The following is a 144,179-nucleotide window of genomic DNA, read 5'->3' as shown; positions in this document are numbered from 1 at the left end:
GGGTTACCACAGGGCGACAATTTGAAAGGGGAGAGGCGCCGATGCTTCCCCTGATGAAAGGTGGTCTTCGCCTGCAAAAGGTGTTATCCATGATGCGCTAGGGGTTACACGATGACCCCCGTCCTGTCGCGCCACCATCTTGGTCTTCTATCACCAAAGGGGAAACCTTTGTGACTTGCTTTGGGGGCAGGTAGGCACAACTGCTCCCTTAGCACCGAAGGGGAAACTGTCCTGACCGTGCAGGCTGGCACCTGCCTGCACGACGTCACCCACGTGATGGGCGGCACCCGCCCCTCATGGCTCCTCGGTAGGCCTCGGGAGAGGGCGCCTCGTGAGGGAGGCCTCGAGAGACAGCTCGCCGTGATGGTAGTTTCGGTGAAGTCCTACGTAGAAGAGTGCCCCTCGCGGGGCAGGGCCCTCGCGAGGCTGCTGGCTCGTGGCGCCCGCTGGTGGGCTGCCTCATGAGTTGGGCCACGGGGCCCTTCCTGGGCCATAGGCAGGTGGCCCGTGGTATCTTGGTTTCCACTGGGCCGACAGTAGCCCTCGAGCCCACGACACGCACGCCCTGCCTGTTGGGGGGGGGATGAAATGACGTGAGGCCTGACTACTAGGCCCAGGTAGGGACGCATGTCAGCATGACAGGACGGGGACACCCCCACTCACCATGACGCCTCGGTAACCGTTGCCCTGGGCATAAAGCCTTCAATGAAACATGGTGTGTCATTTCTCGTGCAAAATGTGATCTGGCCACGTTGGCCCGAGGTGCCGCATTATTTCTTGACTTTATTTTTTAATGGCGTGCCATTCAATTTTGAAGCACAACTAAATGGTACTGTATGCAGAGAAAATATAAACTACTCTACCACTACTCCACCTCTAGTACTAGCATCAAAAAAGATATATAGGCTGGAGCTTCAGTGCTTGCTTGCTAAGGGCTGCCCACTTGCTTCTCACACTATCACCCTCTCTCTAGATCTAAAAAAGTCAGCGGTGGCTCCTCTCTCTCCCTCCTCAACGGTGGCCACAGATCCGCCAGGATCCCATCCGCCGAGGAAGAAAAGGACGTGCAGCGTTGATGCACTCGTCGTCGGCGAGCGAGGTCACACAATGACGACAAGGCCATCCTCTCAGGCCTAGCACCCGCGTGGGATGGCCTCCGTCCCCAAGCTCGTTGCCGTAGTGTGTGTGGAGGACGACGACCACGAGCGAAGCCACTTCCCGCGGACCCTCGGGTATGCTACCTCTTTTTGAACCATACCCTTATTCTATTGCCCCATCTGCCACGTCGCCGCATGTGGATCTTTTTCCACTCCACCATCTCCCCAGTTTGCTATCCACTACTCTGCTGGTCACGCAGACGAATTCATTAATTTGCACTATTAAAGGAAACCCTACTTCATGCAGACTAATCCATGTCTGGGTTGAATAAGGAAAGGAAGGGAGAAAGTACCGTCGAAGAGACTAGGTATCGAACCCGCATCTAGGTTGAAAAGGGGAAAATTAGTAGCTAAGGAACGAGTCTCGTGTCTTGATAACCCACAAGTATAGGGGATCGCAACAGTTTTCGAGGGTAGAGTATTCAACCCAAATTTATTGATTCGACACAAGGGGAGCCAAATAATATTCTCAAGTATTAGAAGTTGAGTTGTCAATTCAACCACACCTGGATAACTTAGTATTTGCAGAAAAGTATTTAGTAGCAAAGTAATATAGAAGTAACAGTAACGGTAGCAAAAGTAATATTTTTGGGTTTTGTAGTGATTGTAATAGTAGTAGCGGAAAAGTAAATAAGCGGAGAACAGTATGTGAAAAGCTCGTAGGCATTGGATCGGTGATGGAGAATTATGCCGGATGCGGTTCATCATGTAACAGTCATAACATAGGGTGACACAGAACTAGCTCCAATTCATCAATGTAATGTAGGCATGTATACCGAATATAGTCATACGTGCTTATGGAAAAGAACTTGCATGACATCTTTGAAGGAAATATGCCCTAGAGGCAATAATAAAGTTATTATTTATTTCCTTATATCATGATAAATGTTTATTATTCATGCTAGAATTGTATTAACCGGAAACATAATACTTGTGTGAATACATAGACAAACAGAGTGTCACTAGTATGCCTCTACTTGACTAGCTCGTTGATCAAAGATGGTTATGTTTCCTAGCCATAGACATGAGTTGTCATTTGATTAACGGGATCACATCATTAGGAGAATGATGTGATTGACTTGACCCATTCCGTTAGCTTAGCACTCGATCGTTTAGTATGTTGCTACTGCTTTCTTCATGACTTATACATGTTCCTATGACTATGAGATTATGCAACTCCCGTTTACCGGAGGAACACTTTGTGTGCTACCAAACATCACAACATAACTGGGTGATTATAAAGGTGCTCTACAGGTGTCTCCGAAGGTACTTGTTGGGTTGGCGTATTTCGAGATTAGGATTTGTCACTCCGATTATCGGAGAGGTATCTCTGGGCCCACTCGGTAATGCACATCACTTAAGCCTTGCAAGCATTGCAACTAATGAGTTAGTTGTGGGATGATGTATTACAGAACGAGTAAAGAGACTTGCCGGTAACGAGATTGAACTAGGTATTGAGATACCGACGATCAAATCTCGGGCAAGTAACATACCGATGACAAAGGGAACAACGTATGTTGTTATGCGGTCTGACCAATAAAGATCTTCGTAGAATATGTGGGAGCCAATATGAGCATCCAGGTTCCGCTATTGGTTATTGACCGGAGACGTGTCTCGGTCATGTCTACATAGTTCTCGAACCCGTAGGGTCCGCATGCTTAAAGTTCGATGACGGTTATATTATGAGTTTATGTGTTTTGATGTACCGAAGGTAGTTCGGAGTCCCGTATGAGATCGGGGACATGACGAGGAGTCTCGAAATGGCCGAGACATAAAGATCGATATATTGGACGACTATATTCGGACTTCGGAAAGGTTCCGAGTGATTCGGGTATTTATCGGAGTACCGGAGAGTTACGGAATTCGCCGGGGAGAAGTATTGGGCCTTATTGGGCCATATGGGAATAGAGGAGAGAGGCCAAAAGGAAGGAGGCGGGCACCCCCTCTCTGGTCCGAATTGGACAAGGGGTGCAGCCCCCTTTTCCTTCTCCCTCTCCCCCTCTTTCCTTCTCTCCTACTCCAACAAGGAAAGGAGGAGTCCTACTCCCGGTGGGAGTAGGACTCCCCCCTTGGCGCGCCCTCCTCCTTGGCCGGCCGCCTCCCCCTTGCTCCTTTATATACGGGGGCAGGGGGGCACCCTAGAGACACAATAATTGATCGTTTGATCTTTTAGCCGTGTGCGGTGCCCCCCTCCACCATAGTCCACCTCGATAATACTGTAGCGGTGCTTAGGCGAAGCCCTGCGTCGGTAGAACATCATCATCGTCACCACGCCGTCGTGCTGACGAAACTCTCCCTCAACACTCGGCTGGATCGGAGTTCGAGGGACGTCATCGGGCTGAACGTGTGCTGAACTCGGAGGTGCCGTGCGTTCGGTACTTGATCGGTCGGATCGTGAAGACGTACGACTACATCAACCGCGTTGTGCTAACGCTTCCGCTTTCGGTCTACGAGGGTACGTGGACAACATTCTCCCCTCTCGTTCCTATGCATCACCATTATCTTGCGTGCGCGTAGGAAATTTTTGAAATTACTACGTTCCCCAACAGTGGTATCAGAGCCAGGTTTTATGCGTAGATGTTATATGCACGAGTAGAACACAAGTGAGCTGTGGGCGATATAAGTCATACTGCTTACCAGCATGTCATACTTTGGTTCGGCGGTATTGTTGGATGAAGCGACCCGGACCGACATTACGCGTACGCTTACGCGAGACTGGTTCTACCGACGTGCTTTGCACATAGGTGGCTGGCGGGTGTCAGTTTCTCCAACTTTAGTCGAACCGAGTGTGGCTACGCCCGGTCCTTGCGAAGGTTAAAACAGCACCAACTTGACAAACTATCGTTGTGGTTTTGATGCGTAGGTAAGAACGGTTCTTGCTAAGCCCGTAGCAGCCACGTAAAACTTGCAACAACAAAGTAGAGGACGTCTAACTTGTTTTTGCAGGGCATGTTGTGATGTGATATGGTCAAGACATGATGCTAAATTTTATTGTATGAGATGATCATGTTTTGTAACCGAGTTATCGGCAACTAGCAGGAGCCATATGGTTGTCGCCTTATTGTATGCAATGCAATCGCCCTGTAAAGCTTTACTTTATCACTAAGCGGTAGCGATAGTCGTAGAAGCATAAGATTGGCGAGATGACAACGATGCTACGATGGAGATCAAGGTGTCGCGCCGGTGACGATGGTGATCATGACGGTGCTTCGGAGATGGAGATCACAAGCACAAGATGATGATGGCCATATCATATCACTTATATTGATTGCATGTGATGTTTATCTTTTATGCATCTTATTAAATTATAAGATGACCCCTCATTAAATTATCAAGGTATAAGTGTTCTCCCTAAGTATGCACCGTTGCGAAAGTTCTTCGTGCTGAGACACCACGTGATGATCAGGTGATAGGCTCTACGTTCAAATACAACGGGTGCAAAACAGTTGCACACGCGGAATACTCAGGTTAAACTTGACGAGCCTAGCATATAATAGATATGGCCTCGGAACACGGAGACCGAAAGGTCGAGCGTGAATCATATAGTAGATATGATCAACATAGTGATGTTCACCATTGAAACTACTCCATCTCACGTGATGATCGGACATGGTTTAGTTGATATGGATCACGTGATCACTTAGAGGATTAGAGGGATGTCTATCTAAGTGGGAGTTCTTAAGTAATATGATTAATTGAACTTTAATTTATCATGAACTTAGTCCTGATAGTATTAGCATATCTATGTTGTAGATCAATAGCTCGCGTTTAGCTCCCCTATTTTATTTTTGATATGTTCCTAGAGAAAACTAAGTTGAAAGATGTTAGTAGAAATGATGTGGATTGGATCCGTGATCTGAGGATTATCCTCATTGCTGCACAGAAGAATTATGTCCTTGATGCACCGCTAGGTGACAGACCTATTGCAGGAGCAAATGCAGACGTTATGAACGTTTGGCTAGCTCAATATGATGACTACTTGATAGTTTAGTGCACCATGCTTAAAGGCTTAGAATCGGGGCTTCAAAGACGTTTTGAACGTCATGGACCATATGAGATGTTCCAGGTGTTGAAGTTAATATTTGAAGCAAATACCCGAGTTGAGAGATATGAGGTCTCCAACAAGTTCTATAGCTAAAAGATGGAGGAGAATAGCTCAAGCAGTGAGCATGTGCTCAGATTGTCTGGGTACTACAATCGCTTGAATCATGGGAGTTAATCTTCGAGATAAAATAGTGATTGACAGAATTCTCTAGTCACCATCACCAAGTTAGTAGAACTTCATGATGAACTATAGTATGCAAGGGATGACGAAAACAATTCCCAAGCTCTTCGCAATGCTAAAATCGACGAAGGTAGAAATCAAGAAAAACATCAAGTGTTGATGGTTGACAAGACCACTAGTTTCAAGAAAAACGGCAAAGGGAAGAAGGGGAACTTCAAGAAGAACGGCAAGCAAGTTGCTGCTCAAGTGAAGAAGCCCAAGTCTGGTCCTAAGCCTGAGACTAAGTGCTTCTACTGCAAAGGGACTGGTCACTGGAAGCGGAACCGCCCCAAGTATTTGGCAGATAAGAAGGATGGCAAAGTGAACAAAGGTATATTTGATATACAGATTATTGATGTGTATTTTACTAGTGTTCGTAGCAACCCTTCGGTATTTGATACTGGTTCAGTTGCTAAGAGTAGTAACTCGAAACAGAAGTTGCGGAATGAACAGAGACTAGTTAAGGGTGAAGTGACGATGTGTGTTGGAAGTGGTTCCAAGATTGATATGATCATCATCGCACGCTCCCTACACTTTCGGGATTAGTGTTGAACCTAAATAAGTGTTATTTGGTGTTTGCGTTGAGCATGAATATGATTTGATCATGTTTATTGCAATACGGTTATTCATTTAAGTTAGAGAATAATTGTTGTTCTATTTACGTGAATAAAACCTTCTATGGTCATACACCCAATAAAAATGGTTTGTTGGATCTCGATCGTAAGTGATACACATATTCATAATATTGAAACCAAAAGATGCAAAGTTAATAATGATAGTGCAACTTATTTGTGGCACTGCCGTTTAGGTCATATTGGTGTAAAGCGTATGAAGAAACTCCATGCTGATGGGATTTTGGAATCACTTAATTATGAATCACTTGATGCTTGCGAACCATGCCTCTTGGGCAAGATGACTAAAACGCCGTTCTCTGGAACAATGGAGCAAGCAACAGATTTGTTGGAAATCATACATACTGATGTATGTGGTCCGATGAATATTGAGGCTCGTAGTGGGTATCATTATTTTCTGACCTTCACAGATGATTTGAGCAGATATGGGTATATCTACTTAATGAAATAGAAGTCTGAAACATTTGAAAAGTTCATATAATTTCAGAGTGAAGTGGAAAATCATCGTAACAAGAAAATAAAGTTTCTATGACCTGATCGCGGAGACAAATATTTGAGTTACGAGTTTGGTCTTCAATTAAAACAATGTGGAATAGTTTCACAAATTCGTGCCACCTGGAACACCACAGCATAATGGTGTGTCTGAACGTCATAACCGTACTTTATTGGATATAGTGCAATCTATGATGTTTCTTACCGATTTACCACTATAGTTTTGGGGTTATGCATTAGAGACAGCTGCATTCACGTAAAAAAGGGCACCATCTAAATCCGTTTGAGACGACACCGTATGAACTGTGGTTTGGCAAGAAACCAAAGTTGTCGTTTCTTAAAGTTTGGGGTTGCGATGCTTATAAGAAAAAGTTTCATCCTGATAAGCTCAAACCCAAATCGAAGAAATGTGTCTTCATAGGATACCCAAAGGAGACAATTGGGTACACCTTCTATCACAGATCCGAAGGCAAGATATTCGTTGCTAAGAATGGATCCTTTCTAGAGAAGGAGTTTCTCTCGAAAGAAGTGAGTGGGAGGAAAATAGAACTTGATGAGGTAACTGTACCTTCTCCCGAATTGGAAAGTAGTTCATCACTGAAATCAGTTCCAGTGATTCTTACACCAATTAGTGAGGAAGTTAATGATGATGATCATGAAGCTTCGGATCAAGTTACTACCGAACCTCGTAGGTCAACCAGAGTGAGATCCGCACCAGAGTGGTACGGTAATCCTGTTCTGGAGGTCATGTTACTTGACCATGATGAACCTACGAACTATGAGGAAGCGATGGTGAGCCCAGGTTCCGCAAAATGGCTTGAGGCCATGAAATCTGAGATGGGATCCATGTATGAGAACAAAGTGTGGACTTTGGTTGACTTGCCCGATGATCGGCAAGCCATAGAAAATAAATGGATCTTCAAGAGGAAGACGGACGCTGATAGTAGTGTTACTATCTACAAAGCTAGAATTGTCGCAAAAAGGTTTTCGACAAGTTCAAGGTGTTGACTACGATGAGAGTTTCTCACTCGTATCTATGCTTAAGTCTGTCCGAATCATGTTAGCAATTGCCGCATTTTATGAAATCTGGCAAATGGATAAACAAAACTGCATTTCTTAATGGATTTATTAAAGAAGAGTTGTATATGATGCAACCAGAAGGTTTTGTCAATCCTAAAGGTGCTAACAAAATATGCAAGCTCCAGCGATCCATCTATGGACTGGTGCAAGCATCTCGGAGTTGGAATATACGCTTTGATAAGTTGATCAAAGGATATAGTTTTATACAGACTTGCGATGAAGCCTGTATTTACAAGAAAGTGAGTGGGAGCACTACAGCATTTCTGATAAGTATATGTGAATGACATATTGTTGATTGGAAATAATGTAGAATTATTCTGCAAAGCATAAAGGAGTGTTTGAAAGGATTTTTTTAAAGAAAGACCCCGGTGAAGCTGCTTACATATTGAGCATCAAGATCTATAGAGATAGATCAAGACGCTTGATAAGTTTTTCAATGAGTACATACCTTGACAAGATTTTGAAGTAGTTCAAAATAGAACAGTCAAAGAAAGAGTTCTTGCCTGTGTTACAAGGTGTGAAATTGAGTAAGACTCAAAGCCCGACCACGGCAGAAGATAGAAAGAGAATGAAAGTCATTCCCTATGCCTTGGCCATAGGTTCTATAAAGTATGCCATGCTGTGTACCAGATCTATTGTATACCCTACACTGATTTTGGCAAGAGAGTACAATAGTAATCTAGGAGTAGATCACTGGACATCGGTCAAAATTATCCTTAGTGGAATAAGGATATGTTTCTCGATTATGGAGGTGACAAAAAGGGTTCGTCGTAAAGGGTTACGTCAATGCAAATTTTGACATTATCACTAGGTTCATGTTCATTACCAGATTGTGTTTCAGCATCAGAAATAGAAATATCATTGGGATTCTCAGTTGTGTCTACAATAGGTTCACTAGAAGCATGGAAGGTCCTATCATTTTTCTTTTTCTTCTTTTTAGAAGGACTAGGTGCATCAACATTATTTCTTTGAGAATCCTGCTCAATTCTCTTAGGGTGACCTTCAGGATACAAAGGTTCCTGAGTCACTTTACCTCCTCTAGTTGCAACTCTAACAGCAAAATCATTATTCTTACTATTCAATTCATTAAGCAAATCATTCTGAGCCTTAAGTACTTGTTCTACTTGAGTGGTAACCATAGAAACATGTTTACTAATGAGTTTAAGTTCACATTTAACTCTAGACATATAATCACTCAAGTGTTCAATCATATAAGCATTACGTTTTAATTCTCTACCAAAATAAGCATTGAAATCTTCTTGCTTAACCATAAAATTATCAAACTCATCTAGGCATTGGCTAGCAAACTTAGTAGGAGGGATTTCAGCTTTATCGTATCTGTAGAGAGAATTTACCTTTACTACCCGTGTCGGGTTATCAGGACAATGTATTTCTTCAATGGGTGATGTATTAAAATCATGTATTTCTTCAATAGGCGGTAAATTAAGACCATGTATTTCTTCAACAGGAGGTAAATTCTTAACATCTTCAGCTTTTATACCTTTTTCTTTCATGGATTTCTTTGCCTCTTGCATATCTTCAGGACTGAGAAATAGAACACCCCTTTTCTTCGGAGTTGGTTTAGGAGTTGGTTCAGGAAGTGTCCAATTATTTTCATTAGTCAACATATTATTCAATAGAATTTCAGCTTCATCTGGTGTTCTTTCCCTGAAAACAGAACCAACACAACTATCCAGGTGGTCTCTGGAAGCATCGGTTAGTCCATTGTAAAAGATATCAAGTATTTCGTTTTTCTTGAGAGGATGATCAGGCAAAGCATTAAGTAATTGGAGAAGCCTCCCCCAAGCTTGTGGGAGACTCTCTTCTTCAATTTGCACAAAATTATATATTTCCCTTAAAGCAGCTTGTTTCTTATGAGCAGGGAAATATTTAGCAGAGAAGTAATAAATCATATCCTCGGGACTACGCACACAACCAGGATCAAGAGAATTAAACCATATCTTAGCATCACCCTTTAATGAGAACGAAAATATTTGAAGGATATAGTAATAGCGGGTTTTCTCATCATTAGTGAACAGGGTGGCTATATCATTTAATTTAGTAAGATGTGCCACAACAGTTTCAGATTCATAGCCATAGAAGGGATCAGATTAAACCAAAGTAATTATATCAGGGTCAACAGAGAATTCATAATCCTTATCAGTAACAAAGATAGGTGAAGTAGCATAAGCAGGATCATATTTCATTCTAGCATTTAGAGTTTTTTGTTTCAGCTTAGCTAATAATTTCTTAAGATCACTTCTATCATTGCAAGCAAGAAAGTCTCTAGCAGTTTCTTCATCCATAACATAGCCCTTAGTCACAACAAGCAATTCATATTTAGGGGGAGAGTCTTCATCATCACTTTCATCAATATTATCAGTTTCAATAATTTCATTCTCTCTAGCCCTAGGAAGTTGTTCATCAAGAAATTCACCAAGTGGCACATTTGTATCAAGCATAGAAGTAGTTTCATCATAAGTATCATGCATAGCAGAAGTGGCATCATCAATAACATGTGACATATTAGAATTAATAGCAGAAGCAGGTTTAGGTGTCGCAAGCTTACTCAAAACAGAAGGTGAATCAAGTGCAGAGCTAGATGGCAGTTCCTTACCCCCCCTCGTAGTTGAGGGATAAATTTTGGTTTTCTCGTCTTTCAAGTTCTTCATAGTGACCAGCAGATATAAATCCCAAGTGACTCAAAGAATAGAGCTATGATCCCCGGCAACAGCGCCAGAAAATAGTCTTGATACCCCACAAGTATAGGGGATCGCAACAGTTTTCGAGGGTAGAGTATTCAACCCAAATTTATTGATTCGTCACAAGGGGGGCCAAAGAATATTCTCAAGTATTAGCAGTTGAGTTGTCAATACAACCACACCTGGATAACTTAGTATCTGCAACAAAGTATTTAGTAGCAAAGTAATATGGAAGTAACAGTAACGGTAGCAAAAGTAATATTTTTGGGTTTTGTAGTGATTGTAACAGTAGCAACAGAAAAGTAAATAAGCGGAGAACAGTATGTGAAAAGCTCGTAGGCATTGGATCGGTGATGGAGAATTATGCCGGATGCTGTTCATCATGTAATAGTCATAACATAGGGTGACACAGAACTAGCTCGAATTCATCAATGTAATGTAGGCATGTATTCCGAATATAGTCATACGTGCTTATGGAAAAGAACTTGCATGACATCTTTTGTCCTACCCTCCCGTGGCAGCGGGGTCCTAGCAGAAACTAAGGGATATTAAGGCCTCCTTTTAATAGAGTACCGGACCAAAGCATTAACACATAGTAAATACATGAACCCCTCAAACTATGGTCATCACTGGGAGTGGTCCCGATTATTGTCACTTCGGGGTTGCTGGATCATAACACATAGTAGGTGACTATAGACTTGCAAGATAGGATCAAGAACTCACATATATTCATGAAAACATAATAGGTTCAGATCTGAAATCATGGCACTCGGGACCTAGTGACAAGCATTAAGCATAGGAATGTCATAGCAACATCAATCTCAGAACATAGTGGATACTAGGGATCAAACCCTAACAAAACTAACTCGATTACATGATAAATCTCATCCAACCCATCACCGTCCAGCAAGCCTACGATGGAATTACTCACGCACGGCGGTGAGCATCATGAAATTGGTGATGGAGGATGGTTGATGATGACGATGGCGACAGATTCCCCTCTCCGGAGCCCCGAACGGACTCCAGATCAGCCCTCCCAAGAGAGTTTAGGGCTTGGCGGCGGCTTCGTATCGTAAAACGCGATGAATACTTCTCTCTGATTTTTTTCTCCCCGAACACTAATATATAGAGTTGGAGTTGAGGTCGGTGGAGCTCCAGGGGGCCCATGAGGCAGGGGACGCGCCCAGGGGGGCAGGCGCGCCCCCCACCATCATGGAAAGGGTGTGGGCCCCCTGGCCTTGATTCTTTTGCCAATATTTTTTATTATTTCCAAACATAATCTCCGTGAAGTTTCAGGTCATTCCGAGAACTTTTGTTTCTGCACATAAATAACACCAGGGCAATTCTGCTGAAAACAGCGTCAGTCCGGGTTAGTTCCATTCAAATCATGCAAGTTAGAGTCCAAAACAAGGGCAAAAGTGTTTGGAAAAGTAGATACGACGGAGACGTATCATGTCTCTTGGTTGAAAAAGGGTAGAAAGGCATGACAACGTAATAGAGAATGACCAGGTCGATCGGTTTGTTGTACTCACATAGGAAAAAGGTGGCTAAAGAGAAAAAAAGGGACGTAATCCACATATGCTGCCTAGATATTTGTTGCTCTGGGCAACCATCCCTCTCTCACCACTCTATGCGTCCGTGGAGGTACATTGTACTGGTGCGCCCACTGTCCGAGTGGGCCTCCCATGCTCTTATTGCCACTTTTTTGCTGTTAGTATAACGCCACCGGTAAAGTCAAGCAATGCTACTACTAAAGTGATGCCACATTTAACTAATGCCGCACTCAGTCTAATGCCACCAATAAATTTAAGCAATGCCATTTAATGTCACTAGATTATTTCAGGGTTAGCTGCTGATTGGGGATGTATTAAAGATTTTTCAGCTAAGGCATTCTAATGTTGCTGCACAGCCGGTATACCAACGATGAAACTTGTTACTACCTTCAGATTTTTGCACTGTTAATGCTTATAGATTACATACCTCACTTTCATGAGATAAGTCAATTTTTTTGTACAGTGTCATCAAAATGCCAAGGCACTGATGTCATTTTATTTTGGTTAAACTGCACAAAAGATTATGAAGAGAAGAGGAAAGGTCAAGAGTGGGCACCTCCTCCTCCGGCTGTTTTCTTGATTTGTTTGATCAATTATCAAGATTGATCGATTATCAAGATTGGGATAGCAATTTTTAGGTCCCCTCGAGTTCAAAATGATATTTAACTTGAAGGTACATGGTTTGCAAAAAAATTTATACTGTCATTAGTCAATAATGCTAGTTACCTTGACACTTTTGTATTTGGTTTAATGCTATTGCACAACTAGTATACCAATGCTGAAACTTGTTAACTTTACATTTTGTATAGTTAATGCTTATAGAAATCTTCCAGTGCTAGCTTATGGAAATCTGTCCAGTGATACCATTGTACTGTACTCCATAATAAAAAAAACTACTCTACTATTGCACTAGCCACTGGATTAGTGTATATTTGTACTATTCGAATGCTGTTGCTTTAGTGTATGGACATATATAAGGTGTGGCAAGCTTTACCAGATATGTGCTCAAGAAAACTACTACCTGTTTTTCTAAATACTAGACGTTTGGGTACTTTAAATCAAATTACAAAAACGTCTTATATTAAGGAACAGAGGGTGTAGAGTTCACTCAAATTATGCCGGTAAAGCTAGTCGCACATTTGTTAAAATTAATGTTCATTATGTTATCAGAGGAGGTCTGCATGTTTATCTCTAATGCCTGTCGATTGCATACCTGACATCATGATGTAATGGTAAGTCATTTCTTTTTGTACAGTGTCACTGAATTGTCAAGGCGGTGATGGCATTTTATTTTAGTTGAACTGCACAAAATATGCTTACAAGAAGATGAAAGGTCAGGAATGGTTCAATCTTTCAGAAAATACTATGTATGCCTTCCTGACATCAGCCGTTGTTGCTTTATTTATTCCTTCAAACAGGTGGTTAGAAATAGTCTTGCTACCTTTTCCCATTAAGAAATTGGAATGCCTATGTTTGTGAGTCTATGCTTTAACTAGTGACACTTTTATAGTAATCTCACTTTCAATATCTGTGCAAATAGGGATGCTTGATTTTAGTGGAACTGCACAAAAAGTCCAAATGGTTCAACATTATGAGCATGTTTTCTTCCAAACCTTTATATCCAATTGGTGGCACTATGAGCTGTTCATTACGAAGGTATATGGTTTGCTAGTATCTTGCTAATATTTTTGTAATGTCATTAGATAGTAATATTAGTGGTTTGCATGTGAATTTATTGGCAGGGTGGACCTACATTGGAGGTGCAGGACATGATTCAATGATTGGATGCTCAATTCGGTCATATCGATTTCACCTCTTCCATCACTGCGAGCATGGATATCCTTGGTCTGATGAAGAATAGGCGCTATATTTCTGCTCTCTACCAGCAAATCAATTCAGTACGAAACTGTCCAGGGCAAAACATGACAATATCAAATTGTCCAGTGCAAAACATGATAGATGCTAAGCGGAAACGACTAGCAGAGACGTGTTTAAACCGAAAATACAAGGTGGGGTTTATGTTTACTACCTGCTTGATATTTGTGCAAACAGATGTTTGCCCGTTGCTATTTGGCAAACAAACAAAGTGACCTCAATTTTGGTGGAACTGCATAAGAGAATAGTATAGTCACTGCATGCCGTGCCATTTGAAAATAGACATAGAAAGATTGGATAATCACTGGACTACACAAAGGTAGTACTGTACTATTTATTGGCTAACACTAGGTGCTTCATAGCTTTGGTCTAATTATACAATGGGCATCGTTTTGCCTAAGTTAAAGTTTGTATTCCAAAAATAGTCACGTCATGTGATTGAGAGAAGACCAATTCGTATTGCAGTGGATGTTCCTCCATCATGTGTGGTTCATTCTTATGGTTCCAGCTATTGGTGAAACCACTTCCGTTTGTAAGAGGAAATGTAGACTTCACAAACAAACTTGTCTTTAACTCTGCACTGAATGTTGGCCCAGAGAAGCATCCATGTTAGCAGCAAGAACAGATGTTTTTTTCTAGATCTTTGCTTTAGGAGCTACATATTTGTATATGATCTGTGAATCATTGAGATGCATTAACATGTTGATCTTATGTATGGAAATTATACTAGTTGGTTGTGAATTTGGGCTACTAATGTGAACATATTACAAGGCCAAGCCTATGAGTCTCGTGTGAACATTTCGAATGGATCGGCTCTTACTACTGTGCACAACATGATCCTTATTTTTGTGTGCTTAGTGTTTACAAGTTACTAGCAGTTCCTTATTTCAGTTTGCCCAATGTTTACAAGTTACTGATCAATCACTAGCTAGCCTACTAATACGCTCCTAGCAGTTTTAGTTGCGACGCAAGATCTGAAGGTGGCAGTTTTTTGAATAAAAACGCCTACCTCTGAAGAAACTGACATGTTGTTCTGAAGAAAATGCCATGCAAATCTGACGAAACTGCCAGCAAAAATGTTCGCAAATGCCTTATCTCCCAGCGAACGTTCATCGGCTATTGCGATCCTATACACCTACACTATGCGACCGATTCGATCCTACATGAAGAACCAACAGATCACACACGTACCTTATCTGGACGAATCGAGTGCACTTGTTTGACCGCATGCCGATGTGCGACCCAGCACGGACGAGACGCACCACTGAGGGGACGGGACAGGACGGGACGACACAGTCATAATTTCAGTTTTTCTAGTTTTCCACGGCAAGCTGGCGCGCTAAGCCATGCCTGCTTATGCATTGAATTCCGATTATCGCGAGGACCATCGCGTTTCCCGCGACATGCTGGTTCACCTACCTTCCACCTATAATTACTGATTCCCGGCATCCTCCGGTGGCACCATCACCCAACTCGCCCTATCCTCATAAGCCCCCATCGGCCCGACGTCGCTCGCCACTTACCCTCGCTCTCGCCACGTGCGTCATGCCCGTCCGCAATAGGCGACGACGCCGGAGGCGGTCACCGCCGAAACTAGTGTTCGGTTTTTCACCGGAAGGCAGACGGAGGGAGGAGGCATTCTATCGGTCTTTAGATGGCAATGCAGAGTATGAGGACTTGTTGGAGCGCGACCGCCTGGCGGAGGAGCAGCATATCACCGATTTGCACCGTCAGCGGGGCATGGAGCTGTAGCGCACCGACACTCTGAGTCGTGAGCAGAGTGCCCGCAACTGGGCCGCCTACGTGGAGGCCCGCGCCCGGCAAATAGCCCTGGAAGCTGTCGGGCACGCACGCGTTCACGACACCGAATTTTACTACCAGCTCGTCAAGTGGGTTTCCTGCTTAGAAGCCAAAGCTTCGGTGGACCATGCCGGCATGGAAAGGGTCAACGCGCGCGAGCAATGCGCCCTATCGCACCTCTAGCAAGTCCAAGGCGAGGAGGAGGACGTCGGTGCCGGTGTTTAGCGTGTACCACAGATGGCGGCCGGCAATGTCTAGCTAGCTAAGAGTAAGTTAGTACTTGTACACTAGAGTATTAGTGGGAGTACATAGTTAACTTGGCTATGATGGTTGTCAACGTGGAAGTTCAGTACTCTATATCTAGATCAGACCTGTTACTTTGCTCTGAATGTTGAATTGGTCCGTTTAAACATTTGGAATGGGCTGTTATTTTTTTAAATGGGTTGTATTTGTCCGCCATGGGTTTAGAGCACTACAAAAAAATACACTTTCATGATGATACGTGTTTGTCACAGTAGGTCACGTTTTCTGTCATGCATGTACATCCATGACGATTTTATGACAGAATCAAATAGTCATCCATGTGCTGTCGTAGAAGTGTCACAGGACATTACCAAAATTACCATCACGGAAGTGTCCACTTGCATGACGATAAATGGTGCGTCATGGAAGTGCTTTCGTCAAGGGTAACCGACACGTGGCATCCACCGTAACGGGTCGCCGTCAAGCTATCGGGTTCCGGTTTTGATCCGATAACCCGTTAACAGCCCGGACCAATGGGGATTTTCCATGTGTAAAATTCTCAATGGCCAAAGGAACCACGTGTTGGCTCAGCGTTGGGACAGGTGTCGTCCACTCATTAGACGTGAGGCACCTATGATACATCGACATGTGGCACGTCCCAACAGAGGCCCATTCAGGTGAAAAGGCCGGCCCATTTGAGTTGGTTAAAAGGTAGCGGCCGGCCCACGGAAAGGCTGTTAATGGCATGTTCGCATATAGCCCATTTACAGCCCGCTAACTCACGACCCATTATGGCCTATCCGAATTGGGCCCAGTAGCGTTATCTGGGCCGTCCAATATGATTCCAGCCCGTTGTAACTTCCGGCCCATGTATGGCCCATGACGTCTTTCGGCCCATATGAGGCCCTTTGTAACTCTTGGCCCTTTAAAGGCCCGTGGTGAAATTGGCCCATAATGAACAGTGTAACGCTTTACACCCATTAACGACCCATTATTCCGTTGGGCCGTTTCCAGCCCGTGTTAGCTTTTGGCCTTCTAAGGGCCCATTTATTCTTGGGCTCATTTCCAGCATTCGGTTACTTACGGCCCGTTACTGGCCTATTCTGCTTGTGGGCCAAATTCAGCCCGTGGTTAGAGTCGGCCTGCTTATGGCCCGTTAACTGATACGTCTCCAATTTATCTATAATTTTTGATTGTTCCATGCTATTATATTATCTGTTTTGGATGTTTTATATGCATTAATATGCTATTTTATATTATTTTTGGGACTAACCTATTAACCTAGAGCCCAGTGCCAGTTTCTGTTTTTTCCTTGTTTTTGAGTTTCGCAGAAAAGGAATACCAAATGGACTCCAAATGGAATAAAACTTTCGCGATGATTTTTCTTGGACCAGAAGACACCCTGGAGACTTGGAGTTCAAGTAAGAAGATCCACGAGGTGGCGACAAGGGGGGAGGGCGCGCCCCCTATCTTTTGGGCCCCTCGGTGACCCGCTGACCTAGCTCCGCCTCTTATATATTCACATATATTCCCAAACCAACAGAAGCATCCACGAAAACACTTTTCCACCACTGCAACCTTCTGTTCCTGTGAGATCCCATCTTGGGGCCTCCCGCCGGAGGTGGATTAGATCACGGAGGGCTTCTACATCAACTCTATTGCCCTTCCGATGAAGTGTGAGTAGTTTACCTCAGACCTACGGGTCCATAGCTAGTAGCTAGATGGCTTCTTCTCTCTCTTTGATTCTCAATACCATGTTCTCCTCGATGTTCTTGGAGATCTATCCGATGTAATCTTCTTTTGCGGTGTGTTTGTGGAGATCCGATGAATTGTGGATTTATGATCAGCTTATCTATGAATATTATTTGGATCTTCTCTGAATTCTTTTATGCATGATTTGATATCTTTGTAATTCTCTTCGAACTATCGGTTTGGTTTGGCCAACTAGATTGGTTTTTCTTGCAATGGGAGAAGTGCTTAGCTTTGGGTTCAATCTTGCGGTGTCCTTTCCCAGTGACAGTAGGGGCAACAAGGCATGTATTGTATTGTTGCCATCCAGGATAAAAAGATGGGGTTTACATCATATTGCTTGAGTTTATTCCTCTACATCATGTCATCTTACTTAATGCGTTACTCTCTTCTTCATGAACTTAATACTCTAGATGCAGGAAGGAGTCGGTCGATGTGTGGAGTAATAGTAGTAGATGCAGGCAGGAGTCGGTCTACTTGACACAGACGTGATGCCTATATTTCATAATCATTGCCTTAGATATCGTCATAACTTTGCGCTTTTCTATCAATTGCTCGACAGTAATTTGTTCACCCTCCGTATTATTTGCTATCTTGAGAGAAGCCTCTATTGAAACCTATGGCCCCCCGGGTCTATTTTCCATCATATAAGTTTCCGATCTATTATTTTGCAATCTTTTACTTTCCGATCTATAAAGCAAAAAACCCAAAAATATTTACTTTATCTTTTGTTTAGTTTTATCTATCTCTATCAGATCTCACTTTTGCAAGTGACCGTGAAGGGATTGACAACCCCTTTATCACGTTGGGTGCAAGTTGTTTGATTGTTTGTGCAGGTATTGGTGATTTGTGTGTTGTCTTCTACTGGATTGATACCTTGGTTCTCTGACTGAGGGAAATACTTATCTCTACTTTGCTGCATCACCCTTTCCTCTTCAAGGGAAAAACCAACGCATGCTCAAGATTTAGCATTAACCCAGTGGGCTGTTTTCATAGCGTCATCAAATACGACCCATTAACGACCAATGATGTGTGTTGATAGAATTAAGCCTGTTATACATTTCGGCCTATTAACGGCCCGTTATGGTCGGGCCATAAACACACGATTTCGACTCTAGCCCATTTATGGCCCATTTTGCAGACCGTTATTGGTCCACGAATAATACGGCCCGTATAAGGCCCATTGAATATACAACCCATCCAGGGCCAATGGATCCTACGGCCTGTAGGAGGCCCATGGTCACTACAACAGGTAGCAGGACCATGGTTACAACGGTCCATATGTTGCCCATGGTTACTGTGGTCTAGCTATAAAAATAGGTTATTGTGGCGACGAGAAAAACGCGGAAAAAGAACTGCAGTGACTACAAGCAAACAACTAAACAAGACAATAAGGAAATAAATAAGCAAGCAACTAACGCTAGGCTATTACGGCTATTACACATATTACATCCACTGGGCATCAAAGTTCACCACCAGTGCAAATATAGGGAACAAAGCAACATATCACATACACTGGTTGTCAAAGTTGGCGACCAGTGCAAATAAACACCGCAGCAAAACAAGTCCAAAACTGAAACCACTTCAGAAGAGCTTAAGAAACAATATCCTGGGTACCTAGCATGCTGGCAAGATGCTTAGCAAGCTTATTAACTTTCTCTTGTTTGGCGCTTAAGTCCTCCAGCGCTTGCTGTTGCACCAGAAAGTATGCATCTGAATTCTGCAGGGACTTCCTCAGTCCTTCTACTTCATGTCGCAGCACATCTGATCGATGTATTTTAACTCAAAGTTGAGACTCAAGTAGACGAACTGATTCAGGCAGTGAGTTCGAAGAGCTTGTGCCAGCAGTAGTGTCCAGTAACTTGAACACTACATCAAGACATGACTTTTGGGTTGTCTCATTGTCGTCGAGATAGTTTTTATCAGCTTTCTTGGAGACCAACAGGGATGTCTCACTATCTTGAACCTTTTCTACATTACTTCCTTTACCATTGCATAACGGGGTACTCTTCTCCAATATTTTGTCCGCATTCTAAAAGAGAAACAAGCAGACACATGACAGGTTTACCATGTTGTATATGAAACTCATTTTGGTAAATCAATTCAATAGTAAAGTGGACAGGATGACAGCATGAAACAACATATATCTATGTACCATGGTCACTGTATGGTCTATATCATTCCAGTTTTTGTTGCCAAATCAAGATAGAGACACAGTTCAAATAATATCTGTTTAAGACAAAGCAGCATAGACATAATATAAGTGTGGGAAACTACAGAGCAATAACAACACTTGTAACGTGCATGCCATGAGAACATAACAGTTGATTCGATTGAAACTGAAATCAACATAGAGCAAGTTACAACAGCAAACGAGTTAAAGAAACAGGTTTAAAACATACCTGTTGCACTATTGGAGTTTCAATTCCATCCTTCAAATTTTAAAATAGTTGGTATGAGTAAATATAGTGATGCAAGAGCAAAGGAGTATGAACCATAGCTACAGAACCTGACATGAGAACAATTCTTCTTCTGCTTTAAGCGTTGTGTTGGGTTGTGGCGTACCGCAAAACGGAGGAAACGGACTTGTGTTGGAGCGCTACGGGCAAAACATGGGTCTTGTTCATCGGGAGGGGTGTGGCGTACCGCAAAACAGGACTCCATGGGATATTGTTCATCCACCGTCGACTTCCTCCAGCCTCCACCTGCTACTGTTCATCCACCGTCGACTTCCTCCTGCCTCCACCAGCTACTGTTCATCGACAGGGTCCTGTTCATCCAGCCTCCACTGGCTACTGTTCAACCAGCCCTCCACGGGGTCCTGTTCAACCAGCCCTCCACGGGGTCCTGTTCAATCAGCCCTCCACGGGGTCCTGTTCAATCAGCCCTCCACGGGGTCCCTCCACCGGGTACTGTTCATCCATCCCCACCTCCTTGATCGGGGTCATGTTCATCCAGCGGCAACAACCTCTACTACAACGGGATCCTGTTCATCCAACCCCCATCGGGAACTGTTCATCCAACCCCCATCGGGGACTGTTCATCAAGAGGCAGCTTCGATCGGCTTCAGTTAGCAGAAGTAGCGAAGGAATCACTCGGGTTCAGTTAACAGCCAAGGGATCAATCGGGGTTTAGTAACGTAGCTAGTGCAATCGCTCGGGTTCAGTTAGAGCCAAACGCCTCGCTTGGGTTCAGGTAGAGCCCAATGCCTTGCACACACGCGCGTACGTGTACAAGAGAAAAGCGCAAACCTCCGTGCATCGCTCGGCCCCGACCACCCACCGTAACCGGGAACTCCCCGAAATTTTCCTCGCCCTCGCTTCTACCACGATTTTTTCCGTCATGGACAACCCAAAGAATGTCATGCAGGTGTGTCCCCGGCCCACCCAGGACGAAAAGCCCATTTTCTGTCATGATGTTTTGTCATAGAAGTAGGAGCCCACCACATCTATGATGATACCAGGTTTTGTCACAATTATTGTCATAGAAGTGTCATAAGCATGACAGAAAAAATTTCGTTCGACCCAAAATGTCACGGATGTGTCTTTTTTTTGTAGTTGAGGCTGACTTGCGAGCCTACTAGGTTGAGGCGTACACAATCAGGAGATGATTGTACGTGGAGAGGATGATAGCAGGGACCCACCAGGGTCATGGCGGTACGCAAGCAAGTGCCTCCTAATGGATTTCTGACATCTGGGTCCCATGCCATTGCCAACGTAGTCAATAAACAAGAGAATTGCACAATGAGCGGCTGACACCAGCGACCCAGCAGCTCGCCCTGTTCTTTTTGTTTTTGAGATGGAGCAGGGTGTCAACTGGGCTGTGCGGGGGCACTCTGGCCTGTCTAGCCAGGCTTTTATTTTAAGTTTACCACAAGACCAGCCCAGTAGTTTTTCTTTCTGAAAATGGCTAGCCCAGTTTTTTTGTTCTTCTACGGAATACTCAACCGAGGCCGACTTGCTTTTGTCAGCTCTACTGGGCTGCAAATCTTTCAAGACGAGGAGAGTTTCATTCGGCTTGCCCAGAAAATGGGTTGTACATTTTTAGAACACAACAAACCGGCAATTAGTTTCAAATTCCTTTTTTTGTGAGATTTTAAGTTCCATTGGTTTTTATGTGTGGACAATTATTTGGATTTTATATTGATATATGTTTATTTTTCAAATTACTTTGACTGTGACTCGAAATTTCGGGATTAAAAACAGTTCGGACCGCACGGAAGTATGCAAAATTTCGTAGATTATTAGAAAAAGAATATGGGCTAAAAAAATCCTTAAAAATTAGCAAATGGGTTGTAAATTATTAGAAATAATGGCAAATGGGTTGTATGTTGTTTTCCACAGATTTGAGGCTGACTTGTGCGCCTACTATAGGTTGACGCGTACGCTTTCCTAAAAAAAGGTTAACATGTACGCAAGGCTGTGCCAACTTAGTCAACACAAGAGAGCAATGGCGGTTGGATGTCCATCCAACGACCGTAGTGCTTCTTCAATCTCTGATCTTCCTGCTCCATCCACCCAGGCCAGCGCTGGCGGGACTGCCTCCTCCCTCCTCCCGTGGCCGGCTGTGCTGCCGCGCAGGCCTCACCGGCCGACCCTACTGCCACCGCAGGCCAGGCCATCCCTATACCCATCCGCACCTCCTGTTATTTTCCGGCGATGCCAGCCTCACCCCGCAGCCGAACCAATCACAGCCCTCGTACTCCCCTCAGTGTGGGCATCCACTACTATCGCTTCGCCGGCTCCGGGTCGTTCCCTTCCTGGGCCTCGCCGTCGTGCACCGCGTTGATGCTCTCGGCGCGGCGTGGTCAACGTGGTCAACAGACGACAACCATGGAAGAGGGATGTAAGTGGAGATCCTGACAGTAGGGACCCACATGGTCCATGGCCGCACGCAAGCAAGTGCCACCTTATTACGCGTAAAAATGAACCCCCCTGACAGCTGGGACCCACCAGCTATATGTTCGCACGCAAGGAAGTGCCTCCTTATTAAGCAAAAAATAACGAGTGCTCCCCTTGACAACTGGGGCCCATCATATTTGGAGGCTGACTTATGGCCCTACTCAGTTGACGCGTACGCAAGGTTGTTCAACTTAGTCAACAAACGGTTCTATCAGCAGTGATCGTTGGATGTTAATCCAAACATCCAACGGTTGTTCTGCTTCTTCAACGTCTGATTTTCTTGATGCAGCCACCCAAACCAGCGCCTGTGGGACCGTGTGCTCCTGCCTCCTATGGCCGGCTGTGCTGCCGCCCAGGCCTCACCGCCCCCTCCTACTCCAACCGCTGGCCAGGCCATCCCTCTACTCACCCACAACCACTGTTATTCTACGGTGAGGCTAGCCTCACATCGCCGAAGCAGTCAACCCTCATACTCCCTCCCCATGGACATCCACTGCCGCGTCTTCCCCAGCTCCGCGTCGTTCCCTTCCTAGGCCTCGCCGCCGTCCACTGCCTTGGTGCTCTCGACGCGGCATGGTCAACGTGGTCAACGAATAACAGCCATCAAAAGACGACTGTACGCGGTGACGCTGAGAGCTGGACCCACCAGCTACATCTTCGAACGCAAGGAAGTGCCTCCATATTACGTGCAAAAAAATGATTCCTCCCGCTGATAGCTGGGACCCACCAGCTATATCTTAGCACGCAAATAAGCGCCTCCTTATCCTCCCTAACAGCTGGGACCCACCCAGTCGAAGCATATGTAGTGTTGTTTGGCTGGTCGCCAACGTGTACATACATACTGGCCAATCGGTGTCTCTGCAACGATGACCCGTGGCCGAGCAAGGAGCGATACGTGTGGTAGTAGAGCCCTCGACGTAGCAGTTAAGGCAGTCCAGTCTAAACCGTGTACAAATACGTACAACCAGATGCCAAAAAATACGACCACGTACATACATACAGGCGGGGTCTCGAATGCCTACTCGCGCATACATACGGCCAGGGCTCGTGTACATGAGAGGCGACGGATGATAGCAATGGCGTCCTGTTCATCGGTAGCCAACTGGCCGGGTCGGAACGGAGAAACTGCGTCGTGTTCATCGGGAGGCAACGGAATGCGTCATGTTCATCGGGAGCCAACCGGCTTGGATGGAACAACCAAAACAAGGCCTGGCGTATCACAGAACAGAGGAAACAGACTTGTGTTCGAGCTCCTACGGTCGAAATAGGGTGTTGTTGATCGGGAGGGGCGTGGCGTACCACAAAATGGAGGAAATAGACTTGTGTTGGAGCGCCTACGGTCGAAACGGGGTCCTGTTCATCGGGAGGGGTGTGGCGTACTGCAAAACGGGACTCCACAGGATACTGTTCATCCACCGTCTACTGCCTCGCTCCAGCCTCCACGGGCTACTACTGTTCATCCACCGTCGACTTCCTCCAGCCTCCACTTGCTACTGTTCATCCACCGTGTCTTCCTCCTGCCTCCACCAGGTACTGTTCAACCAGCCCTCCATGGGGTCCTGTTCATCCACCCCAACCGGCTCGGGTGCGGTGGCCTCCTCAGGGTCCTGTTCATCCAGCGGCAATGGCCTACTACCACGGGGTCCTGTTCATCCAACCCCCACCGGGAACTGTTCATCCATAGCCAAACAAGCAGCTCGACTCACCACGTCTCGACTAGTCCTATGTACCGCGTGCACGGTAGCAATGATCACTATTCATCGAGAGGCAACCCAACACCGGCTGGCTACGCCTCGCACGGGGGCTTGATCGGCTTCAGTAAAGTAGTAGCAGTGATCGATCTCTCATGTTCAGTTAGCAGCAGCAGCGAAGGAATCGCTCGGGTTCAGTTAGCAGCGAATTAATTGCTCGGGTTCAGTTAACGGCCAAGAGGTCGATCGATCACTCGAGTTCAGTAACGTAGCTAGTGCAATCGCTCGGGTTCAATTAGAGTCCAATGCCTCACACACACACGCGTACGAGAGAGAAACATGCAAACCACAATGCATCACTCGGCCCCGACCACCCACCGTAACCGGGAACTCCCTAAATTTTTCCTCGCCGTCGCTTCGACCATGATTTTTTCCGTCATGGACGGCCCAAAGAATGTCATGCAGGTGCGTCCCGGCCCACCCAGGACAAAAAGCCCATTTTCTGTCATGATTTTTTGTCATAGAAATAGGATCCCACCACATCTAAGATGATACGTGGTTTTGTCACCATTATTGTCATAGAAATGTCATAACCATGACAGAAAAAGTTTTCGTTCAGGCCAAAATGTCACAGATGTGTCTTTTTTTTGTAGTGCCACCGAGTTGCAATAATTGCATGCAGTTTTGTATCTTGGCGCCACCGAACCATTCCATTCGGTGCCACCGACAGCACATGGGTATATATACTGCGGACCCGTATGGTTGAAAATTCCTTCAAACCCTTCGAGCCCACGCCCCATTGCTGTCGATCTCTTGGTCTCCGGATCATCGCCGTCTTCGCCTGTGCATCTCTGCTGCAGGCCTCCGTCGCCGTCAACGGGAGTCAACACCGCCGCGGCCGTAGAGGATCGTCACCAAACTAGGGTACGATTGGATCTCCTCGTGCTATCCACTTCCGATTCAATACACAAGGATAATGCCATGTATCTTGCCACGTTTAAAATCATTCTATCCACAGAAAAACTCCATTAGATTAGCTTCGAAGAAAAGTTTTAGGTTTAGGTTTCCGCCAAACTCACCTCGGACCGACCAAAATGAAACTTTCGGTCCCACCGATTGGCTCTGGCCATTCCACTAAGTACAACTCGGTGCCACCGAAATGTACTAATCGGTGAGACCGATAGCAAAATCTCAGTGAAACCATAGCATCTCGAAGCCACCGAATCACAACTCGGTCTGACCAGTTTTGTGTATTTTGGCTCTGTAAGTGCTTTGGTGTCACCGAGATGATCATATAGATAGCTCCAATATGCCTTCTCCAGAAAACTAAAACTAAAGTTTGGACTCAAATTTTTGCAAAACCAACTGCTTTTTGTGATGCTCATCTACTCTGCCCATACCTATCTATTCATAGGGTCTGCTTTGCAAGATGTCTGATGCAAGTGACAGCCAGAAAAGGTCAGAACATGATGTGAATCTGAGTGAGGGCACAAGCCCTAGTGGTTATGATGAGGGAAGCAGAAGCACACCAAGCAATCTGCCCAAAGCTGCCACAAGGACAAGGAAGAAGATACCCTCAGAGAGTGAGGATGAGGACTTTTTGGTCAATGAAAAAGTGACTTCAACAAAGAAAAAAGAGCTAAAGTAAGAATGTGGCACTACAGCTGCTACCAAGCCAGGTATCAAGAACAAAGCCCCTGCCAGGAGAGTTCCTATGTCTAAAGCCAGAAAATCTACTCAAGAAACAATAACATTCCCACTTGAACAGTCAGATGATGATGAGGCTGCTGTTGGGAAGAACAAGAAGAGAGCTAGGAAGACCACTGCCACAGTACTTGGCAAGCCTTCCATGAGGGAAGAAGAAGGACAGGAGGAAGAGGAACCACTTGCACCTCCTGCCAAGACTCAGAAATTGATGTCTGATACGTCTCCAACGTATCTATAATTTTTGATTGTTTCATGCTATTATATTATCTGTTTTGGATGTTTTATATGCATTAATATGCTATTTTATATCATTTTTGGGACTAACCTATTAACCTAGTGCCCAGTGCGAGTTGCTGTTTTTCCTTGTTTTTGTCTTTTACAGAAAATCAATACCAAACGGAATGAAACTTTTTGACAATTTTTCTTGGATAACAAGACACGTCCGAAGCTTCTGGAGGAGGCCACAAGCCCTAGGGGCACGTCCCTAGGCTTGTGGGCCCCCTCGTGAATCTTCTAACCCTAACTCCAGCACTATAAATTCCCAAATATTCCCCTTACGTCAGAGGGCACACCAAAATAATTTGCCGCCGCCGCAAGCTTCTGTTCTCGTGAGATCCCATCTAGGGGCCTTTTCTGACACTCCACCGGAGGGGGATTCGATCACGGAGGGCCTCTACACCAGCCTTGCTACCCTTCTTATGACGCGTGAGTAGTTTACCATGGACCTACGGGTCCATAGATAGTATCTAGATGGCTTCTTCTCTCTCTTTAATCTTCAATACAATGTTCACCTCGATGTTCTTGGAGATCTATTCGATGTAATCTTCTTTTGCGGTGCATTTGTTGAGAGCCGATGAATTGTGGATTTATGATGAGATTATCTATGAATATTATTTGAGTCTTCTCTGAACTCTTTTATGCATGATTAGGATAGATTTGTATTTCTGTTCGATCTATCGATTTGGTTTGGCCAACTAGAATGGTTTTTCTTGCAATGGGAGAGGTGCTTTGTGATGGTTTCAATCTTGCGGTGCTCAACCCTAGTGATAGAAAGGGACATGAAATGTATTGTATTGTTGCCATTAATAATAAAAAGATGGGGGGTTTATCATATTTATTGGATCTATCCCTCTACATCATGTCATCTTGCTTAAGGCATTACTCCATTCTTATGAAGTTAATACTCTAGATGCATGCTGCATAACGATCGATGTATGGAGTAATAGTAGTAGATGTAGGCAGGAGTCGGTCTACTTGTCACGGACGTGATGCCTATATTCATGATCATTGCCTTAGATATCGTCATAACTTTGCGCTTTTGTATCAATTGCTCAACAATAATTTGTTTACCCACCATATGCTTTTTTCAAGAGAGAATCCTCTAGTGAAACCTATGGCCCCCAAGTCTATTTTCCATCATATAATTTCAGATTATAAAACCAAAAACCCAAAAATACCTTGCTAAAATTTATTTATATTTACTTTATTTTACCTTTTAATTATCTTTTATCTCTCTCTATTAGATCCCACTCTTGCAAGTGACCGTGAAGGGATTGACAACCCCTTTCGCGTTGTTTGCAATTGTTTGTTAATTTGTGCAGGTGCGTCTATTGGGGACTTGCTTATGCCTCCTACTGGATTGATACCTTGGTTCTTAACTGAGGGAAATACTTATCTCTACTTTGCTGCATCACCCTTTCCTCTTCAAGGGAAAAATCAACGCAAGCTCAAGAAGTAGCAGGAAGAATTTCCGGCGCTGTTGTCGGGGAGGTTCTACATCAAGCCTACCAAGTACCTATCATAAACTCTCATCTCTTGCACTTACATTATTTGCCATTTGCCTCTTGTTTTCCTCTCCCCCAATTCTAAAATGTTTTCAGAAAAACACAAAAATATTTGCCTTCTTTCCATACGCCTTTTTGCTCGTTTGCTATCTTTGCTTGTGTTGCCATGTGCCTTCTATTTGGTTGCATCTTTGCTTGCTAAAAATCTATTGATATGGATCCACTTAAAATTTTCTACTTGGATCATCTTCGATCCATATGTGCTCGTGCTGAAACCCCAACTAGTTTTGTTGAGGGAAAATCATTGGATGAGCATGCTCATTTTGTGCGTCATCGTTTGTCTAAAAGAGGGGACTCTTATGGAATCTAATAAATTGTTTGCTATGCTATGCTTTCAATCTATGTGAAATTTATGTTTTTACTTGTTGCTCGGAGAACCCTACAAAACACCTTCCCTACCTATGTGAGTTTAATGATAATGAAATCCTATCTTCTTATGCCAAAGGTGTTTATAGTTACTATGATACTAAACAAATTGAAGAATTTGTTGCTTTTAAGGGTGCTTATGAAGTTGCTTCTTTTATTGAAAAGTATGATATTACTCTCTACAATCTGAAAATTTTGACATATTTAAATATTGCTATGAAAATTATGCTCATAATGCCTATGTTAAAGAATTTATTGAGAGAATGTTCGTTGGTTTGGAAGAAAATAATGATATACATGAATCTATAGATAATTATGATTTCATTGATTTGACTGAGATATCCTCCCTTGATGAACATGATGCTTGCTATTCTTATGGCCATGATGCCAATATTAGTTATGCTTATGGAGATGAACTTGCTATAGTTCCTTATGTTAAACATGAAATTATTGCTATTGCACCCACACTTGATAGCCCCTTGAAGAAAAAGCATGATTGCAATGATGTTACTATAAATTTTACTAATGTCAATTGTGCTAATAATATGCAAAAACCCAAGCTTGGGGATGCTAATTTTGCTTTGTCCACTACTTATTGCAATGATCATGATTGGGGTGATTCTTCTTATGATCTTGAAAATTTATTTAAGCATCATGATGAATATGTTTGTGATAATATCGAAAGTAGGTTTCGAAGAGTTTCAACTCTAGGTAATAATGATCCCACTACTTTGGAGAATGATCAATCTTATGAATTTTGTGATAAAAGTGGGCTTGGAGAGGTCATGACTTTAGTTGATGTTAATCCCACTATCTTGGAATATTATAAAACTTTTATGCATGTGGATCATGAAGAGAAAATGTTATGTGATAGCTATATTGTTGAATTTGAATATGATCCCACATGTAATTATTATGAGAGAGGAAAATATGGTTGTATAAATTTTCCTGTTACTAAATTACCTCTCGTTATGCTGAGATTGCTATTGTTTCTTTCTTCTTCCATGCATATGCTAGTTTTTGCTTGATAATTTGTTTCCTTATAAAATGCCAATGTATAGGAAGTATGTGAGACTTAAACTTGCTTTTCACATGCTACATGACTCTTCGTGTTTCAATTGCTATCTTTCATGACAGCATCATTAAAATTATCAACGCCTAGATAAAAGGCTATAAACAAAAGCGCTTGTTGGGAGACAACCCAATATTTTTATTTTCTGTTTTTATTAGAATACACAATATTACTTTTGTAGTAATTGTGTTTTAGTGTTTTAATTAGTGTTTGTGCCAAGTAAGACCTTTGGGATGGTCCATGGTGATAGTTGATTTGATCTTGCTGAAAAAACAGAAGCGCCCAGTAACAGAATTGATCTGATCTGCTGGAGTGACGAAAAATTGTAATTTTTTCCACTTTATTGATATATAAATTTCTTTGATTTTCCTTATTTTTCAGAATTTTTGGAGTTACAGAAGTATACAATATTTCCAGATTACTATAGACTGTTATGTTTTTAACAGATTCTGTTTTCATTCTGTTGTTTGCTTATTTTGATGAATCTATGGGTAGTATCAGGGGGGGGGGTATGAACCATGGAGAAGTTGGAATAGAGTAGATATAACACTAATATAAATTTAGAATGAGTTCACAACAGTACCTAAAGTGGTGATTTGCTTTATTATACTAACGGAGCTTATGAGTTTTCTGTTGAGTTTTGTGTTGTGAAGTTTTCAAGTTTTGGGTAAAGATTTGATGGACTACTGAATAAGGAGTGGCAAGAGCCTAAGCTTGGGGATGCCCAAGGCACCCCAAGGTAATATTCAATGACAACCAAGCATCTAAGCTTGGGGATGCCTCTGATGGCATCCCCTCTTTTGTCTTCAATCCATCGGTAAATTTACTTGCGGCTATATTTTTATTTATCACATGATATGTGTTTTGCTTGGAGCGTCTTGTATTATATTGTTGGGAAAACTTAGCATGCAATTTTGAAAAAATTCCTACGCTCACGCAAGATCTATCTAGGAGAAGCATAGCAACAAGAGAGGTAGGTATGTATACGTACCCTCGTAGACAAGCGGAAGCGTTTGACAACGCGGTTGATGTAGTCGAACTTCTTCTCGTTCCGACCGATCAAGTACCGAACGTACGGCACCTGCGAGTTCTGCACACGTTCAGCTCGATGACGTCCCTCGAACTCTTGATCTAGCAAAGTGTCGAGGAAGTAGATGAGTTCCGTCAGCACGACGGCGTGGTGACGGTGATGGTGAAGTGATCCGCACAGGGCTTCGCGTAAGCACCGCGAGAATATGACCGAGGGTGTAATCTGTGGAGGGGGGCGCCACACACGTCTAACATATGTTGTTATATGTTCTAGGCACCCCCTCCCCATGTATATATAGGTGGGAGAGGGATGGGAGCAGCAAGGGGGCGCCCCAAGTAGGAGGAATCCTACTTGGGCGCCTCCCCAATTCGGCCTCTCCCCTTCCATAATTTCCGGAGGGGGAAGGAAGGAGGAGGGAGGAGGGAAGTAAGGGGGAGGCCGAATCCCTCCCCTTCCTTCTCTCTTCCCCTCTTTCCTTCTCCTCTGGTTCGACCCATATGGGGGGCGCAGCAGCCCCTGCTGGCTGCCGCGTTTCCCCTCTTGGTCCATTAGGCCCATATCTTTTGCCGGGGGTGCCCGGAACCCCTTTCGGTGACCCGATACGTACCCGGTACCCTCCGGAACACTTCCGGTGTCCGAATACTATCGTCCTATATATCAATCTTTACCTCTCGACCACTTCGAGACTCCTCGTCATGTCCGTGATCTCATCCGGGACTCCAAACAACATTTGGTCACCAAATCACATAACTCATATAATACTAAATCGTCATCGAACGTTAAGTATGCGGACCCTACGGGTTCGAGAACTATGTAAACATGGCCGAGACACCTCTCCGGTCAATAACCACTTTGGAACCTGGATGCTCATATTGGCTCCTACATATTCGACGAAGATCTTTATCGGCCGAACCGTAATGACAACATATGTAATTCCTCTTTGTCAATCGGTATGTTACTTGCCCGAGATTCGATCGTTGGTATCTTCATACCTAGTTCAATCTCGTTACCGGCAAGTCTCTTTACTCGTTCCGTAATACATCATCCTACAACTATTTCATTAGTCACTTTGCTTGCAAGGCTTCTTATGATGTGTATTACCGAGAGGGCCCAGAGATACCTCTCCGATACTCGGAATGACAAATCCTAATCTTGATATATGCCAACCCAACAAACACCTTCGGAGATACTTGTAGAGCATCTTTATAATCACCCAGTTATGTTGTGATGTTTGATAGCACACAAGGTATTCCTTCAGTATTCGAGAGTTGCATGATCTCATAGTCAAAGGAATATGTATATGACATGAAGAAAGCTATAGCAATAAAACTGAATGATCAATATGCCATGCTAACGGATGGGTCTTGTCCATCACATCATTCTCGTAATGATGTGATCCCGTTCATCAAATGACAACACATGTCTATGGTTAGGAAACTTAACCATCTTTGATTAACGAGCTAGTCTAGTAGAGGCTTACTAGGGACACGGTGTTTTGTCTATGTATCCACACATGTATCAAGTTTCCGGTTAATACAATTCTAGCATGAATAATAAACATTTATCATGATATAAGGAAATATAAAATAAAAACTTTATTATTTCCTCTAGGGCATATTTCCTTCAGTCTCCCACTTGCACTAGAGTGAATAATCTAGTTCACATCGCCATGTGATTTAACACCAATAGTTCACATCTTTATGTGATTAACATCCATAGTTCACATCGCCATGTGGCCAACACCCAAAGGGTTTACTAGAGTCAATAATCTAGTTCACATCGCTATGTGATTAACACCCCAAGAGTACTAAGGTGTGATCATGTTTTGCTTGTGAGAGAAGTTTAGTCAACGGGCCTGTCACATTCAGATCCGTATGTATTTTGCAAATTCCTATGTCTACAATGCTTTACATGGAGCTATTCTAGCTAATTGCTCCCACGTTCAATACATATCTAGGTTGAGACTTAGAGTCATCTAGATCCGTGTCAAAGCTTGCATCGACATAACTCTTTACGACGAACTCTTTATCACCTCCATAACCGAGAAACATTTCCTTAGTCCTCTTTAAGGTAACTAAGGATAATTTTGACTGCTGTCCAGTGATCTATTCCTGGATCACTATTGTACCCCCTTGCCAAACTCATGGCAAGGTACACAACAGGTTTGGTACACAACAGGTTTGGTACACAACAGGTTTGGTACACAACATGGCATACTTTGTAGAACCTATGGCTAAGGCATAGGGAATGACTTTCATTCTCTCTTTATCTTCTGCCGTGGTTGGGTTTTGGTTCTTTACTCAACTTCACACCTTACAATACAGGCAATAACTCCTTCTTTGACTGATCCATTTTGAACTCATTCAAAATCTTGTCAAGGTATGTACTCATTGAAAGTCTTATCAAGCGTCTTGATCTATCTCTATAGATCTTGATGCCCAATATGTAAGCAGCTTCACCGAGGTCTTTCATTGAAAAGTTCTTATTCGAATATCCTTTTATGCTATCTAGAAATTCTACATCATTTCCAATCAATAATATGTCATCCACATATAACATCAGAAATGCTACATAGCTCCCACTCACTTTCTTGTAAATACAGGCTTCACCATAAGTCCTTATAAAACCATATGCTTTGATCACCTTATCAAAGCGTACATTCCAACTCTGAGATGCTCACCAGTCCATAGATGGATCGCTGGAGTTTGCACACTTTGTTAGCAATTTTAGGATCGGCAAAACCTTTTGGTTGCATCATATACGACTCTTCTTTAAGAAATCCAATAAGGAATGCAATTTTGACATCCATTTGCCAGATTTCATAAAATGTGGCAATTGCTAACATGATTCGGACAGACTTAAGCATCGCTACGAGTGAGAAATTCTCATCATAGTCAACACCTTGAACTTGTCGAAAACCTTTTGCAACAAGTCGAGCTTTGTAGATAGTAACACTACCATCAGCGTCCGTCTTCCTCTTGAAGATCGATTTATTCTCAATGGCTTGCCGATCATCGGGCAAGTCCACCAAAGTTCACACTTTGTTCTCATACATGGATCCTATCTCAGATTTCATGGCCCGAAGCCATCTGTCGGAATCTGGGCTCATCATAGCTTCTTCATAGTTCGTAGGTTCGCCATGGTCTAATAACATGACTTCCAGGACAGGATTACCGTACCACTCTGGTGCGGAACGTGCTCTGTTCGACCTGCGAGGTCCAGTAGTAACTTGATCTGAAGTTTCATGATCATCATCATTAGCTTCCTCTCTAGTTGGTGTAGGCATCACGGAAACGGATTTCACTGATGTGCTACTTTCCAATTCGAGAGAAGGTACAATTACCTCATCAAGTTCTACTTTCCTCCCACTCACTTCTTTCGAGATAAATACCTTCTCTAGAAAGGTTCCATTCTCGGCAACAAAGATCTTGCCTTCGGATCTGTGGTAGAAGGTGTACCCAATTGTTTCCTTAGGGTATCCTATGAAGATGCACTTCTCCGATTTGGGTTCGAGCTTATCAGGCTGAAGCCTTTTGACATAAGTGTCATAACCCCAAATTTAAGAAACGACAACCTAGGTTTCTTGCCAAACCACAGGTCATACGGTGTCATCTCAACGGATTTAGACGGTGCCCCATTTAACGTGAGTGCAGCTGTCTCTATTGCATAACCCCAAAATGATAGTGGTAAATCAGTAAGAGACATCATAGATCGCACCATATCTAATGAAGTACGGTTACGACGTTCAGACACACCATTACGCTGTGGTGTTCCAGGTGGCGTGAGTTATGAAACTATTCCACATTGCTTTAAATGAAGGCCAAACTCGTGACTCATATATTCGCCTCCGTGATCAGATCCTAAAAACTTTATTTTCTTGTTACGATGTGTCGGATTTCGGGTTCCGGCAAAACCCTTGAGGTGCGAACACTGGGGTGCGCACGAAGGTCTCCCCCTACCTAATCACGCCCGCAGCCTCGTCGCGATCTCAAAGCCTAGCTCGACGAACCCGCAATGCAAGAGACACAAGATTTATACTTGTTCGGGCCACCGTAGTGGTGTAATACCCTACTCCAGTGTGGTGTGGTGGATTGCCCCTTGGGCTGAGGATGAACAGTACAAGGGAAGAACAACCTCTTGAGGTGAGGTGTTCTTGTGCTTGGTGAACTTGTGTGGGTGAGGATGATCTGCATCCGTCTAGCTCAGTTCCTGCTGAGTTCTCAGTCCGTCGTCCCTCTCTCTGTGGTGGCTAGTCCTATTTATAGAGGCTTGGTCCTCTCCCCAAATATTGAGCGGGAAGGGAGCCAACAACGGCCAAATTCGAAGGGAGACAACTAGTATAAGCTATCCTGACTAAAGGTGGTCTTCGCCTGCGAAAGGCTCTGGTGGTGACGCCGTCTTGAGCTCCATGGTGACCTCCATCCTGCCGTCCTGCTGGTCTTGGTCTTGTAGCACCGATATGGAAACCTTTGCCCGATGCCTCGGTACTCCTCGCCTGCGCTTGCCTCCTTAGCACCAAAGAGGAAACGAGGACACTGTGCGCGCTGGCGCCCGCCTGGTCTCGGTCGTCATGGCTTACGTCATTGGAACCTCGCGAGGTGTCCCTTGCCTTGATCTCTCTGCCCCTCGCGAGCCAGCCTGATGAGGCCGCTACCTAGGAGGTCTTGTGTCGTCCGCCTCGCGAGGCTTGGCCCCTCGCGAGGGTCTTGAGTGTTTGTTGGTGAAGATGGGCCGTACGGGGCCGCTGGTAGAGCCACGCCGTGGGCCACAGGCAGGCAAGTCTGGGGACCCCCCAGGACGTCGACACGATGATTCTCCACTTCACTATGAAATTCTTTGAACTTTTCAAATTTTTCAGATTTGTGTTTCATTAAGTAGATATACCCATATCTGCTCAAATCATCTGTGAAGGTCAGAAAATAATGATACCCGCCGCGAGCCTCAACACTCATCTGTCCGCATACATCGGTATGTATTATTTCCAATAAGTCATTGGCTCACTCCATTGTTCCGGAGAATGGAGTTTTAGTCATCTTGCCCATGAGGCATGGTTCGCAAGTATCAAATGATTCATAATCAAGTGATTGCAAAAGCCCATCTGCATGGAGTTTCTTCGTGCGCTTTACACCAATATGACCTAAACGGCAGTGCCATAAATATGTTGCACTATCATTATGAAGTTTGCATCTTTTGGCATCAATATTATGAAGATGTGTATCACTACGATCATGATTCAATAAACCATTTACATTGGGTGTATGACCATAGAAGGTTTTATTCATGTAAACAGAATAACAATTATTCCTTGACTTAAATGAATAACCGTATCGCAATAAACATGATCCGATCATATTCATGCTCAAAGCAAACACCAAATAACATTTATTTAGGTCCAACACTAATCCCGAAGGTAGAGGGAGTGTGCGATGGTGATCTTATCAATCTTGGAATCACTTCCAACACACATCATCACCTCACCCTTAACTAGTGTCTGTTCATTTTGCAACTCCTGTTTCGAGTTACTAGTCTTAGCAACTGAACCGGTATCAAATACCCTGGGGTTACTATGAACACTAGTAAAGTACACATCAATAACATGTATATCAAATATACCTTTGTTCACTATGTCATCTGTTGACACCAGATTTTGGCATGGTCAAAAGCGTAATTAAGAAAACCTCAAATGGAAAAGTACTCAATGTAAGAAAGTTCCGTATCGTCAAAAGGAGAAACTTTGTTATTTGGGCCATAGCCATCCGGTCTCATCTCTAAGGCCGAAGTTATGTTTGAAGTTCTAAGATTTTGTATCCAGAACACTTTTCGGCTGATTACGCTCTTAGAACTTCCACGTATGGAAAAATGATCTACACGGGTTGTCTTCGTCTCGTCGAAAAGATTGATTTTTATATAAAAATCATTCCAATCCGAGTTCGTATGCAAAAGTTAGAGCCATCGGAATGCAGCTTTGTCAGGAGGCAGAAAATGGCGCGCCCCACAAGACACCCTGTCTGATGGGTAGCGAGAATAATAGCCTGTTTTGTGCGAGCGATTTGACCTTCAAGATGACATCTTATCAAAAAACGTTCAACATGAAAGTTGTTCATCTCGTCTAAACAGTCAAGATTGCTTTTGGACTCGTTTCCATCCAAAGTCTTTTACCACCACAAAGAAGACCCGCAAGGTGCAGCCAGTTTAAACCGAACAGTCTTGGAAAGTTCGGATAAAACCAATCCGAATTTGACTAGGGTTTTGGACGTGAATCCAAGCCTTTTCCTTGCACGGGAAGTCCAGCCGCCTCTTATATACCTAAGGGGCGACGGCCGATTGAACAACACACAATCGATCAATTCATCTACCACTTTTTATCTTTTATCTTTTCTCCTTAACCCTAGTTTTCTTCTTCCTCGTTCTTCGTTTGTTCTTCTTCATTGCAGGGCGGCGAACCTCGAGGCCCTAGGGGCGATCAGGTCGACCTAGGGCAGCCCATAGCCGCGCCGCGCCCTGACGGGGTCCCTCCCGAGCGTGTGGGGTTTCGGGTCTTCAAAAGTGCCCGCCGGATTACTTGCGTACCGCGCTTCCAGACGGGTCTCCTTCGACGTGAGCTGCGGTGCATCACCCTCGGCGTTGGAGGTACACGGTGACATGTTCGTGTGCGAACACACTTTTTGGCGACTCCGCTGGGGACTAAGCTTTGAACGGTCTCCAACCCGTTCTTGCTACAAAGAGATCGTCATCAAGTTGCTGCAATCTACAAAGGTAATATGAATACCCAATTCCCCTTTGTACATGCAAATAATCCATATGTTGTTGCTGGATCACCTAATGAGCATAATGTATCGGCTAGCCCTAGTTTTACCAATCATGCATCTAATTATGCGCAAGGGCCGATGCAAAACAATCTTCATGCATGCTTCAAACTCTTATGATTTTAGCAACGTACAACATATGTATCCAAACTCTCATGCATCGGCAACCCCTCAAATGCATATGCCGATGAACAACATGATGGGTTTGGTTAATACATTTGAAACACCTCATGTTAAAATTTCCAATAGCATACAAGAAAGTGTTTCACCTTTTTATTCGTCGGCAACTAATTTGCAATATGTGAATCCAACGTTGCCGATGGATGGGAGAATTGGCCATGCTACTACTAGCTATTCGGCCAGTTACTCTCAACCATCATATGCTCCACCTCATGTTAGTAATTTTTCAACACCGTATGCAACTGTAGATGTTCATAATTCGGGCCCACATCTTTGTGGTCATAGCTGAATAAGTGAAAATTTTACAGGAACACATGTGCCGTCATCAAATACTGTAGCATATAATGCACACTCTACGCAATTCAAGAATTTTGGCAACACTCACGAAACATTGCCGAAAGAATCTGAAAGTATTGCGGAGCAATCCCTTCCAGAAGCGGTTGTGGCTGCATTAAAAAAGAGGTTGGCACAAAACAATAGAATTAGTGCTCTTTGCCTTGAACAATATGAAAAGGGGTTGTTTCCTGATTATGCTGCAATAAAGGCTAGAGTTTTGCTGGAAGATGAAACTTCATCAATTGATAGTATTGGTGAGAGAGCATATGGTTATACAGTAGTGCATGCACCTCCACCTAGTACCACAGCATATTATACACCCCCTACACAATTGCAAAATTTCGGCAACACTAACACTTCATTGCCGAAAGATCCTAAAAGCATTGGGGGGCAAACTAATCTAGAGCGGGTTGAAATTGAGAGGGGAGTTAAAGCTTTGCGCGATAGGGTGCAAGTACTTCGCCAAGAAAGAATTGATAGGGAATTAGCTTAAAGAAAATAAGCCTTGCCAATTGATATAACCGGTGAAAAGAATGATGATTCAGAAACTAAAAGTGCTTTGGTTGAAAAAGCCGAATCAAGTAGTATATATTCCGAATCCATCAAATCCAAAGAGGCAAGCATTGTTGAGAAAGGGCATGGAAAGTATAGCAAGACAACCATACTTGATTTTTCTGAAGTTAATGGAACCTACTTCCTGCCCTATGAGTTTCGTGCCATAGAATTGACGAGCTTCAAGAACAACAACAAGTAGCCGAAGAAAGTTTAGTGGACATATATCTTCAAACTAATGATGCACGAAATCAAGAAAAAGATGATGACAAGGCGTTAGGGAGCTATCCGAAAGCGGAGCAAGATATTCTTCAAGTCACACCACCATCATGTTCTCCCAACATATTTGAAGAGGTATGTTTAGCAAGTAATTTACCTATTTTCAGATTTGGTCAAAACTTTATTGTTGATGCATCTATTAGAAAAATCCTCTTAAGTAATTTTGAAAGACCAATGAAGAAGGGCAATTTACTTGTTAGCAATAAAATCGTTATAGAATATATCGGTCACCCATTGCGCCATTTATAAAGACCAATAATGACTTATTGTTGCAGCCAAAGCTTTCCCCGTTGCTTTATTTAAAGTTCGTATCTACATGGTAGCTTTGCTTGTTTCATACTTGGCTTACTCTTGGTCTCAATTGAGGCATGCATGTTCTAGCTATTTTTGTTTCAGAAACTTAAAGCCAAGGTTAGATTCTTTTCAGAAAACCGATGCTAGTATAATATCTTATCCAATGACATCGGTAAGAGAATGCAAAATAAAATTCATAGCCGAATGGGGTGATACAAAATCTGAACCATTCGTTTGCTTAACTCAAAGCCGTTCTCACAGCAAGATCGGCTAGAAAATAAAAAGTTTACCTTCAATTCAAGCTTGTGTGATCAAATATTTGATTTGTTGCTGAAAAATAATTACATAAGAATTCTTGATCACCATGTCAAGCCATCAATTCAAGGACGAATGTATTGTAGGTTGCATCATTCGTTCAAACATAATTTTAAGGATTGCAACATGTTTCGTCAAATAGTTAAATTGGCCATTGGTAAAGGACGATTGAAATTTGTTAAGACACCAAGAGATGACCAGTCTATTCTGATTGGTCCCGATGGCAGAAAGTTTTTGCATCGGTTGCTTCAAGCCGATCCATTTAAAGAGAAGGTAAAAACTGCAGGTGATGGGATCAAGCTTTCATGTAAAGAAGTTGTTGAAGAGCATAATGAACATAATCTTGAGGGCGGACATTCCATTGAAGCTACAATGGAGACGCCAAGGACTGGGGGGCAGCAAGCAAATCCAATGATCGATGAAAGCAAACCAAAAGAAAACAAAGGCCGAAATAAGAGCAAGTGTAAGAGATCAAAAATCACCTTCGCTGAACTATTGGATAAATATCAAAAGAAGAGTGAAAAGAAGAATGCTTATCGGCCAAATCATGCAAAGAAACCAAGATCACCCCAAGGCGCAAATGTGAGGATCAGTATTGGCAAAGTGAGAATTATGATGCAACATATTCATATCGTTATTTTGGGCCGCCAATGCCGTGGATGCTTCCTTATGCTCATATAGATCCATATCCATCATGGGACAGGTATGATACAAGGGCACATTCTCTAACTTATTTTAGGCCATCTCATCAATATTATGCAGCTCCGAGACGATCAACATTTGAACAATCATAAGGAATCTTTCCAGAGCTCAAGGAAGAAGAAAGAGGCGGTCAAGCAAGTTTACCGTGTTAAAAGAGATGGTCGCAAGAGTGCAACTTCAGATTTGATCTCAAATGAAAAAGAGCCAATTAAAGTGTTGACATTGGCTACTAAAGGCAATGAGACGAAGCAACCAATTATTGAGAGTCAAAGTGCTAAATTTGAAGAAAAGAAATTGAGAGTGCACAAGGCCAAAAAGGAATTGCCATTGGTCAAAACAGAATCACAACCGAGATGCCCACTCGGTTTATCGTATTGGCAATAGAGGGAATTACAAAATCTTAGTGCACAAGAGCTGAGACAGAAGAACATGGCATGGGTTCCCAAGAGGATCAATCATAACAAAAAGGATGTGCATGCTTCTATTCTAGTAAGTACAATAAAAGTGAAGAAAGAGAAGAATGGAAGCAACAAACAATTAAGGCGAAGGTGTGCATCACAGCATCAAAATCTTCGGTTAGCACATCATCCATTTTCTTCAACAATGCCATTGATGACTTTGCCATGGAATTCATCCGTAGGTATGATAAATTACCCTCCATGGATTTATTTTGATCCATGGATGCGACATAATTTTTTATATCATAATAGGGTATTACCAAATCACTATACATTTCGTTAGTTAAAATTTTGTTGCTAATACAAAGGGGCCGAAATATTTTATTGCTATTTCATTTGTTTATTTTGGCTATACATACTTTGGTGGGTGAATACTACATGGACCTCATTGTAATGGCTGATATTTATCTATCGCCCTAAGAACATATCTAAGAATGGCCGGTGTGGTATTCTAACATCGTCCTTAGTTTGAGTAGAGATTGAGATAAGTGATTGCAAAGGAATTTGTCAAATTCATGCCATTGAAGATATTATGCATAGACCAATTCACCAAAATTGCAAAGTGAACTTATGTTTTGATTGGGTGTGCTTTGGCTTATTAGTATTCAAAATTTACGTAAGGCCAAATCATGGTTGATTTTATTATTGAGCATCATATTGACATCATGCATAATATTGATTTTAGCTGGATCTCTCTAGTACCATGGAGATTATATATTGATGGTTAAATTTGTAGCAATGGCCAAGGTGTTGGTGTTGTTTATATATCTCCTTATGGTGCTATTTTTTGAAGCCTCATGCCGCTTAAAATATTTATGCACAAATGATCAAAGCCGAATATGCATTATTATTCGGATTGGAGCCTTTCCTTGCTATATGTGCTATACATATTGAGGCTTTCGGTGATTCGTTATGAGTAGTACAACAATGAGAAGTTATCAGTGTTTTGACGAATCACTTATAGTTTATCATGAGGTATGTCTAGATGCAAAATTTATCTTGTGTTGCTTTAAAATTGTTCATATATCTAGACATGACAATTCGAAAGAGTTGGCAGAGCAAGCATCCGAATACTATGTTAATCATGGTGTATTGCATTTCTATCAATAGCCGATGCTTATTCTTGCCAACATAGGTAAGGCCGAATTGGAGCTCACCACCTCGGCCACTAATGAAACTTTTATGCAGATGAAGTAAGGATTGGAGGAAGTTCATTCTTGATTATCTGCAAAATCCTAGTTCAAGGATGGTTTTGATCTATGGAACCTTATCACCGGATTGTTATAGAAGCTGAGAAGTTTTCACCCAAGTTTGCATCAAGAGGTTCAAACAAGCAATGGCCGATATATACTTATCGTCCTAAGAACATGCAAAATGGCCGATGGAGTGTTGACATCGTCCTTAGAACAAGCTATGCGCAAGTTATTTTTCGGCACACAAGCTTTGCCGAAAAACAGGGGGGCATGTGTTGACACCAGATTTTGGCATGGTCAAAAGCATAATTAAGAAAACCTCAAATGAAAAAGTTCTCAGTGTAAGAAAGTTCTGTATCATCAAAAGGAGAAACTTTGATATTTGGGCCATAGCCATTCGGTCTCATCTCTAAGGCCGAAGTTATGTTTGAAGTTCTGAGATTTTGTATCTAGAACACTATTCGCCTGATTACGCTGTCAAGACTGCCTCCTATGGAAAAAAAGATCTACACAGATTGTCTTCGTCTCGTCGAAACGATTGATTTTGATATAAAAATCATTCCAATCCGAGTTCGTATGCAAAATTAGAGCCATCGGAATGCAGCTCTGTCAGGAGGCAGGAAATGGCGCGCCCCACAAGACACGCTGTCTGATGGGTAGCGCGAATAATAGCCTGTTTTGCGCGAGCAATTTGACCTTCAAGATGACCTCTGATCAAAAAACGTTCAACATGAAAGTTGCTCGTCTCGTTGAAACAGTCAAGATTCCTTTTGGACTCATTTCCATCCGAGGTCGTTCACCACCACAAAGAAGACCCGCAAGGTGCAGCCAGTTTAAACCGAACAGTCTTGGAAAGTTCGGATAAAACCAATCCGAATTTGACTAGGGTTTTCTACGTGAATTCAAGCCTTTTCCTTGCACGGGAAGTCCAGGCGCCTCTTATATACCTAAGGGGTGACGGCCTGTCGGTGTACTAAAGTAGGGGCACTCCTTTGTACCCCTTTACTTGTGCACGGACAGTCAGAGCCGCGCCCACGGCCATGCTAAGCAGAGCAGAAGAGGGAAATCGGGAAGAAGCCAAAGCACAAGACGGCCAAGGCAATGCCAAGACCAGGAACACCAAAGAGCAAGAGGACAAGGTGGACTCCCCCGGCAAGGCTCTTGCCGGGGTGGCCTCCGCGGCCCCGGCAAGAGCCTTGCCGGGGCAACTTGCCCAGCGCCAGCAGAGCGAGCCACCCTTGAGCCCAAGGGTTCCAAACGCCGTCAACAACTACTTTGGAACCAAGGCTCGGGAGGCACCTCCGTGATGGCATGCAGATCTTTGTCAAGATCATGAATACATGAGATCAGATGAGGACCAGAAGACGACGACCCTCGGCGGGATCGTAGCCGAGGGGATCCACAAGACCCCCGGGAAGTGCCTTGCCGGGGACGACTGCAACGCCACGGCAAGACCCTTGCTGCCCCCCCGACAAGACCCTTGCCGAGGGCATCAGCGGGGCCACAGCCAGGCCTGCACCAGCCAAGACTCCACCGCCATCCCCAAGCAGCTGCTAGCTCAACCAGCTGGGTAGGCACCTGCGTGCCGACGGGCGGCTTCTACACCAATTCAGCAAGCACCTGCGTGGTGGCATGTAGATCTTCGTGAAGACCCTACCACCGTGCCACCTCAGCAGCCTGCCTGCCTACATGGCATCGCATGCATTGCTGGCCTGGGCGCGTGTCGAAGCGAGACGGAGCGGCGACGGACGGGACGGGCCTCGTTCCCGTCCCCGATAAAGCTAATGGACACCTAGGTAGCAAATTTAATGCGTTTTGTCCCGTAATGCCGGGCGATAAGCTCGCACACTGTACGCCTTTCCACCTCCCGTGTGCCGCTGTGGCAACCCCTTTTCGACTATAAAAGGAGGCCCGAGGCATACGGGAGAGGGATTCGGCTTTTTGGAACTACACAGCCACCGTAGCTAGTTCGAAAGCTCAAGAACACTCAATACATCCACCAAAGCAGGACTAGGGTTTTACGCATCCTCGTGGCCCAAACCTGGGTAAACGATCCTTGTGCTGGCTCCTGGACCTGCTCTTCTCACGACCCCGCACCCGCCGACCGTAGGAGGGATTCTAGTGATCCCATAGGTGTCGTTCCTACCGACATCTTTGGCACGCCAGGTGGGGGCGCATTTATGAGAATCTGGTCTAGTAGTTAGCCTAGAAGTTCTTCGTCGCCATGGCTCCGAAGAAGAAGACGATCATGGCGGTCGGCTCATCGGGAGCCGAGCAGCCCGCGCCAGTGCGGGCGACTAGCGGGCCGATCGCGGACAAAACCCGAGCCGCGGCCCGCGAGCACCAGCATCGCCCCGGCAGTCAGAGCCTGGCGAGCAGCATCGTTCGTGCGCCAGACAACGAGCCGCACGCCGCCAGATCCAAAGACGGGGCGGGGCCCCCCGCAGGCGGCGCGAGGCCCTCCAGGGGCGTCGCTGTGCCCCCTATGGGCGGCGTAGGGACCTCCAAGACGCCCACCCCGGCGCCCACAGTGCGCTCTTCCCATGGTGTGCGCGACGAGCAGCGTCACCATGCCGGTGACCCTGGACACCGCCGTGGGAAGAGCCCTGTGCATCGTCCGCGGGACGAAGGATCCTAGCATGCTCACCGAAGTGCTGGCGAAAATGGCACGCAGCCGCTGGGCCGTGATAGAGCTCCTTCTAACGTGGTTAGAAGTCGAAGTGCGCCACGGTCCATGTAGCTGTCGCCGCCACCCACGCCAGCAGAAGCTTTGGCGCGCGCGCAGCTGCTCCTCGACTTCCCTCCTGCTGCGGAGAAGCTCGACGAGTGGAGAGCCACCATCCGGAGCCTCGTCGCCGTCGCCAATAAAGATGATCCGCGACCGGCCGGGCCCTCGGGCCGGCGCTTCGTCGAGCCACCGCATGTCAGCGGTGGGAGGACCGGGGGAGCTGCAGCCACAGTACACTCTCCTCCCCCGCACCAGTTGCCGCCGGTGCCGATCCGTCGCGACGACGCATGTGATAACATTTCCATAGCGTCGTCCGACCCATGGACCCACCGCGACCAGCGCCAAGTTCTTCAAGAACGAGCCCATGAAGATGCTCGAACCACTATCGAGCGTCGGCGCGATACACGCCACCAGTCGGATAAGCGGGCGGGACCCGCTATGGACCACCCAGCACCGGGGGGCTCCGGCGGCCTACCTTACGAGGTGGGTTGCCCAGCCTTTACCCGTGAGCTGCGGCAGTTCCAGTGGCCGTCCCACTGCACGTTCAAGGCCGACGTCGGTGAGAAGTACAACGACAAGACCCATCCGTCGGAGTTCCTCAGCATCTACACCATCACGATGCAAGCTGCCGGAGCTCGCGACAACAAGGTGCTTGCCAATTACTTCCCGTTGGCACTGACGCCCAACATCATGTCCTGGTTGATGCACTTGCGGGCGGATTCCATTTCTTCTTGGTCGGATCTGTGCCATGAGTTCGTTGGTGCCTTCACCAGAGGCCACCAAGCTCATGGCCAGGCCAGTGATTTGCATATCATTCCCAAGAAGGAAGGGGAAACCCTGCGCATGTATATCCAGAGGTTCCGCCGGGTGCAGTACAACATCCCCGATGTTCATCCCGCCGCCGTGATTAGCGCGTTCCATCAGAACGTGCGCAACCGCAAGATGCGCGAAGAGCTGGCGATGAACAAGGTTAAGGATGTGGCAGAACTTTATGTTCTGGCCGATAGGTGCACCCGGGCCGAAGAGGGAAGGAAGTACCCCGGCGAGGACGCCGGCGTGGAAACCGACTCTACTGATGAAGACACCGCCGTCCCGACGAAGAAGGGCCGGCGTCGCAACAGGAAACGCAAGGGCAAGACCGTGCTTGCCGTCGAGGGATCCGACAGTGATAACCCACAAGTATAGGGGATCAATTGTAGCCTCTTTCGATAAGTAAGAGTGTCGAACCCAACGAGGAGCTAAAGTTAGAACGAATATTCCCTCAAGTTCTATCGACCACCGATACAACTCTACGCACACTTGACGTTCGCTTTACCGGAAACAAGTATGAAACTAGAAGTACTTTGTAGGTGTTGTTGGATAGGTTTGCAAGAAAGTAAAGAGCGAGTAAATAAAAGCTAGGGGCTGTTTAGATAAAGACACAACTAAATTAGTAAAGAGCTTTTTGTTATGAGAAATTTATTTGTCCCTAGGCAATCGATAACTAGATCGGTAATCATTATTGCAATTTTATTTGAGGGAGTGGCATAAGCTAACATACTTTCTCTACTTGGATCATATGCACTTATGATTGGAACTCTAGCAAGCATCCGCAACTACTAAAGATCATTAAGGTAAAACCCAACCATAGCATTAAAGCATCAAGTCCTCTTTATCCCATACGCAAACAACCTACTTACTCGGGTCTGTGCTTCTGTCACTCACGCCACCCACCATAAGCAAATCATGAACATATTGCAAACCCTACAGCGGGAATCCCTCACGCTTGCGCGACACGGAGAGCACCATAGGACAGCACCAATAATAAAACATGCAACTCAAACCAATCTTGATCATCAAATAGCCCATAGGACAAAACGGATCTACTCAAACATCATAAGATAGCCATACATCATTGAGAAATAATATATAGCGTCCCCATGTTTAAGTAGAGATTACAGCGGGTAAGAGAGAGGTTACACCGCTGCATAGAGGGGGAAGAGTTGGTGATGATGGCGGTGAAGTTGTTGGTGAAGATTGCGGTGATGATGATGGCCACAGCGGCGTTCCGGCGCCACCGGAAGAGAAGGGGAGAGGGATTTCCCCTCTGGTCCTTGGCCTCCATGGCGTGGGAGGGGCGAGAGCCCCTCCGAGATTGGATCTGTCTCTCTGTTTCTCTCTGTTTCTGCGTTCTGTTCTGCTGCCCTTTCACCATTTCGTATATATATGGAGATCCGTAACTCCGATTGGACTAAAACCTTCGCTGTGATTTTTTACCAAAAATTAGCTTTCTTGCGCCCGAAGAAGGGCATTAACCGCCTTACGGGTGGCCCATGAGGGTCAGGGGCGCGCCCAGGGGGGCAGGGGCGCCCCCTGCCTCGTGGCCACCTCGGGCACCGTTTCGCGTGTATTTTCTTCCGGAATTTTCCAAATACTCCAAAAAAAGCTCCGTCCGTTTTTATCCTGTTTGGATTCCGTTTGATATGGATATTCTGCGAAACATAAAACATGCAACAAACAGGAACTGGCACTGGGCACTGGATCAATATGTTAGTCCCAAAAATAGTATAAAAAGTTGCCAAAAAGTATATGAAAGTTGAATAATATTGGCATGGAACAATCAAAAATTATAGATACGACGGAGACGTATCAGCATCCCCAAGCTTAATTCATGCTCGTCCTCAAGTAGGTAAATGATAAAAAAGATAATTTTTGATGTGGAATGCTACCTAGCATAATGTTGATCATATGTCTAATCATGGCATGAATATTAGGACACGAGTGATTCAAAGCAATAGTCTATCATTTGGCATAAAAACAATAATACTTCAAGCCTACTAATAAAGCAATCATGTCTTTTCAAAATAACAAGGCCAAAGAAAGTTATCCCTACAAAATCATATAGTCTGGCTATGCTCCATCTTCACCACACAAAATATTCAAATCATGCACAACCCCGATGACAAGCCAAGCAATTGTTTCATACTTTTGACGGTCTCAAACCTTTTCAACTTTCACGCAATACATGAGCGTGAGCCATGGACATAGCACTATAGGTGGAATAGAATATGATGGTGGAGGTTGTGTGGAGAAGACAAAAAAGGAGAAATTCTCACATCGACGCGGCTAATCAACGGGCTATGGAGATGCCCATCAATTGATGTCAATGTGAGGAGTAGGGATTGCCATGCAACGGATGCACTAAGAGCTATAAGTGTATGAAAGCTCAAACTGGAAACTAAGTGGGTGTGCATCGAACTTGCTTGCTCATGAAGACCTCGGGCATTTGAGGAAGCCCATCATCGGAATATACAAGCCAAGTTCTATAATGAAAATTCCCACTAGTATATGAAAGTGATAACTTAAGAGACTCTCTATATGAAGGATCATGGTGCTACTCTGAAGCACAAGTGTGGTAAAAGGATAGTAACATTGCCCCTTCTCTCTTTTTCTCTCATTTTTTTATTTTCTCTCATTTTTTTATTTTTTTATTTTTTTGGTGGGCTTATTTGGCCTCTTTTTTTTATTTGGGCTTCTTTGGCCTCTTTTATTTTGATAACCTCACATGGGAAAATGTTCTAATAATGATGATCATCACACTTTTATTTACTTACAACTCAATATTACAACTCGATATCTAGAACAAAGATATGACTCTATATGAATGCCTCCAGCGGTGTACCGGGATGTGCAACGATCTAGCGTAGCAATGACATCAAAAAACGGACAAGCCATGGAAACATCATGCTAGCTATCTTACGATCATGCAAAGCAATATGACAATCAATGCTCAAGTCATGTATATGGTGATGATGGAAGTTGCATGGCAATATATCTCGGAATGGCTATGGAAATGCCATAATAGGTAGGTATGGTGGCTGTTTTGAGGAAGATATAATGAGGCTTATGTGTGATAGAGCGTATCGTATCACGGGGTTTGGATGCACCGGCGAAGTTTGCACCAACTCTTGAGGTGAGAAAGGGCAATGCACGGTACCGAAGAGGCTACCAATGATGGAAGGGTGAGAGTGCGTATAATCCATGGACTCAACATTAGTCATAAAGAACTCACATACTTATTGCAAAAATCTATTAGTCATCGAAGCAAAGTACTACACGCATGCTCCTAGGGGGATAGATTGGTAGGAAAAGACCATCGCTCGTCCCCGACCGCCACTCATAAGGAAGACAATCAATAAATAAATGATGATCCGACTTCGTTACATAACGGTTCACCATATGTGCATACTACGGGAATCACAAACCTTAACACAAGTATTTCTACAATCCACAACTACCCACTAGCATGACTCTAATATCACCATCTTTATATCGCAAAACTATTGCAAGGAATCAAACATATCATATTCAGCGATCTACAAGTTTTATGTAGGATTTTATGACTAACCATGTGAATGACCAGTTCCTGTCATCTCTCTAAATAGATATAAGTGAAGCAAGAGAGTTTAATTCTTTCTACAAAAGATATGCCCACGCTCTAACAATTATAAGTGAAGCAAAAGAGCATTCTACAAATGGCAGTTGTCTAAGTGAAGAGAAACAGGCAATCCAAACTTCAAATGATATAAGTGAAGCACATCACTACAAAAAAAAAGACACATCCGTGACATTTTGGGCCGAACGAATTTTTTTCTGTCATACATATGACACTTCTATGACGATAATTGTGAGAAAACCCGGTATCATCATAGATGTGGTGGGCTCCTACTTCTATGACAAAAAATCATGACAGAAAATGGGCTTTTCGTCCTGGGCGGGCTAGAGACGCAGCTACATGACATTTTTTGGGCCGTCCATGACGGAAAAAACCGTGGTAGAAGCGAGGGCGAGGAAAATTTCGGGGAGTTCCCGGTTACGGTGGGAGGTCGGGGGCCGAGCGATGCGCGTTTCTCTCGTACACGTACGCGCGTGTGTGCGAGGCGTTGGCTCTAACTGAACCCGAGCGAGGCGTTGGGCTCTAACTGAACCCGAGCGATTGCACTGCAGGCTACGCGTTACTGAACCCGAGCGATCGATCGATGACTGTTAACTGAACCCGATCGAGCGATTCCTTCGCTACTGCTGCTAACTGAAGCCGATCGATGCTGCCTCTGGATGAACAGTGAGCGTTGCTGGGGGGGTTTGGATGAACAGTTCCCGGTGGGGGTGGATGAACAGGACCCCGTGGTGTTGCCTTTGGATGAACAGGACCCCGATCGATCGAGCTGGTTGGGGCTGGATGAACAGGACCCCGTGGAGGGCAGGATGAACAAGACCACCCTGTGGAGGGCAGAATGAACAGTAGACGGTGGAGGGCTAGATGAACAGTAGCCCGTGGAGGGGTGGTTGAACACGAGCCCGTGGAGAGGGCTGGTTGAACAGTAGCCGGTGGAGTAGCGCGTGGTGGAGGCTGGATGAACAGGAGCCCGTGGATGAACAGTCGCAGGTGGAGGCTGGAGGAGATCGACGGTGGATGAACAGTAGCCCATGGAGACTGGAGGGGGTCGACGGTGGAGATGAACAGTATCCCGTGGAGTCCCGTTTTGCGGTACGCCACACCCCTCCCGATGAACAGGACCCCCGTTTCGACCGTAGCGCTCCAACACAAGTCCGTTTCCTCCGTTTTGCGGTACGCCACACCCCTCCCGATCAACAGGACCCCCGTTTCGACCGTAGGAGGTCCGTTTCCTCCGTTTTGCGGTACGCCAGACCCCTCCCGATGAACAGGATCCCGTTTCAAACGTGGCCGGTCGAATACAAGGCCGTTTCCTCCGTTCTGCGGTACGCCAGGCCTCGTTTCCATCGGCTGTTCCGTCCAAGCCCTCCCGATGAACACGACGACACATTCCGTTCCGATCCAGCCGGTTGGCTCCCCATGAACACGACGACGACGCTGTTTCTCCGTTCCGACCCAGCCATGTACACGAGCCCTGGCCGTACGTATGCGCGAGTAGGCGTTCGAGACCCTGCCTGTATGTACGTACGTGGCCGTATTTTCTTACTTGCACACTGGCCGCTATACGTACGTGTACATGCTACGTGCGCGCCTCTACTACGACACGTGCACGCCTCTACATCCACCAGTATATATGTACGTACACGTTCGCGACCAGAATGACAACTCTACGTACGCTTCGACCAGGTGGGTCCCGACTGTCAGGCACTTCCTTGCCTGCAAAGATGTAGCTGGTGGGTCCCAGCAGTCAGGGGGGCGAATCATTTTGTTTTTTCCCGGACGCACTTCCTTGCGTGCGAAGATGTAGCTGGTGGGTCCCAGCAGTCAGGGGGAAACGTTTTTTTCGTGAAATGCAGTGGCCCGTCCGGTGGGTCCCAACTGTCAGGTGGAGGAATCATTATTTTCCGCGTAATAAGGAGGCACTTCCTTGCTGCGGCCGTGGACACAGCTATCAGCCTCTTCATGTACAGTCCACGTCCGATGGATGTCGTTCCTTGACCACGTTGACCACGCCGCGCCGAGAGCACCAGGGCGGTGGACGACGGCGAGACCTAGGAAGGGGACGACGGGGAGCCGAGGAAGACGCGAGAGTGGAAGCCCGCGCGGAGAGGAGTACGAGGGTTCACTGGGTTGGCTGCGTTGTGAGGCTGCCGTTGCCGCAGGGCCTGGCCAGCGGTGGGAATAGTAGGGGGCGGTGAGGCCTCCGCGGCAGCACAGCCGGCCACGAGAGGCAGGAGCATGCGGCACGACCGGCGCTGCTTTGGGCGGCTGGAGCAAGAAGACCAGAGGTTGAAGAAGCACTACGGCCGTTGGATGGACATCGTACGGTCACTGGAGCTAGAATCGTGCATATTGACTAAGTTGACAAAGCCCTCCGTCCCCGTCAACTTAGTAGGCCCACAAGTCGGCCTGCCACTATACTGGGTCCCAGCTAACAGGGGGAGTATTCATTTGTTTTGTGCGTAATAAGGAGGCAGTTCCTTGCGTGCGAAGATATAGCTGGTAGGTCCGAGCTGTCAGCGGCGGTAACGTTTTTTTTCGCGAAATACAGAGGCCCTTTCGGTGGGTCCCTGATGTCAGGTGGAGGAATCATTTTTTTGCGCGTAATAAGGAGGCATTTCGTTGCGTGCGGCTATGGACCTAGCTGTCGGCCTCTCCACGTACAGTCCACTTCAGATGCATGTCGGTCGTTGACCACGTTGACTAGGCCGCGCCGAGAGCACCAGGGCAGTGGACGATGTCGAGGCTTAGGAAGGGAACGACGCGGAGGTAGGGAAGACTCGGCAGTTGTTTCCCACGCGAAGGGGAGTATGACTGTACGATCTGCTGTCACCGGAGAATAACAGTAGGTGTGGGTGAGTAGAGGGATGGCTAGGCCAGCGATGGGAGTACGGTGGGGCAGTGAGGCCTGCGCGGCAGCAGAGCCGGCCGCGGGGAGGAGGGAGCAGGTAGTCCCGCCGGCGCTTGTTTGAGCGGCTGGAGCAGGAAGAGCAGAGATTGAAGAAGCACGACGGCCGTTGGATGGCCATCCAACAGTCACTGCTTGTGCGTCAACCTTTTTTTAGGAAAGCCTCAAATCTGTGGAAAACAGCATACAGCCCATGTGCCATTATTTCTAATAATTTACAGCCCATTTGCTAATTCTGAAGGTTTCTTTTGGAGCCCATATTCTTTTTGTTAGCATTACAACCCATATTGTGGCCACGGTTAAAAAATTATACGAAATGTTGCATATTTCGGTGCGGTCCGAACTGTTTTTAATCCCGAAATTTCGAGTCACATTCAAACTGATTTTAAAGATAAATGTATATCAATATAAAATCCAAAAAATTGTCCATGCATAAAAATTAATGCAATTTAAAATCTTGAAATGAAAAAAAGAAATTTGAAAGTAATTGCCGGTTTGATGTGTTTTAAAAATGTACAGCCCATTTCTCATTACTGATAGGCCATTTTCTCGTCCAGCCGAATGAAGCTCTCCTTGTATTGAAAGATTTGCAGCCCAATAGGCCTAACAAAGCGACTTACTTGGCAAATCACAAAAAACTGGGCTAGCCATTTTCAGAAAGAAAAAAAAACTACTGGGCTGGTTTGTGGTAAACATAAAAGAGAAGGCTGTCTAGACATGCCAGAGTGCCCCACACAGCCCAGTTGACACCCTGCTTCCGTCTCAAAAACAAATTAGATAAATGCCACAACAAGTATGGCGATTCATAAAAATGCCACTTCAATTTCCAAACTTTGAAAATGCCACTGCAATTTTTGCAAACTTTGGAAAACGCCACTGCAATTTGCAAACTTTGAAAAACGCCACTCCAGACTTCGAAAAATGCCACTGGGATGGCATGAAATGGCATTTTTAAAGTTTGGAAATTGCAATGGCATTCTTAGAAACACCAGATTTGGAGTGGCCTTTATCAAATTAACCCAAAACAAAAATAACTGGGCGAGCTGCTGGGTCCCTGATGTCAGCCGCTCGTTGTGCAACTCTCTCATTTATTGACTACGTTGACAATGGCATGGGACCCAGATGTCAAAAATCCATTACGAGGAGCCATTTTTTATTGGATTGAAATAAGGAGGCACTTTGCTTGCGTACTGCCATGACCTTGGCGGGTCCCTGCTATCATCCTCTCCATGTACAATCATCTCCTGGTTGTGTACGCGTCAACTTGGTAGGCCCACAAGTCAACCTCTAAACCCGTGGAGGACAAATACAACCCATTTAAAAAAATAACAGCCCATTTCATATGTTCAAATGGAAAGTTCAACATTCAGAGCAAAGTAACAGGTCTGATCCACATATAGAGTACTGAACTTCCACGTTGACAACCATCATAGCCAAGTTAACTATCTACTTCCACTAATACTCTAGTAGCGTACAAGTACTAACTTACTCTTAGCTAACTAGACGATGCCGGCCGCAGCCGCCATCTGCGGTACACGCTAAACGCCGGCACGGGCGTCCTCCGCCTCGCCTCGGACTTGCCAGAGGTGCGATAGGGCGCGTTGCTCGCGCGCGTTGGCCCTTTCCATGCCGACGTGGTCCACCGAAGCTTCGGCTTCTAAGCGGGAAACCCACTTGACGAGCTGGTAGTAAAAATCGGCGTCGCGAACGCGTGCGTGCCCGACAGCCTCCAGGGCTATTTGCCGGGCGCCGGCCTCCACGTAGTCGGCCCACGTGCGGGCGCTCTACTCGCGACTCAGAGCGTCGGTGCGCTGCTGCTCCATGTCCCGCTGGCGGCGCAAATCGGCGATACGCTGCTCATCCGCCAAGCGGTCGCGCTCCAACAACTCCTGCTCCTCCGCCAGGCGGTCGCGCTCCAACAAGTCCTCGATCTCCGCATTGCCATCTAAAGACCGATAGAATGCCTCCTCCCTCCGTCTGCCTTCCGGTGAAAACCGAACACTAGTTCCGGCGGTGACCGCCTCCGGCCACGCCTATCGCGGACGGGCGGGGGCATGGCGGACGTGGCGAGAGCGAGGATAAGTGGCGAGCAACGTCGGGCCGGTGGGGGCTTATGAGGATAGGGCGAGTTGGGTCACGGTGCCACCATAGAAGGCCGAGAAACAGTACTTATAAGCGGAAGGTAGTGCGACGGTCATCGGAATTCAATGCATAATGAAGTAGGCATGACTTAGCGCGCCAGCTTGCCGTGGAAAACTAGAGAAACTGAAATTCTGACTGTGCCGTCCCGTCCCGTCCATGCTGGGTCGCACGCCAGCCTTACGGTCAAACGAGTGCACTCGAATCATCTCCCTCCTTGTCAATAATGATTCGACGGATTTAAAAGGCCCGCAACAATTAATGCGCATCTTTTTTCGCATCAGTTAGCTGCCTTAATTACGGCCGGCTGCATGTAGGCACTCAAAATCACTCGCAGCCAGTACGCGGAGCAGCATGCAACGAGTTGCAGCCGAGGGCATTAATTGATGAACTTTAGCTGGGAGATAAGGGCATTTGCGAATGTTTTTGCTAGCAGTTTCTTCATATTTGCATGGCATTTTCTTTAGAGCAGCTTGTCAGTTTCTTCAGGTAGGCATTTCTATTCAAAAAACTGCCACTTCGGATCTTGCGTCGCAACTAAAACAGCCAGGAGCGCATTAGTAGGCTAGCTAGTGATCGATCGGTAACTTGTAAACACTGAGCGAACATATATAAGGAACTGTTAATGCATCTCAATGATTCACAGATCATATACAAATATGTAGCTCCAAAAGCAAAGATCAGCCACAACTAAAACCAACTAGTACGATTCCCATACATAAGATCAACATGTTAATGCATTTCAATGATTCACAAATCATATACAAATATGTAGCTCCAAAAGCAAATATCTAGAAAAAACATATGTTCTTCCTACTAACATGGATGCTTCTCTTGGCCAACATTCAGTACAGACTGAATGACAAATTTGTTTGTCAAGTCTACAATTCCTCTTGCAAACGTAAGTGGTTTCACCAACAGCTGGAACCATGGGAATGAACCACACATGATGGAGGAACATCCACTACAATATGATTTGGTCTTCTCTTGATCACACGGCGAGACTATTTTCGGAATACAAACTTTAACTTAGGCAAAATGATGCCCATTGTATAATCAGACCAAAGCAATGAAGCACCTAGTGTTGGCCAGAAAATTTCTATCCCAATCTTGATAATCGATCAAACATAAAAACTTGATCAAACGAATCAAGAGAACAGCCGGAGGAGGAGGTGCCCACTCTTAACCTTTCCTCTTGTCTTCATAATTTTTTGTGCAGTTTAACAAAAATAAAATGACATCAGCGCCTTGGCATTTTGGTGACACTGTACAAAAAAATTAACTTATCTCATGAAAGTGAGGTATGTAATCTATAAGCATTAACAGTGCAAAAATCTGAAGGTAGTAACAAGTTTCATCGTTGGTATACTGGCTGTGCAACATCATTAGAATGCCTTAGTTGAAAAATCTTTAATACATCCACAATCAACAGCTAACCTTGAAATAATCCAGTGACATTAAATGGCATTGCTTAAATTTATCGGTGGCATTAGACTGAGTGCGGCATTAGTTAAATGTGGCATCACTTTAGCAGTAGCATTGCTTGACTTGACTGCTGGCGTTGTACTAACAGCAAAAAAGTTAGACTAAGAGCATGCGAGGCCCATTTGGACAGTGGGTGCACCAGTACGATGTACCTCCACGGACGCATAGAGTGGTGAGGGAGGTATGGTTGCCCAGAGCAACAAATATCCAGGCAGCATATGTGGATTACGTCCCATTTTTGTTATGTTTAGCCACCTTTTTCCTATGTGAGGACAACAAACCGATCGACCTGGTCATTCTCTATTGCGTTGTCATGCCTTTCTACCCTTCTTCAACCAAGAGACACGAGACTCGTTCCTTAGCTACTGATTTTCCCCTTCTCAACCTAGATGCGGGTTTGATGCCTACTCTCTTGGACAGTACAGTCTCCCTTCCTTTCCTTATTCAACCCAGACATGGATTAGTCTGCATGAAGTAGGGTTTCCTTTAATAGTGAAATTAAGGTTTTCGTCTGCGTGACCAGCAGAGCAGAGGATAACAAATTGGGAAGATGGTGGAGTGGAAAAAGATCCACATGCAGCGACATGGCAGATGGGGCAATAGAACAAGGGTATGGTTCGAAAAGAGGTAGCATACCTGAGGGTCGGCGGGCGCTAGGTCTGAGAGGACGGCCTTGTCGTCAGTGCCTGACCTCGCTCGTCGACGACGAGTGCGTCAACACTGCACGTCCTTTTCTTCCCCGGCAGATCTGTGACCACCAGTGAGGAGGGAGAGAGAGGCCGTCTTTTTTAGATCTGGAGAGAGGGTGATAGTGTGAGAAGCAAGTGGGCAGCCCTTAGCAAGAAAGCTCTGAAGCTCCAGCCTATATATATTTTTTATACTACTAGTACTAGAGGTGGAGTAGTGGTAGAGTAGTTTATATTTTCTCTGCAAACAGTACCAGTTAGTCATGCTTCAAAACTGAACGGCACGCCATTAAAAAAATAAAGTCGAGAAATAATGCGGCACCTCGGGTCAACGCGGCCAGATCGCATTTTGCACGAGAAATTACACACGATATTTCGTTGACATGTGGTCCCGTTCCAACTTGTCAGTGAGACGACGGCGAGTCCTTTTGTACAATTTCCGAAAGGACGTGTAGGCCGGGGCGCCTCTTCGTGTACCGTGGCAAACTGGCAACCATCCACCGACTCTTCGCCTTTCCCTCTCAATTTGGAACTGCTGTCGCACGCTCTTCCTCCCTCCTCCATTTGCCTTCACCCTTCCTTCTGCCATTGTTCGATCGTCTTCTCCATGGAGGGAACAAGCCGGAAACGACCCCGTTATTCTTGCCCCGATCTGAAAGATGACGTGGTGGGGGAACTCATTGATCGGTGCGACGTCATCACCTCGACTAGCATGGCAGGTTCATTCAAGCCCATTCTCGACTCAACTAATAACATCATTACAAGGAACCCAAGGGTCTAGGAGCGGTTTGATCTCCCTTATCTTCTTCGCTATAAGCCTGTTCGCATGGGCGCGGACGACGGAGGCCTCGCCTTGTGCAAGTTGATGCCGATTGATAATGATACGTGTGATGTCAAGATGCCATCGCTTAAGGGTAAGTCTTGGGCTGGCACAAATGGAGATTGGGTTGTTTATATTGGGTACAATTGTGAGTGGGACCTTGTGAATGTGTACACTCGTCAGCGGATTCCACTTCCAAAAATCTCCGAGTGCCCTGAGGTTGAGCACACAGATGATCTACGTACGTTCAAATACGATCATGGTGACTGTCGTCTACTGAAGATAGCAATTTGTCGAGTTCCCAACCTCTCTTGGAATTACAAGAACTATCAAGTTGTTGCTATCTTCGACAAGCTTGTTGCCGTCCTTCGTGGTTCGACTGGATGGATATTGCTCAAGAATCAGTTTCTATACACGGATGTGTACTGTGATGCAATTGAATACGAGGATCTTGTGTTTGCTGCCACCACTCGTGGCACTGTTTTTGCATGGGATCCTTGTAGTTTCGGTACGTTTGCCTTCCACCGTAATTATAATTGTTTTATCCACATGCATGCGGGTTAGCAAGTTTCCCTTTACTAATTAACCTTCTTCTTGTGTTTCCAAGGTCCTGTGAACATTCCACCACCTATACTTGAAAAATTTTATAACCAAGGGGGAGATGACGATGGTGATGATCACGAGCATGAGGACGAGTAGAACTTATATACTCAGTGGCGCCTGGCAACTAATTCCGATGGATCACCTCTTCTTGTCTGTATACAATGCACTGAGATTGTTACTACTGAGGGAGCACGTGTTGTCTCCCATGGTCGCCCCTCTCCGGACCTATTCCAACACCCGTTGCAGGGTATTCGGGATGGATAATAGTGTGCTAGCGCCAACACCTTCTCCCTGGTACAATATTGATAGTCTTGGAGCAAACTCGCTCTTCCTTGGACCAAACTATCCAATGATGGTTAAAGGCGATCCAGCTGCTGTTGACACAACGTTACTACCATTTATGAGAAGCAACTGTATCTATACCTCGGACATTTCGGTGGTTCCCTACCCTGGTCCTGATATATGCCGCTTCAGCCTGGATGATCAGTCCTGCGTTGCTCTTGATATTGACAATAGCTGGCCCTTCCCAGAGCACCTATGGTTCAAAGCAAGCGTTTCCAACACCGAGGATTGGTTGAGTTGAAGTTCATTTCATTGCTTGTTATTTGTTGTGTGATGAAAACTTTAGTATTTGCTAGAATGTTTTGTTGGAAATAATCTATAATCCAACATGTATCCTCGTTGTCGCTGTGTGTTGATGACTTGTTGTATTTAATGAATGGTACATTTCAGTTGCGAATGCATGTCATAGACTCAATTTATGAATGGTTTTCGAGTCACTTCTTGGAGTGTGAGTACCGTAGTAGTATAGCCAGCATCCGGTTAGTATATGAAGTTGCCACATCACATAGAGCCAACCTAATATTGGAGTATGCTAGCCCTCCACCGGCGCGCCGCTTCAAATGGCGGAGGAAGTGAGAGGTCGCGTCACCTTGTGTCCAAATCTGAGATGCCACGTGTACCAGATGAATGATTCCAAGTTCGACCACCGTGATGTTAGGTGCGAGCCCAGGAACACTGTTGGAGAGACCCCCCTCATAATTTTCCTACATTGGTTGTTTGATTCATAGGATAGAATGCTATAGGATTTTTTCCTATGTAATCATCTTTTAATTGGCAATCTAGCATCCACTCCAACTTTTGTTTCACTTCCTTTGTTCCTACGAAGAGAGTACTTACTCTAAATGATGTGCCGCTGCAAGAGCTGCCTATATTTATTAACCATGCTCTAAAAAGGTGGACCAGCTTTGGCTATAGTAGTACTGTACTAGGTTAGTAGGTGGCCTTGCGCTTGGCTCTTCTCCTCTTCCGGAAGTCGAACAATAATGATGGTACTACAGTAGTACTTCTGGCAATCTGACACCAAATGAACTGCTGCACGTCCACCACTTGTAAGCAAAAGTTTCTCCTCGTGTTGCGAGCCACCACGCACGCGTTGGCAAGGGAGAAGGCGTAGTAAGCAAGCTTCTCGTCGTTCTGCGAGTTGATGAGACACATGAAATTTATTTATTAGTACTCTCTTCAAAAAGGGGCCGACCATGTCCATGGCTACCATCCCGTGCTCTGTCATTGAGTACGTGCACTATTCACATATCTTTTTTTCATCATTGATTTTTTGGTACATGGAAATACATCACCAAAATTTTGACTAGAAAAACAAGACCAAAGAAAACAAGAACCACAAGAATACATTTTAGAAGATATCCAACTTCCATAACTGCTCCTGTAAGTTGGATTAGTGCCTTCTCGATGCATTCATTGTTGATCTATGGAGGCTTGATCTTGCGTGCTTCTTTCTTCTTTGAGTGTAAAGAAGTAGACGTGTCTAGCCTCTATTCTATCAACAAGTGCACTAGTCTCATCTCTAGCCTCTATGCTAGCTAAAAGTGCTAGAACATCTACTAAATTGTGCTCTATCAATATATCATTGTACTCTTCTTCCCAATACCAAAACTTGCATCCATTCTACACAATAAAATTTTAAGTTAGCACAACTAGTCTAATCCGAGATCACAACCGAAGATTTGGTCGAGTTCTTCCTCCTTTTGCCGACACGTGGGTCATCCAGCATCCAGGTCGTGTCATGCAAGAAAATAGAGTGGTAGGTGAAGCCACGTGATGTGCATCTTGGGTTAAACTGTAAATAGAATCTTACTACTCTTGAGTAACTCCAAAAGCGGCCACCGAAGATCTTTATTGGATTTGTTTTTCATCACCAACACGTCGAGGTGAAAGATGTGCAGGTTCAGTGGGTCCTCTTGTGTTTTCACTGACATGTGGGACCGCATATGAGCAAACATACGATGGGCTCCGCGCGTCTGCTGGCTGGCTGAGAAGAGAGATAGAGGAGGGCCGAGAACGGACTACAGGAAATTTGTTCTACGTACTCGATATAGTGGGGTGGCATGGGCCAACTAGCATTCATGTCTAGCAGTACGGCACACGCCACCCACACGAGTCCCATCCGACACCAATTTTCTTGGAGTCTGTGCTAGCTACAGCCATCTCTTCTCCCTCCTGTTTTCTCAGCCATCGCGCGGTGGGCGGGGTGGGGGTTTGCCGATAGTCGGTTTGCTCAACTGCGGTCCCACTTGTAAGTGAAAATGCAACACAGCACGCATTCCCCCTTGAGCGGCGTGCCGGACAAACCGTGTGGGGGTGCGACGCGAACACGGCAGGCTTTTCCTTTTGAACTTGTAACTTGTAAAATTTGGTTCTGATCCATGGGGCGACCGATAGATAGAAATAACGATTTTCCCTAGAGTAATGAGAAGTTTGGTTCTGGCACAGTTCATGCATGGAATACGTAGGAAATTTATGAAGTTGATGTGAAAGGTAAGATAATTACTAGTAGTACCATATACTACTACATGGATTTGACGGAAAGATAAAGATACATACGGATCCATCAACGACATCCTCACGCCCTAGTGTACCGGGTCTCCAACCGACGTGTGAGGAGCAGCGGCGTTGGCGGCAAGCTCAATGTGCTTCTAAAGAATGCCATCCAAGGTTGCCCTGCGGTCCAAGAAGGCCAGCGTCCTATCGTCCTCCTCTTGCATGTAGTAGTCCTTGTGGATGATTTGCGTGTAGACGTGAGTGATTATGTCGATGGTGTCTTGCTGCGCCAGGCGCTGTGTGGCGAGCGCGACCTCGAGGCGGACATTCTCCGGCGCGACGGCGGGCAGTTGCAGGGCCACCAGTGTGTCGAAGAGGTTGTCACCATAGAGGCTGTTGAGGGTGGCGGGCATCGCAGAGCCTGGGAGCGTGGGCTGGAGGCGTACGTCAAGGTCGTCCGCGAGCTTCTTGACGACGGTGAACTTGTCGAGGAAGCCGACGAGGACCTCGTCGAACAAGGAGACGAAGCTGTCGTCCAAGTGGCTCCTCGCCCTGGCGGCCTCAAGCACTACCTGGAGACATTCCTCGGCACCAGGATGCAGGCCGGCGTCGTGGACCATCTGGCACAGCAGGCTGATGCTCGCGCTCATCGCCTCCATGGGTCTAGCTTCTAGTCAACTGATCTTGCGATTGGAGTGATCACTCTTGCCCTTAGGTGCGTAGGTGCGTAGGATTTCATAGATTGGACTGGCGGGAGCCTTTATATGAGAAGTGCAGACTGTGTTGAATTCACGTGCGTGTTGGCCATCTACTCCTCGCCCCTCTACTGCACCTGCCTTTGGTTGTATGACAGGTTGGCCAGCCACCCGTTGGACCCACGTGTCATACACCCAAAGGTAGGTGCAGTAAGAAGACGACGAGTCCTTTTGTACAATTTCCGAAAGGACGTGTAGGCCGGGGCGCCTCTTCGTGTACCGTGGCAAACTGGCAACCGTCCACCGACTCTTCACCTTTCCCTCTTGATTTGGAACTGCTGTTGCACGGTTGATCGTATTTGAACATACATAGATCATCCGTGTGCTCAACCTTAGGGCACTCTACACCGTCGAGGCGTAGACGTGGATGTGCAGGTCGACGGTTTCTTGCATGCCGAGGCGCTGCGCGGCGAGCGCGGCCTCGAGGTGCACATTCTTCGTTGCGACCTCCGGCACCTGCAGGGCCACCAGGGCTTGAAAGAGTTCATCACCGTGGAGGCCGATGAGGGTGGCAGGCAATGAGGAGCCTGGGCGCGCGGGCTGGAGCAGTACGGCAAGGTCGTCCGCGCGCTTCTTGACGGCGGTGAACTTGCGGATGGAGTTGACCATCATGTCGTCCATGCGAGAGGCGAAGCCGGCGTCGGCGAGGGCTACGATGCCTGCGGTCGCCAGCACCGTCTAGAAACGCTGTGCGGTGCGGGGCTGCAGGCCGGTGCCTTGGATGATTTGGCACAGCCGACTGCCGCTCGCGTCCATCGCCTCCATAGGTGCTTGTGGCTTCTGGTCACTTGGTCTTGGATTGGAGTGAGCAGTGTTGCGCAGAGACTTGGGAGTAGATGGATTGGAGTGGTGGGGCGCCTTTATTATATGAGAGTCCAAACTCTGTTGCATTCACATCGTGCTGGCTCTATTCTGCTTCTCCAATTAATTCTCTCTGCATGTAATTGAGGATGCATCATTGATCGTTCAATGTCTCCGGAACCGCTACCCTCTCCCTCCTTGGCATTCAAGCACCTATGGACCCGTCGACGACGAGGTGCCTATGGTGACTTCGTAAATTTCAAGATGATAGTGCCGTGCGTGTGTGCGTTCATAGGGGTGAGTGTATGCGCGTGTATATGAGCACTTGCATCTGTACTGTGTAAAAAAACGTAAATGTGTGTCAAAAAGAGACTAGTCAGTATACTCAATATTGTGCACCTCGGAGAGGAAAATGATAGAACTAGTACGTATTTATTTACGGTGCAGATTCACTCATTTTGCTCCATATGTACTCCGTCTCGGTGTAGTCTAGTCACTTGTTGAAATCTCTAGAAGGGCAAATACTCCTTTCTGGTTTACAGGGCTATACTAGCAAGTAGTTGTACATACTAGTACAATAGTGGGCTCACATAGCAATTTTGTCTCATGCAAGAGCCTAGCTATATGCGTGCTCCAATGTTCGCAACTGCAACGTTCAGTTTGCGCTTGGCTCTTCGCCTCTTCGAGAAGACGAACAATGATGTTACTACTACTGCTTCTACAGTGTCGAATCCACTGCTGCATGTCCGTCCACCGCGAGCGGGACGGATAGCTTGTTGTAGAAGTACTACTAAGCAAAAGCCTGTCCTCGTTTGCGAGCAACCGCGCGCATGGGTGAGGGAGAAGGCATGTAGTAAAATCAAGCTTCTCCTCGTTGTACGAGTTGGCGCGACACATCATAGCACAGGCCCCACATGCTTGCCTCTAAACTTGGCTGAAAGACCCGCAGTGTACAATATATTTGCTGCAACCTCTAACATTTACCCACCACAAATTAAAATATATGTGGCCGCATGCATCGTTCTGATGCAGAGGCCGGGGAGTCCCCCCTTTTCAAAAATAAAACCAAATTAAAATATATATTCCTGTCTTGACCAGATGAGCGTGCAAACTACAATCACCAGGGTGTCAGGTAGGGCCAGAAGACTATTTTAATTTTTTTTAAAACTTCGAGACGGCCACATAGCATGGAGCCGACCCCAACGATTTTAAGCTTATAGGCACGGTACACGCTATCCTAGGCTACTCTACACATGAAACAGCCACACGAGCGTCCGGGCTGCGCTTGGCTCTTCGCCTCTTCGGGAAGTCGAACAATGATGGAGTACTACTGCACTGGAGGAGTACTACAGTACGCTTTTGGCCATTTGACACCGATTGAATTGCTGCATGTCCACCGTGTGTGGGAGGGAGAGCGTGTAGCGAAAGCTTCTCCTAGTCTTGCCAGCCACCACGCTCATGGGCGAGGGAGGGCCGCTCCTGCCTTTGCGTGTATGACAGGTGGGCCCGACAGGTGTGTGGCCAACCTGTTATACAGCCAAAGGCAGGTGCAGTTAAGTCCGCGAGGGAGAGGATAATCAAACTTCTCGTTGATGTACGAGTTGACGCGACACATCAAAGCACTGCAATCGATATATTTCAATAATTTGCGTTTACCGATGCATTAATTACAACGCATGCATGCATGCCGTGACTCTTCTTTTGATACTTGCATGTGTTGATTTAATGCACCTTGAAGTAGTATAAAATATGTGACAGTAAAGATTTGTAATACCCCTGCCCAAGTCGAGAGATGGTTGTGCATGAGGAGGGCGAGATCATGCAGACCAAACAGGACCCGACGATGGAGCTCTCTAAGGTCTCGATGGACCTCACCGTGCTCCACTGCCCCTTGTGCCTCCGCCCCTTGACGCCTCCAGTGTATGAGGTTCGAATACACCTCATCCGTTCGGCTGATTGAGCAAGGTGCAGGTTTCTTGATTGATGTGCTGTTCGATTGATTTCTGCAGTGCAAGGGAGGGCACCAGGCCTGCGCGGACTGCCGCGTCCTTATATATTCATCAGTCTTGCTATAAGTCGCAGTACATGCTATATAGGTCCGTCGGATCTTACATCAAGATCCGTGCTTTCAGATTTTCTTTTTTCTCTCTTGCATCTCAGTCGAGTGAGACATAGCCACGCCATTAAACAGAGGCTCGGGCACCATTAATGGAGACCTTGGGAGAGAGGTGGACGGCAGATGGAGGTCAAAGGGCTCTCCTCCCGATAAGCACGCGCAGGGGTCTGATCGCACGCCTCTCGTCCTCAAATAGCTACCCTGCACGGTGCCTCCTAGCTAATAAAAAATGGGGACATGTGGCGGCACGTAAATGGTACTAGTAAGTAGAACGCCCACGGTTTCAATAATACTTGTGTTTCTGATTGTAACGTGACAACACTTGTTCCAAAATGACTTTGTTGATTGTTAATGTGTGCGCCTTCCCAAATCGGACTGCAAATTTACCACAGCATGTTGGTGCCATGTCATGGCACCAAGCCAAGTTTCATTATTTTTATGCGTGTTTTGGATTTACAGGAATTAAAAAACTATGTTTCTCAATGTTTCCAACCCAGCAACGACGCCTAGAATTTTGAATTTCATTCCCATTTCTTGCATGGAACCTAGAAATTTACCCGAGGACACACATGTGATTTTTCAACCAACTTTGGTGCACTGGAACATGTGCTTGTATTTCAAATTTGAATTATGCACACAAAGGTGACACATTCCCTCCCAGAACCACGAGCCTTCTTGAGAGAAGCTCCGATTTGCAAGAAGCTTATACCAAAATTTGTTCCTATTCGGCCAATTTTTTTACCACGGCATGGTACTACCATGACATGACACCATGCCAAGTTTCATGATTTTAAAACCAAGTTTCTCAATGTTCTCGACCGAGCCACGATGCCCAGATGTTTGAATTTTATTCTCATTTTTTGCATGGGACCTACTCCCTCCTTCCATCTATATAGGGCCTAATGTGTTTTTCAAGACAGCCTTTGACTATTGACAAGATTAATAGCACATGAGATGTATACTATGAAAATTATATTATTGGAAGCTCCTTTGACATACAAATTTGAAGGTATGCTTTGTGTAAGTTGCATGTCATATATTATTGCTCTAACGTTTGGTCAAAGTTAGCCTCGAAAAACGCATTAGGACCTATATAGATGGAAGGAGGGAGTAGAAATTCACCCGAGGACACAAATGTGATTTTTCAACCAACTTTGGTGCACGGGAGCATGTGCTTGTACTTCAAATTTGAATTATGCACATTAAATGACCAAAAACTCAATTAATGTGTGAATAAGGCCAAACGAAGCCGGAATAATTCCAAAATTTAACAGGGCACTCATATAGTTCTATGTTGCCTTTGTAAATAAACTCAAGGGGGACAACGTATATCGTTTCGCACTCAAAGGTGGCACGTTCCCTCTCAGAACCACGAGCCTTCTTGAGAGAAGCTTCGGTTTGCAAGAAGCTTATACCAAAATCTGTTCCTATTCGGCCAATTTTTTTATCACAACATGGTAGTACCATGACATGACATCCATGCCAAGTTTCATGATTTTCAGACGTGTTTTGGATTTACAAGAATTTTAAAACCAAGTTTCTCAATGTTCTCGGCCGAGCCATGATGCCCAAATGTTTTAATTTTATTCTCATTTCTTGCATGGGACCTAGAAATTCACTCGAGGACACAAATGTGATTTTCAACCAACTTTGGTGCACGAGAGCATGTGCTTGTAGTTCAAATTTGACTTATGCACATTAAATGACCAGAAAGTCAATTAATGTATAAAAAACGACAAACGAACCCGGAATAATTCCAAAATTTAACAGGGCACTAATGTAGTTCTATGTTGCCTTTGTTAAGAAACTCAAGGGGGGGCAGCTTATATCGTTTCACACTCAAAGGTGGCACGTTCCTCTTAGAACCACGAGCTTCCAAATCGGCCCAATTTTTTACCACAACATGTTAGTGCCATGACATGACACCATGCCAAGTTTCATGATTTCCAGGCGAGTTTTGGATTTACATGAATTTAAAATCAAAGTTTCTCGATATTCTCGGCCGAGTCATGACGCCCAGATGTTTGAATTTCATTCTCATTTCTTCCACGGGACCTAGAAATTCAATCAAGGACACACATGTGATTTTTCAACCCACTTTGGTGCACCGGAGCATGTGCATGCAATTCATATTTAGATTATGCACATTAAAAGTCCAGAAACTCAATTAATGTATTAAGAGAGATCGATCGGCATCCATGCATATGTGCAGGAGAGGAATAAGGTTGGGAGAGAGACAGAGCTAGAGTGTTGGAGGGGGTGGTAGTGGAGTTGCTTCTAACAAATGGTGGGATAGGCTTGCTAGACAAACGGAGGGCACGCCCGCAATATCAATAAGAGAGGAGATGGCTGCTTGTTGTCTGTGCACGTGCGTGTGAGAGACGGGTCAGGAGGCATGCACGAATGATGAGGGGGGACGATGTGGCTGTGGTAAGCAGACGTAACTACATAGGAAGATCAATCGCCCGTTGTTAGAGAAAGGAGAGACATAACTTGTGAGGTACGTCGATCGACGGGGGGGTAGTTAAAGTCGATCTAGGTATATGTTGAGAGATCGATCGGTATACATGCATGTGTGTGTTAGAAGCAAATGAGGCACGAGGAGAAGGATAGAGAGAGAGGGATGCATGTAGGAGGTGGTACGAGAGGCATACTATATCGAGGGGGAGGAGTGTGCGAGTACGAGAACGATGAAAAGAGTGGTGGGAGTGAGGCATGGACGGTGACAAGAGAAGAGGGGAAGCTTGTCTTTGTGCTAGGCACACCTGGCTAGAGAGGCATATCGATCGATGTGTGCCGTAAAGAAGGAGCTGGGGGGCCTACACACACCGTGGGAGAGCGACCTAAAGTGAAAAGACGAATTTGCGCGATGCAGCTAGAGAATGCTGAGGGAGGGTGAGAGGGATGCGGGCGTGTGCATGCACAAGAGAAAGTTAGCGCTAGCTACAAAGATAAGAGGGTTGTGTGGGTGTAAAAGACGAATAGAGATCATATATCCTTCATTATAAAAAGCGAATTCGGATATTTGAAGAATTTATCATAGTGTTTCAAACCGACGCATGTGTGAATATATATAACGGTGATACACATGGTGTGGTTATGAACATGTTATACTACATTTAATATATTTTATCTCTACTCTTATAAAAGAACGGAGTTGTTGATGATGGTGTGCCTGCCATCCTGCATTATAGGCCGTCCGATTTTTATCTGGCGGATAGCAAGGAAACTATGATGGTTGAAGTTGGCAACAATCATGATTGTAGATTCTTATTGAAATAGAGAAACGAATTCAAATTTAGTTCGAATTGCAGCGGTAGTATAGACATTTGGAATGCACTAAAATGTTGGTATGAGTAGGTTACATGCATTATACAGCAAGCGAAAAAATTTAATCGGACATAACATGGACTCATACTCCCTCCTTCCATCTATATAGGGCGTATTGAGATTTTTAAGACCGCCTTTGACTATTAACAAGATTAATAGTACATGACATGCACAATGTGAAAATTATATCATTGAAAGAACCTTTCACAAATGAATTTAACGGTGTGCTTTGTGTAAGTTGCATGTCATATATCATTGCTCTAATATCTGGTCAAAGTTAGCATCGAAAAACGCATTAGGCCCTATATAGATGGAACGAGGGAGTAGCTTTGAATATCATTTGTATAGTAAAACGGGGCAAGACTCTCTCTTTGTGTGGTGTGAATAGTTTTATTTTTTTCGTTTTCTTTTTGGTTGAGGGAAGTGCGAATTGATTTGGTACGTACAAGTACAATATTACTACATGTTAGGCTTGTCCCTAAAATTCAACCCGCGTCTTGTTATATCCCGAAAATTCAGATATCGTGCTGCCAAAACTGGCGCCTTCACAACCCGCGCCTTGCTATCCCGAAATTACAACGCGCGCGAAAACTCCCTCCTGCTGCCAAATCCCGACACGCGAAATCCCCCTTCTAACCCTGAGCTGAAAGGGCCGCTAGTTCAAATCGGTGGGGGGTACTTTTGTAACACACCCTACATTTTGGACAAGCGCGTCCCTAAGTCATGCTTCACCCCCTCCCATCGCCCCCTTTTCGCCATTCGAAATCCCAGGCCGCCATAACCTCTTCGCTCCAGCCGCGAAACCCCACCCTCCTCCGTCCACCACGTCACCGCTGCCCAGCCGGAGCCTCTTCCCCGACGACGTCGTCCACCGCAACAGCTCGACATCCCTCGTCCACCTCCCCAGATGAGGATCCTTCATCCATCTCGCTGTCCTGCCGGTTCAGCCGCCCCGTCCTCCACCTCCAAGGAGCTACTCCGACGATCGCCTCATCCATCGCGGCTGCTCCATCCCCACAGCACCGCCTTAACCTGCTCCACCGGAACCTCAGCATCCTCACCGACTCCTCGGACGAAGCCGAGGCCTACTCGGCACCACCAAAGAGGTTGTACACTCATCGCATCGCACCTTCTCCTTAACTCGACCTCCCGGCGCCGACGGTGCTCCATCCCGCACCCCCATGGAGCGGCTACCTTGAAGCCGGCGCCGCGGGCGACATCTCCCCGGCGGCTCTCCCCCAGTGCGAGGCCCCTTCGGCGGCGGCGTCCATACCAGCCGGATCTGCTGCTGCTGCTCCGGCTCTCGCTCGCTCGCCCAGCTGCTGCTGCTGCTCTCCCCCTCGCTCGTGTTGCTGCTCTGCTCCGATTAAGCCACACTTTAGTCGACTGAATCGACTTTTGGGTCAGTCGATTTTCAGGGGTTGGGGGGGGCTCGCCGGAGTTAAGGAAGAACCACCCGCGGCGGGGACGGGGGCTCGCCGGAGAGGTACCCCACTATCTATCTTAGGGTTCAGGGTGGGGGGGAGGGGGCCTAGAAGGCTGGCCGGGGCGGCGGTGGCGAGTTGTTTCGGGGCGGCGAGGCGGCGCTGGGGCCGGTGGTTCGGCTGGTGGTGGCTGGCGGCTCAGGGGGGTGCAGGTTGAAGATGAACTGCAGGCCCTCCCTAAACTACATGTCAAGTGCCCCTTTGCTACCATTGCGTTCAGTTTCGACAGTAGCATTCAGATTCCATAGTAAATTTCAGTTTCGACAGTTAAGTTCAGAGTCAACAGTTTTTACCTCATCTGTTGTAGTCAGGTGGTTTTTGGTGATGTTAATTTTACATCCATTTTACATCATCTATTGGAGATGCTATTAGAATCCCACTTGAGATTGACGATGTCTGTCTTGTGCTGCTTCAGCCTTGACGTCTTATGGCTCACCGGAGCTGCTCCAACGACAGAACGATCCATCACAACAGAGCAGTGCCCTGGACGCCGTCTACAGATTCCTCAGATCTTCCTCCACACCTCCGACAGCCACCTCTGCCTCAACTGCTTAAGCGACCAACCCAATGATGCCGAGGTCGACACGGCTACAGCAAAGAGGTTGTACACTTGTTGCATCACTTATTACTATACATTCACGTCGATCCCTTAGGGCTATTTTGGTTCAACGGAAAAACGTCGATCCACTGGTTGTTACCATCACTCTAAATTTCTGCATGCTCTCCTTACATAATCTCACCATATTTTTTTCGTATGTGTCGTGGAATTGTCACGGCAGATGTCCTCGAGCTAGGACTTAGTCGTGGAGCCATCGCAACTAGGAAGCTTGAAGGGGTTAATGTGGGACAAGGAACACGAGGGTTTATACTGGTTCGGCCCCTTACGGTGAAGGTAAAAGCCTACGTCCAGTTGAGGTGGTATTGATTAGGGTTACGATCGCCAGGGAGCTAAACTGCTATGCCTGGCTCTCGATGAGATTGTTGTCGCCCCTAAACCGCTGCCGGGTCGTCCCTTTATATAGGGAGGCTGACGCCCTGCAGCTCTCAGAGTCCCGGCCAGCTCATAAGAGTGTCCGGCTCGGACTCTTAACTATTCTTGCCTTACACTACAAGTTTTACCATAACAATAATTATAACTACGGGCCTTAAGCCTCCGCCGGGTCTTAAGCCCATCTTCGGCCCGCCATCTTTAAGCTCGACGTCGGTCTTCTGGTAATGACCATTAGAGTAACCCGGCCCCTCCTGGCGGGTGACTCTAAGGTCTATATCCTCAACATTAGGCCCCAGATTGATTTTGAGCCGGCTCATGTCAATCTTCCATTCCTTCGACAGAAAATCTCCGGCTTACAATTGTGTGAAGGCCATAACCCGGCATGACGTCATCTTTTGGACTCCGGATAATCCGCCGTGACATCATCTTCCATTAAGCCCGTTTTTTACTCCGCCAGATCCGCAATGAATCTTTTCATTTACTGTCATCCCAAAAATCGAGGCGTTACGCGGGGAGATAACTACGCCACGGTCTCCTTGATTCTCGCGCCCGCTTTACGAGCTCGCCTTATAAATAGCCGGCCCGACGGGCTTCTCTGCCACCCGTCTTCCTCCTCGCGCCACTGCCTCTCTGCCTGAGCTCGCACTCCGCCGCCGTCACCTCGCCTCCGGTCTTCGTCAACCTTTGGCCGCTGCATCACCCTGACTCGGACCAGACAAACGGCGGCGACCCCCGCACCTTTTCAGCTCCGGTAAGTCCTGCTTGACATGTAGAGTAGATCTGCCGTAGGATTTGCCCACGTTCTTCGTGTTCGCCGCCATTATCCGCAAGCTTCGGTAGTTCTCATAGTTTACTGCCCTTGTTTGATCTTAGATCTGCATAGAATTAGCGCGGCGGCTGTTTGGCACTTATTTCAAATGCCAGTAGGTATCTTTCCACTACATAACGGCTTCGTTCGAGCTCAAGAACATCCGCTCGTCTGTTTCTAGGTCTAGAAATTTTTCATTTCCCCCGACCATTTTGATCCAAAATTTGTACTGCGATGCGTGAAACCTGTTTTACCACACTTAGTAAAAATTGCAAACATTGAATCCCAGCGGCTCACCCTTCCGGCTTAAAGAAACCACACGCCATAAAACTTTCCGGGTTAAAGGAAACCATGCTTCGTAGAATCCTCCGGCTTAGCTGTGATAAGTCCGTAGATAATCAGTTTATTCCGGATACCTCTGCGGCTTAAATAACCCGCTATACTTAGGTATATACCATTAGTCCCCTTTATAAGCCGCCACCTTGACTTTGCGCTAGAGATTTCCTCCGGCTTATACTTAATCCGGACATTTTTCCTTTTTGTCATAGACTGCCGACTTTCACCATGGCTCCCAAAGCTCCCAAGGGCCCCATCACTTGCAACTGGATGAAGTCCAATGTCACCAACGAGACACTAGCTGCCTTTGTTAAGTCCGGATACCTGCCCAAGAAAGACATCATGTCCTACCGTGCCCCTGACCCGTCAGAAGAGAGACCTCAGCCAAAGGATGGGGAGGTAGTGATCTTTGCGGATCATATGAGCCGGGGCTTTGCACCGCCCGGCTCGAAATTTTTCAGAGATGTTCTAAATTTCTTCGACTTGCGGCCTCAAGATATAGGACCCAATTCAGTGTCCAACATTTGCAACTTCCAAGTCTTCTGCGAGGTTTATCTTGGAGAAGAGCCTAGTCTGCTGCTCTTCAGGGAGCTTTTTTACTTAAACCGTCAAACTGAGTGCGCCAATGGGCCAAGTCTGGAGTTGGGTGGCATCTCCATCCAGCGGCGTAGGGACTGTCTTTTCCCTTACGCTGAGCCGCCGAGCCACCCCAAGGACTGGAACATGACTTGGTTCTACTACCAAGATACGTCCCTGGCTGATGAAAGCCCGCTGTCCGGCTTTCGCCCAACACGTCTAGAGCCGACTCACCCACTGTCGGACAAGCTGACTCAAGTGGAGCGCCAGCCTCTGCTCCCCACTATTAACAAGATCAAAGCTCTCCTGGGCAATGGTCTGAACGGAATCGACCTGGTTCGGGTCTGGATCTCATGGCGGGTGATCCCATTGAGCCACCGCCCTGGCTTAATGTGCGAGTACACAGGACGAAAGGATGACCCGCAGAGACACAGCCGCAATGATCTTCCAGAAGACGTTGCAGAGGAGGAGACCAAGGCTCTTTTAAACGAGAGCCTGGCAGACTGCGGAAGGACCGGGTTAGCCCCCTTCTGCAAGACCAACCCAGCCCCAGCGGTAAGCCGCTGACTTTAACTTTTCATCTTCTTCTGTAGATAACCTTTATCTGAACCGTTTTAAGAATTCATCATTGTATTTTTCAGGCTGATGATAAGTTCTGGCGGGTCAAATATGACCATGAGGCGGCCAAGAAGGCTAGGAAGGCGAAGAAAGCCGCCAAGAAAGCCGCCCCTCGCAAAAAAGGAAGCAGGCCTACTGCTTCGGAGCTGATGCAATTAAGCGACAGCTCCGAGTCAAAGGTACCCCCTAAGCCTTTAAGTTCTTGCTGTATTTGTTGTTTGTTGCGGTCTGCCTTATCAACACTTGCTCATGGACAGGATGACACCAGCGCCAGTAACCCGGTGGTTGAAGAGGTAATGTCACTTTCCTCTGACTCGGAGCCCTTGCCACAACTGAAAGTCCGAAGGGTAACCCGGAAAGTAAGCTTTTCACATCCTTTAGCTTACCAAGACCCTCAATTTATTTTGAAGCGATAGGTTCATGAAAGCCGGCGTCACACCCGGACCAACAAGGACCCCGACCTCTCCGCCGGGTTACCCGACGCAAAAGGAAGCGCCGAACTGAGGTTTTTTTTCCCACTTATACCCTTCTCATCCCTTGGCGGGTGTTATCCGTCAGCCACTCAATTCTTCTGACTCCAATTATCAGGAGACCTCCCCTTCTTCAGGCGACTCTATGCAGTCGAGTCTTCCGACTTTCAAGACCGCGCCCGGGTAATAACAACCATCCCATATTGTACTTGTCCTTACTTACCCTTTGTGTGCTTAACACTTCTGTCCTTTCAGTGCCTAGGCAAAACTCACCAAAAGAGCAAAGAAGACCAGATCAGCCGGAGTGCCGGATTTGCCTGAACCGGAGGTGACGGCTCAAGAACCATCAGCTGCCTCCGCCCCCGAAGCCACCACTCCAATGGACACGGCACCTGAGGCCACTGCCCCAGCGACCAAGGCAACGACCGAAGCTTCGGTTAACCCGGAGGCCTCCGGCTCAGCTCCACGAACAGACGACCCGGACGTGGTAATCACCCGGACGGAGTTTGTTGAGCCGGGGAGACTGACCATGCTGGCCAAGTGCTCCGCTAAGGGGGAGTTGCTGTAGCCCCGCCAGGCGAATCTGGACCTCTCCAATTACACCAACCTGAGCATTGGAGAGCTCGTCCCTGGCTACATCAGCCAAGTAGACAAGAGCCGGGACGCCGAGGTCGCCATGGTAAACCAGATCCAGCAAAAATCTAAGGTATCCTTCTGCTGTCTTCTTACTTACTGCATAGTTACCTTTGCCATGCTAGCCCCCAAGTCGACGACTTATGATTGAATATGTTGTAGACTTAGGTTCCGGCTTACTCAATTGAGCCAGCAGTATGTAGATAGATACGTTCAATATGCATTAGCCCCCAAGTGCCAAGTGTCTTTGCTTGGAAAACGCTTGGGACTTTATATAATGACTGTTAATAACCCGGAAATGTGCGCAGGCTGTTAGCAAGAAGCTAGAGGCGGACCTTGCGGATCTCAAGAGCCGACTGAAGACGCAGGAGATGGAGACCCAGAAGGCCAACGCCAAGTTTGTATCCAGCATCGCCGCTCAAGAGAAGCTGAAGACAGAATTTGATGCTGAGCGGAAATCCTGGGCCGAAGAGAAGGCCGCACTGGTGACCCGGGCGGAACAGGCGGAGAAGACTCTCTCTGAGAAGACCGCCGAGCTCTCCGGCCTAAAGCGCCAGGTTTCCCAAATGGTGGCCGCCATCTTCGGTAAGTCGCCTCACCGGCTTTCATCAATGTTAGAATGTTTATATCTCATGATTCATCCTTGTCGCCGACTTATCTGATTCTGTCAAACAGGCCCCAGAAGTGCCAACCTCAACCAGAGCGTGGTCACCAAGCTAAAGGCCGTGTATACCCTGGTGGAGCAGCTCTACACCGGGTCACAGCGTGCCTTAGCTGTGGTGGCCCTATCCAACGAGGTGCCGACTCACCTGGCAGAAGTCCTGCGCCGGCTCGCCGTTCTGCCTCAGGGGATCCAAGAGCTGCGACGGGCCTCTGCGAGAGCCGGAGCGATCGCCGCGCTGAGCCGGGCCAAGGCATTCCTGCCAGAGTTAGACCCGGCGGACATCGCCCTTGGCTATCCAAGCCTGAAGGAAGACGGCTCAGCTTTCGATCAGAAGGACTTCGCAGCGTGCGTGAAGGCTGTACGCCCGGTGGCCACCCTTATCGGGGACGACACAGATCTGACCAAGTACCAGCCGGGTTACAATCCGGAGAATCAGAGGATTCCAACCCCTCGCTATGAAGATCTGAGTTTAATTCCGCCGGCTCGTCAGCACACCTTTGCCCCAGAGATTGACCCGGCCGGGTTAATTGACGAGGAAGCCCAATTCGAGGCGCTGAGCGGCATCGACTGGAAGTCGTCGACTTTCCAGACCTTAGAGACAACCGGAGGAGAAGGAAGGAATGAGCCGGAGACTTCCACCCAGCAGGCGTCTTAGCTTCTGCAGCCGGCTTACCGAACAATGTTCCACCCTTTTGGACTCAATGAGTCTTTGTAATAGAGTAGGACCAACATTTTTATCCTTGCCGTGCCATCGTGCACGCCTTGAATGCTGAAATCTGTTGAAGTTGTCTCTTTGATACTTCTCCGGGTCATAATCAATTATTTGCTTTACTTAACCTCAAAAGAGGTGCCTTTAACTATCCTGCATAAAAGGGCAAATCACAAGTCCCGAGGCGGCTTACCGCCTTGAGAATCATAAGTTTTAGATAACCCGGAATATGAATCAAAAGGACTTGTCTTCAATGATATCCTGAATATAGCCGTAAGAACATACTTAACGGCCTGCAATCATACTTCCTATTTAGATAACCCGGATAACAAAGTTGGTACCGCAACTCTGGTTTACCTGCCTTATGACACTCATTGCGTCCAGCAATACTATAAACCAAAGTTAAGCCGGCAAAGCGAGACCCGGTTGTACACATCTTGACATAATCAGAGAAAACTTGTGATAAAGCATAAGAACTTAGGGGCTTCCGGTTCGAATACGACCAGAGACCCGGCCCAAAGGGGTTAAGCTACGATTCGGATACGATCATATAGCCCCCAGTGGGTGTGGCGATGCCAATCAAGAGGGTACCGACAGCTATGTTCTCTTTGGTTCGAATACGACCCATGTTTGAACAGGAAGCCCCCAAGTGATTTTAAGATTTGTTTAACGACGCTGATTCGAATACGATCCACGTCGGTTCTCAGAGGGGTTAAACTATGATTCAAATATGACCAAAGGCAACCTCCCAATGAGCTCGGCACTTTGCCAATCAAATGGGTATCGACAGCTATGTTCTCTTTGGTTCGAATACGACCCATGTTTGAACAGGAAGCCCCCAAGTGACTTTACTGTTTATGGCTAGATTCGAATACGATCATAAGCCGGATCCTCCTTTGAGTCATCCTGTAATCTTGTAATAAAAACAACACGTGCATATTTGGAGGAGAAAAAAGGACAGAGGTCCTGCTTTATTGCTTATCATAATATATACATGGCTAAGAGAAATATGTACACCACGAGAGCCGGTGGCTCAGGTGTAGTAAGGCCGAAGCTGAGCTATGTTCCACGGCCGACGGGTCTCTTCCTCCGACTTACGTGAATCCTTGTGCTCCCGAATGTCAATGAGGTAATATGACCCGTTGTGCAAGTTTTTGCTGACCACGAAGGGCCCTTCCCAAGGCGGGGATAGCTTGTGCGCATCAGTTTGATCCTGGATGAGCCGGAGCACGAGATCGCCTTCCTGGAAGACCCGGGACCTGACCCGGTGGCTATGATAAAGGCGCAGGTCCTGTTGGTAAATCGCTGAACGGGCTGCTGCCACATCACGCTGTTCGTCCAACAAGTCAAGAGCATCTTGGCGCGCCTGTTCATTATCCGTCTCAACATAAGCCGCCACGCGAGGTGAGTCGTGACGGATGTCACTGGGGAGGACTGCTTCCGCTCCATAAACCATGAAGAAAGGCGTGAAGCCTGTAGACCTGTTAGGAGTAGTGTTGATGCTCCATAAGACGGAGGGCAACTCCTCCACCCAACAACCCGGCGTCCGTTGCAAAGGGACCAAAAGCCGGGGCTTGATGCCCTTCAGAATCTCCTGATTAGCTCTCTTAGCTTGTCCATTGGATTGAGGATGAGCCACTGAGGAAACATCAAGTCGGATATGCTCTCGTTGGCAAAACTCTTCCATGGCGCCCTTGGAGAGATTGGTGCCATTGTCAGTTATAATGCTGTGCGGAAAGCCAAAGCGGAAAATCACCTTTTTCATAAATTGAACCGCCATGGCTGCATCGCACTTGCTAACTGGCTCAGCTTCCACCCACTTCGTGAACTTATCAACTGCCACCAAGAGGTGGGTCTTCTTATCCTTGGACCTTTTAAAAGGCCCAACCATATCAAGCCCCCAGACCGCAAAGGGCCAAGTGATTGGGATCATCCTCAGCTCCTGAGCCGGCACATGAGCCCGTCGTGAAAACCTCTGGCATCCATCACATTTACTGACCAAGTCCTCTGCATCAGCATGAGCCGTCAGCCAATAAAAACCATGGCGAAAAGCCTTGGCCACAAGAGACTTTGAGCCGGCGTGATGGCCACAATCCCCTTCATGAATCTCACGCAAGATCTCTTGCCCTTCCTCAGGGGAGACACAACGCTGAAATGCTCCTGTAACACTGCGATGATGCAACTCGCCATTGATAACAATCATTGACTTAGCCCGCCGGGTTATTTGCCTGGCCAAATTTTCATCCTCAGGCAACTCGCCCCGGGTCATGTAAGCCAGATATGGCATTGTCCAGTCTGGTATGATATGGAGAGCCGCCACCAGTCGTGCCTCCGGGTCTGGGACAACCAAGTCTTCCTCTTTAGGCACCTTAACAGAAGGGCTATACAGGACGTCCAGGAAAGTATTAGGCGGCACCGGCTTTCGCTGAGAGCCTAGCCGGCTTAGAGCATCAGCCGCCTCGTTCTTCCTGCGATCGATGTGCTCTACTTGAAAACCCTGAAAGTGCCCAGCAATGGCATCAACCTCACGGCGATAAGCCGCCATGAGAGGATCTTTGGAATCCCACCTTCCTGATACTTGTTGAGCCACCACCAAGGCCAAGTGACCTAGGTTATCCACCCGGGGAGGGTGATCCTCCCTACTCCACACTATAGGCTTCTCAGACCACCGCAAGTAGCGTGGGACCGCCGGCTCAACAGCATTCACTGCCCTCTTATGAAGCTTCTGATCTCGCTTACACAGACTGGTGGTAAACACATGATACTGTCCACCACTAAGCTGCTTTGGATTGGTCTGATAACCCCCCTGCTGCTGTTGATGACCCTGGCCAGACTGTTGATTAAAGCCCCCTTGACCGTTCTGAGAACCAGAATTTGAGCCGCCCCCCGGGCCATGAAAGCCGCCGGCGCCTGAGCCGCCGCCCGGGCCATTGTAGTTTTTAAAGGCCTTCATGATTGCACAATCCTTCCATAGATGAGTCGCCGGCTTCTCTCTAGAGCCGTGCCTCGGACGAGGCTCATTCAACAGCTGCTCCAGTGAAGGTCCTGACCCGCCGCCTCGGGGAGGGGGCCTCCCCTTGCGTCGCTGGTTATTGCCTTGTGCACTGGCGTTGGCCACAAACTCTAGGCTGCCATCTGCCTTGCGCTTGCCTCCTCCTTGGTTCTCCGGGTTAAACTGAGGACCCTTGCCATTGCCGTTCTTCTTTCCCTTCCCTGTCCTTTCATCATCTGAAGGGGGATCCTTGGTACCATCAGAATCGGCGTACTTGACAAGAGCCGCCATTAGTGTACCCATATCACTGCAGTCGCGCTTAAGCCGCCCGAGTTTCATCTTCAGCGGCACAAAACGACAATTTTGCTCCAGCATTAAAACCGCTGAGCCGGCATCCATCTTGTCTGATGAGTGTATGATCTCCTTAACCCAGCGAACCCAATGTGTCGTAGACTCACCCTCCTGCTGCTTACAGTTAGTCAAATCCACAATTGACATAGACTGCCTACAGGTATCTTTGAAGTTTTGGATGAACCGGGCTTTCAGCTCAGCCCAAGACTCGATGGAATTCGGTGGTAGCCCTTTTAACCAAGTGCGGGCGGTCCCATCCAACATCATGGTGAAGTACTTGGCCATTGCCGCCTCATTGACCTCTAGCAGCTCCATAGCCATCTCATAACTCTCGATCCAGGCTGCAGGCTGTAAGTCTGCTGTGTAATTAGGCACCTTCCTAGGGCCCTTGAAGTCCTTGGGTAGACGCTCATTGCGGATAGCTGGTACTAAGCAAGGGACACCCCCAGACCTGGTAGGGATACCCACATCGACGGAAGCCGTCGGATAAGCGGGGTGGGGGGGTCTGGTAAGCCGTCAATTGAGGCACTTGCTCCGCCTCTTGGCGCGCTCTGTCCTGGTCTGCTGCGTAAAAGGCTCCATTATGAGCCGGGCCATGGCCAGGAGGCTGGTCATGGCGTCGGACGTTACTTGAGCCGGTCGTGGAGACCATGTGTCTGCTATAACTCGGGCTCTGGCCTGGACGAGGGGTCGAGTGGATCCTGTCCCGGCTGTAGGAGTACGCCTCTTGCTGCGTCAGTGCTGTCTGAAGGAGTTCCCTGACCCGGCGGGTTTCAATAGCCGTCGGAGAGTCGCCGTCAACTGGGAGAGCCGCCAGCCGTGCTGCCGCAGCGACCATGTTCTCCAGCGGGTTATTATAATGACTTGGGGGTGTTGGTACGTACTGAGGCGGGGCAGGGGGCACCTGGGGAGGCCCCATCACTCGTGGCTGAATAGGGGTTCCTGACCCGGGCACTATGACCCCTGGCGGGTTACTAGACCCTGCACCTGGCGTGCTGAAGAGATTGCGTGGATCGTAACCCAGAGGGAGTCGAGATTGGGTCTTTTGATGCCTCCTTCTCATGACCTCATTGGACGCGTTCTGATCCATCGTGAGTTGGAAGGACTGCGCCTGGATCAGCTGAGTTTGGGCATCGAGAGCCGCCCTTTCTGCAGCCATCTGGAGCCCTTCCGCTGCAAGTTCCTCCTTAGCTTTCACTAGATCCAATTTTAACTGTGCCACCTCCGCATCATGCTGAGCCTGATCCGCCGGGTCAACCGTGGCGGTTAACAGGGCCGTCATCTTGTCCGTGAGATCCATCAGCACCTGAGCCGGAGAAGGCACCGGGTTTCCCGCTCCAGCAGCGGGGTTCTGAACAGGCTGCGCGCCGGCCATGAAGACTCCAACCTGATTTGGCGGCTCAAACGGGTCCGGAATATTGTCACCATCGGAACAACCCATGAGCCTGCCATCTTGAAGTTGATACAACGAGTTTGACTCATCGGTGGCCGACTCGCCGTCAGAGCCGGCGGCCGCCTCATCACCAGACCCCGATAGATCAGAGGGCCCTCCATGGACACATCCCACAATGGCGCGCCTTAAGGCAGGCCGGGCTCGGGCGGGTCGTGCACGCTGAGCCGTCTCGATGAGATCGGCGCAGAGATCTGTCTCAGGGCCCGGCTCACCAATCTTGCCGATGAAAACATGAATTCCGCCGAATGGGACCCGGTACCCGTACTCAATTGAGCCGGCGTCGGGGCCCCAGTTTGCATCGTCGATGTAGAGCTTGCCGCGATGACTCTTGGTCATCCGGCCCACAGCGTATCCCTTGAGCCCTTCGAAGCTGCCCTTCAAGAACTCAAATCCACCGTGCGCTGGCCCCACGGTGGGCGCCAACTGTCGTGGAATTGTCACGACAGATGTCCTCGAGCTAGGACTTAGTCGTGGAGCCATCGCAACTAGGAAGCTTGAAGGGGTTAATGTGGGACAAGGAACACGAGGGTTTATACTGGTTCGGCCCCTTACGGTGAAGGTAAAAGCCTACGTCCAGTTGAGGTGGTATTGATTAGGGTTACGATCGCCAGGGAGCTAAACTGCTATGCCCGGCTCTCGATGAGATTGTTGTCGCCCCTAAACCGCTGCCGGGTCGTCCCGTTATATAGGGAGGCTGACGCCCTGCAGCTCTCAGAGTCCCAGCCGGCTCATAAGAGTGTCCGGCTCGGACTCTTAACTATTCTTGCCTTACACTACAAGTTTTACCATAACAATAATTATAACTACGGGCCTTAAGCCTCCGCCGGGTCTTAAGCCCATCTTCGGCCCGCCATCTTTAAGCTCGACGTCGGTCTTCTGGTAATGACCATTAGAGTAACCCGGCCCCTCCTGGCGGGTGACTCTAAGGTCTATATCCTCAACAGTATGCATGTCAGATATTGTACACAGTCATGCTGAACATGTAGAGAAAAAGAGAAGAGTTTTGCGCGGCAATACAATGTCATGCAGACATCGCTCCATGGTGGGTTCAATGGCAAACCCTCCCCACCCCTCTCCAGATTGTAATCCAGAGGAAGATATCTGTTCTGAGGCGGATTCAGACGCCGCTGACCACTCCTATTGACCCCCCAAGGTGTTTGCTCTACCTTGGCATGATGATGTTAGTCATATCATGCATATGTTGCCTTGCAGTGCCTACTTTTGACATCATATATGTCATCTGCTTAGTTTAGACATGTTCTGTAATGCCACCTGTTTAGTTTCTATATCATATATGGGAATTATACAGTCTCATGTCTTTTAGCCAGCCATAATATATGTGAAATGTGCAATGCCATCCTGTTTAACCAGGCATCATATATTTGAATAATATCTTGCCCATCCTTTTCTTCATTACATTTCCATTTGTCGACAATGTTTGTACATTAAACTACTCTTCCTGTGAATCAGCCATTTGGGTGGGAGATGGAAAAATCTGGAGTGAAAACAAGGCCTTCAGAGCAGACAGTGCTACCTGTCGAAGCAGATCTCTTGTTGGGTCCCGTAGCTCCTCAGAGATGGATTCAGAGACAGATGACCAGTCCTATTCCCCCACTGAGGTGTATGCTCTAACTTGGCACATTTATACTGCTCATATCATGCATACGGTGTCTTGCATTGTATAGTTTAGACATGATATACACAATATTCAACACCATGTTCCTAGTTCAGACATCATATCGAATGCCCTCTGTTTAGCATATAAATCACATATGTGAATTAAATGATGCGATCCTGATTACTTAGATAACATGTAGGTGAATTATGTCATGCGATCCTGTTTAGTTATTCATCATATCTTTGAATTATGTTATGCTATGCTATCCAGTTTAGATAGACATCATATATGTGAAATTATGTCATGCTATCCGTTTTAGTTAAACAATATACATGTCAACTATTTCATGCCCTCTTTTTTCCACACTATCTATTGCATCTGTCTCTCATACAATATCTGTACATTCAACTATGTTTCCTGTTTATCAGCCATTTGAATTGGAGCGGGTGATGCCAGTATCTAGCGGACTAAAAACACGGTCTTCAAATAAAACAGTGCTACCTCTTGGTGGAGATAGCACCCCGGTTGTACATGCACAAGAACCAGCCCTACCACACATAACCCAAACTCTCGCAGATTGTACCCCTACTGCGATGGACAGAGAACCAGCTTCACCCAATCTAACCCCAACCCCAGCCGATAGTAACCCAGTTCCTGTTGACACAGCACCATCTCCACCACAGAGCTCCCAAACAAGAGTAGTTAGTAAGGCAGCTCCAGTGCCCAAAGGGCCAGTACTATCACGGCGAACCCCAACTCCACCAGTTAGTACGCCTATTCCTGTGGAGGAAGCACAACCAGCTAGTCGTAGTTTAGCATCTATCGCATTTGATGTTGTTAAATCGTATGTGCGTATCTTCCCATCTTGGAAATATTATACTGAAGATGACGGAAAATGCCAGTTGCAGGTGTTTGTCCAGAAGTTATGTGTAAGTAATGTTATTCATGGCAATTACTTTGCTTCGTCCCATACATCCTACCTCCATGATGGTTATAATACAACAAATTTTCCCATTTTTCTCTATAGAGAAGGACCAATTTGGAAACTCAGGATGAGGTAACCCGTGCTTATACCTCTGCTATCTTCAAGAATGCTTGGTGGCAGTATCGGAATTACCTGAAGAAAACATACTTCACCGGCAAAGAAAATCATCAAATTCCCTTACGTTCTCCTGAGACACATTTACTGGACGATGACTGGGAACGCCTTGTTCTGTACTGGTCCCGAACCAAGAATGTGGTAAGGTCTATGAGCTCATTTTCTATTTTTAAGTATTATATTCTTGCGTCTTACTGTACTCTGTTCATGTAGAACAAGTGCCTAAACCTGAAGAACAACTGTTCTAATTTAAGATTCCATTGCTATCATAGTTCAAAAAAGCGCTAGGCATTAATTGTGCGTTTTGCCACCGCCTTGTGCTTTACTGACCAAAGCGCATGCTTATGCGTAGTTATGCACAGATTATGCGTAGTTATGCGCAATGCGTTTTGCCAACGCCTAGAGCCTAGGCGCGCTTAAGCGCTCGCTTAGGCGCGCCTTTTTTTTAACTATGATTGCTTTGCTCTTGTATCACTGTATTTACTCATACAAACTTATTTTTAAATTGAAGGATCCAATCGAAACTCCAATGGCACAGCAGGTATGTTCACGCATGTTTCTTTAACAGGTTTGCTCTTATCAATAGCTCTGTTGATTTCAATTTCAATTGTGTATACAGTTGGCTTTCATATCATGCACATTACTAGCATCACAACAGAGCCAATAGTGTTGTTGTACATGTAGACCCGTGGTACCCATCTGAAATCTTGTTGTGCCGTGTAGTTTCCCACGCTTTGTATTCTTTCACTGCTGCTTTGTCTTGAACTGATATGATTTGAACCGTGTCTCTATTTTGATTTGGCAAGACAATGCAGTGACCATAGGACATAGATATATGTTTGTTTGATGCTTTTATTATGTACTAGTACTTGGCAATAGAAGACTTGGTAGTTTAATCCTGTCCACCTTACTAATGAACTGGTTCACCGAAATGAGTTTCATATACTAGTACATGCTAAACTTGTTATGTGTCTGCTTGTTTCTTCTTTTAGAATGCTGACAGAATATTGGGGAAGAGTGCCTTAGTAAGCAATGGTAAAGGAAGTAATGCAGATAAGGTTCAGGATAGTGACACATCCTTGTTGGTCTCCAACAAAGCTGATAAAACAGCTAAGGAAGACTATCTTGAAGACAGCGAGACAACCCCAAAGTCCTGTCTTGGTTTAGTGTTCGAGTTACTGGCCACTACCGCTTGCACAAGCTATTCAAACTCACTGTCTGAATCAGTTCGGTTTCTTGAGTCTCAACTACAAGCTGAAAGACATCGATCAGCTGTGCTGCGACAAGAAGCGGAAGGACTGCGGAAGTCCCTGGAGCATTCAGATGCATACTTTCTGGTGCAACAGCAAGCGTTGGAGGATTTTAGCGCCAAACAGGACAAAGCTAATCAGCTTGCTAAGCTTATTGCCAGCATGGTGGATACCCAGGATAACGTTTCTTGAGCTCTTCTGAAGTTGTTTCAGTTATGCTCTTGTTTTGCTGCCGCGTTTATTTGCACTGGCGGCCAATTTTGATGGCCAGTGTATGTAATGTGCTGCTTTGTTCCCTATATTTGCACTGGTGGCGAACTTTGATGCCCAGTGGATGTAATATGTGTAATAGCGGTAATAGGCTAGCATTAATTGCTTGCTTATTTATTTCCTTATTGTATTTTTTAGTTGTTTACTTGTAGTCACTGCAGTTCTTCTTCTGTTTTTTTCTAGTGACCACAATAGCCTATTTTTGGTAACTAGGCCAAAATAATCGTGGCAACACACGGACTGTTGTAACCATGGGCCTCCTGCAGGCCGTATGATCCATGGGCCTTCGTCCGGCCGTAGGATCCATCGGCCTTCTATACGGGCCTTAGGGTCCATGGGCCTTATACGGGCCGTAGGGTCCATGGGCCTTCTACGGGCCGTATGATCCATGAGCCTTCTACGAGCCGTACTATCCATGGGCCTCATATGGGCCGTAGGATCCATGGGCCTTCTACGGGGCGTGTCATCATTTCGCCAATCATGGGCCGTACTATTCGTGGACCATAACGGGCCGTTAATAGGCCGTATTTGATAACTCTATGAAAACAGCCCAACGGGTTTTTTTGACATGAAAACGGCCCAACGTATTAACGGTCCGCAAACGGGCCGACTGTAACGACGGGCTGAATTTGGCCCACAAGCAGAAAATGACAGTAACGGGCCGTATGTAACCGAATCCTGCAAATGAGCCCAAGAATCAATGGGCCCTGAGAAGGCCGAAAGATAACTTGGGCTGGAAACGGCCCAATGGAATAATGGGCCGTTAATGGGTATAAAGTGATACACTGTTCATTACGGGCCAGTTTCACCACGGGCCGTTAATGGGCCAAGAGTTACAAAGGTCCTCATATGGGCCGAAAGAAGTCATGGGCCACACATGGGCTGGAAGTTAAAACGAGCTGAATCATATTGGACGGCCCAAATGACGCTACTGGGCCTAATTTGGATAGGGCGTAACGGGCCCTGGGTTAGCGGGCTGTAAATGGGCTATATGCGAACAGGCCGTTAACAGACTTTCCGTGGGCCGGCCCGCCACCTTTTGACCAAGTCAAACGGGCCGGCCTTTTCACAGGAATGGGCCTCTGTTGGGCCGTGCCACATGTCGCCGTATCATAGGCGCCTTCGGTCCAATGAGCGGATGACATCTGTCCCAACGGTGAGCCGACACGTGTTTCCTCCAGCCAATGATGATTTTACACGTAGAAAATCCCCATTGGTCGGGGCTGTTAACGGGTTATCGGATCCAAAACCCGACCCGGTAGCTTAATGGCGTTCCGTTACGGTGGATGCCACGTGTCGGGCACCCTTGACGAAAGCACTTCTGTGACGCGCGATTTATCATCATGGAAGTGGACACTTCCGTGATGATAATTTTGGTAATGTCATGGAACACTTCTACGACAGACAGGAATGACTATCTTGATTCTGTCATAAATTTGTCATGGATGTACATGCATGACAAAAAACGCGACCTACTGTGACAAACACGTATCATCACGGAAGTGTATTTTTTTTGTAGTGCATGAAGCATTCTATAAAGCCATACTCAAAAGATATAAGTGAAGTGCAATGATCATTCTATAAATCAACCAAGGACTATCTCATACCAGCATGGTGCAAAAAATAAAAGTGAAAACTAAATGCAAAAGACGCTCCAAGATTTGCACATATCACATGAATGAAACGAATCCGAAAACATGCCGATATTTGTTGAAGAAAGAGGGGATGCCTTCCGAGGCATCCCCAAGCTTAGACGCTTGAGTCTCCTTGAATATTTACTTGGGGTGCCTCGGGCATCCCCAAGCTTGAGCTCTTGCCTCTCTTCCTTCTTCTCACATCGAAACCTTCTCGATCATCGAACACTTCATCCACACAAAACTTCAACAGAAAACTCGGTAAGACCCGTTAGTATAATAAAGTAAATCACTACTCTAAGTACTGTTGCAAACCAATTCATATATTTTTTGCATTGTGTCTACTGTAATATAACTTTTTCATGGCTTAATCCACTGATATAAATTGATAGTTTCATCAAAACAAGCAAACTATGCATCAAAAACAGAATCTGTCTAAAACAGAACAGTCTGTAATAATCTAAACATTCACCATACTTATGATACTTGAACAATTCTGCCCAAATTAGGAAAAATAAACAATTTTTATAGAAATACAGTGTAAAAAGAATCAGAACCATTCGATGTTCCAGTAAAAAATGAAATATCGCGCACTACAGCCAAAGTTTCTGTCCTGCACCGTACAAACCAACAAGCATTGTAAACATCCTAAAGGCAAACCTTGGCACATTATTTTTATAATACAATGGAATTGTACAAGGGGATAATTATTTTTTTTGAAAAGTTTCTGTAATCAAGATTCACAAAGTTTCCGTGAGCATGAACAAAGTTCAAGGAGCTCTCCCACTTCAACAATGCTTGTCTTTCTCACTTTCACTTTCCTTTTTGAAAAGTTTTGGGTTCCCCTCTTTATTTTTGTTGTTTTTAAATTATATGAAAGCACTCAACAGAAATAAATGACTCTCTAAAACTTCCGGGTTGTCTCCCTGGCAACGCTTTCTTTAAAGCCATTAAGCTAGGCATATAGTGCTCAAGTAGTGAATCCACCCGGATCCCAAGGTATATCAAAGCCAATTTTAATTAGCAATGATTTGTAATTTAGCAGTGAGCACAAAGTAACATATATCATGTAATGACGAAGTTTAACTCTCTTCCTATGCATCGGCATGTCATAAAAGAACAATTCATGCACACATAGTAAAGGCCAATGCATAGTATAAACAGTTTCTTGCAATTTTATCGTGTGCGAAACGTAGAGAGGTGGAGATATAGTTCCTCTCTCATAATAATTGCAAGTAGGAGCAGCAAGCACATGCATATTATATCTATCAAAATCATCATGTGCAACGGTAAAAGGCAACTAATCAATGTAATCCTTAATAGGTGCAAACTTCTCCGATATAGTGTAGTTTGGAGAATTCAAAAAGATAATAGGACTATCATGTGTGGGTGCAATAGCAACAATTTCATGTTTAACATAAGGAACTATAGCAAGTTCATCTCCATAAGCATAATTCATATTGGCATCTTGGCCACAAGCATAGCAAGCATCATCAAAAAGGGATATTTCAAGAGAATCAACGGGATCATAATAGTCATCATAGCAATCATCCTTCGGTAAGCACGAAGGGGAATTAAATAATGTATGAGTTGAAGAGTTACTCTCATTAGAAGGTGGGCACGGGTAGCTAATCCGCTCTTCCTCCTTTTGTTCTTCGCTCTCCTCATCATCTTTTTCATCCAATTGGCTCACCGTTTCATCAATTTCTTCTTCCATAGACTCCTGCAAAATATTAGTCTCTTCTTGGGTAGCGGAGTAGTCCTCAATATATGGTTCAACATAGGCATTAGAAGCATAATTATCATAGCAATATTTAAGCATGCCAAATTTTCAGATTTGTAAAGAGTAGCATCATACATTTCAATCAAAGAAGCAATTTCATAAGCACCCTTAAAAGCAAAAAATTCTTCAATTTATTGAATATCATAGTAATTATAAATACCCTTAGCATACAAAGATAGGGTTCCATTATCAATATACTCACATTGGTAGGGGAGGTGTTTCTTAGGGTTTTCAGAACAACAAGTAACATCATACATATAACATAAATTCCAAGCATAGCATTGCAAACGATAAATTTGACCCAATGGAATTTTCCCTTTTTCAGATATTCGGTGTCGCACATAACAAGCATGCTCATCTAAAGATTTGCCCTCAACTAAGCTAGTTGGGGTTTCAGCACGAGCACAAAGGGATCGAAGATGATCCAAGTAATAAGCTTCAGGAGTGTGATAGATTTTGAGTGGTTCTTCAACCATTGGTTCAGTAGGTACAACTAATTTTTTGGTATTTTGCGTTTCCTACCCATAACTAAAGATAGAAAACAACTAAGAACAGCAAATAAAAATTACTTAGTGATAAAGCAAACAAGCACACACGAGAATATTCACCCCACACTATTGCTCCCCGGCAACGGCGCCAGAAAAAGGTCTGACAGCACCGACACCGCCAAGAAGGCCAAGGCAGACGACCCCGACAAGGAAATGGCTGGGTGCGCCGCTTGCCGGGCCTTGGCGGCTGCCGACAAGCTGGGGGGCTCCGACAAGCAGTATTGCAAGATCCATCGCACCAAGGGCCATGACCTCCAGAACTGCCGACAGGTCGAGCTGCTGGCCGAAAAGCAAAAGGCCGAGTATGAGAGGCGGGGCAAGGAGAAGGGTCAAGACGGTGCCGAAGGATCAGGCAAGAAGCATGGCGGCCAAGGAGGCCGCCGCGGCAAGGATAATCAGCAAGAGAGGCCCGCCCGGGGCCGTGACAAGAAGCAAGAAGACGATGATCATGACGAGGAGGACGAGTTCGGCGAGCAAGAGTTTCAGAAGGCTACGGAGGCTATGTGCGTCGATGGTGGCGCCTCATTGCATACTTCTCACCGCCAGCTCAAGCAGTGGGCGCGTGAGATCACAGCAGCAGAGCCATCGTTCGACGCCCAGAAGCCGCTGAAGTGGTCCAGCACGCCCATCATCTTTGACGCCGAGGACCACCCTGATCGCACCACTGCGGTTGGGTGTTTGCCGTTGTTGGTCTCACCAATGACACGCAACCTCAAGGTGAACAAGATGCTGGTTGACGGCAGGGCCGGTCTGAACTTAATCTCACCCGTTGTCATCAAGAGGCTGCAAATTCCCGACGGAGACCTCGAGGAGACGGGCACGTTTCAAGGGGTCAACCCGGGAAGGAGCCAGCCGAGGGGGAAGATCACATTGCCTGTGACGTTTGGAGGCGAGTTGAACTACAGGACGGAGAGGATTCTCTTTGATGTAGCCGAGATCCCTTTTCCCTACAACGAGATCCTCGGCCGCCCGACACTAGCCAAGTCCATGGCGGCGTCGCATTACACCTACAACACGCTGAAGATGCCTGGGCCGATGACCATCATCACCGTCCCCTGCGACAAGAAGGATGCGCTGATCTGCGCCGACCTACTCTACCTGGAAGCAGTTGCAGCAGCTGCCGCCAAGGCACTTGCTCCTGCCGCTGAAGCCCCGGGAGGGAAGAAGAAGCCCGGCAAGACCTCTCGCACCCACTCCCGCAAGCGCACCTCCGGAGTGTTGTGCTACCGTCGAGGACGTGCCAGAGACCTCCACCGGCAAGAGGAAGAAATCCAGAGATGCGCCACCATAGACAAAGAAGGTGTCCGTTAGGGAGGATGGTACGGGAGGGGCTTTCACCATAAGTTCCACCCTTGACAGCAAATAGGAAGGCGCGCTCGTCACCTTCCCGCGGGCGAATGTCGATGTGTTTGCATGGCAAGCATCCGACATCCCCGGTGTTCCCAGGGAGGTGATTGAGCACCACCTAGCTGTCTGTCCTCATGTGCGGCCCGTCAAGCAGAAGGTCATGAAGCAGGCTCTGGAAAGGCAAGAGTTTATCACAGAAGAGATTAGGAAGTTGGAAGCAGCAGGCTTGGTGAGGGGGGTGCTCCATCCGACGTGGTTGGCCAATCCGGTGGTAGTGCGCAAGGCGAACGGGAAGTGGAGGCTGTGTATTGACTACATAGATATCAATAAGGCTTGTCCTAAGGACCCCTTCCCGTTGCCGCGCATCGACCAGATTGTTGACTCCACGGCCGGGTGTGATCTGTTATCATTCCTCGACGCCTACTCGAGCTACCACCAGATCTTCATGACAAGAGAAGATGAAGAGAAGACAACATTCACCACCCCATGTGGTACGTATTGCTTTTTACGGATGCCTTTCGGGTTGAAGAGTGTTGGCTCAACGTTTGCAAGAGCGGCCCAAATTGGTTTTGAACCCCAGCTACATACAAATATGGAAGCATACATGGATGACATAGTGGTCAAAACCAAGGACAGGGCAACTCTTGTACAAGACTTAGAAGAGACATTTGCCAACCTCCGCAAGATCAACCTCAAGCTGAACCCTGAGAAGTGTGTCTTCGGCGTTCCGTCCGGCAAACTTCTTGGGTTCTTTGTGTCGCAGCGCAGGATCGAAGCAAACCCAGACAAGATCAAGGCTATTGAGCAGATTGAGGCGCCCAAGCGGATCAAGGATGTGCGTCGGCTCACTGGCTGCATTGCCGCCATGAGCCGATTCATCTCCAGGTCTGCCGAGCGCGCCCTTCCCTTTTTCAAGATTTTGAAAAAGGAGGGCCCCATGGAGTGGACCCCGGAGGCCGAAGTAGCACTTCAGGATCTGAAGAAGTACCTCTCTTCTACACTAGTACTGGTGGCGCCTAAACAGCAAGAGCCGTTGCTGTTGTACCTGGTGGCGCAGAGGGAGGTCGACGAAGAGGCAGTGCAACGGCAGGACCGACGGATGGCACGTCAGAAATTCCCCCGGCAGGGCCTGGTGCCGGCAAGGCAAGGCCCCCGGCAGAGTCTGACGCCATCGAGGCAGGGCCCGCGCAGCCAAATGAAGTGGTGCAGAAGAAGAAGAAGATGCAGCACCTGGATTACTTTGTCAGCTCCCTCTTGCAGGGGGCTAGGTCAAGGTACTCCGGTGTGCAGAAATTGCTCTTCGGCCTCCTTATGGCCTCGAGGAAGCTGCGTCATTACTTCCAAACCCACGAGATCACTGTCGTCACCCGCCTCCCATTGCAACGGATACTGCATAACCCAGACGCAACCGGAAGGATTGTGGAGTGGGCCTTGGAGTTGTCAAGCTTTGGGTTGAAGTTTGAAAGTACTTCGATAATCCAGAGCGGAGTCTTGGCAGAGTTCATTGCAGAATGGACCTCAACGCCCGACGAAGAAATCCAGGAGACCGCTCTCCCCGGCAAGGAAACAAGTCGCGACTGGATCATGTACTTTGATGGGGCTTTCTCGTGCAAGGCGCCGGTGCCAGTGTGCTGCTTGTCGCACCCACCGGAGAGCACCTCAAGTATGTGATCCAGATGCACTTTCCCAGGGAGATGTCCACAAACAACATTGCTAAGTACGAGGGGCTGCTTGCTGGTCTCAGGATCGCGGCAGACCTCGGGGTGAAGAAGCTTATCGTCAGGGACGATTCGCAGCTTGTCGTCAGACAAGTCAACAAAGATTATCAGAGTCCGTTGATGGAGGCCTACGTAGATGAGGTGAGGAAGCTAGAGGAGCGCTTCGACGGTATACAAGCGGAGCATGTTCCCCGAGTGGAGAACGACATCGCTGACTACCTGTCGAAGCGCGCTGCATTCAAGCTACCTGTGGAACCAGGTACCTTTTTGCTTCGGTTAACTCAACCACGCGTCGAACCATCAACGGAGCAGAACAAGCGGAGGAAATCAGGCCCCAGCAACTACTTTCCTGCTGAGCCCCCAGGGGCCAAAGGCTCTGGCAGGTCGCCGCGGATTCTGAGCCTGCCGAGGGGCGGCTGGCTCCGGCAGGGCGCCAAGCCCTAGCCGTAGAGACGACTGCCCCCATGGCGGAAGGGATGCCTTTGGTCCTTGCCGTCGAGCCCCAGGCTCTGGCATGGGCACAGCATACCGTCTGTTTCCTCCAGACAGGGGAACTTCCTGAGGAGCAGGAAGAAGCGGAAAAAGTAGCCCGTCGGTCTGTCTTGTACCAGTTCATCGATGACGTCCTGTACAGAAAAAGACCGAACGGTGTGAAATTAAAGTGCATCCCCCGGGAGGAAGGACTGGAGCTGTTGGCAGAGATACATGGAGGCATATGTGGCTCCCACATAGGGTCGAGGGCCCTTGCCGGCAAGGAATTCCGGCAAGGCTTCTTCTGGCCCACCGCCCTCTAGGATGCGACAACACTAGTAACCAGGTGTGAAGCATGCCAGTTCCATTCGAAGAAGCTTCATCAACCAGCTCAAGCCCTTCAAACAATCCCTCTCTCATGGCCATTTTCGGTCTGGGGGCTCGACATACTGGGCCCTTTCCCTCGCGCTGTCGGGGGCTTTGAGTACTTGTACGTCGCAATCGACAAGTTCACAAAGTGGCCGAAGGTGGAGGTAGTGAGGAAGGTTACCGCACAGTCAGCCGTCAAGTTCTTCAAGGGGCTGGTTTGCCGTTTTGGTGTACCAAACAGAGTCATCACTGACAACGGCACGCAGTTCACACGCCACACCTTCATGCAATACATCCAAGACCTCGGCAACAAGGTCTGTTTCGCTTTCGTGGCACATCTGCGGAGCAATGGCCAGGCGGAGAGGGCAAATGCTGAAGTGTTACGAGGCCTGAGGACGAAGACTTTTGACAAGCTGCACAAGAGTGGAAGGCGCTGGATTGATGTGTTGCCAGTGGTTCTTTGGTCGATCAGAACTACGCCAAATCGAGCCACCGGCCAGACACCCTTTGCCCTGGTTTACGGGGCAGAAGCAGTTCTCCCCACATATCTCACATACGGGTCACCTCGAGTGCTCGCTTATGACGAGCTTGAGCAAGAGCAATTGCGGCAAGATGATGCAACGCTCCTTGAGGAAGATCGTGGCGGCTGTGAGAGCAGCATGCTACCAGCAAGCCTTGCCCCGCTACCATAGCCGCAAGGTTCTTGCCCGAAGCTTTGAGGAAGGCGACCTTGTTCTTCGGTGCGTTCCGTTGGCCAAGAATTCCAACAAGTTAACGCCGAAGTGGGAAGGCCCTTATCGGGTAATACGAGTCACCAGGCCTGGCGCAGTCCGCCTGGAGACCGAAGATGCTGTCCGAGTGAGCAACTCCTGGAACATCGAGCATCTTCGCAAATTTTACCCATAAGGCGCGGCTTGCCGGGCTTCCCAGCAAGCCACCTTTTGTACAAGCTTTGCCGACAAGGCATGTGACCCTCTGTGCAAACCCATGCGCAGACCCTGACCATAAATAAACGAAGCACTGGCGCCCCAAGTTTTAGCATGCATGCTAGGTTAAGTCTCTCCCTTGGTTAGGGTTGATAATGCTTAGCGGCGACTAACCCCTAGCCTAGAGGTCGAGTGTGCGTCTTTCTATTCTCTTTGGTTCGCAGGGCATATGGACACTTCTGCTGAGCCGCTTGGGAGAAAGGGAATGGACCGGCGCTCCGGCCCCGGCAAGCCAAGACTGCCGGGGGCTGAAGACACAAGGATCCAACCACGGCAAGCCAAGATTGCTGGAGGCTACGGATTCAGATAAGTCTTTTATCCCCCTGTTATGCATTTCCGTATAGAACTGGGACGTGTGAAACCTCGTTTATATTCTTAAAACCACCGTGCTCCCCCTTTCCTGTACCCAAGAGCTACCTCCTGGGTCGGAATTTGGTCGTAGTCACGGTGGCAAGGAAATGAATGAGGGGCCTAACTCTACTTCGCCCCTGCCTCCGCCAAGAGCGCGAGAATGGTCGATTGAAGTGGGGAGACGACAAGGCCTGTTGCCGGGCAACAATGTTCATCTTAAAAATAACAAGGATTCGTCCTTGGCATGGGCCTCGCTCACGCGCAAAGAACCCAGCAAACACCCTTTTTCATTAAAAACATCCCATACAGTTACAGTTCATACGGAATTAAAAACATGAGCAAGGGGGTTACAAGTCTTAAAACTAACAAGTGCCCGCAGGCTTACAAACTAAAAAGAGGTAAGGTGCCCGTAATCCCTTTCTTGTCCCTCTCCTCAGAAGGTGGAACAAGACAGCAGGAGGGCAAAAGGGGCGCCTAGGTGAGGTGCGAGGAGCAGAAGGCACCAAGAGAACATCTTGGTGCCAGGAAAGGAGCTGGAAGATGAGGCAGCGGGCCGGCCATACGCGACGAAGGCGTCGGTGCCCGCGTACTCCGACTTGACGGCCGCCACCCGCCTTCTTCGCCTTCTCCAGCCCTCCTACGCCAGCCGCCCAAGGAGACGACGGGGAGCGCCCCGATGGAGAGCTTGGCGACGAAGACCATTGGCAGGGTGTGTGGCCGAGGGAGGAGCGATGCGGTCAGTCAAAGTTGGAGTCGGCATCCTGCTGCTCGACTCCCTCGTCGTCGCTGTCGCTGTCCTCCTCGTCACTCCCGCTTGAGGAGGAATCTTCATCGTCAGAGGAGCTATCCACGCAGGACTTTAGGCGAGTTCCAAGATCTCCAATGACCTTGACGGAGAGCAGGCCACCCTCCATTAAGTTGAAATAGAGGAAGAGCCCCGCCGTCAGGCTATGGATGCGAGCGAACATCTTCCATCCACGGCAGAGGTACATGACGTGAGGAGCGGGGAAGTCGGCGTCGACCCACGTGCCGCCGTTCCCGCAACAACCTCATGTGCAGCCTGAGGGTCTGAGGCGGATCGAGCTCCATCTCCTGAGCAAAAGGGGTGGGGAGGCGGAGACGACGACGCGGTGGCCGGCACAGCCTAATGAAGAACTCGCGGGGCTGATCCTCGACGTGGCCCTACATCGTGGGAGGCATCGCTGGCGGAGGCACGACCATCACGCCGCCTTGTCCCCCTCTCCGCCGACCGCCGCGGCGACCTCGGCCTCGCCCCCTCCCCCTTCCTCTTGTAGCTGGCTCCGCCGCTGCAAGCTCGTGGGAAGGAGGAACACGCTATCGAGCGGCGACCCTCGCCCCCACCGTCGAAGGGCCTGCGCCCCCTCTCGTCATGATGGGTGGAAGGAAGGAGTGGAAGTGGAAGAAGATGGATGCTGGGAGAATGTGGGGCGGCATCCCCCTCCCCCTCCTTATAAAGAGGCGGGGTCGAGGCTCGGCCGCCCCACTCGGCCAATCCAGCCATCAGAGGCGCAGGGAATCAGGACCGACCCGCTGCCCCAATCAGCAACGGCTCGGTTTCCCGCCTCCACCGCCTGCCACCTGCATGGAGGACGCGTGGCGAGCGAGCAGAATCGAGGAGATGGGTGAGGCGACCGTTCCCCGCCCCATGATCGTGGGGGGCGGGCGCCTTGAAGACTGCGACCCGAGTCCACCCAGTAAATGAGCCGCGCCTCCACGCCTCCCTCTTTTTACGGGGAAGGCGCGAGCCGCCTCTTTACCACGATGTGACGCATGCATGCGGAAACCGCCCCACGCATGACCCCACGTCACGCACGCCCCTCCACGTCGCACGTTCAACACGGGTCGTGGGGAAGCGTAGCGGACGAACAGTTACCGCGGTAAAATCCCGCCCCGACTGCCCGCACATCGTTCTGGGCCTGGCCCAACAACGTGTCGCGCTTATGTGTGGCCTAGGCCCGGGGGGTCCAGTCGGTGTACTAAAGTAGGGGCACTCCTTTGTACCCCTTTACTTGTGCACGGACAGTCAGAGCCGCGCCCACAGCCACGCTAAGCAGAGCAGAAGAGGGAAACCGGGAAGAAGCCAAAGCACAAGACGGCCAACGCCAAGACCAGGAACACCAAAGAGCAAGAGGGCGAGGTGGACTCCCCCGGCAAGGCTCTTGTCGGGGCGGCCTCCGCGGCCCCGGCACTCTTGCCGGGGCAACTTGCCCAGCGCCAGCAGAGCGAGCCACCCTTGAGCCCAAGGGTTCCAAACACCGTCAACAACTACTTTGGAACCAAGGCTCGGGAGGCACCTCCGTGATGGCATGCAGATCTTTGTCAAGATCATGAATACATGAGATCAGATGAGGACCAGAAGACGACGACCCTCGGCGGGATCCTAGCCGAGGGGATCCACAAGACCCCCGGCAAGCGCCTTGCCGGGGATGACTACAACGCCACGGCAAGACCCTTGCCGAGGGCATCAGCGGGGCCACAGCCAGTCCCGCACCAGCTAAGACTCCACTGCCGTCCCCAAGCAGCTGCTAGCTCAACCAGCTGGGCAGGCACCTGCGTGGCGACGGGCGGCTTCTACACCAACTCAGCAAGCACCTGCATGGTGGCATGTAGATCTTCGTGAAGACCCTACCACTGCGCCACCTCAGCGGCCTGCCTGCCTACATGGCATCGCTTGCATCGCTGGCCTGGATGCGTGTCGAAGCGAGATGGAGCGACGACGGACGGGATGGGCCTCGTTCTCGTCCCCGATAAAGCTAATGGACACCTAAGTAGCGCATTTAATGCATTTTGTCTCGTAATGCCGGGCGATAAGCTCGCGCACTGTACGCCTTTCCACCTCCTGTGTGCCACTGTGGCAACCACTTTTCGACTATAAAAGGAGGCCTGAGGCATACGGGAGAGGGATTCGGCTTTTTCGAACTACACAGCCACCGTAGCTAGTTCGAAAGCTCAAGAACACTCAATACATCCACCAAAGCAGGACTAGGGTTTTACGCATCCTCGCGGCCCGAACCTGGGTAAACGATCCTTGTGCTGGCTCCTGGACCTGCTCTTCTCACAACCCCGCGCTCGCCGACCGTAGGAGGGATTCCAGTGATCCCATAGGTGTCGCTCCCACCAACACGGCCGATTGAATAACACACAATCGACAAAATCATCTACCACTTTTTATCTTTTATCTTTTCTCCTTAACCCTAGTGCTTCTTCTTCCTCGTTCTCCGTCTGTTCTTCTTGTTGCAGGTCGGCGAACCTCGAGGCCCTAGGGGCGAGCAGGTCGACCTAGGGCAGACCATAGCCGCCGCGCGCCCTGACGGGGTCCCTCCCGGGCATGTAGGGTTTCGGGTCCACAAAAGCATCCGCTGGCTGTCCTGCGTATCGCGCTGCCGGTCGGATCCCCTTCGACCTGAGCTGCGGTGCATCACCCTCGGTGTTGGAGGTACACGGTGACGTGTTCGTGTGCGAACAACATCCTTCTTATCCACTAAGTATTTGGGGTAGTTCCGCTTCCAGTGACCATTCCCTCTGCAGTAGAAGCACTCAGTTTCAGGCTTAGGTCTAGCTTTGGGCTTCTTCACGGGAGTGGCAACTTGCTCGTCATTCTTCTTGAAGTTCCCTTTCTTTTCCTTTGCCCTTTTTTCTTGACACTAGTGGTCTTGTTATCCATCAACACTTGATGCTCTTTCTTGATTTCTCCCTTCGCTGATTCGAGCATCGCGAAGAGCTCAGGAATCTTTTCCGTTATCCCTTGCACATTATAGTTCATCACGAAGTTCCAGTAGCTTGGTGATAGTGACTAGAGAACTCTGTCAATCACTATCTTATCTGGAAGATTAACTCCCACTTTATTCAAGTGATTGTAGTACCCAGTCATTCTGAGCACATGCTCACTGGCTAAGCTATTCTCCTCCATCTTGTAGGCAAAGTACTTGTCAGAGGTCTCATACCTCTCGACATGGGCATGAGTCTGAAATACCAATTTCAGCTCTTGGAACATCTCATATGCTCTGTGGCGTTCAAAAATGTTTTTGAAGTCCCGATTCTAAGCCGTAAAGCATGGCGCACTAAACTATCAAGTAGTCATCATACCGTGCTTGTCAAACGTTCATAACGTCTGCATCTGCTCCTGCAATCGGTCTGTCACCTAGCGGTGCATCAAGAAAATAATTCTTCTGTGCAGCAATGAGGATAATCCTCAGATCACGGACCCAGTCAGCATCATTTCTACTAACATCTTTCAACTTATTTTTCTCTAGGAACATATCAAAAATAGTGGAGCTACAACGCGAGCTATTGATCTACAACATAATTTGCAAATACTATCAAGACTAAGTACATGATAAATTGAAGTTCAATTTAATCAAATTACTTAAGAACTCCCACTTAGATAGACATCCCTCAAGTCATCTAAATGATATGTGATCCAAATCAACTAAACATTGTCCGATCATCACGTGAGATGGAGTAGTCATCAATGGTGAACATCTCTATGTTGATCATATCTACTATATGATTCATGTTCGACCTTTCGGTCTCCAGTGTTCCGAGTTCATGTCTGTACATGCCAGGCTCGTCAAGTTTAACCCGAGTATTCCGCATGTGCAAAACTGTCTTGCACCCGTTGTATGTGAATGTAGAGTCTATCACACCCGATCATCACATGGTGTCTCAACACGACGAACTGTCGCAACGGTGCATACTCGGGGAGAAAACATATACCTTGAAATTTTAGTTAAGGGATCATCTTATAATGCTACCGCCGTACTAAGCAAAATAAGATGCATAAAAGAAAAACATCACATGCAATCAAAATATGTGACATGATATGGCCATCATCATCTTGTGCTTTTGATCTCCATCTCCAAAGCATCGCCATGATCTCCATCGTCACTGGCTTGACACCTTGATCTCCATCGTAGCATGGTGGTCGTCTCACCTACTATTGCTTCTACAACTATCGCTAATGCATAGTGATAAAGTAAAGCAATTACATGGCGTTTGCATTTCATACAATAAAGAGATAACCATAAGGCTCCTGCCGGTTGCCAGTAACTTTTTTACAAAATATGATCATCTCATACAATAACGTATATCACATCATGTCTTGACCATATCACATCACAATATGCCCTGCAAAAACAAGTTAGACGTCCTCTACTTTGTTGTTGCAAGTGTTACGTGGCTGCTACGGGCTTCTAGCAATTATCGTTCTTACCTACGCATCAAAACCACAATGGTGATTTATCAAGTTTGCTGTTTTAACCTTCAACAAGGACCAACCGCAGTCAAATTCGATTCAACTAAAGTTTGGAGAAACAGACACCCGCCAGCCACCTTTATGCAAAACTAGTTGCATGTCTGTCGGTGGAACCGGTCTCATGAACATGGTCATGTAAGGTTGGTTCGGGCCGCTTCATCCAACAATATTGCCGAATCAAAATAAGACATTGGTGGTAAGCAGTATGACCATCACTGCCCACAACTCTTTGTGTTCTCCTCCTGCATATCATCTACGCATAGACCTGGCTCTGATGCCACTATTGGGAAACGTAGCATCTAATTTTAAAAAAGCTCCTACGCTCACGCAAGATCTATCTAGGAGATGCATAGCAATGAGAGGGGGAGAGTATGGCTACGTACCCTCGTAGACCAAAAGCGGAAGCGTTTGACAACGCGGTTGATGTAGTCGAACTTCTTATTGTTCCGACCGATCAAGTACCAAACGCACGGCACCTCCGAATTCTGCACACGTTCAGCTCGATGAAGTCCCTCGAACTCTTGATCCAGCAAAGTGTCGAGGAAGTAGATGAGTTCCGTCAGCATGATGGCATGGTGACGGTGATGGTGAAGTGATTCGCGTAGAGCTTCGCCTAAGCACCGCACACGGCTAACAGATGTTGTTATATGTTCTAGGTGCCCCCTCCCCATGTATATATAGGTGGGAGAGGGAGGGGAGCAGCAAGGGGGCGCCCCAAGTAGGAAGAATCCTACTTGGGTGCCTCCCCAATTCGGCCTCCCCCCTTCCATAAGTTCCGGAGGGGGAAGGAAGGAGGAGGGAGGAGGGAAGGAAGTGGGAGGCCGAATCCCTCCCCTTCCTTCTCTCTTCCCCTCTTTCCCCCTCCTTTGGTTCGGCCCATATTGTTGGGGAATGTAGCATGCAATTTCAAAAAGAATCCTACGATCACGCAAGATCTATCTAGGTGATGCATAGAAACGAGAGGGGGAGAGTGTGTCCATGTACCCTTGTAGACCAAAAGCGGAAGCGTTAGCTTAACGCGGTTGATGTAGTCGAATGTCTTCGCGATCCAACCGATCAAGCACCGAACGTACGACACCTCCGAGTTCTGCACACGTTCAGCTCGATGACGTCCCTCGAATTCTTGATCCAGCAAAGTGTCGAGGGAGAGTTTCATCAGCACAATGGCGTGGTGACGGTGATGGTGATGTCATCCACGCAGGGCTTCGCCTAAGCACTACGACAATATGACCGGAGGAGTAAATTGTGGAGGGGGGCACGGCACACGGCTAAGAGAACAAGTGATGTGCTCTGGGGTGCCCCCTGCCCCCGTATATAAAGGAGGAGGGGAGGAGGCCCGCCACAAGGGGCGCGCCATGGGGGGGGGGAACCGACTAGGACTCCCAATCCTAGTCGGCCCCCTTTTCCTTTCTTTCGAAGGGGGAAAAGGGAAGGAGAGGGAGATTGAGAGGGAGAAGGAAAGGGGGTCGCGCCCCCTCCCATTGGCCCAATGCGGACTCCCATGGGGGGGCGCCACCCCTTGCGGGCTCCCCTCTCTCTCCCCTATGGCCCATGTAGGCCCATTACCTTCCGGGGGTGGGGTCCGGTAACCCGTCGGTACTCCGAAAAATATCCAACCACTCCGAAACTATTCCGGTGTCCGAATACCATCGTCCAATATATCAATCTTTACCTCTCGACCATTTTGAGACTCCTCGTCACATCCGTGATCTCATCCGGGACTCCGATCAATCTTCGGTCACCAAAACACATAACTCATAATACAAATCGTCATCGAACGTTAAGCGTGCAGACCCTACGGGTTCGAGAACTATGTAGACATGACCAAGACACAACTCCGAGCAATAACCAATAGCGGAACCTGGATGCTCATATTGGTTCCTACATATTCGATGAAGATCTTTATCGGTCAAACCGCAATGATAACATACGTTATTCCCTTTGTCATCGGTATGTTACTTTCCCGAGATTCGATCGTCGGTATCCTCAAACCTAGTTCAATATCATTACCGACAAGTCCCTTTACTCATTTCGTAATGCATCATCCCGTAACTAACTCATTAGTCACATTGCTTGCAAGGCTTATCGTGATGTGCATTACCGAGAGGGCCCAGAGATACCTCTCCGACACTCGGAGTGACAAATCCTAATCTCGATCTATTCCAACCCAACAAACACCTTCGGAGACACCTGTAGAGCATATTTATAATCACCCAATTACGTTGTGACGTTTGATAGCACACAAGGTGTTCCTCCGGTATTCGGGAGTTGCATAATCTCATAGTCAAAGGAATATGTATAAGTCATGAAGAAAGCAATATCAATAAAACTTAATGATCATTATGCTAAGCTAATGGATGGGTCTTGTCCATCACATCATTCTCCTAATGATGTGATCCCGTTCATCAAATGACAACACATGTCAATGGTCAGGAAACTTAACCATCTTTGATTAACGAGCTAGTCTAGTAGAGGCATACTAGGGACACTTTGTTTTGTCTATGTATTCACACATGTATCAAGTTTCCGGTTAATACATTTCTAGCATGAATAATAAATATTTATCATGATATAAGGAAATATAAAATAACAACTTTATTATTGCCTCTAGGGCATATTTCCTTCACTCTCCCACTTGCACTAGAGTCAATAATCTAGATTACATTGTAATGATTCTAACACCCATGGAGTCTTGGTGTTGATCATGTTTTACTCGTGGAAGAGGCTTAGTCAATGGGTCTGCAACATTCAGATTCGTATGTATTTCGTGAATCTCTATGCCTCCCTCCTTGACTTGATTGCGGATGGAGTTGAAGCGTCTCTACTAGGTATTACACCTAGATCGGATATGAACTCCTTCATACAGACTCCTTCATTTGCTGCTTCCGAAGCAGCTATGTACTCCGCTTCACACGTAGATCCCGCCACGACGCTCTGCTTGGAACTGCACCAACTGACAGCTCCACCATTCAATATAAATATGTATCCGGTTTGTGACTTAGAGTCATCCGGATCAGTGTCAAAGCTAGCATCGACGTAACCATTTACGACAAGTTCTTTGTCACCTCCATAAACGAGAAACATATCCTTAGTCCTTTTCAGGTATTTCAGGATGTTCTTGACCTCTGTGTAGTGATCCACTCCTAGATTACTTTGGTACCTCCCTGCTAAACTTATAGCAAGGCACACATCAGGTCTGGTACACAACATTGCATACATGATAGAACCTATGGCTGAGGCATAGGGAATGACTTTCATTTTCTCTCTATCTTCTGAAGTGGTCAGGCATTGAGTCTGACTCAACTTCATACCTTGTAACATAGACAAGAACCCTTTCTTTGACTGATCCATTTTGAACTTCTTCAAAACTTTATCAAGGTATGTGCTTTGTGAAAGTCCAATTAAGCGTCTTGATCTATCTCTATAGATCTTGGTGCCCAATATATAAGCAGCTTCACCGAGGTCTTTCATTGAAAAAATCTTATTCAAGTATCCTTTTATGCTGTCCAAAAATTCTATATCATTTCCAATCAACAATATGTCATCCACATATAGTATTTGAAATGCTACAGAGCTCCCACTCACTTTCTTGTCAATACAGGCTTCTCCGAAAGTCTGTATAAAACCATATGCTTTGATCACACTATCAAAGCGTATATTCCAACTCCGAGAGGCTTGCACGAGTCCATAAATGGATCACTGGAGCTTGCACACTTTGTCAGCACCTTTAGGATCGACAAAACCTTTTGGTTGCATCATATACAACTCTTTTTTAAGAAATCCATTAAGGAATGCAATTTTGACGTCCATTTACTAGATTTCATAATCATAAAATGCGGCAATTGCTAACATGATTTGGACAAACTTAAGCATCGCTACGGGTGAGAAGGTCTCATCGTAGTCAACTCCTTGAACTTGTCAAAAACCATTCGCGATAAGTCGAGCTTTGTAGATAGTAACATTACCATCACCGTCAGTCTTCTTCTTGAAGATCCATTTATTCTCTATGGCTTGCCGATCATCGGGAAAGTCAACCAAAGTCCATACTTTCTTCTCATACATGGATCCCATCTCAGATTTTCATGGCCTCAAGCCATTTCGCGGAATCTGGGCTCATCATCATTTCCTCATAGTTCGTAGGTTCGTCATGGTCTAGTAACATGACTTCTAGAATAGGATTACCGTACCACTCTGGTGCAGCACGTGGTCTGGTTGACCTACGAAGTTCGGTAGTAACTTGATCTGAAGTTTCATGATCATTATCATTAGCTTCCTCACTAATTGGTGTAGGCATCACTAGAACTGATTTCTGTGATGAACTACTTTCCAGTTCAAGAGAAGGTACAATTACCTCATCAAGTTCTACTTTCCTCCCACTCATTCTTCCGTGAGAAACTCCTTCTCTAGAAAGGATCCATTCTTAGCAACAATTATCTTGCCTTCGGATCTGTGATAGAAGGTGTACCCAACAGTCTCTTTTGGGTATCCTATGAAGACACACTTCTCCGATTTGGGTTCGAGCTTATCAGGCTGAAGCTTTTTCACATAAGCATCGCAACCCCAAACTTTAAGAAATGATAGCTTAGGTTTCTTGCCAAACCACAGTTCATACGGTGTCATCTCAATAGATTTAGATGGTGCCCTATTTAACGTGAATGCAACTGTCTCTAATGCATAACCCCAAAACGATAGTGGTAAATCTGTAAGAGACATCATAGATCGCACCATATCTAATAAAGTACGGTTAGGACGTTTGGACACACCATTACGCTGTGGTGTTCCAGGTGGCGTGAGTTGTGAAATAATTCCACATTGTTTTAAATGAAGGCCAAACTCGTAACTCAAATATTCGCCTCCGCGATTAGATCATAGAAACTTTATTTTCTTGTTACGATGATTCTCCACTTCACTCTGAAATTCTTTGAACTTTTTCAAATATTTTAGACTTGTGTTTCATTATGTAGATATACCCATATATGCTCAAATAATCTGTGAAGGTCACAAAACAACGATACCCGCCGCGAGCCTCAACACTCATCGGACCGCATACATCGGTATGTATTATTTCCAATAAGTTAGTGGCTCTCTCCATTGTTCCGGAGAACAGAGTCTTAGTCCTCTTGCCCATGAAGCATGGTTCGCAAGCATCAAATGATTCATAATCTACTGATTCCAAAAATCCATCGACATGGAGTTTCTTCATGCGCTTTACATCAATATGACCTAAACGGCAGTGCCACAAATATGTTGCACTATCATTATCAACTTTGCATCTTTTGGCATCAATATTATGAATATGTGTATCACTACGATCGAGATTCAATAAACCATTTACATTGGGTGTATGACCATAGAAGGTTTTATTCATGTAAACAGAACAACAATTATTCTCTGACTTAAATGAATAACCGTATTGCAATAAACATGATCCAGTCATATTCATGCTTAACACAAACACCAAATAACATTTATTTAGGTTCAATAGTAACCCCGAAGGTAGAGGGAGTGTGTTATGGTGATCTTATCAACCTTGGAATGACTTCCAATACACATCGTCACTTCGCCCTTAACTAGTCTCTGTTCATTCTGTAACTCCTGTTTCGAGTTACTAATCTTAGCAACTGAACTAGTATCAAATACCTAGGGGCTACTACGAAAATAAGGTACACAATAATCTGTATATCAAATATAACTTTGTTCACTTTGCCATCCTTCTTATCCGCCAAATGCTTGGGGCAGTTCCACTTCCAGTGACCATTTCCTTTACAGTATAAGCACTCAGTTTCAGGCTTGGGTCCAGCTTTGGGCTTCTTCACGAGAGTGGCAACTTGCTTGCCATTCTTCTTGAAGTTACTTTTTCTTTCCCTTGCCCTTTTACTTGAAACTAGTGGTCTTGTCAACCGTCAACACTTGATGCTCTTTCTTGATTTCTACCTTCGCCGATTTCAGCATCGCGAAGAGCTCGGGAATCGTTTTCATCATCCCCTTGCATATTATAGTTCATCACGAAGTTCTAGTAGCTTGGTGATAGTGACTAGAGAACTTTGTAAATCACTATCTTATCTGGAAGATATACTCCCACTTGATTCAAGCTATTGTACTACCCAGACATTCTGAGTACATGCTCACTGGCTGAGCCATTCTCCTCCATCTTATAGGCAAAGTACTTGTCAGAGGTCTCATACCTCTCGACATGGGCATGAGTCTGAAATACCAATTTCAACTCTTGGAACATCTCATATGCTCCGTGGCGTTCAAAATGTTTTTGAAGTCCCGGTTCTAAGCCATAAAGCATGGTGCACTAAAGTATCAAGTAGTCATCATACCGAGCTTGTCACACGTTCATAACGTCTGCATCTGCTCCTGCAATAGGCCTGACACCTAGCGGTGCATTAAGGACATAATTCTTCTGTGCAGCAATGAGGATAATCCTCAGATCATGGACCTAGTATGCATCATTGCTACTATCCTCTTTCAACTTAGTTTTCTCTAGGAACATATTAAATATAAAATAGGGGAGTTGTACGCAAGCTATTGATCTACAACATAGATATGCAAAAACTATTTGGACTAACTTCATGATAAATTAAGTTCAATTAATCATATTACTTAAGAACTCCCACTTAGATAGACATCCCTCAAGTCATCTAAATGATCACGTGATCCAAATCAACCAAACCATGTCCGATCATCACGTGAGATGGAGTAGTCATCAATGGTGAACATCTCTATGTTGATCATATCTACTATATGATTCATGTTCGACCTTTTAGTCTCCAGTGTTCCGAGGGCATGTCTGTACATGCTAGGCTAGTCAAGTTTAACCCGAGTATTCCGCATGTGCAAAACTGTCTTGCACCCGTTGTATGTGAACGTAGAGCCTATCACACCCAATCATCACGTGGTGTCTCAGCACGAAGAATTTTCGCAACAGTGCATACTCAGGGAGAACACTTATACCTTGAAATTTAGTTAAGGGATCATCTTATAATGCTACCGCCGTACTAAGCAAAATAAGATGCATAAAAGATAAACATCACATGCAATCAATATATGTGACATGATATGGCCATCATCATCTTGTGTCTTTGATCTCCATCTCTAGAGCACCGTCATGATCTCCATCGTCACCGGCTCGACACCTTGATCTCCATCGTAGTGTCATTGTCGTCTCGCCTACTATTGCTTCTACAACTATCGCTAACACATAGTGATAATGTAATGCAATTACATGGCGATTGCATTTCATACAATAAAGCGACAACCATAAGGCTCCTGCCAGTTGCCGATAACTTTTACAAAACATGATCATATCATACAACAACGTATATCACATCATGTCTTGACCATATATCACATCACAACCTGCCCTGCAAAAACAAGTTAGACGTCCTCTACTTTGTTGTTGCAAGTTCTACGTGGCTGCTACGGGCTTCTAGTAAGAACCGTTCTTACCTACGCATCAAAACCACAACGATGTTTCGTCAAGTTTGCTGTTTTAACCTTCAACAAGGACCGGCCGTAGTCAAATTTGATTCAACTAAATTTGGAGAAATAGACACCCGCCAGCCACCTTTATGCAAAACAAGTCGCATGTCTGTCGGTGGAACCGGTCTCATGAACATCGTCATGTAAGGTTGGTCCAGGCCACTTTATCCAACAATACCACCGAATCAAAATAAGAATTTGGTGGTAAGCAGTATGACTATCATCGCCCACAACTCTTTGTGTTCTACTCGTGCATATCATCTACACATAAGCCTGGTTCAGATACCACTATTGGGGAACGTAGCATGCAATTTCAAAAAAATTCCTACAATCACGCAAGATCTATCTAGGATATGCATAGCAACAAGAGGGGGAGAGTGTTTCCACGTACCCTCATAGATAGAAAGCGGAAGCGTTAGCTTGACACGGTTGATGTGGTCGAACGTCTTCATGATCCAACCGATCAAGCACCGAACGTACGGTACCTCTGAGTTCTGCACACGTTCAGCTCGGTGACGTCCCTCGAACTCTTGATCCAGCAAAGTGTCGAGGGAGAGTTTCGTCACCACGATGGCGTGGTGACGGTGATGGTGATGTGATCCGTGTAGGGCTTCACCTATGCACTACGACAATATGACCGGAGGAGTAAACTGTGGAGGGGGCACCGCACACGGCTAAGAGAACAACTGATGTGCTCTGGGCTGCCCCCTGCCCCCGTATATAAAGGAGGAGGGGAGAAGGCCGGCCACAAGGGGCGCACCATGGGGGGGGATCCACCAGGACTCCCAATCCTAGTCGGCCCCCCTTTTTCCTTTCTTTCGAAGGGGGCAAAGGGAAGGAGAGGGAGAGCGAGAAGGAAAGGGGGCCGCGCCCCCTCCCCCTTGTCCAATTCGGACTCCCATGGGGGGGCGTGCCACCCCTTGCGGGCTCCCCTCTCTCTCCCCTATGGCCCATGTAGGACCATTACCTTCACGGGGGGGGGGGTGTAACCCCTCGGTACTCCGAAAAATATCCGAACCACTCCGAAACTATTCCGGTGTACGAATACCATTGTCCAATATATCAATCTTTACCTCTCGAGCATTTCGAGACTCCTCGTCATGTCCATGATCTCATCCGCGACTCCGTACAATCTTCGGTCACCAAAACACATAACTCATAATACAAATCGTCATCAAACGTTAAGCGTGCGGACCCTACCGGTTCGAGAACTATGTAGACATGTCTGACACACATCTCCAATCAATAACCACCAACGGAACCTGGATGCTCATATTGGTTCCTACATATTCTACGAAGATCTTTATCGGTCAAACCGCAATGATAACATACGTTATTCCCTTTGTCATCGGTATGTTACTTGCCCGAGATTCGATCGTCGCTATCCTCATACTTAGTTCAATCTCTTTACCGACAAGTCTCTTTACTCGTTCCGTAATGCATCAGCCTGCCGCCTGGCCTCGGGCTCACTCGCCCTCACGCGCCACTGCGGCGTTGAGCCGCCACTGCAAACCGCCGCAGCCTCGCGCCACCTCGTGCGCCGCCCCTGTGTTGTTCCTCGCTGATCCGTCGTTCGCCTCGATCTCCGTCGCCAACCGGCCGCTCTCTGCCCCGGGCCACGCCATGCCCTGCTTCTGCGTAGTTCGAGCCGCTGTGGCCTCCCTGAATATACGCCAATCCGCCCTTCACTTGAAGCCACCGAGGCCATAGCCTGCCGGCGCCCGTGCTGAGCCGCCGCTGTTCTCCGCCTCTGTCATGGTCCGGAGCCTCCGAGCCGTCCTGTACTGCTGCTGAGTCGCCGCTCTGGGTTACCTCCGTCATCGCACCCCCATGGAGCCATTTGGGGAGGCCACCTCCACTGTGGTCGGCCACGTTCCTCCTCAGCCTCGCCGGGGGTTTCCTTGAGCCTTGCTCCTCTGCGGATGAGCCGCCCGCTTTGAAGTTACTCCATTTTTAGGTTAATGGTCTCGCAAAAGCTGGTCAGACTGGAAAAATGTCCAATATTTTTTACGCGATGAGTCAGCAAGGTTTGTTACTTTATGATCAGACTTACCGTGGTGTTATTGATGGATTATGCAAATCTGGCAAAGTAGCCAGGGCCTATGAAGTTCTCAAGGAGATGAAGCTAAAACATATTTCTCCAACGATTGCTACATATGGATCAATTATTGATGATTTGGTCAAGATTGATATGGTTGTTCTAAAATTTGCATCTCTGCTGGGACTGAGTTGATTTTGTCAAAATACGACCCGGAGGGTCTTTTCCAAGCTACCCAGATCCGGTTCTGCTGCGGTCGTGCTTCAAACCGCATCTACCGGCCAACGCCAACTCTGCCTCGGCTATGAGAGTGGTTAAATCGCCATTGAATTACTGGAGCTGATCTACGGACGGAATGTATGACTCCGTCTATCATCCAGACAAATCAGGTGATGTCCATCTAAGTTTGTTTGATTAGCACATATTGTTTTTGTCACAGAATAGTTTATCTTTGCCTTGGTCTGCAATATTGTTTATGCAGGACAATTGTTCACTGCAAGAGCGATGGTCGTGTCATGGATGTATAGCTCGCGCCACCATTATCATGCGCAAGCATCTGACCGTGCCATGATGCTTGGCGAATATATGTGCAAACCACCGTTTTTGCGGCCCAATTTACATCAACATGATGCGATTGACTCGCCCGTCCGCGCGGCTTTCCGCGCCTGCAATTAACTCGCATGTTCGCGCTGGCTTACAATGCCGCAGCCGGCTCATCTGTCTTCTCCAGCGGCCGACTCGGCCGTGATTGATTTCAGCTTCACTGTGGTGATCATCAACTCCACGGTGGATAACTTCTGGCCTAACATATCAGGTGAAATCTATCCAGTATATTTTTATATTATATATTGCTTTCTTTAAAAGAGCAATTACTCTGGCTTGCAAGTTCTCTAATGCAGGACAAGTTGTCTACTACAAAAGGGACCATTATATCACTGAGCTGTTGAATGGCTCATACCGGGAGTATATAACAGTCAAATATGGAGAATCTTAAGCCAACTCCTCAAGTCATCTTAAGACTCGGGGGCTACATGGACGTGGCTCAGTAAATGTTGCCAGTTTAAGAAAATTCAAGAACCCCGGGGCATTGGAAGGAAGATAGCCCGGCCCCGGAGGCTACTGCCATATTGATGAAAATTTAAAGGCCGTCAGAAAATTTCTGGCTTAAAATGAAGGATTCCACTTTAAAATCCTGCTCAAGGGAAATCTGTCTCTCACAAAGCTTTGAAGCTCTCAATATCCGGTTTAAATTCTGGTTAAAAAAGAATCCATCTCTCGCAAGTTCGAGTTCTCAGGAAAAATTAAAGGTTGCCAAAGAGAGCTTACTGCCCTGATGCGCGGTTCAAACATGGGCATCCTACCTTATTGGCTTATCATATTATTGATCACTTGGGGGTTCCTGCTCATTGAGCATAGCTGTGCTTACCCTTTTGATCTGGCTTACACGCCTTGTTAAAGATTGCTCGGGGGCTTCCTGCTCATTGAGCATAGCTATGACTACCCTGCTGATCCGGCTTGTATGCCTTGATTGGAAATAACTTGGGGGTTTTCTGCCCAAGTTGAATTGTTACCAAAGAGAACTTGCTATAATGTGCAGTTCAAACATAGGTAACCTGCCTTGATGGCTTGTTAAAGGTCATTTGGGGGCTTCTTGTTCAATGAACATACCTATGTTCACCCTTTTGATCGGCTTGGACGCCAGATGTATTCACCAAAAATCCGGGTTATCTTGCCTTTGTATGTCTGCCACTCCACCCAGGTAATCCTGGAATGACTTGTCGTGCTCTTGAAACTCAATCTTATAAAGACCCTGAACTTGTCAAAGTTAAAACGGTGATTGGTCATGTGAGGCCCGGCTTACAGGTTTGAATAAAGGATTAACTCAGTGGCTGTGCGGCCCTTGAATAGCACTTGATATTGAGGCTTGGCGGCCTATGAAGGCCTTGTTTTTTCTGTTTTGTTATATTTTTATGAACATTGTTTTGGTTCATATTCTGGTACCATATTGAAGTATGGTTTAAAATTGATTCAGGCCATGTAGCCTCAATTCTTGTGACTCATATTTGAGTATATCTGGGGTTTTGATAACCCAGCCTAGCTTTGGACGATAAGTCGCTAGTGTGCTTTGAGATTGGAGATTTTCACTCTAAGTATTTGGGATGTTACCCTTGCTGCATATGGCGTTGTAAGCCGGCAGTATGAACCGATTTCACAGGCCATGTAGCCTTGATTATATGGCTCATCATTGAGCATCTTTGGGTTTGATAACCCAGCCTGATAGCAGACTTTAAGTCGCCAGGATATTTTGCCTTGAGCAATCAAAATGATGATATTTCATGACTCCGGGTTGATACTAGCCCCGGATTATAATTATCAAGGCATCACCATGGTATTAATCTACAGGTATGTCTTTCAATAATGACATGAATATTTTGGTTTTGATAAACTGCCCTGGCTATGGACTTTAAGTCGCCAGTACACTTTGGATTGCGCAATTGGGATTATGCGCTTATGAATACTTGGGTTACCACCCTCACTGGATGTGGCGCTATAAGCCGGCAATTTGAGCCAACTTTCCAGGTATATTTTTAAATTGTTGGATGATTATGCGAGGTTTGATAACCCACCCTGGCTTTGGATGTTAAGTCGCCAGTATATTTTGGATTGCGCCATTGGAATCATGCGCTTATAAATTATTGGATTGTTACCCTCACTGGATATGGCGATGTAAGCCAGCGGTATAAATCAATCCTACAGGTATGTTTTCCTGGTCATATGAATATGTGAGGTTTGATAACCCGCCCTAGCTTTGACTTTACGTCGCCAATATGTTTAGGCTTGAATGGCCTTGCTTAGTCTTTTCAGTAATTACATAAGACTATATTGTGTTTGGGTTGTTGCCGCCCTGGCTTTTTACGTTAAGTCCTCAGGGCATATGTTGTTTTAACTGCGTAGGACATGCAGAGCTTTACACATAAGTAAGAATAATGCTATTTCTTATATGAATTATTGCATTTAAACCCATCATCTGGCCATCTGAAGATATTGCCGGGTTATCCAACTCCGGGTTATATTGTTCACTATTGAGTTTATTGAGGAGCCGCCAAAGTGATCTTGTCAAAAACTGGACATGATTATGAGCCGCCATGGATGGGGTTATCAATTCTTGATTTTTACAAAAGGCTATAAGTTGCCGGGTTGCAAAGTCCCAGATTACAATGAATGCGCATTAAGTCGCCATCGGCCAAGAGCCACTGAGTATTTAAACTCCGGATTTATTTGTCAACAGATAAGGGTTATCAATAACCAGTATCATGATTGAGGTTTCAAAGTCGCTTCAGCGCAATGGTTATTATTTCTTTATCAATAGATATGACTTATTCTACAATGGAAGGAATAGTCCCGAGTCGCTGCAGGCACACGACTCGGCACTTGGGGGCTACATTATTTAGATCATGATTATATCAAATATGGAAGTCCCATGTCGCTGCAAGCATGCACCATGACACTTGGGAGCTAATGGAAGGTCATTTTTAATTTGCCTTATTGAAGACCCGACCCGTCACATTGTGATGAGCCGGCCCTTGGGGGCTACTAATTGCTCCGGTCAAAAGTAACCCGAAACTTGGGAGCTACATCATTTGGTGTTATTAATCACTGCTCAAATCTACATGATCATATCTACAATGTCCCTGCTCATTATTATATATTGACCCGACCCTTGGGGGCTACACTGGTTGAAGTTTTTATGAGCATAAGGCAATTACAAGTCCCAGGTTGCTGCAAGCATGACAACCCGGCACTTGGGGGCTACATATGTGGAATATTCAGTTTATGACTAGTGACTGAGATGAACAACCTGGATTTCTTCAAGGTTGCGACATTTATATTGAAGCAAGCCTTAACTGTTACTACGCTCCCTTCTTAAGACTTGCTTGATGTTAGCAACAATTATGACCTGGTGCCATCAATGTTTACAAACCGGCAATCTCAGCAATGATAAACCGACAAGCTCTACATCTTTAAGCCGGCTGAAAATCAGATGAGTATTTCAAGACCAATATTTTTGTCAAGCTAGATCATTGGAAGCCGAGTCAAATGGATTATTCTTTATAAAAAATTTCTGCAAGAAGCCAATGTCAGCGAAATTGACTATGGTCTATTGACCCGGAATTTTCAGAAGAAGTGCCCGGATTTTTTGCATTGGCAAAGTTTGAATATATCTGCTAAAGGAGATTTGCTATAAGTTCATGGGCACGTATAAAGAAGGAAATGACAAGGACTTAAGGATTATCAGGTGCCGGTTCAGGAAAACTTTTAACCCGGAGCACAACCTGTCAAATTTGTTCTTGTGTTTATTTTGCAGGATAAGTTAACCATGGATAAATCCAAGCTAAACTGGGGGCTAATGTCGGGGATATACTCCGCGGTGTAACCCGCCGGATGTATGACCCGACTGGAGCTTGGCGACTCATTGGCGACCCGCCCGAACCTGGCGGTTTACGGGCAACCTGCTTGAACATTGCAACTCACTGGTGACCCGGCGGGCGGGTCGGACAGACGACAAGGCCCAAGGCCCAGTAGGTCGGTTCATGTGATGGTGGGATGGCTTAAGAGGAAAGGCGTGAGGAATATTTCCCTTACAAGGAATCAAGACCCGGACTTGTGTCCGGTTTGTATTAGAAGATAGACTAGTCCTAATCCTATTGGGACTCCACATGTAACCCGCCCCTCCAACTTATATAAGGAGGGGCAGGGAACCCCAAGAAGGGGGGAAAATAATCTCGAGGGTTAGATACAACTAGAGGAGAGCCGGCTTATACAAAAATTCCCTCATGAGCATATTGAATAAGACCTAGCCACAAACAACATGTAGGGTCATTACCGGATGATGTTTCCCGAGGCCCGAAGCTGTCTAAATCTTGTCTTGTGTGCTAATCTGCTTCGACGATCTACACACATCTCTCGTCCCGATCAACCCCTCTCAAGCTACTACCTAGTTGCGTTGGCCTCACGACAAGTCCTCACACTAGCACATATGCCATGACAAATCCACGACACATGGAGTCTTGGTGTTGATCATGTTTTGCTCGTGGAAGAGGCTTAGTCAACGGGTCTGCAACATTCAGATCCGTATGTATTTTGCAAATCTCTATGTCTCCCTCCTTGACTTGATCGTGGATGGAGTTGAAGCGTCTCTACTAGGTATTACACCTAGATCGCATATGAACTCCTTCATTTGCTGCATAATCTCATAGTCAAAGGGATATGTATATGACATGAAGAAAGCTATAGCAATAAAACTGAACGATCTAGATGGGAAGAGGCCGGCTCTCTATAGCTTTCAGTGATGACAGGAAGCAACATGGCAAGATGGTGGCTCTCTCCCACCCCCACTCCAGCGACACCCACCACCTCCGGCGATCTCCTCCACTAGCCATGATTTTTTAGTTTCTCTCCACTAGAACTCTCCGGCGTCTTGGATCTACACACTCATACCCATGTTCTATGGGTTCCAATGATGGATCTACCCTTGGCTTGGACTTCTCTAAGGGCTTGGTTTTCACAGATAAGGTTTTTCAATCTACTGGGTCTTCGATGCACCCCATGGATGATTCCGATCTCTTCACCATGGTGGTCTCTTTTGGGCGTCATGATTTTCGTTTGAATGAGGATTCAGTGGCGGCGGCACTGGAGGCTGCCATTGGTGGTTCAGCTATTGAGTTCATGGTTTTCTTGATCAAGGATAAGGTATTTGGATTTCAAGTATCTTGCAAGGCAGTTGCTATGATTATTCTCAGTCTTAGATCTTTTGCATGTGAGCATTTCAAATGTTACTTTCTTCTTTGGGGTAACGGTGGCCCTAATTGGGGCCGTTAGTTTAAGATGCGGAAACTAGAATGTGATGCTAAGTGGATCCTTGTTAGTCCCTCAAAATGGCGTGCTTCTCTTGGTTTATTGGCCATGCATTCTAAGCCACCAAAGTCCTCATTCAAATCTTCTCGTCCGGTTGGCAAGAAACTATCTTTTGCAATCTTTCAAACCTACCCAGCTTGTCATGGTTATTGTTATCCGGCCTCTGAGAATTGCATTCAAACTACTGAAGATGCGGGTTATACGATCCCAAGGCATGAGAGGGTGGTCATTCATCCCACGCCGCCGGCGAGCCTCCGGCGGACGTCGACGAGGCCATCAATATCTTTTGGTACATTGCAAGATCTACTTGTCACGGCTGATCGGGCGCCGTCATCCTCGGGCGGGAATTCTGGTTCTTTGAATGTGGATGTGCAGGACCATGTTGGGCCTTCATCTTCATGTGCCACAGGTCGGGCCGAGCCTGAGGGCTCTATTGGGCCTATCGATATTTCGTCCTCCCAGCAAGCCAGGGATGATTTTAATAATTTGGTTTCTGAAATGGTCGAGGAAATTCATACGTGTCGAAAGTGCTTAGAAAAGGGTCATTTTGCTTCTGCGTGCACATCCAAGTTATGGTGCAATTCTTGCATGCGGGTTGGGCACATTAAGAAGGATTGCAACCGATTTGCTCAGGTTTGGGTTTGGTTTGGCAACCAAAACCCGGTAACGTTGCAACTTCCGAGGATACCATCAAGAATATCTCTCTGACATCGCTTTTACCAAACTTGGACCTCCCTTGCACTTCCGTATTTACTCCCTCGCCTAGTTCCATCAGCCCTGGACCCAAGACGGCATCGTCTACGCCACCTACCACACCACCACCGCCGGAGCACTCGCCATCGGTGGACCACCCGACATGCTCTGCTTGGATGGCCAACTCCCATCTTGATCTGTTGCTGTTCGTGCCGACTGGTCACCACATTGTTGATGGAGGGGAAGATCGTGTGCCGCGGACCTTTGTGATGCCACATACCCCGATTGTGCGCCGCCATGAAGAGTTCATGCTTGCTGAGGTAATGCCCATTCCCCCGCCTGATCAGATTGGTGCTGCTAGGGATGAAGTGGTTCATTGGCTCTAAGCACATGGGGTTTTTGTGAGGTCTGCGCAGCCTTGGATTCGGTCAGTGGGTCTCTTTGAGCTCAGAGATCCCGCGGTTCGGTTTTCTCTCTTGCAACTGCCGCCCCAACCTCTTGGTAATGATCGTTTTGTCCGATTCATGAAGTATGATGAGGGGGAATCCTTTCGTGGGGCTCAGGGTTTCCATCAAGGTTTGCTCATGTTCTTGGGCATCCCTCTGGATCTTCGTAATACTGACTGTATCAGGGCAGCAGTCAATACTTTTGGAAAATTCCACCACTGGATCAGCGAGGACCCTTATTTGGTGCGTACCTTGGTTTTTTGCTTCGTTCCCTGAGGATATTCTGGTGCCACGAGATGTAGTGTTCATGGACTTTGCTGCATGGGGAGGTGCTCGTGTGTCCTGGATGACACCGTTGTATATTCTGGGTGCAAATTTTGCAGAGCAAATGCCCCAAGACGAGGACTGGATGCCCATCAATGGCAATCCTCACCAGGTCCTTGGAGTGCCTTTCCCTGAGCTGCCCCCATTCAACCTGCCGCCGTATCCTACCTTGGGGTGGAATGATATCCCTCCTCCCCCCTGAACCTGGACACAATGAGGAGGATGCTGACAACTGGGGCAATTGGAATGATCCGGTGGAGCAGCCAGAAGCCCAAGACCAGGAATCCATGGTGGTTGACCTCTCTGCTTAGCCCAGCTCTAAAGCATTGCAGCAGTTGCCAGTTGCTCCTATTCTACCTCTTGATGATGATCAGTCTGAAGAGCACGACGTTCCTATGGTGGATGTGCAGGTAGATGAAGTTGCCAATAACTGGGCAGTTGTAGTCTATCAGCCCCCTGTTCATGTGCCAGTCGTGCACATAGCTAATATTGCTGTTCCTTTTGGGCCACCATTGCCACCTGAAATGACTTGGAGGAGATCTTTTGAAAATTTATTAGAGGCACCTATGGCTTATGAATTACCTAAGCCAATCTCTTTTCAGCCTGTCTCTCCAGTGATTTTGTCCAAGAGGAGTTGGGATTTTGCTTTCAGGTAGAATGATCTCCCTCTACTCACATGGAGGGAGCAGGAACCTGCCAGACCTGTTACCAGAGCTCTGTTTTCTGAAGTTCACCAAGAAGCAGCAGAGCCTGCTGTTCCCCCTCCAATTGTGAGCACAAAAGCTAGGAGACCTCGCAAGACTTTGGCGCCAACTCCAATTGTGGAAACTTATGTTAGAAGGTGCACCAGAAGTTCAGCCCAGAGGGATGGGTTTAAGCCCATCTTCCAGGAACTTGCCCTGCAGCCCAAGAAGAAAAAGCCCAAGGCCAAGCCCTTCGCTTCTGAAATGCCAAAGGACTCTGCACATGATGATATCCCTCCAGCAACTCCTATCAGTCGTCTGCAAGCAATTGGGAAGGATCTAGAGATTGATGCAAATCTCCTCTCTGTGGATGCACTTATGGTGGATCCACTCAATGTTGGCAACACCGCTTCAAATGATTAGTGTGCTCATGTCATGCTGGGTTCGGCAAGCCTTTAAATGTGCTTATTATCTTGTTTGCTTTTTGCCTATTCTATCAACAAAACTATTATGTAATAATGCTGATTCAGACTTTTATGTGCTCTTTGGAACATATGACATTGTGTGTCATGTGGTGTCTGGATATTTTTAGGATCTTTTTAATAAGTAACTCTTGTAGAAACTGGAATGTTCTCTGTTGGAATGTCAGAGTTTTAAATTCAGAGGCTAGACAAAGAGCTGTTAAGCAGAAAATTGAGGAGAGTCACTGTGCTATAGCTAGCTTGCAGGAAACTATATGCACCTCTTTTGACTCTAGAACAATTAAAAGTTTATGTCCTAAGAGATTTGATTGTTTTGCTTGCTCCCCTTCTATGGGTGCATCTGGGGGTATACTAGTGGTCTGGAATTCTTCTATATTTGTGGGGACTTTAATTGAAGTGCAACAATTTGCTGTGGTTGTCGAGTTTGTTTCCAGGCAGAATAATGATAAATGGACCTTGGTTGTTGTATATGGGCCTTGCGAGGGTGAGGCTAGAGATAATTTTGTCTCTTGGCTCTATAATCTGAATATTCCTGTTGAGGAAAATTGGCTGCTGTTAGGTGACTTTAATTTTATGAGGTCACTGGAAAATAGAAATTTGCCTGGTGGTGATCTGAATGATATGTTCATATTTAATGAGATTATTGGCCATTTGGGCCTTTTGGAACTTCCCTTAAAAGGTAGATCTTTCACATGGTCAAATATGCAAGATGCACCTCTTCTGGAGCAATTAGACTGGGTTTTTTACTTCTGTCGACTGGATATCTGATTATCCTATGACTGAAGTGCTTCCTCTAGCTAGAACTGCATCTGATCATGTTCCATGTGTAGTTACAATCAAAACCTCCATCCCAAAGTCCAACCTTTTTAGGTTTGAGAACTACTGGCTTGAGCTATAGGGCTTCATGGAATGTGTGGAATCTTCTTGGCAAAAACCCTCTTGGAAGGGCCATATCACTGCTAGGATTGCAGATAAATTCAAAACTTTGAGAATGAGTCTAAAGAGGTGGCATATGAATATATCCAGATTAAAAACCTTGGTTCTTAAATGCAATTATGTTATTTTGCTTTTGGATGAGCTTGAGGAGTGCAGAACACTATTTAGGCAGGAATTTAATTTAAGGAGAATTCTTAAAGCTCATCTGGAAAACTACTGCATCTCCAGTTCCTGTATTGGAAGAAAAGGTGTACTATTAGGTACATTAAAGTGGGTGGAGAAAATACAAATTTTTTTCACGCCATGGCTACTGAGAGGCACAGAAGGAATTCCATTGCAAGTTTGAAATCATCTGAGGGTACAGTGGTAACTGAGCACTCTCAAATGGAGGGACTTATTTGGAATTGTTTTAAAAACAGAATGTGCACTTCTAGAGGCATTGTGATGGGTTTTGATCTCTCAGCTCTCATCACTCCCGTGGAGGGGTGAGATAAGCTCACCAAGCCATTTGAGAAGGAATAAATGGATAATGTGGAGAAACATATGCCTGTGGACAAAGCCCCTGGTCCTGATGGTTTTAATGGCCTTTTCTTCAAAAAGTGCTGGTACATAATCTCCCAGGAGTTTTATGAGATGGCTCAGGCTTTCTATGAGGGTTCTGCTGTGTTGGAAAATATTAATGGCTCTTACATCACTCTTGTGCCCAAGAAGCAAACACCTGAAGAAGTGGGGGACTTTAGGCCTATATCACTTACTGGAATGGGTCTGAAATTTGTTTCTAAAATGGCTGCCAACAGATTCCAGGAAGTGATCATGCAGTGTATCCACAAGAACCAATATGGTTTTATAAAGAGCAGAACAATCCAAGACTGTATAGGATGGACTTTTGAATGTTTGCACCAGTGTCACCAATCAAAAAGGCCAATTGTAATTCTTAAACTGGATTTTGAGAAGGCTTTTGAATCTCTGGAGCATGAAACCATAATTCAGATTTTGAGGCACAAAGGTTTCAATGAGAGATGGATTCTTTGGATGAAATAGCTGTTGTCCACTGGCACCTCTTCTGTCCTTCTTAATGGAGTTCCTGGGAGAAAATTCATATGCAAAAAGGGAGTTAGACAAGGATCTCCCCTCTTTTATTTGTTTTAGCTGCAGATCTTTTGCAGACTATTATCAATGACATGTTCAGAAGAGGCATCCTACATCTACCCATTCCTTGTCATGATCAGGACTATCCAGTGATCCAGTATGTTGATGATACTTTGATCATCCTACCTGCTGTGAAGGACCAGCTCATTGCTCTGAAGGACATGCTTAAGTTCTTCTCTCGGTCCACTGGTCTAAAGGTGAACTACCACAATTCTTTCATCATCCCTATAAATGTTGATACAACACAGATGAATGAATTGGCCACTGCCTTTGGATGTCAAGTGGGAAAAATGCCATTCACTTATCTTGGCTTGCCTGTGGGAATAACAAGACCAAAAATGGTGGACTTTATGCCTCTAGTTGACTGCATGGAGAGGAGAATGAATCCTAGCTCCTCTTTTTTAAACCAAGGAGAAAGGCTCCAATTTCTGAATTCTGCTCTATCCTCTATGCCTATTTTCTTTCTGTGCAGTCTGGCAGTTCCTGCTGGAATTTTAAAGCAACTTGAGAGAATTCAAAGACAATGCCTTTGGAGGAAGCAAAAAGATGAACCATCCCCTTTCCCTTGCTGCTTGGGAGCTTATTTGTAGACCTAAAAACAAGGGAGGACTTGGTATTCTTAATCTGGGGGTGCAAAATGTAGCTATGCTTCTCAAGCATGCAAGCAATTTCCTAAATAGGAAAGACCTTCCTTGGGTATCCTTAATATGGGACACATATTATCATGGCAGGGTACCACAGGGAACTTCTGATTGTGGCTCTTTTTGGTGGAGCGATATTTGCAAGGTAATGCCGAGTTTCAGAGATTGTTCATGGGCTCAAATAAATGCAGGAGACACTGCTCTCTTCTGGTCTGACTACTGGAAACTTGATCATGAGGTCTCTACCCTCCAGGCAAGATTTCCTAGACTTTTCTCCTATGCTAAGGATCCATGGATTTCTGTTAAAGAGGTTTTTGACACTCAGGACATCCACCAGCACTTTCATATTCCTCTGTCTGCACATGCATTGGAAGACTTGACCCAACTGCAGTCTTTGATGGATGGCCACAACAGAACACATGAAGCCAAGGATGTTCAGTTTTGGCAAGCCTCCTCCAAACAGTACAAGCCCAAGATGTTCTATACTCATACTTTTGCTAATGAAAGCTTTAATTCCTTGACCACCTGGATATGGAAACCCTCTTGTACTATGAAAATCAAAGTGTTTGCTTGGATGCTCATTATGGACAGGTTGAACACCAAGGATATGGTGGAACGTAGGCATTGGCACATGGAGGATGGAGTCAATTGTCTGCTTTGCCCTCTACAGGTCAGGGAAACCATAGATCATCTATTCTTCAATTGTAACTTCAGTGTCAGAGTTTGGAACTATTTGCAGATTGATTGGTCTTCAGGTGACTCAATGCATGAGCTGGTTTTTCAGGCAAGGAGAAGTTTCAATAAACCTTCTTTTCACTTAAGTGGTTTTTATTGCCTGTTGGAACATTTGGATCATCAGAAATGCAAGAGTTTTCAGAAGTGAGAGGGCAAGTTTCAATAAATGGAGATGTTCTTTTAGGCATGATATCAATCTTATGCAATACAGGGTAAAATCTGCCTACAAGGATGATCTCTTAAGATGGATTTCTTTTCTGCCCCTTGAGGCTTTTGTGTAATCTTTCTTCTCTTTACTAGTTTAGTTTCTGTTTGATTACCCCTTGTAATCCCTGTATTGTACCTGGTACTCCCTTGTTTTAATAAAGTTTTTGATATGCTGTGGGGGTGTTACCCCGCAGGTCCCAGTCAAAAAAATATGCTATGCTAACGGATGGGTCTTGTCCATCACATCATTCTCCAATGATGTGATCCCGTTCATCAAATGACAACACATGTCTATGGTTAGGAACATTAACCATCTTTGATTAACGAGCTAGTCTAGTAGAGGCTTACTAGGGACACAGTGTTTTGTCTATTTATCCACACATGTATCAAGTTTCCGGTTAATACAATTCTAGCATGAATAATAAACATTTATCATGATATAAGGAAATATAAAATAACAACTTTATTATTGCCTCTAGGGCATATTTCCTTCATATATCAGTCTTTGCTTTTTAGTTTGCCACAATCATCCTTGTTGTACACACCTTTTGAGTGGGACACTCATTAATCGTGAATTTATTAGAATACCCTATGTGCTTCACTTATATCTTTTGAGCTAGGTAGTTGCTCTAGTGCTTCACTTATATCTTTTTAGAGCACGGCGGTGGTTTTATTTTGTAGAAATTGATGAAATCTAATGCTTCACTTATATTATTTTGAGAGTCTTAAAAATAGTATGGCAATTTGCTTAGGTTGTGGGGAAACACTTATATTCAGTAATCTACTAGGAAAACTTTTTCAGACGCGTCCTGTGTCATTAATGTTTATCTAATCCCATGACCTATATTTCTAAGCGGACTGCCAAATAAATCTGACCTGGGAAAATCTCGCCGGCCCCATCCCAACCACCTCACGGTGCCACGTCCGAGTTAATCTCGCTTCATAGAACCACCCCACCGATCTGGCATCCCCCGGGCGAGCGCGGAATTCCGGTGATTGCAGCCCCAAGATCACCGACCTCCCTCGCCATGCCAGCTATCTCTGCCACCATCCCGCTTGCCCCCGAACCCCGTGACATCTACGACTGCTCCAGGTAGCCGGTGCAAAGACCCGCCTTTGTCTACTTCGCTGAATCCTGCTCTCACCGCTGACAACATCGCCCCCATCATCGCCCCGTTCCCCTCTAGACCCCGTCCCATCACCATTCATCCCACCGTGCTGGTGCGCCATTTTGGCTCAGCAAAGAGGCTGCACGGGTATCCTAGTCGTTGCCCCCCTGGTATGTACTCACCTGAACTTGGATCTGATTCAGGTTTTATCCCTTGATTTGATTCTCGTTATGGATGCAATGCTTGTGCTTGGTTTGATGAATTTCGCTGAGTGTATCTATGTTTATATCCGATGTGTAATGGATCACTATTTCATCTATGAATTTTGCTTATTTTCTTGTGAGAATCATGTTAATACAATTCCCAATCTTGGAGGTAATATTACTTTTCAACCTGATTTTAAATTTCCATGCTTCCATCCAAGTTTAGATCTGTTCCCAACTACTATGGTTGTGCGCCTTATTTTTGTAGCATCTAAATTTCTATACAGATGCTTCTTGACTCTATATGTTTTGCTTCCAAATGCCCCAGAAAAATCAATCAATATGTTGGTGAGTAAAAACATACATCCCCTTGGTAGCCAAACATTTATAGTTTTGCATATTCAATTTTGTATCCTTCAATGTGAACCCATGCATGTGTATAGCATATCTTCTATGTATCTTGTATGCAGCATACATATTTTCATCCAACTGGCAAGTGGAACTTCAAATGACAATGCATTGGAAAACAGTAGTTCAAGATTGAGGCTGGGAAAATCTTTTGAATTTAGGCTACATGTCAACTCCCGATGGTCTGGTTGAATGGTTAATAGACATGATTGACTGGAGCTATGCTTCTTAATTGTATAAATATCCTTATGTGAAGTAGAGAGTAATTGGGCAAAAAACATGGTGAATTGTGTATGGAGGTGACACGAAACATGCATCTCCATGTTGGCTACAATCTTAGTTTGTTTCCATTTTAAATGTTCCATGGTTCCAGTTTGATACCAACGGATAATTGTTTTAGAGCATCCATGCTTCCTAGGTCTCATATATGTGCTTCTTATCAAACGATTAATTGCGCCACTACAGTTGTGCTTCTTAATTTAGTATTTTTTATTCCTAGTGTATCATAGCCTTGTGAATATGAAGTAAATCACAACAAGTCTGTGTGCGTGTGTGTGTCAGTCAGTCAGTGTGTGTGTGTGCGTGTGATGACCCACAAGTATAGGGGATCAATTGCAGCTCTTTTCGATAAGTAAGAGTGTCGAACCCAACGAGGAGCAGAAGGAAATGACAAGTAGTTTTCAGTAAGGTAATGTCTGCAAGTGCTAAAATTGTAAGTAGCAAGTAATTTGATAGCAAGATAATTTGTAACGAGCAAGTAACGATAGTAACAATAAGTATGCAGCAAGGTAGCCCAATCCTTTTGAGGCAAAGGACAGGCCAAAACGGTCTCTTATGATAAGCAAAGCGTTCTTGAGGGTACACGGGAATTTCATCTAGTCACTTTCATCATGTTGGTTTAATCCGTGTTCGCTACTTTGATAATTTGATATGTGGGTGGACCGGTGCTTATGTGCTGTTCTTACCTGAACAAACCTCCTACTTATGATTAACCCTCCCGCAAGCATCCGCAACTACGAGAAAAGTATTAAGAATAAATTCTAACCATAGCATTAAACTTTTGGGTCCAATCGGTCCCTTACGGAATAGTGCATAAACTAGGGTTTAAGCTTCTGTCACTCTCGCAACCCACCATCTATTTACTAGTCCACAATGCATTCCCTTAGGCCCAAATATGGTGAAGTATCATGTAGTCGACGTTCACATGACACCACTAAGGGAATCACAACATACATACCATCAAAATATCGAACATATATCAAATTCACATGATTACTTGCAACATGATTTATCCCGTGACCTCAAGAACAAAAGTAACTACTCACAAATAATAAACATGTTCATGATCAGAGGAGTATTAAATAGCATAATGGATCTATACATATAATCTTCCACCAAATAAACCATATAGTAATCAGCTACAAGATGTAATCAACACTACTAGTCACCCACTAGCACCAATCCATAGTTCGGGTAACAAGATTGAATACAAGAGATGAACTAGGGTTTGAGAGTAGATGGTGATGGTGAATATGTTGATGGAGATTGCCCTCCCCAAGATGAGAGAGTTGTTGGTGGTGATGATGACGATGATTTCCCCCTCCGGGAGGGAAGTTCCCCCAACAGAATCGCTCCACTGGAGGGCAAAAGTGCTCCTGCCCAAATTCCGCCTCGAAACGGTGGCGCTCCACCCCAAAAGTCTTCTTCTTATTTTTTCTAGGTCAAAATGACTTATATACCAGAATATGGGCACCGGAGGTGGGCCGAGGAGGCCACAACCCACCAGGGCGCGCCTGGGGGGCCTGGCGCGCCCAGGTGGTTTGTGCCCACCTGGTGGCCCCCCTCTGGTGGTTATTGGCTCCAATATTTCTTAAATAATCCATAAAAAATTTCCGTGAAGTTTCAGCTCATTTGGAGTTGTGCAGAATAGGTGGCCTGACGTAGCTTTTTCAGGTTCAGATTTCCAGCTGCCGGAATTCTCCCTCTTGGTGTGTACCTTGCAAATTATGAGAGAAAAGGCATTAGAATTACCCCAAAAAGCATTATTATGGATAAAACATTATAAGTAACAGTAAGAAACATGATGCAAAATGGACGTATCAACTCCCCCAAGCTTAGACCTCGCTTGTCCTCAAGCGAAAACTAAAATCGAAAAACATGTCCACATGCTTTGAGAGAGAGGTGTCGATAAAAACAAAATACGGACATAGAAGCATCATGTTGATTATTATAACAACAACAAATTTAAACATAAGACTTTTATCATAGAAACTTTATCATACACTTCCCATGAATAAGTAGCAGTTCATCACATAATCGAAGTATACAACAAAAACTCTATTAGAAACCAACAAACTATGTTCTCAGTCAACTTTGCAACTACAATTCAACATCTTTTCAGGAAGGGTCACGTGTCGGAGCCTTTAGGCAAGTCCACATACTCAACCATCATATAGTCTTCTATGATTGCTAACACTCACCGAGTACACATGAGCAAAACATTTCAACTGGACACATAGAAAGATAGGGGCTTATAGTTTTGCCTCCCAACATACTCACCTCAAGGGTGATGCCAACAATAATAACTCATGCTATCTATATTCAACTGGACATATGTGCCTAGATCTTTCCTCACCACATGATGCTTGCCAAAAGAGAAAATAAAAAGGAATAGAAGGAAAACTTTGACTCTTTGCATAAAAGTAAATACATAAAAGTAAAAGATAGGCCCTTCATAGAGGGAAGAAGAGGTTGTCATGCTCTTATTTGTTTGTATGCTCAATCCCTTAGTGCAAAAGAACGTCACATTACATTGCCCCTTAAGATGACAACCTTTATTATGCAGTCTGTCGCTTTTATTCTTTGTCACCCAAGTTCGTGCAACGCTCAATTTTCTCTTACACTAAACAATATCACACATTTAAAAGCAATTTTTATTGCCTTTTTGCACCGATGACAACTTACTTGAGGGATCTTGCTCAATCTCTAGGTAGGTATGGTGGACACTTGAAAAAGATTTGGGTTTAAGGGTTTTTGGATGCACAAGTAGTATCTCCACTTAGTGCGGAATTTTTGGCTAGCAAAGATAGGGGGCAAGCACCACATGTTAAAGGATCTATGACAATATGACTTCTATGTGAATATAAACAAACATAAACCATTACATTGTCTTCCTTGTCCAACGTCAACAATTTTGGCATATAATATTTTGATGAGTGCTCACAATCACAAAAGATTTCTAGAATGGTATATTTATATGTGAATCGTATCTTCCCTTATTAATTCTTTCATGAGTTGCATCATTGACTAATGCTATGTTTGTCAATCTCTAATAAAATTTCCTACTTATACTTTTCCTTATGTGGTGCCATCACCTACCATAGGATTAGTACATGATCTTATTGATTTATTTCCTTTCTTTTATTTATTTCCTTTCTCTTTTTCTTTTATTATTTCTTTTCTTTATTTGCAACATGAAAGTAAAGAAAGCAAAAACTCATACTAAACTTTATTATATAACTTGCACACGATTACAATGATAGATCACTAAGCAAACTCTCAAAGAGGGAAGGATCGAACTAAACTTTATTTCATCCAAAGCAAAAAGATCGAACCAAGATAAGTAAAAGTAAAAAGACAGTGGGATGATACGATACCGGAGCACCTCCCCCAAGCTTGGCGAAAGCCAAGGGGAGTGCCCATACCCGATACTCAGTTCTCCTTTGGTGGTGAAGAAGATGGTGGTGGTGATGAAGCAATCCTATCCTTGAGGATCAAGAGATTCTCCAACCGACGGATGACGCTCCAGAGGTGGACGATATGCTCTTGATGCAGAATATTTTCGCGAGTGAGATACTTATTTTGTATGCGAACTATTTCAATGACGCGAAAAGCTTCAATATCAGCAGGGGTAACATGAGTAAGGTAGGGCTTAAGGATATCTTCTTCCTCCTCCTTGGTCAGCATTGCTTATGCTTCCACCGAGGGTGGATCTACGATAGCTTCCTTACCCTTGCCTCCCTTGACGGCGTCCGTAGGCTCCTCCCTCTTCGTCTCGATCTTCATCAGCCAAGCATCTTCTTCCATGTTGTTGGAGGAGCAGGAAGACATTATGCCTGGCTTGATAAATCTGACCAGAAACAGCAAGAAAAGAGAACAGAGGATTTCTCCATGATATGGTGGTTAACAGGTTCGGGAAGTATATATAGATTTTTTTATCTTGGAGGACAAGTACATGGAAGAAAAACGGAGTACGGGAGGTGTCCTAGGAGAGCACAACCCACCTGGGCGCGCCAGGCATGCCTGGCGCGCCCTGGTGTCTTGTGCCCACCAGGGGACGCTCCCTGGAAGTTTGTTTATTTCCAAAATTCTAAAATATTCCAAAACTGATAAAAAATATTTTTGCGGATTTTTCGGAGTCCGTTTACGTACCGTATCAGGTACCTCCTTATTTTGACGATTCTGGAGTGTTCCGGAAGGACTCTTTTATGTGCTCTTCTGGTATCAAAGTTTGGACAATATTGCTTTCAACATTAATAGGTGTACCTGAGATATAATGCTTTATTCATTGCATATTGACAACCTTCGGGTTAGTACCTTCGGAATTATTTATTTTGATGGCTCCAGACCGGTAAACCTCCGCGATGACATATGGGCCTTCCCATTTCGAGAGGAGTTTCCCTGCAAAAAATCTAAAACGAGAATTGTACAAAAGAACAAATTCTCTGACTTTAAACTCACGCTTTTGGATTCTTTTGTCATGCCATGTTTTAACTTTTTATTTGAATAATTTTGCATTTTCATAAGCTTGGGTTCTCCATTCATCTAATGAGCTTATATCAAATAACCTCTTTTCACCAGCAAGTTTGAAATCATAGTTGAGTTCTTTAACTGCCCAGTATGCTTTATGTTCTAACTCAAGAGGCAAATGACAAGCTTTTTCCATAAACCATTTTATAAGGAGACATACCAATAGGATTATTATGTGCTATTCTGTAAGCCCAAAGTGCATCATCTAATTTCTTAGACCAATTCTTCCTGGACCGATTAACAGTCTTTTGCAAAATTAATTTTATTTCTCTATTACTAAGTTCAACTTGACCACTAGACTGAGGATGATAGGGTGATGCAATTCTATGGTGAACATCATACTTAGCAAGCATCTTACGGAAAGCGCCATGAATAAAGTGTGAACCACCATCAGTCGTTAAATATCTAGGGACTCCAAACCTTGGGAAAATAACTTCCTTAAGCATTTTAATAGAGGTGTTGTGATCAACACTACTGGCTGGAATAGCTTCTACCCATTTAGTAACATAATCAACAGCAACCAAAATATGTTTATACCCATTAGAGGAAGGAAAAGGTCCCATGTAATCGAATCCCCAAACATCAAATGGTTCAACAGCAAGTGAATAATTCATAGGCATTTCTTGACGCTTACCAATATTACCTATTCTTTGGCATTCATCACAAGATGAGACATACTTACGGGCATCCTTGCCAATAAAACCCAGACTGCAATACCTTGTGAGCGGTTCTATCTCCAGCATGATGCCCTCCATAAGCTTCGGGGTGACATTTCCGTAGGATTTGTCCCTGTTCATGCTCAGGTACACAACATCTAATAATACCATCTACTCCTTCTTTATAAAGATGTGGGTCATCCCAAAAGTAATGTCTTAAATCATAGAAGAATTTTTTCTTTTGTTGGTAAGTAAAGCTAGGTGGTAAATATTTAGCAACAATGTAATTAGCATAGTCAGCATACCAAGGAGTACTATTAGCAGCATTTATTGCAGCTAACTGCTCATCAGGAAAACTATCATCAATAGGTACTGGGTCATCAAGCACATTTTCAAGCCTAGACAAGTTATCAGCTACAGGGTTCTCAGCTCCTTTTCTATCAATGATATGTAAATCAAACTCTTGTAACAAGAGAACCCAACAAATAAGTCTAGGTTTAGCATCTTTCTTTTCCATAAGATATTTCATAGCAGCATGGTCTGTGTGAACGGTTACTTTAGAATCAACAATATAAGGTCTAAACTTATCACAACCAAACACCACTGCTAAGAATTCTTTTTCAGTTGTAGCATAATTTCTCTGAGCACTGTCCAGAGTTTTACTAGCATAATGAATAACATTCAATTTCTTATCAACTCTTTGTCCTAGAACAACATCTCGGCGGGAACGACACCTATGGAATCACTGGGATCCCTTCTACGGTTGGTGAGCACGGGGTTGTGCAAAGAGCGGGTCTGACAGGAAGCACACAGATCGTTTAGCCAGGTTCGGGCTGTGGAGATGCGTAATACCCTAGTCCTGCTTTGGTGTATGTATTTGAGTGTTCTTGAGCTCTCGAACTAGCTACGGTGTCTCCCTAGTTCCAAAGATCCGAATCCTTCTCCTGGTCGCCTCGGGCCTCCTTTTATAGATAAAAGGGGTTGCCACAGTGGCACACAGGAGGTGGAAAGGTGTACAGTGGATGAGTCTATCCTCTGGCACCGTCGGACAAACGCATTTAATGCGCTGCTGAAGTGCCGCTCTTGCTTTATCGGGGACGGCAAGGAAGCTCGTCCCAGCTGGCGCCGCCTCGATTGGCTTTGACGCGCGTCCGAGTTGAGGAGGCGTCGTGGCGCCACATTGGCTGGCTGCTGGGCTGGCGCGGTGGTGGAGCCTTCACGAAGGTCTGCATGCCACCACGCAGGTGCTTGCTGGGTCGGCGTAGAGGCCGCTCGTCACCACGCAGGTGCCTGCCCAGCTGGTTGATCTAGCAGCTGCATGGGGATGGCGGTGGAGTCTTGGCAGGCGCGGGCCTGGCTGTGGCCCCGCTTATGCCCTCGGCAAGGGTCTTGCAGGGGGCCGGCAAGGGTCTTGCCGTGGTGCTGCGGTCGTCCCCGGCAAGGCGCTTGCCAGGGGTCTCGTGGATTTCCTCAGCAAGGACCTCGCCTAGGATCGTCATCTTCTGGTCCTCATCTGATCTTGTGTACTTATGATCTTCACAAAGATCTGCATGCCACCACGGAGGTGCCTCCCGAGCCTTGGTCCCAATGCGGTTGATGGCGTTGGAACCCTTGGGCTCAAGGGAGGCATGCTCCACTGGCGTCAGGCAAGTTGCCCCGGCAAGGCTCTGGGCGGGACTGCGGAGACCGCCCCGGCAAGGGTCTTGCCGGGGGAGTCCACCTCGCCCTCTTGGTCTTGGTGTTGCCTTGATTGTCTTGTGCTCCGGCTTCCCTCTAGCTTCCCTCCTCTGCCCTGCTAAGTGTGGCCGTGGGCGCGGCTCTGACTGCCCATGCACAAGTAAATGGGTCAAAAGGAGAGCCCCTACTTTTGTACACCGATAGGAGCCCCCGGGCCTGGGCCACACATAAGCGCGACATGTTGTTGGGCTAGGCCCAGAACGGTGCGCGGGCAGGTGGGGCGGATTTGTACCGCAGTAACTTTTTCGCTCCCTTCCGTTTCCCCACGACCCGCGTTGAATGCACGTCGTGGAGGGTCGTGCGTGACGTGGGGGTCATGCGTGGGGCGGTTCCCGCACGCATGCGTCACATCACAGTAAATGGTAAAGAGGCGGCCCGCGCCTTCCCCATAAAAAGGAATAACCGCAGGCGCACTGCTCATTTACCCTTTGCGCTTTCTCCAATCTCGGAACCACCGTCCCCTTCTTCCTCCCTCTCAAGCTCTTGCCTTTGCTCGCCGCCGCCGCGCCCTCGTCGTTCTTCACCCTTCGCCTCTTGCAGCCGCCATGGCACCCAAAACCAGTAAAGGCAAGGGAGTGGCCAAGGACGCCGGGGCGAAGGAGCCGCCAGAGAGCGAGTTGGCGGCGCGGCGGACGCAGTCCGCCTACTTCCCCTCGACAGTTGACGCGGTCCATCTCCAGGACTACTTCAAGCACCTGTGGGGGTGCAAGACGGGGGGGAGACGATGGGGCATCCGGCCACGCGCGTCATCCCTGTCGCTTTCGGTGAAGCCGGCCCGAATCGGTACCCATTCTTCGTCGATTACTTTTCTTGCGGCCTCTGCCCCCTTCTCTGATTTCTTCAACGACGTCATGCATACCTATGGCTTTCACCTTCTGGATTTTACCCCAAATGCCGTGGCGTGCATGGCTCTTATTGTGCATCTCTGCGAGGGCTTCGCCGGAGTGCTCCCGAACACGACGCTCTTCCGCCACTACTTTTATCCTCGAATCCAAAAGGGAGGTGCCATCTCTGGTTGTGTTGCCTGGATCCCAAGGTCCAAGGGGACATACTTGGAGGGCGCTCAGAAGGAGATGTGGGAAGAGTGGCGGGGCCGGTGGTGCTGGATTGAGGAGGAGGACCCACAGGAATTCTGCCAGGTTCACCAGGCGCCGCCGGTTCACAGAAATGAGTGGGGTGGTGTCGACGCCGACAATGGGAAGCTCACGGTTGTCACCACCAGGAATCATCGCCTCATCGAGGCAGGGCTCACCCTTGAGATGATCGGGGCGGATTTCATCCGCCGCCGAATCGCTCCGCTGCACAACAAGGGGAGTCCGGCCTGGCTCTTCACGAATGCGGCCGACATCATGAGGCTTCGCCCCGGCTTGGACCACAACCTCACGGTGATGGGGCACGCCCACTTCTGCCAGTGGCTCTTCCAGCTCGATGTGAACCGCGATGGCAAGGTCGAGCGGTCCGGCAAGGTCGCCAAGGGGCCCTTGTTTGGGTTGCCGGCGGGGGTGGTCCCGCTGAGAAATAACTCGCGCCGAACCGACATCATTGCCATGATGCCGGAGTTCAACGCGCACGGCCTCGTCCCAAATTGGGCTGAGCCGCCGGCGGATCAAGTACAGGAGTTCTTCGATACCTTGGTGGAGAAGTACGTTCGCGACGAGCCACTGCTCGTCCAGGACACCACCCAGGCGGAGCTGGACTACATCGCTGCCAGGGCAGTGGAGGCGGAGCTCGCCAGGGAGGCCAGCAGTGCCGGCGGCGTGGAGGATGTGGCCCGACGGCCGCAGAGGAAAAGGAGCTCGCCCAATGGGTGGACTCCGCTGGGGATGCCAGCAGCGCCGGCACCGGGGCCCCTCTCATCGAAGATGTGGTCGACGAGTCGTCGTTGGAGGAGGTCGAGACTGTCGACCCTCCGGTCACGGGGAGAGGGCGAGTCCTGCGGCGGGCCAGCTTTGGCGAGCCGGTTCGGCCCGGCAGGGCCGTGCAACCGCAGCAAGCCCAGGAGGCGTCCGTGCGCCAAACAAGGGCCGCGACAGCGAAGAAGGTGGTGAAGGCTGTGGTGGCGAAGAAGAAGGCAACTGCGTCTTCTTCGTCCAAGCGTCCTTGGACTCCATCTGCTTCTCCTCCTCCGGCAGATGTCGACGCGGAGGTCGTCTTTGATTTTGGGTCCCTCAGCCCAAGGAGGAAGAGGAAGGCAGCAAAAGAGGAGGTGGAGGATGAGTAAGTATCTTGCTCCCTTTTTTTGTCATCTCTGTCTCCTCAGACTGTGCCGCTTATCTTGATTTGTTTCCATCTCCGCAGGGACGCTGGCCCGGAGGGCGAAGAGGGCAGGGCTTCGACGGGAACTTCGAGTACACCGCTGGTGGTGGTGAGCAGCCCGGACAGCAGCCCCCGGCGTAGCCCCCAGCGTAAGTTCACCACTCGCCCCCCCTCAATGCGTGCTGGGGTGCGATCCCTTGGTGATGACCTTGCCGTGGTCGCAGGAGGAGGACGGCAGCAGGAGGAACCACTGGGGGCCACCCCCAACATGCCGCCCTCATCAACTACGCCACCCCGAGGGGCGTCCCCGGCAAGGGCGCCAAGCGTCGAGCCTAGGCGCACGGAGAAGGAGGAGGAGAACCCGGGTGCTGGTGGCTCCGTCCTGGCGCCAGATGTTGGCGGGGAAGGGGCTACCTCTCCCTAGCCCGGTACGGGTAAGTGATTCGCCTTCTGTCCTCGTTTGTTCCTGTTTCTTCTTTCTTCTTTTTTTGAATCTTGGCCTTGGCCTCGCCTCACTACCCTTCTCGGCATCTAGGTCCTTCCCCGGCGGACCCGGAGGACATTGACATCGTCATCGAGGAGGTTGCCAGGGACACCGCGGCCGAGGCCGACAAGATCATTGCCGAGGAGGCCGCCAAGGCTGCCGCCGAAGAGGCCGCCAAGGGGTCTGCTGAGGAGACCGGCAAGGCTGCTGCCGAGGAGGCCGGCGAGGGGCCTGCCGGGGAGGCCGGCAAGGCCGCTGCTGAGGAGGGGGCGGTCGACGACCAACCTTCCTCCTCCGCTGCTTCTTGCTCGGGCAGGTACCTGAGGGTGAGTGACGACCTGTTCGTCCACCTCCCAGGGACGGCAAGCACCGGGGCGCCCGTCGAGGGGGAGGTGTTCGATGACGAAGTGCTCGCCGCCGCCGGGCTTGAGGTTGTTGACGAGCCGAGCACCGGTGGCGGCGTTTCCTAGGAAGAGCGGCTCCTCCAGGCCATGAGCGCCAACTTCCAGAAGCTCTAGGCGCTTCACCGCGCCCACCTGAACAAGGCCAAGTCCAGGATGGCGGTGGTGGATAAAGCGGAGGCGGACCTCGAGGAGCGCGTCACCGAGGCGCAGGCTTGGTTCCGCCAGGCCCACGTGGACTTCAAGGCCGCCCAGGACATGCTGGCTGAGCGCAAGCTGGAGCTTGTCATGAAGCAGGCCGACATCGAGAAAGCCCAGGAGCTGGCGAAGCAGCAAGCCGCCCAGGACGAGGCCGCTCGGCACCAACACCAGGCCGTGCTGAACTCCCAGGAGGAGGACCTTGCCGCACGTGAGGTGAAGATCACCGCAATGCTCCGCGGCAAAGGACGAGGAGGTGGAGAAGCTCGTCGTGCAGCGGACCCAGGAGCTGGAGCAGACGCACAAGGAGGCACTCAATGCCCAGGCTCTGGTTCACGCCGGGAAGGTGAAAGAGCTGGAGGTGGAGTGGGACGGGCCGAAGGATCAGGCCCTGAAGCTGGCCAAGGAGAAGGACACGCTCAACGGTGCCCTGGTGGAGGCGTAGGGCGCAGTCCTCGGCAAGGCTGAGCAGCTCTCCAAGGCCAACGACTCCATCAAAGATTTGAAGCTGAAGCTGGAGGGTCTTGAGGAGACGCTGTCGGGGCCCAGGGCCCAGGAGGAGACCCTGACCAAGGATCTGGAGAAGGAGAGGCAGTTGCGGAAGAACGAGGCCGCCAACCACGCGGATTTCGTGAAGGGCGAGAACCTCTGGGTCAGCCGCCTCGAGGTAGTCGCCGGCAGGATCACCATGCAGCTGGCTACCATGGGGATGCCAAACGTGAGGTACGCCCCGGAGCCAAACGTGAGCCCCAACGCCAGGCTGACGCTGTTCTTTGAGGGTGTTCTTGGGGCCCTGTTGGAGGGCGGCCTCGCTGGCCGATGAGGCCCGGAGGCTTTGCCGGGGTGCCATGACCAAGGTTCGCACCAAGGTGGCGCACTGGAACCCCAACCTCGACTTCGACACCGTGCTGGAGAGCTTGCCGGAGGATGTGGACCTCGTGGCGCTCGAGGAGCGTATCAAGCCCATCACCAGCCGCATCGACGGAATCCAGAGGGTAGAGGGCCAGCGCCGGGACTAGGCACCCCATTCTTCATCGCCGCTGCAGGCTCATGGCCAAGACAGTTTCTATCTTTAGTTAGAACCGCGACAACAACTGATGTAATATAACTCTGCAGTACTTTCGAGATGATGCATGTTATCTTCCTGTTTGATCTTCCTTTGTATATTCACCCTATGTTAATCAGGTAGGCTTGCTGGCGCGTAAACCCAGGCTGCGGCACCTTGAGGATGGATCCCCAATGGCCTACCGGGTGTGCTTGCTACCAGGCGAACCACCTTACCGCTCTGAACGCGGCCGCCCGAACTGTCGAGCTTGACTCGAGTCAGAATCAAGAGCGTTGCCAATTGCGGAAGGCTACCCTGCCGTTCTCGACGCGGCCGCTTGAGCCGTTGAGCGGACTCGAAACAGAGCAAGGGCATTGCCAATAGCGGAAGGGCCCCTTTGCGTGCAGGTTTTCCATACATAGGGCAGGACCTTCGAGGACAACAACCTTATATATAAAAAGAAATTGCTTAAAGTTTCGCACGACTTAGCTTTTCTGTCGTTGCATGGGCGTCCACCGCATCTGCAGATGGTGCCGTCCAGCTTGGTCGTCCTCTTCCTTGGAACGACGGCCACGATGAAGCTGCTGCTCCAATCAGACCAGATTTCCACAACTACGCCAGCCCCTACCTAGCGCGCCTAAGTTGTCGGTGTGAACGACACCTATGGAATCACCGGGATCCCTTCTATAGTTGGCGGGCGCGGGGTTGTGCAAAGAGCGGGTCTGACAGGAAGCACACAGATCGTTTACCCAGGTTCGGGCCGCGGAGATGCATAATACCCTAGTCCTGCTTTGGTGTATGTATTTGAGTGTTCTTGAGCTCCGAACTAGCTACGGTGTCTCCCTAGTTCCAAACATCTGAATCCTTCTCCTGGTCGCCTCGGGCGTCCTTTTATAGATAAAAAGGGTTGCCATAGTGGCACACAGGAGGTGGAAAGGTGTACAGTGGATGAGTCTTTCCTCTGGCACCGTCGGACAAACGCATTTAATGCGCTGCCGACGTGCCCCTCTTGCTTTATCGGGGATGACAAGAAAGCTCATCCCAGCTGTCGCCGCCTCGCCTGGCTTCAACACGCGTCCGAGCTGAGGAGGCATCGTGGTGTCACGTTGGCTGGCTGCTGGGCTGGCGTGGTGGTGGAGCCTTCATGAAGGTCTGCATGCCACCATGCAGGTGCTTGCTGGGTCGGCGTAGAGGCCGCTCGTCGCCATGCAGGTGCCTGCCCAGCTGGTTGAGCTAGCAGCTTCATGGGGACGGTGGTGGAGTCTTGTCAAGCGCAGGCCTGGCTGTGTCCCCGCTGATGCCCTCGGCAAGGGTCTTGCCGTGGCGCCGCGGTCGTCCCTGGCAAGGCGCTTGCCGGGGGTCTCGTGGATTTCCTTGGCAAGGACCTCGCCGAGGATTGTCGTCTTCTGGTCCTCATCTGATCTTGTGTATTTATGATCTTCACAAAGATCTGCATGGCACCACGGAGGTGCCTCCCGAGCCTTGGTCCCAATGCGGTTGATGTCTTTGGGACCCTTGGGCTCAAGGGAGGCGCGCTCCGTTGGCGTCAGGCAAGTTGCCCTAGCAAGGCTCTTGCCGGGACTGCGGAGGCCGCCCCGGCAAGGGTCTTGCCGGGGGAGTCCACCTCTCCCTCTTGGTATTGGTGTTACCTTGATTGTCTTGTGCTCTGGCTTCCCTCCTCTGCCCTACTAAGTGTGGCCGCGGGCGCGGCTCTGACTGCCCGTGCACAAGTAAAGGGGTCAAAAGGAGAGCCCCTACTTTTGTACACCGACACAGCACCAACAGCATAATCACTAGCAGCACACATAATTTCAAAAGGCAAGTTCCAGTCAGGTGGTTAAACAATAGGTGCAGAGATTAAAGCTTTCTTGAGTGTTTCAAAGGCTTCAAGACAATCATCATCAATAACAAAAGGAATATCCTTTTGCAAAAGATTAGTAAGAGGCCTAGAAATTTTAGAGAAGTCTTTGATAAATCTCCTATAGAAGCCAGCATGACCTAGGAAACTACGAATACCTTTGATGTCCTTAGGACATGGCATTTTCTCAATTGCATCAACCTTAGTTTGGTCCACTTCAATACCTCTTTTAGAAATTTATGACCCAAGACAATGCCTTCATTAACCATAAAGTGGCACTTCTCCCAATTCAAGACAAGATTTGTTTGTTCACATCTCTGCAAAACTCGATCAAGATTGCTTTAAACAGAAAAGTCATCCATGAAAACCTCAACAATCTGTTCACAAAAGTCAGAGAATCACTAAAAAAAAGACATCCGTGACATTTTGGGCCGAACGAATTTTTTCCTGTCATGCTTATGACACTTCTATGACGATAATTGTGACAAAACCCGGTATCATCATAGATGTGGTGCGCTCCTACTTCTATGACAAAAAATCATGACAGAAAATGAGCTTTTCGTCCCGGGCGGGCCGGAGACGCAGCTGCATGACATTTTTGGGCCGTCCATGACGGAAAAAACCGTGGTAGAAGCGAGGGCGAGGAAAATATCGGGGGAGTTCCCGGTTACGGTGGGTGGTCAGGGGCCGAGCGACGCGCATTTCTCTCATACACGTACGAGCGTGTGCGAGGCGTTGCGCTCTAACTGAACCGAGCGAGGCATTGGGCTCTAACTGAAACCGAGCGATTGCACTGCAGGCTACGCGTTACTGAACCCGAGCAATCGATCGATCCCTTGTTGTTAACTAAACCCGAGTGATTCCTTCGCTACTGCTGCTAACTGAAGCCGATCGATGCTGCCTCTGGATGAACAGTGAGTGTTGTTGGGGGGGGTGGATGAACAGTTCCCGGTGGGGGGTTGCATGAACAGGACCCTGTGGTAGTAGAGACCGTTGCCGCTGGATGAACATGACCCTGATCGAGCCGGTTGGGGGTGGATGAACAGGACCCCGTGGAGGGGTGGATGAACGGGACGACCCCGTGGAGGGCTGGTTGAACAGTAGCCGGTGGAGGGTTGGATGAACAGTAGCCGGTGGAGGGGTGGTTGAACAGGACCCCGTGGTGAGGGCTGGTTGAACAGTAGTCGGTGGAGGAGCGCACAGTGGAGGCTGGATGAACAGGAGCCCGTGGATGAACAATCGCAGGTGGAGGCTGGAGGAGGTCGATGGTGGATGAACAGTAGCCCGTGGAGGCTGGAGGAAGTCGACGCTGTAGATAAACAGTATCCCATGGAGTCCCGTTTTGCGGTACGCCACACACCTCCCGATGAACAGGACCCCGTTTCGACCGTAGCGCTCCGACACAAGTCCGTTTCCTCCGTTTTGCGGTACGCCACACCCCTCCTGATCAACAGGACCCCGTTTCGACCAAGAGAAGTCTGTTTCCTCCATTTTGCGGTATGCCAGACCCCTCCCGATGAATAGGATCCCGTTTCGACCGTGGCCGGTCGAACACAAGGCCGTTTCCTCCATTCTGCGGTACGCCAGGCCACGTTTCCATCGGCTGTTCCGTCCAAGCCGGTTGGCTCCCGATGAACAGCACGCGTTCCGTTGCCTCCCGATGAAGACGACGCATTCTGTTGCCTCCCCATGAACACGACGACGACACAGTTTCTCCGTTCCGACCCAGCCATGTACACGAGCCCTGGCCGTACGTATGCGCGAGTAGGCGTTCGAGACCTCGCCCGTATGTACGTACGTGGTTGTATTTACTTTCTTGCACCCTGGCCGCTGTACGTACGTGTACATGCTACGTGCGCGCCTCTACTACGACACGTGTGCGCCTCTACATCGACTAGTATGTACATACATGTTCGCGATCAGAATGACAATGCTACGTACGCTTTGACCAGGTGGGTCCCGACTGTCAGGAACTTCCTTGCGTGCGAAGATGTAGCTGGTGGGTCCCAGTAGTCAGGGGGAAACGTTTTTTTTCACGAAATACGGTGGCCCGTCTGGTGGGTCCCTGCTGTCAGGTGGAGGAATCATTATTTTCCGCGTAGTAAGGAGGCACTTCCCTGCTGCGGCCGTGGACCCAGCTGTCAGCCTTTCCACGTACAGTACCCTTTCGATCGAAGTCGTTCCTTGACCACGTTGACCACGCCGCACCGAGAGCACCAGGGCGGTGGACGACGACGAGGCCTAGGAAGGGGACGATGCGGAGCCGGGGAAGACGCGGCAGTGGATGCCCACGCAGAGGGGCGTACATGGGTTGACTGCTTCAGCTACGGTGTGAGGCTGCCGCAGCCGGAGAATAACAGGAGGTGTGGGTGAGTATAGAGGTATGGCATGGTCAGCGGCGGCAGGACAGCCGGACACGGGAGGCAGGAGCAGGCGGCATGGCCGACGCTTGTTTGGGCGGTTGGAGCAAGAAGACCAGAGGTTGAAGAAGCACTACGGCCGTTGGATGGACATCGTACGGTCACTGGAGCTAGAATCGTTCGTATTGACTAAGTTGACAAAGCCCTCCGTCCCCATCATCTTAGTAGGCCCACAAGTCAGCCTCTCACTATGGTGGGTCCCAGCTAGCAGGGGGAGTATTCATTTTTTGGTGCATAATAACGAAGCACTTCCTTGCGTGCGAAGATATAGCTGGTGGGTCCGACCTGTCAGTGGGGAACGCTTTTTTCACGAAATACAGAGGCCCCTCCGGTGGGTCCCAGCTGTCAGGTGGACGAATCATTATTTTGCGCGTAATAAGGAGGCATTTCCTTGCGTGCGGCCGTGGACCCAGCGGTCAGCCTCTCCACGTACAGTCCACTTCAGATGCATGTCGTTCGTTGACCACGCCGCACCGAGAGTACGGCGAGGCCTAGGAAGGGAACGACACGGAGCCAGGGAAGACTCGGTAGTTGTTTCCCATGTGGAGGGGAGTACGAGGGTTTACTGGTTCGTCTGCCATCGCCGGAGAATAACAGCAGGTGTGGGTGAGTAGAGGGATGGCTAGGCCAGCGATGGGAGTACGGTGGGGCGGTGAGGCCTGCGCGGCAGCATAGCCGGCCGCGGGAAGAGGGAGCAGGCAGTCCCGCCGGCGCTTGTTTGAGCGGTTGGAGCAGGAAGAGCAGAGATTGAAGAAGCACGATGGTCGTTAGATGGACATCCAACAGTCACTGCTTGTGCGTCAACCTTTTTTTAGGAAAGCCTCAAATATGTGGAAAACAGCATATAGCCCATCTGCCATTATTTTTAATAATTCACAGCCCATTTGCTAATTCTTAAGGTTTTTTTGAAGCCCATATTCTTTTTGTTAACATTACAACCCATATTGTGGCCACTGGTATAAAATTATACAAAATTTTGCATATTTCAGTGCGGTCCGAACTGTTTTTAATCCCGAAATTTCGAGTCACATTCAAACTGATTTTAAAAATAAATGTATATCGATATAAAATCCAACAAATTGTCCACGCATAAAAATCAATGCAATTTAAAATCTTGAAATGAGAAAAAAGAAATTTGTAACTAATTGCCAGTTTGATGTGTTTCAAAAATGTACAACCCATTTCTCATTACTGACCGGCCATTTTCTCGGCCAGCCGAATGAAGCTCTACTCGTCGTGAAAGATTTGCAGCCCAACAGGCCTGACAAAGCAACTTACTTGACAAATCATAAAAAAATTGGGCTACCCATTTTCAGAAAGAAAGAAAAATTACTCGGCTGGTCTGTGCTAAACATAAAAGAAAAGGCTGTCTAGACAGGCCAGAGTGCCCCACACAGAACAGTTGACACCCTGCTTCCGTCTAAAAAACAAATTAGATAAATGCCACTCCAATTATGGTGATTAATAAAAATGCCACTGCAATTTCCAAACTTTGAAAAATGCCACTGCAATTTTTGCAAACTTTGAAAAATGCCACTGCAATTTTTGCAAACTTTGAAAAACGCCACTCCAGACTTTGAAAAATGCCACTGGAAAAGGCATGAGATAGCATTTTTTTAAGTTTGGAAATTGAAGTGGCATTTCTCGGAATCACCAGATTTGGAGTGGCATTTATCAAATTAACCCATAACAAAAATAACTGGGTGAGCTGCTGGGTCCCTGGTGTCAGCCGCTTGTTGTGCAATTCTCTCGTTTATTGACTACGTTGACAATGGCATGGGACCCAGATGTCTGAAATCCATTAGGAGGAGCCATTTTTTATTTGCTTTAAATAAGGAGGCACTTTCTTGCGTACTGCCATGACCTTGGTGTGTCCCTACTGTCATCCTCTCCACGTACAATCATCTCCTGATTGTGTATGCGTCAACCTGGTAGGCCCACAAGTCAGCCTCTAAACCCGTGGCGGACAAATACAACCAATTTAAAAAATAACATCCCATTCCATACGTTCAAACAGAAAGTTCAACATTTAGAGCAAAGTAGCAGGTCTGATCCAGATATAGAGTATTGAACTTCCACGTTGACAACCATCATAGCCAAGTTAACTATCTACTCCCACTAATAATCTAGTAGTGTACAAGTACTAACTTACTCTTAGCTAACTAGACGATGCCGGCCGCCATCTGCGGTACACGCTAAACGCCGGCACTGGCGTCCTCCGCCTCGCCTCGGACTTGCCAGAGGTGCGATAGGGCGCATTGCTCGCGAGCGTTGGCCCTTTCCATGCTGGCGTGGTCCACCGAAGCTTCGGCTTCTAAGAGGGAAACCCACTTGACGAGCTGGTAGTAAAATTTGGCGCCACGAACGCGTGCGTGCCCGACAGCCTCCAGGGCTATTTGCCGGGCGCCGGCCTCCACGTAGTCGGCCCAGTTGCGGGCGCTCTACTCGCGACTCAGAGCGTCGGTGCGCTGCTGCTCCATGTCCCACTGGCGGTGCAAATCGGCGATACGTTGCTCCTCCGCCAGGCGGTCGCGCTCCTCATACTCCGCATTGCCATCTAAAGACCGATAGAATACCTCCTCCCTCCGTCTGCCTTCCAGTGAAAAACCGAACACTAGTTCCGGCGGTGACCGCCTCCGGCGTCGCCTATCGTGGACGGGCGGGGCATGGCGGATGTGGCGAGAGCGAGGATAAGTGGCGAGCGACATCGGGCCGGTGGGGTCTTATGAGGATAGGGCGAGTTGGGTGATGGTGCCACCGGGGAAGGCCGGGAAACAGTAATTATAGGTGGAAGGTAGGCGAACCAGCGTGTCGTGGGAAACGCGACGGTCATCACGGTCATCAGAATTCAATGCATAAGCAGGCATCGCTTAGCGCGCCAGCTTGCCGTGGAAAACTAGAAAAACTAAAATTATGACTGTGTCGTCCCTTCCAGTCAGTGGTGCGTCCCGTCCGTGCTGGGCCGCACGCTCGCATGACGGTCAAACGAGTGCACTCGAATCATCCAGATGAGGTACTCCCTCCTTATCAAAAATGATTCCACCACTCATCATCTACCTTGGTTGGTGAGATTTTTTAATTAAGCCCTGCAAACTGGAAAGGAGGTAGTACGTGCGTGATCCGCTATTTATTCAAGTAGGATCGAGTAGGTCGTTTTTTGAATTGAGCCTTGCAAACCGGAAAGGAGGTAGTACGTGTGTGATCCGCTATTTATCCATGTAGGATCGAGTAGGTCGGATAGTGTACGTGTAGGATCGAGTTTGTCGAATGGTGTACGTGTAGGATCGCATTAGCCGGTGAACGTTCGCTGGGAGATAAGGCATTTGCAAACGTTTTTGCTGGCAGTTTCTTCAGATTCGCATGGCATTTTCTTCAGAGTAGCTTGTCAGTTTCTTCAGAGGTAGGCATTTTTATTCAAAAAACTACCACTTCTGATCTTGCGTCGCAACTAAAACTTCCACGACTGCATAAGTAGGCTATCTAGTGATCGATCAGTAACTTGTAAACACTGAGCGAACAAAAATAAGGAACTGTTAGTAACTTTTAAACACTGAGAACACAGAAATAAGGATCATGTTGTGCACAACAGTATGAGCCGATCCATTCGAAATGTTCACACGAGACTCACAGGCCTGGCATTGTAATATGTTCACATTAGTAGCCCAAATTCAAAACCAACTAGTACGATTCCCATACATAAGATCAACATGTTAATGGATCTTAATGATTCACAGATCATATACAAAAATGTAGCTCCAAAAGCAAAGATCTAGAAAAAACATCTGTTCTTCCTACTAACATGGATGCTTCTCTGGGCCAACATTCAGTACAGAGTGAAAGACAAATTTGTTTGTGAAGTCTACAATTCCTCTTGCAGACGTAAGTGGTTTCACCAACAGCTGGAACCATGAGAATGAAACACACATGATGGAGCAACATCCACTGCAATATGATTTGGTCTTCTCTCGATCACATGGCGAGACTATTTTCGGAATACAAACTTTAACTTAGGCAAAATGATGCCCATTGTATAATCAGACCAAAGCAATGAAGCACCTAGTGTTTCCCAATAAATAGTACAGTACTACTTTTCTGCAGTCCATGAAGTGACTATCCAATATATCTGTGTCTATTTTCAAATGGCACTGCATGCAGTGACTATACTATTCTCTTGTGCAGTTCAACCAAAAATGCGGTCACTTTGTTTGTTTGCCAAATAGCAATGGGCAGACATCTCTGTCTGCACAAATATCAAGCAGCTAGTAAACATATACCCGACCTTGTATTTTCGGTTTAAACACGTCTCTTCCGCTTAGCATTTGTCATGTTTTGCACTGGACAATTTGATACAGCCATGTTTTGCCCTGGACAATTTCATACTGAACTGATTTGCTGGTTCAGCACAGAAATATAGGTCCTACTCTTCATCCGACCAAGGATATCCATGTTCGCAGTGATGGAAGAGGTGAAATCGATACAACAGAAATTGAGCATCCAATCATTGAATCATGTCCTGCACCTCCAATGTAGGTCCACCCTGCCAATAAATTCACATGCAAACCACTAGTATTACTATCTAATGACAGTACAAAAAGAGTAGCAAGATAGTAGCAAACCATGTACCTTCATAATGAATAGCTCATAGTCCCACTCCTCTTTATCACTTGCTCTAAGATGACTTATACACCTAGACGGAGGGAGTAGTCTCAAGTCATTGGATGCATACGCACCCCACGTCTTGTATTGGGTGATTTCTTTTTTCGTGGCAAAAAAAGGGAACGAGGTGGGTAGTTAATGCACCGCGCCTAAAAGTTTTGGGATTACTATTTGGTTTTCATAACGTGACTAATGCACCAGTATGGAGGGAGTACAATAGTAGTCTTTGATTGTAATTTTTTGTTGGTCGCTTACAAAGCTGATCGCTCGGTGAGTACAATAGTAGTCTGATTGATGAGACTTCCGATTTGAGCCATCTACCGGAAGGAATAAAACAATACACCATGTATTTATTTACAGAGGGAGTAGTACATTTTTTGTGACATGCATTACTAGATATTGCTAGTCAAATACTAAATCCAGATGGACGTGGTAGTACTACTAAATCCAGACGGTGGTGCTAGTACTAGTAGTAGTACTACCAATGTAGTAGTACTGTACTACCTGTTGGTCAAATTATTACGTGCTGCTCCTCACAGTGAAGTGACAAGACCCTGCGCCGGAGATGACACCTGAGTATAGGCGCGATGTTCGGCATACCATAGTCAGCCTCACCGTCTGCAGTCACTATCATCATGGCTATAGAGCTAGCCTGCTTACAACTAGCCGTGTTCGACATAATTTCCCGTGTGTAGATGCCTGTGCATTGCACGGAACACCAAGATTGGGGGTGGACGGCGCCAGCAGCGGCCATCGCGCCAGATTTTTCCATGGCCTTCTAGATGTGGTGGGGAGGAGATAAGGCTGATTGTGAGAGACAAGGAGTTGTTTGTAAATAGGGAACAAGTGCGGGCATCTTTTTGCAAAACTGGAGAAGTTTGGTTTGTATGCGTCAGATCTAGATCCGACGGCTATTGGTGAAAGATGGCTGGCACAACATCATCACCAACTCAGGACCTCTTTGATTCGTAGGATTTTGAAAACGTAGGAATACGACATGGCAATATTACAAGTTTCAAACTGATATTACAAATGTTAGGAGTAATGCTGCACCTACGAAGAGGGAATTACTAGGAAGTTTACGTAAGAACTTTCGTTACTTTAGGTGGATGCAGAATTATCGTACAAACTAAAATCCACCGCCCTGACAAGTAACTAATGGGAAAATAAATTTTCGAGTCTCTGGCCACTTGATGTTTCAAAAACAAATTCATCTTCTGCGGAGACTTTGTCATTTAGGCTTAGACGCTTGCAGTGATCAGCACGCCATTCATTGTTGCACCAGAGAACGCCAAACCTCATTACCTTGAGCACACTTGCCTCCAGAACAAAGAACCTGGCCAATTTAATCTCAGATGTACTGCCTCGGTAGTCGATCAAATCAATTTCTGTAAGATGGAGATCAAGGCATTCGATAAGATTGTTATAGTGCAACACATTTTTCACTTTTGGGTCTTTTTTATCTGCAAAAGAAGAGAACATATTAGAGCAGCTGGCTGTATAAAATTGCCATGTCATCAAGAGGTACCAATATCATTCGCGCATACGATAGGGTTGGCTGGCTAGTGATATTTTTTCACTCTCTCTCTCTCTCATTCTCTTTCCTCTCATTTACGTAGGAGCACGTGAAGAGCTTGGGCATTTGTTGCCTTCCACTATGTGGCCGATGCCATATTTCTCAAAAGTATGCCACATAATACACATCGATATCAAATCAAAAGATTTTGCCACCGCTCTCGCGATGTGAGAGAGTTGGCACCGCTGTGCACACAGACCCACATGTATAAACAAATCAATCAAACCAACTACACCAGCCTCTCACTCTCCCAAATAAGTGTTTTTTTATTGCCTCAGTCCTCTCTCTCTCTCCCACGCAAGTGTTTTTTCATTGCGTGAGTTAATTTGGCACCGGAGCAAAGTAGGTGATCCAGATTTTGGGGCACCAGGTGAGCAATGGAGGGGCATCGATGCCAAATGCATCACAAGTGAATTTGGCACATGTTTTGGCCTACATAGTGGAGGGCTGTTATAGCCCACTTTTGTACAACCTCGTATTTAGAGTAAAATTTTGCCCATAGATTTACCTAAGAAAATGCCAATGCATGTCACAAAAAATTATACCATTTGAAATTATGTCCAAATACGAATCCAACGATATAATTTTTAGTGACATGCATTAACATTTTGTTAGTTAAATGTATGGTCAAATTTTGATACTACAAAATAGGAAGAGTAAACCAGGACGGAGGTAGTACTTGCTCGTAGGGTAACCATAGAGTTACTAGTCTAAGTTAATTTCCACTATGACTAGCCTAGGCTACTATAGTAGTACAACAAAAAATGATGCAGGTGATCACGTGAGAAAAAATAATAAAAACAATCCTTCCGGTGCATGTCGGTGTATGTGGCATCCCGGCTCAGAGCAACCGGTTTACCATGCATTGCCAGCCCAGAGACCATGTCTTCTGGCAACACACAAC

The sequence above is a fragment of the Aegilops tauschii genome, chromosome 7 (genome assembly GCF_002575655.3).
Source record: "Aegilops tauschii subsp. strangulata cultivar AL8/78 chromosome 7, Aet v6.0, whole genome shotgun sequence".
Classification (NCBI taxonomy): domain Eukaryota; kingdom Viridiplantae; phylum Streptophyta; class Magnoliopsida; order Poales; family Poaceae; genus Aegilops; species Aegilops tauschii.
Note: the sequence above shows the minus strand (reverse complement) of the source record.